The sequence below is a fragment of the Lissotriton helveticus genome, chromosome 5_1 (genome assembly GCF_964261635.1).
Source record: "Lissotriton helveticus chromosome 5_1, aLisHel1.1, whole genome shotgun sequence".
NCBI classification, from domain to species: Eukaryota; Metazoa; Chordata; class Amphibia; order Caudata; family Salamandridae; genus Lissotriton; species Lissotriton helveticus.
Genome location: NC_136065.1, coordinates 1772599682 through 1772743860, shown reverse-complemented (window position 1 = coordinate 1772743860; position 144179 = coordinate 1772599682).

The following is a 144179-nucleotide window of genomic DNA, read 5'->3' as shown; positions in this document are numbered from 1 at the left end:
GTTATTAAAGGCGCATTATTCTGCCTTATTCCTCACGAGCGGTTTATATCGCGGTTCACAATTTAATCGCGAGTAATATTATTTTATTACATATCGACAGCATCGCTCCAACGTTGATTATCTTTAGACTCTCATCACATGATTAACAGCACAGCTTCCTTCGCCTGAGTCACATGACAATAGTCTCCGACGTCCGCAAACAACCTAGCAGAGATAAGACAGGTATTGTTAGGATTGGCCAACCCCCTCCACGTGATCCGTGAACTTAGGTCTGTATGCTCACATCGCATGACACTCTTTAGTGGTGTTAAAACGTAGTGGAATGGTTACCGTTTAACCTGTTACTTTCCAAATCAGGAAGTACGAAGAAGCATTTCCCGAGCACTCACCGAGCATCTTCACATGAACGCCGCTTTTCTACCGATGTAAGTAGATTAAGATCGCGTCCTTGAGACCTCCACTGAGCACGGTTAATCTCTGTCTAGCACTTGTCACGTTATACTTGCACATAAGGTGCAACAGAAGCGTATACTGGTCATTTCATTCATTATATGGTTTAAACTGTTATACGCACGCTGACCCACATCTATCGTTCGACGAACTTCACAATGGTTGACTAAATCAGTGTCCTGCACGTTATGTTCTTTGTTAATGCACATTACTATTATTTCTACATATAGCATCTAATGACTCGTCATCTAGGATGCATTGCGCTCTGTTAAATTTGGATTGCATTAAGATGTCTTGTATTTTGAAAAAAAAATGTAATGTTTTACTTACTTTTATTTTATGTTTTGAGGCTTATCTGGTCCTGTATTTTTCCTTTTTTTAGACCCATGAGGAAGGGTCGTGTTTTGATGACCCGAAATGCATTGGGTGTTGTATGAAATGCATCAATCAAGTTAATCTTAAAAAAGATACATTTGAATATTTAAATGGATTTAATGAAAAGAAGAATAACCAAATAAAGAAACTTCTGAATGAAAAGAAGATGAACTTTCTACATTTTTGTGTCTAAAAGCATTATATTATTTGAAGAAACTCCTTAGTTTCATGTTAAATGTGCGCAAGTCTTTTGTGGCAGCAAGATTCCTTTCACACACAGATTATATGTACAAGGGCACCGCAAGACACGGTGTGACAGACTTTAGCAGCACAACCAAGAATACAGAGAAAATTGAGTCAAGTCTTTAATTGAGTCTACTTTGAGTGCACCGGGATATCAAACCTTCACACATAAAGGAATAACACACATACATCATGACATTGCCCAGCCTGCAAGCAAACCTGTGCACAGCATCACACCCTGTGCTGGCAGTGTACCCCAACCTGACATGTGAACAATGTACCCAACAATATCAAACCACTAAAAAGAGAACTGCATGACAGGTAAAAGAGCCATCACAGATAAAACTAGTATCAGAGTCTGAATGGCCCGAAGCGCCTGTCACCCCTGTCCATGGCACAGGGGAGACTCCAACACAGCAGAGCAACAGGGCCAGTGTCCATGGCAGGTGGCACAGCAAATACATGAGAGGCTGCACAGGGGAGACTCCAACACAGCAGAGCAACATGGCCGGTGTCCATGGCACAGGGGAGACTCCAACACAGCAGAGCAACAGGGCCAGTGTCCAGGGCACAATGGAGACTCCAACACAGCAGAGCAATAGGGCCAGTGTCCAGGGCACAGGGTAGACTCCAACACAGCAGAGCAACAGGGCCAGTGTCCATGGCAGGTGGCACAGCAGGTATATGAGAGGTTGCACAGGGGAGACCCCAACACAGCAGAGCAACAGGGCCATTGTCCAGGGCACAGGGGAGACTCCAACACAGCAGAGCAATAGGGCCAGTGTCCAGGGCACAGGGGAGACTCCAACACAGCAGAGCAACAGGGCCAGTGTCCATGGCAGGTGGAACAGCAAGTACATGAGAAGCTGCACTGGGAATAGGCCAACACAGCAGATCGACAGGGCCAGTGTCCATGGCAGGTGGAACAGCAAGTACATGAGAAGCTGCACTGGGAATAGGCCAACACAGCAGAGCGACAGGGCCAGTGTCCATGGCAGGTGGCACAGCAAGTACATGAGAGGCTGCACAGGGAATAGGCCAACATAGCAGAGCAACAAGCCCAGTGGCCAAGGAGAAGTGCAGAGTCAGGACATGAGAAGCTGCACAGGCAAGGCCAGAACAGCAGTGAATGACAAAGCCAGTGGGCATGGCAAAGTGCACAATCAGGACATGAGAAGCTGCACAGGCAAGGCCAGAACAGCAGTGAATGACAAGGGCAGTGGGCAGGGAGAAGTGCAGAGTCAGGACATGAGAAGCTGCACAGGCAAGGCCAGAACAGCAGTGAGTGACAAGGCCAGTGGGCAGGGAGAAGTGCAGAGTCAGGACATGAGAAGCTGCACAGTGAGTGTGTTTGACTGTACCCTTCCATGGCCAGCAACACACCCAGGTTGTAAACAATGGGCAGGACTAGCACACCTGTATGAGAGACAAGTGTATGAGGGGGACTACCAATCACTCGTGGCTGTCAGGTAGACTTGGAGCTGGCTGTGTGTCTGGGACAGCAGGACCACTTGACTGGGGAGACAGAAGCCCAGGTGATGTAGGGCTATCGTGGCTTGGCAAGCTGGAGGGATTTTTGGACCAGGTGGTGTAGTGGCACGTGGAGGCGGAGTCATGCAGACCTGTGACACAGTGAGGGTGGGAGAGGTTGGAGGGATGCCTTTCTACTTCTTGAGAATGTGAAATGGCTTTCCTGTACTGGGGTTAATGGGAACTGGTGATGACACAACAGGCACACACACACCAACAGAGCCGCTTCAGGTGCAGACACTGGTGACGTGCTGGATCCTGCTGGATGCTTTGTCTGGCTATGCCTCTGGACCACCTTCCCCTGTTTGCCAGGTGTCCCCCCCCTACAGTGCCCTCCTTCACCTGCTTCACTGTGCTTGGAATTGGAGTTGATGTGGTGGGGGAATGTGGCCCTGAGCCCTTCCTAGGTGTACCCTTGCCAGACAACACCTCCTCAGTGGGCATAGACACTGCACGCCTAGCTCTTCGTGAAGTTTTAGGGCCTGGAGAGTCCTTCGCTGGTGAAGCCTCTGAGGCATGGGAGCCTAATGCCTGCTTCCTTGGTTTTTCGGCCTTGCTCTTCCCTGAAGAATGTGTTGTGGGTCATTGCTGACCTTGGCAAGGCTTGTCTCACTGTATGGTGTTGTTACTTACTTGTGCTTTTATATATGCTTTATATATGCTTATGCACACAACTGACAGTGTGCCGCCTACTGTGATAATTGTGTTGTGGATGTGTGCCAAGTTAACATGATGCATTGAGGTGTGACAGGTACAGCAGATGAGTATGAGACAGTCATGTTCATTTTACACACATTGGCTGGATGGTACACTGCAAGGCGTGCACATGTGAAATGTGGGGTTCAGTATGTGTGCATTCACATTGACCTATGTGTTGTTTGCTGCACTTGTGTATGGTAAATAGAGAGGTGTGCCCTCTGTGTGTCTCAAATGTACTCCTATGTAACCTGGTGTGTCACCCATTTCTATTGGCAGTCTTTGTTTTTCCGTGACAATCTTAACAGGATGTGCTGTGGCCATCTCATGATGGTTGTCATTGACGTGTCCATTTTCTTCTCAACTAGGAGGAGGCCTAATCTCCTACGTCACTTGACACTGCTGGAGGACATGGAGGATGTTTCGATCATTCGCAAATTCTGCCTTGACAGACCGACTCTGAAGACCCTTTGTGATCTGTTGGAGCCCCACCTGCAGCCTCTTCGCCACTACCCAACAGCTTTCACACCAACGTACAAAGTGATGGAAGCCCTCCATTTTTTTGCAACTGGTTCCTTCCAGGAGACCGGTGCCAGCGCTGCAGGGATGTCGCAACCCATGTTCAGCCTGGTGCTGAGGGATGTTTTTGCAGCCATGATGAGAGATACATACATTTCCCCAGGGGAGCAGAATTGGCCGTTGTGAAGGGAGACTTCTATCCCCTTGGGCACATCCCCCATGTTGTTGGTGCAATTGATTTCACCCATGTTGGTCTGGTGCCACTACAGGCGAGTGAGCAAATTTTTAGGAATCGAAAACATTATCACTCGATCAATGTGCAGGTGGTGTGCCTTGCGGACATGACCATATCGCATGTGTGTGCCAGATTCCCTGGCTCGGACCATGACACTTACATCCTGAGGAACAGCATTTTGCCCTGGATGATGGCAAATCTGCTTCCCGAGCATGCTTGGATTGTGGGTGAGTATGCCTAGTGAAATGGTGTGCTGTGTGTGTGACCTGCTGCCCTCTGCCTGTGCAAAATTGCAATGTGTGTTTGTCATTCCCAGGTAAAGTAAAGTAAAGTCCACATTTGTAAAGCGCACAATCACCCGTAAGGGTCTCTAGGCGCTGGGGGGCCGTCGGGAAGATTAAGCGAGCTATTGCCCAGAGTCGCATGGTGCTGGGCTAACCTGCCGCCGGAGCCGGGGATCGAACCGTGGTCCCCAGATTCCAGCGTCAGTCGTCCTGGCCGCGGCGCCACACCTCTTCCACAGGTGACTCTGCATATCCCAGCCGTCCACGGCTGCTGAGCCCACTACGGAATCCCAGGACCCCGGCTGACATCAGGTAAAATGAGGCCCATGGCAGGACCCGTCATGTCGTTGAGCGGACTTTTGACCTGCTCAAGTCAAGATTCCGCTGCCTTGACAGGACTGGAGGTGCACGGTTATACTCGCCTGGGAAGGTCTGCAAGATCATTGTGGCATGCTGTATGCTCCACAACATGGCCATTCATAAGGGGATTCCCCTGCTCCTGGATGATGGTGAGGACCCAAGGCCCCCGCCTTTTCAGGGACCTAAGTCCAGTGATGAGGACAGTGGAGAGGAGGAAGGAGTTGACATGCGTCAACAGCTCATCACCCGCTACTTCACTTGAAGGTGGGTGACGAGGTACAACTTGTACATTGTCTGGTGTGATTGCTGTTGTCGTGAAGGGCTATTTGCTGATGGTACAGACAGGCACATGTAGAGTCACCTGTGTGTGGAAATGTGGCAGTGACATTTTACCTGTGAATGTATATGGAACTCTGTTTGTTGACACTTGTTGCACATTGTGTTGTCTGCCTGTTGACTTATGTAGATGGTTGGTGTAGTCTTATGTCTGTGATGCCACACTCACGCTAGTGACTGTTGTTCTGTTGTGTCTCCCTAGGTGCCTCGAAATTATCCAGACCTACGTACTGTACATCTTTTGGAAACATTATGGACATTTTGAACTCTGTAAATGTTGCACTAAAGACAAAGCTGCACCAATTGATGTGTGTAAGGTATTTTATTTACACAAAGTTGACATGTGAGGGGTGCGGGCAGATTTACATGAAGGTGGTGATGAAGCAGTGAGTTGACAGTCATGGTAAAAGAGATGTAAGAGTAGACACCAGAGTGCTGACCCAGTCCAACAGACAGGTGCCATTGACAAGGCAGTGTGGGTAAGGACAGTCCAAACAGTCAATGCAGTTGGGAAGAGGGTTGCCATCAGGACTGGCTCCGTGACTGGCGTTTTGCTGGTGCCTTGCCTCCAAAGACTCCTAGGCTCTTCTTTGGACGCTTCCTTGGTCGCTTGGCTGGGGGGGACCCTGCTGCATGGCCAGCGGCGTCTGAGGACTCACCCCTCTCTGTGGCCGCAGGGGAGGATGGTGCGCTGTCATCCTTCAGCACAACAGAGGGGAGCGGAGGTGTTGTTTGGGACGCAGGCCTGTCCCTCAGTAACAAGTGCACCTTCAACCTTATTGATGACATAGGCATAAGTTGTAAAGCACTGGAAACAACTATTCTCCCTAAATCAATTACAAATATCAGAGCATGTCTTATAAACTGTAGGTCACTCCCTCACCAATGATATATGGCTGCTTTTAGAAACTAAAACCTGGCATATGATTTTCCTAACTGAGAAATGGCTAAGAGACAGTACTACACCAGCTGTCCATCTGGCCATCCCTAATGATTACAAAATAGTGGCGGAAATCAGAGATGGCATTAGACTAGGAGGGGGCCTAGCCGTCATTATTAAAAAGGAGTGGGAAATCTCACTCAAAAAATAGAAACCAAAGATGTGCTGGAAGCTATCTCCTTCAAGGTTACTATCTCCCCCACACTCAATATAGCAGGAATGCTTATCTATAGACCACCTGGCTCAAAACCCAGTGAGTTATGGAATATATGTGATTTAATAGCTGACCACTCGCTGAAATATACAAACTATCTGGTCTTAGGGGATTTCAACATGCACATAGACAATATACACTGTCCCTTAGGGACCCAACTGATCGATTCCCTTAAAGGTTTAAATCTTAACCAAATGGTCACAACCGCCTACACATACAGCTGAACACATTCTAGATCTTGTTTTCACAAATACTTCTACCCTTGTGGCCGAGAAACCTATCCCTCTGATATGGTCTGACCACTATTTGGTCCCATTGTATCTCAGCTTTACCATCAGCCTGGACAGCAGGGACAATAAACATGAGATTAGAAGAAACTGGCGGAAAGTCAACCCCAAAACTATGGGCCCTGCACTTCAGAATACATCTCATGTTTTTTCAGGTGAACCTGACAGTGATGCGACAACTTTTAATCATTGGGTCACTGTCGCTTTGGAAACTATTGCACCCCTGAAAGAGATGAAATCTGCCAGGCTTAATCCCTCTGCGCCCTGGTTTATGCAGGATCTCCAAACAGAAAAGAGCCATTGCAAAAAACTTGAGCGAATATGGCGAAAACCCTAAAGAATGGAAGCAAAAAATACCTATAGGAAGGCAGTGAATCAATTTCATAAACTGAAACACACAGCCATAAAAAATACTTTGCCATCCAAATTAAAGCATCCAATAACTCTACGAAGACGTTTTTAAAATCGTCCAAAGTTTCATGAAACCGGAGGCTTTGAAAAGCAATATTACTCCATCGAAAACTCTTTGTGAGAATTTAGAGAGTTTTTTTCATGACAAGATTGAAGATATCTACACTTCATTTACTGAGAGTAAGAGCCCAGTCACACTTCTGCCCCCACACACAGAAACCTGGACGGATTTTGGCTATTTCAATATTGAAGACTCGCTTAAACTATTGCTAAAAACTACGGGCCCGATTAGGATCGCGGTGCATCTGCATCCTCCGGACCGGCGGATGCCACCGCCAGCCCAGAGGATGCGGATTCACCGCGGCGGACACAGAAAAGACCCCCCGCCAGATTAGGATGGCTGGGGGGTCATTTTTCCGTCTGCCGCTTTTCCGCCGCGGTCGCCTTCCGACCGCGGCGGAAAAGCTCTAATATGGTGGCGGTGTCTATCAGACACCGCCAGCCATATTAGGATGCCGGCGGAGACATGCTTTTCCACGGCAGGTTTTCCGCCGTAGAAAAGCATGTGGAGTGTGAGTATGGGGGCCCGTTGGGGGGTTGGGGGTGCACATGGGAGGGTACCTATGGTACCCCCCTGGCTTTGCATGCACGAAGTGGCAGGCACCACGCGGTGCCTGCCGCTTCGTGCATGTAAACGAAAACATGCAAATTTAACCTTGCGGCGGATGCTGCTTGAAGCAGCATCCGCCGCAATGTTAAATATAGGGGATGTGACCGCCAGGGTGGCGGTCACATCCTAATTCCGAGGGAGGGAACGCCGCAGCCCCTGCGGACGGTCCCTCCACCTCGGGGTGGCGGACGGACGCTGGTCCGTCCGCCATCCTAATCGGGCCCTAAGTCTGGTTCCCCCCCTGGATCCCCTTCCGGACAGATTTTTTAGAACACTAGCTCACTTGATCAACCCCTTACTAAATGCACTATGGAATGCTTCTCTAAATTCTGGTATTCATCCTTCCGTATGGAAAACAGCCCTCATCAAACCCATTCTAAAAAAGGAAAATGCTGACCCGGTCATTTAATTTTTTTTTAGACCTATCTCCCTTTTACCAGCCCCTGCCAAGATTCTTGAGAAGGAGGTACAAAAACGGTTGTCTAGCTTTTTGGAAATCAACAAGCTACTGCATGACACACAGTCCGGATTTCGAGCTGGCTATAGCACCAAAAAAGCTCTACTTGAAGTTACTGAATCCATCCGAGAAATCCTTGACAAAGGCTGCTGTGCAATGTTGGTGCTGCTTGACCTGTCAGCAGCATTTGACACGGTGTTACACAAGATTCTGCTTGAAAGGCTCAGGCAATTAGGGATTTCAGGGACTGTATTGGCTTGATTCCAATCCTTCCTTGAAGGACGAGTCCAGAGAGTACGACTGCAACCATTTGTCTCATTTCCCCTCCCCCTAATCTGTGGAGTCCCCCAGGGCTCGGCCCTTAGCCCCACCTTTTTTAATATTTACCTCGCACCACTGGCCACACATATTGAACAATACGATGTGAGTGTCATCTCATATTCTGATGACACTCAGCTAATGTTCTCTTTTAAAGATCATTCAGAAGCAGCCTTCACCAAATTTCGGGACTGTCTGACAGACATATCCACCTGGATGACTACAAACTGTTTACGGCTTAATGCCCATAAAACCGAAGTTCTTTTCTTCAATCAACCATCACCCCCTAGATCAGACCTATGGTGGCCCTCAGTACTCAATCCAGCTCCCTGTCCTCTCTCCTCAGTGAGAAATCTGGGTTTTAAAATTGAAGAGACTCTGTCATACAAAACCCAGATAGGTCAGGTCTCCTCCACATTGTTTTGGAAACTAAAAGCCTTGCGTAAATTCCTTCATCTGCTACCCGTCAAATGTAGGAAACTGATTGTTCACGCACTAGTGACATCCCAATTAGACTATGCTAATAGTCTATACTTCGGCTTGCCAGCCTATATGTTCAGAAAGCTGCAGACAATACAGAATGCAGCCGCAAGGCTTATTAAAAACATTCCTTTAAGACACCACATCTCACCACATTTACGTATCCTCCACTGGCTTCCAGTGAAAAAACGCACAGAATTTAAGGCACTCATTCTCACTCACAGAGCAATAAATGGCAATGGCCGGCATTATCTAAGAAAACGTATTCAAAAACTAAGACATACAAGAAACCTAAGATCAAACTATCAAGAACTCCTTGTCATTCCCCGCTTCTCCAAGGCCAGACTAGGCGGACAGTCTTTTTCAGTAAAAGCAGCCTCCCTGTGGAATTATCTACCTCTACAAACCAAAATGGCCCCATCTGAACTCAGTTTCCATAATTTAGTGAAGACATGGCTCTTCAGTCTACCGTAGTTTCTGACGGGTTCCACAGTATTGACCTATATTCTCCTTCTTTGCTCAACGCTGGGACACTCCCGTCTGGGGTAGCCGTGCGCGCTACAAGATGCATAATAATAATAATAATAACGCCACTTGCTGGCCCATGAGGTCCACCATTTGTCCAATGCGTGTGTCGATGGACCTCATCAGCAGAATGAGCTCATGTAATAGTTCGTCAGACCGGCCACTTTGTCCCTGGACCTGTTCGTAGTCCCCGATGACTCTGTTGAAGTGGTCCAGGGATGGTGTACCAACCTCCTGAGGTCTGGGGGTGACCCTGGCCCTCCCCCCAGCCCTGCTGCCATGGACCTGTTGCCTCGCCACTGTGGGTGCCTGCACACTCTCCCTGTCGTCCACAGTTGTTGGTGTAGGCTGATCATCCCCTGGGATAGGGAGGGTGCTGCAGGTGGCACTGGTGGTGGTGGTGGCGGAGGTGGCGGCGGTGGAGGCACAGGCCGTAACTGCAGTGGTCTGCTGTGCAGTTGATGTTGCAGCAGACGTGGTGGTGGGGAGGATGGGGTCTTGGGACCTGTTGCTCCCTGGCACACCAGATGGGCCGGCCTGGAGCTCATCGTCCAAAGTATCCTGGGAGTCTACATGCGAGAGTCCATGGACCGGGGGTGGAGACTGGCTCTGCCGGTCGTTGTCCTCAGCAGTGAGTTCTTTGTCACCTGTGGATTAGATGGGGAATGGTCAGTGTTGGGCACTGTGCAAGTATTCTGTTAGCTGCGTATCATGCACTGTCTGTACACTACACAATTGAGTGATGTTCACAATTTTTATTCAGTGCAATACTGTGCCTCATTACATGATGCAGGGTTACATCAATTACTCGGACATGTCAGGTATTGATGCATTGCATGCAATTGTTGCTGTGTGTAGTAGGTAGCGATAGCCAAGTGAAGATGGCTACCTACCTGTAAGTTTGTTTGGTGTACTGCAATGGCTTCCAGGGGCTCCTGGAAGGGAGGGGGTGCTCCATGCTGCTGGGGTGTGAGACAGGGGGCATGGTGGGAGTGGTAGTGCAGGCTGACTGTGCTCATGCTCCCATGGTTATATTCCAACAGTTGTTTAGGCTACATGTCTGTGGGGCAGATTTTTGTGGTTGTGTTGGTGCAGATGGATGTGATTTATATGGTGTGGTGTGTGTTTTTGGATGTGCAAAACAGTACATATGAATGTGTTGTTTAACATTTGTTTGTACTTACCAGCCTCCACTCCCCCGGATACTCTACTCCCCCGGATACTCATGTGAGACTCTCAGAATGCAGTATGGCAAGCACCTTCTCCTCCCATGGTGTGAATGTTCTTGGTGGAATGGTAGGGCCACCGCCAGTCCCGTAAGCCAGCTCCTGGTTCTTGCTTCTCCTCTCTTTGACAACCCTCTTGAACTCATGCCACCACTTCATAATCTCCTTCTTGGATCACGGGGTGTTCCCTACTGCATTTACCCTTTGTACTATCCTTTCCCACATTTGTGTCCTTGTGGCTAATGGTGTCTGTTGGACCAGGCTACCAAACAGTTGTGGTTCCACTCTGACTATCTCATTGACCATGACTGTCAACTCACTCTCTGTGAATGTGGGCATTTTCTGTGATGCCATGGTGTGTGGTGTTTGAAGTGTTTGTAAGTGCAGGGGTGTGGGTGATGGGTGTGTTTTTTTGTGTGAGGTGTGTTAAGTGCTGGGGGATTGTTGGTGCTGGTGTGATGGTGGTGGTGGGTGTTCTGTGTTGTCTTGCCTCTCCTGTCAGGTCTGGTGTGTGCCCTTCTCTTCTGGAGTGTTGCAAAGGATTGTGGTCAGTGAAGGGGCTGGTTTTATACTCAGCAGTGTGGGTGTGTCATAATGGGGTTTTGCTTTCAGGTCTGTTGTGGTAGATGTCCTGGAAAATGTATGTTTTTGTTTGGCATTTATTTATTTCCTTTGTATGTGTTTTGTGTACTTGGGGGGCATGGCTACTTTTTTGTGTGCAATGATTGCCTTTGTTGTGGTGTTTTTGCATCGTCTGCCATGTTTTGTGAAGATCGTCCGCTGCGGTGGCCATGCTGCAGCTCTCTCGCTGGCTCTCCCATTCACTGCAGTGTGCGACCGCGGCGGTCGGAAACAGCGGTTCATACCGCGGCATGATCGGGGATATACTAATTTCCCGTGCGGTGTCTACGCTTTGCTTGCGGCGGGTTGTAGCTTTTCTGCTACGTTTGCGACCGCAGCGGTCTGTTTTTGGACGTCACCGCCCACGTAGGGCGGTTTTTGTTGGCCCGCTACCGCCGCGGTCGGTCCTTTTGGCGGTTGTTCCTAATTTGAATGCCGGTTTATCTGCGGGCCTGGCGGGGGGTTGTTTCCCGCATTCATGGCGGTCGGGGTGGTTTTTAGACGGCCATCCTAATGAGGCCCTTAGTGTGGCTTGACCCTAAGGTGGTCGCCATACTGGATTGTTGTCTTGCAGATCGGCACAACTATATGAAGATGGGCACCCCAAAGTTCTGTTACATCACCGAGAACAGCTGAATATGTGCAAGCCTTCTGGCCGTTATGTGATTTACAAAGGAAAGAGCTCCCCTGTGCACTTTGCTATGTGGCAGATTCATAGGCTGGCTGCTTGCCCTCACGCCGTTGTGTCTCTTCACAACGGGGTTAGGGCAAGCAGCCAGCCTATGAATATTAATTAATGATACTAACATAAATAAAAATTATATTTTTAATATTTATAAATTTTAAACAAGACTTGTAATTGTCAATACTTACATTTCATTATTTATTTTCCTAAAAAAAATATTAATACTAAAGTATTTATTTTAATACCTTTAAAAAATAATTCATTAAACTACTTATCTTCTATATAAATAATTATAAAACATAAAAATAGTAGTAATTATAAATTATTAATTAATGTTAATAATAATATTTTTAATATTTTTAATAAACAAGACTTGTAATTGTCAATACTTACATTTCATTATTTATTTTCCTAAAAAATAATAATAAATTTACTTTTGCAATATTAAATATTTTTTTTTGTTCAAATCTGTTTTTATTGTGAACACAGCGATAAGCCTACAACCCCTTTTCGGGGCCGGCCGCGCATGGAAGGGCCAGTAGGTAGAACTAAACAGGGGAGATGGAGTCATTAACACAGCGCCCTGCCTACAACCCCCGGAGGGGGGGGCCGGCCGCGTGGCTTAGGGGAGAGCAGAGCAAGAGGTGGCCATGAGCTGGCAATGCGCCGTTGTGTGGGGTAGGCACGTATGTGAGGAATAGCAATGGTGTCACATTTTCAACAGGCCCAACAGGGACCTAACTGCCCCAGAGAGGGGTGGAAGCCAGAGTGGCAAGTAGGAAGGAAGTAAAGTCAGGAAAGGAGCTAGCAGTGACAAGGTGAAGTGGAGGTAGAGGGGCGCACCCGTGGCAACAAACAGGGAGTGCAGAGCACAAGGCGGCGTTGGGGTTAGCGGTTAAGAGTCTAGTCTGCTGGGGTCAGCAGGGATGAGGGCGTCCTCGAACAATTGCAGAGCGCGGAGCCTGGGAGGCATGTGTCGGGCATAGCTAATCGAGCACAAGAGGCGCACTAGGGGTTCCCACACTGCCTTGAAGCGCACCCCCCTGAATTGTATCCGCGCTGTGAGTAGTTCCATAGTCAGGATCTGCCAGAGGCGCACGAACCAGGATGCTATCGGCGGCGCCTCTGTTCGCTTCCAGTACAGGGCAATGAGCTGTTTGGCAGCACCTAGCATGTGGAGGGTGAGGATCCAGTCGCTGCGCGTGAGGGCCCTAAGTGTGGGGGGTCGGATGCCCAGTAGGAGTGTGCAAATCTCTTCAGGGAGGGGGAAACCCAACACCTTCTTGATGTGACTGAGGACCTCCTTCCAAAAGACAGCTAGGGTAGGGCAGGACCACCAGATGTGTACGAAGTCGCCAGTCGCAGTGCCACACCTCCAGCACAACGGCGAGGCAGTGGGGAACATTTTGCTGAGTCGCAGGGGGGTGTAGTACCATTGCGTCAGCATTTTGTATGCGTTTTCCCTTTGCGGGATGCTGCGGTAGGTTTTGGGGATGTCGTTCCAGAGCCGAGTCCATTGAGAGGGCGTGATGTCAGCGCCTGTCGCCGACTGCCACTGTTTCTGATAGGGGTGTACAGGTGGGGCGGTGGGGTGTTGCAAGATGTTGTAGATCTGGGAGATGAGCCGTTTCAGCCCCCCGAGGGATCGTGCCAACTTCTCAAAGGGGGTATACGTCCTAGTAGCAGCTTGGTACATGTCCTCCCCCGAGGTCCAGTAGCGCAGCTGCGTGTACTGTAAGTGGGCGGTGGGGGGGAGCCTGAATTCCTCCTTGCAGTCTAGCCATGTTTTAGGCGATCCGCCAAGAAAAAGGTCTCCTGCAACTCTGCAGTCGCCTTGCGTCCAGCTCTCAAAAGCTCGGGTCCGGGCGGCTGGAGGGAAGTGCGGGTTACCCGCAATGGGAGTATGCGGAGAGGGAAACGTGGTGAGACCCTTGGCCACTGCCACCCTGTCCCATATCTCAAGAACCGTCCTCGTGGGGACCGCAAGATATGCACTTCTGGAACGCGCCACTCGCGGCAACCAAGGCAGGTCCCATATGGTGCGCCCCGTGACCGATCGGTCCATGTGGAACCAGTGCTTGTCGCTTTCGCGTGCACCCCATTCGATCACGTACCGGAGGTGAGATGCCCAATAGTAGTGGAGGAGATTCGGGCAGGCAAGACCGCCCCTGTCTCTTGGTTCCATCAGGACTTTCTGCGAGAACCGGGGTCTTTTGCCCCCCCATATGAAGGACGTAAGGTCGCGTTGAAGGTTTCTGATGCAGTGAATCGGGATCGGGGTGGGGAGGCACTGGAAAACATACAGAATGCGGGGAAGGACGGACATCTTGACAGCGTTGAGCCGCCCCAGCCAGGAGACCATCAAGGGTTTCCATTTGCGCAGGTCAGCCAGGACTTCCTTGCGGCAAGAGGCCCAATTCCTCGAGGACCACGAGTCAAGATGGGGCGCGAGATCCAGGCCCAGGTATTGAATATGGCTGTCCGCCCAGCGATAGGGCATGACCCCCTGCAGGAAAGAGATCTCCTCGTCGGGGACGGTGAGGTTAAGCGCCCAAGACTTGGCATGGTTGATTTTAAGGCCGGACGCCTGTTCAAACAGGGAAAGGGCTTCGTGCACCGCGGGGAAGGAGACCCGAGGGTTCGTGAGAGTAAGAATCAGGTCGTCGGCGAAGAGTGCTACCTTATTGGTGCGCCCTCCGAGGGGGACACCATGAATATCAGGGGTACGCCTAATCAGCTCCGCCAGCGGCTCAACCGCAAGGGCGAACAAGAGCGGCGACAGCGGGCATCCCTGCCTCGTACCCCTGTGGACCGAAAGCGGCGATGTCAATTGGCCATTGACCCAAATTCGGGCATGCGGTCCTAGGTAGGGGGCCATGCACCTGGAGATCATGACAGGGCCAAGACCTAGTTTCTTGAGGACCGCCCGCAGGAAGGTCCAATCGATCCGGTCGAAGGCCTTTTCTGCGTCCAGCGAGAGGAGACAAGCCGGTAGTTTCCAGTGGTGCACCTTTCCCACCAAGTGCGCCAGCCTGCGGACATTGTCGGCTCCCTGGCGGTCTCGGATAAATCCCACCTGGTCCGGATTCACCAGGCCCGGCATGTGTGGGTCAAGTCGTTTGGCCAAGACCTTGGTGTAAATTTTAAGATCAGTGTTAAGGAGGGCGATGGGGCGGTAGGAGGCGCACAAGTCCGGGTCTTTCCCAGGTTTGGGAATCAGGGCTATTTCCGCCAGACCCATGTCAGGGGAGGGGCCGACGGTGTCAGAAAAGGAGCTGTATAGTCGCAACAGATGTGGGCGGAGCTGGGTCAAGAACAGACGGTAGAAGGCCAACGGTAGGCCGTCTGGCCCCGGGGTTTTCCCCACGGGGAGATCCTTAACAGCCTCCGTTATTTCCTCCTCCTGTAAGGGGCTCTCCAGCGAGGCCGCACATGCCGGGGACAGGGTAGACCCCCCATAGTCTGCGAGGACGGCCTCCCGGGCCTCCGGGGAGGTGGGCTCCTCGGCATATAGGGAGGAATAGTAAGCAACAAAGGCGGCCTGCTTGGCCCTCTCGGCGGTGGCGCAAGTGCCGTCCTGCTGCTTGACGTTGGCGATGTGGGCCCTAGCGGCACGTGCCCGCAGCCTGCCGGCCAGTAGGCGGCCAACCTTGTCCCCACCCTCGTAATATCGTTGCTTGAGTGCTAGCAGGGAGTGTTCCGCCTTGTTGGTGCGCAGGGTGCGGAGTTGCCCCCGTAGGTTAGCTAGAGCTCTCTTTGACGCCCGCGAGGGGGAAGTCCGGTCTCGGGCCTCCGCAAGCTTGATTTCGCTAGCCAGGTCGGTTTCCATCTTGAACTCCTCCCTCCTCCGTGCCGCCGCCAGGGAGGTGATGTGACCCCGAATGGTGGCCTTGAAGGCGTCCCAGATCGTGTGGAACGGCAGTTCAGGGGTGTCGTTAACGGCGAAGTACGAGTCTATGGCGTCACGGATGCTGGCTACGTCGTCCGGGTCCCGAAGGATCCTCGGGGGGAGCGTCCATCGGCGTTCACGAACGGCGTGGGACAAGGGGTCCTGCAGTAGGAGCTCCACGTGAGCGTGGTCTGACAGGGAGATGTCGGAGATAGCAGCAGCCAAAGAGTCTCGGGCTATCTCAAGGGAGGCGAAAAGATGGTCGATTCGGGAGTATGTCCTATGAGAGTGCGAATAGAAGGAGTAGTCCCGGATCCCCGGATTGTGGTAGCGCCACACATCCACAAGTCCCAGGTCCCGTAGCTGTGATTTAAGAGTGGAAGACATTGCTCCCGCTCCATTAAAGAGGGCTCCCGCCCGATCTAGCTCGGGGTCCCAAACAAGATTGAAATCGCCGCCCAGGATCACATTACTATCGCCCGATGGGAACTGCTCCCGCAGGAGCGTCTGGAGGTATTTGTCCTGCGACTGGTTGGGAGCGTAGACACACCCAAGCGTGAACTGCGCACGGCCCAGCTGTACCGTGGCTCGGAGGAAGCGCCCGTCAGCACTTTTGAAAGGTTTCACGGATCCCCGCCTAATGCCAGCCCTGCATAGGATTGCCACCCCCGCTGTCTTGGTGTCAGAGGATGCCCAGAACTGTGTAGGGTATCTAGGGTGGGCCATGCGTTTGGTGTCTCCCCTGAGAAGGTGCGTCTCCTGGAGGAGGATAATGTCAGGGGCGTGGTGTAGGAGGTAGCGCCATACCTGCCGCCGCTTGTTGGGGGAGTTGAGCCCTTTGACGTTGAGAGAGAGGACTTTCAAGGGTGTAGGGATGTTCGCTGTCATAGCACTAAGGGGGAGTAGAGTCGCGCATGTCCCAGTGTAGCAGACCCTCCCGTAGACAGCACAGCGGCAGCCGCTTCTCGCCTCCAGCGCGGCAGCCCCCGCAGTACCCACCCCTCCACCCCACCGCAGGCGCGAGAGGGGCAGTATAAAAGTAAAGTAGGAAGAGGAAAGTGAGAAAAAAGAAGAAAGGCACAAAAAAGAGATCGAATCAAAACAGGCCAACAGGGCCAGCATACAATGTCCCAGGTACCGGACATCCTCTACCCGAGGGTTTGGATGAATCCAGGAATGTCACTTCCTACAGGACAAGGGGAGGAAGCGGAGTTCCGGGCAAGTAGAGTAGAATCAAATCGTCTCAGAGCCCGTCCACCCCGCTGCCCAGAGGTAGTCCGGGGGTGTGTCAGGCTGCGGGATCACTCAGTCCGTTTAGGCGCCAGTGGGGCGCAGGGGCCCTGCGGTGAAGTCCATGACCTGAGGGAGGCAAGGGGCGTCATCTTTTCCGCGAACATTGGGGGTAGGCCATCATGGAGCAGGGAGACACGCTGAGGTGCCTAGAAGGCGAGCGTGTGTACGGGGTAGCTGGAGTCACAGTGGCAACGTTCAATGGTCAGCCGGAGTTGAGGGGCGATCCCCACCCTCAGAACCTGAAGCAGGGGGCTGGGAGGCTCGCTCCTCGCGGTCGTTCTCGAGGGAGCGGATGTGGGCAATGATGTCCTGCTTAGTTTGCGAGGTAGAGAGTGTGTCCACCGGAGGGGACCGCCGTCGTCTGCGCACAGTGGACCATTCAGAGCGTGGAGGAGCCCTCCCCGAGGGGGGAGGGCGCGTCGGGCTGTGATCCGGTGACTCTGGCATGTCCAGTAGTTGTGCCGCCTCTCGGTAGGATCTAAGTGACCTGCGCTTGCCTTCCCATCTGAAGATGAGTGCAAAGGGATGCCCCCATTGGTAAGAGATGTTGAGGGTCCGGAGCTTCTCCGTGATCGGGCGGAAGACTCGCCGTCTGTGGAGTGTGGTGGGGGCCAGGTCCTGGAAGATCTGGATCTTGTGGCCTTCGTAGCGCAGGTCCGGGTTATCCCTAGCCGCCTTCAAGATGGCCTCCTTCTCGGTGAAGTAGTGGAGCCTGGTGACGATGTCGGGCAGGAGACCCGCTTTTCCCCCCGCTCCGAAGACACGGTGCGCGCGGTCCAGGCGCGGTGGGGGGGCGTCCTCTTCACCCCACACCGCTTGCAAGAGTAGGGCCACATAGGCCATGGTATTAGTCCCCTCTTCTCCGAGTGGCACACCCCGTATGCGGAGGTTGTTGCGGCGTCCCCTGTTTTCCAAATCTTCCTGCTTGATCTGGAGCTGGATATGTTGTTCCTCGAGGGTCGCCACTCTCTGCCAAATCTGTTCTAGGTCCTCCGTGCGGGAGTCGACCGTTCTTTCCAGGCCGTCGACGCGATCGCCAAGGTCAGTGACTTCTTTGCGCATTTCTTTGACGCAGGAGTGGACCTCCGTCCTGAGGGACCCAATTTCAGTCTTCAGATCGGCCATAAAGGAGGTCATGAAGGCCTGCGTCACCGGTGGGGAGTCGGGCGGCGGTGGGGGCTTCCCCCCTGGCGGTGCCGAGGGCCCACCGGTGGGTGATGGCGAGCCCGCCTTACCCCACATAGAGGCTACTGACGCCCCTCTGGTCGTCGTGGGTGTGGGGTCCGGTTTACTCCCCCTGCCGCGTGTCATGGTCCACGGGGGCCGCACTCAAATAGGGGAAGTCCAGGCCGTGGAGGGGCCGCCGGAGCTAGGGTGGGCAGCGCACCTGAGAAGATGAGGCAGCGCGGAGGCAGTGGAGGCGGCGGAGAGGTGAGGGCTGCAGAAGGGCCACAGCAGGCCGGGCCGGTGTTCGCAGACGGGGGGCCTCTCGCAGGCTCGTGGTGTGTCTCAGTACCCCGGCGCCGGCCAGACCAGGGCCTCCTCCCAGTGTCGTGCCCAGCCGGTCCCACCGCAGCCGGCAAGGAGTGTCCAGGAGGGTCCCTGCCTCCCAGCGGTGGGGAGTTCAGTGGCAAGGGGCAGCAGGCAGTAGAGATCCCTTAGGGCCCCGTGCGAGTACAGCAGGGTCACCCAGTCCGGGGTCCGCCAGGCGTGGTAGGGTCGAGTCTCGGCGGCAGGGTGGCCAGGGATCGGTTGCTGCAAGGCTGGGGCCCACCAAGGCCCAGGGGTCGCCAATGCACCGCGGTCAGCAGCGCGCCAGGCCGCAGTCCATGTGTCCAGGGCGGCTGGGGGCGTTCAGGCTGGGACCGTCGGTGTGTGGGGTCGGCCCGCCGTCAGAGGTGGGAAGTGGCGGGAAGAGCAAGCGTCGGGCCCCCCGGGAGATGGCAGGCGGGGGGGGGCAGCGCGCTGCAGCTCACCGTCTGGGCCCAGGACGGGCGATGAAGTTCCGACCAGGATTCGGGGGCCGCCGGCAATCTCACGGGTCAGGGCCTGGGTTTCCCGCCAAGGCCGGGGGCTCAGGTAGGAGCGGCGTCCGGGCCGCCGCTGTGCCTCCCGCTGGTGGCAGCCCGGCAGTCCGGCTCCAGCAGCTCCGGCGCGGCTCCGCCGGCGACAGACCGGGTCCGCTGCACCCGCACGGCCACAGGTGAGGCCAGGAGTGTTCCGGTGTCCCCTCTGGGCCGCAGTGTCGGTCTCCTCCCCAGGGGCTCGTCCCGACACCACAGCAGCAGCCTCAGGGCAAGATGGCGGTCTGCGACCGTTGGTGAAATCCCCGCCGGCTGGCGGTGTGGCCGCAGGAGCTTTCGCGGCCGCGCCTCTCCGTCAAAGAGGGGCACCAGCAGGGACCGTGATGTGTGGGGGTCCCCCGGAGTGATCACCCCCCGAAGACTACGCTGAAGCAGGCGAATTAAAGCAGCGGGGCGACGGAGCTCAAGTGAGACACGTCTGCTCACATCGCCGCCGTAGCCACGCCCAATATTAAATATTTTAAATATTAATACTAATGTATTTATTTTAATACTCTTAAAAATAATTCATTAAACTACTTATCTTCTATATAAATAATTATAGAAAATAAAAATAGTAGTAATTATTAATTAATGTTAATAACATAAATAATAATAATATTTTTAATAAACAAGACTTGTAATTGTCAATACCTACATTTAATTTTTTTCATTTTTTTTCAAAATAAATAAAAATATATTCACTTTTGAAATAGTAAAATATTAATACTAAAGTATTTATTTTAATACTCTTAAAAAAAAAACGCCTTAACTTCTATTAAAAAAATTATAAAAAATAAAAATAGTAGTAATTAATAATTATGAATTAAAACAAACATTTCAATTACTCATTTAAAAAAACATACATTGTAATAGCATCTGCGTTGTAATAGCACCTGCGTTGTAATAGCATACGTTGTAAAAGCATGCGTTGTAAAAGTTGCGTTGTAATAGCACTGCGTTGTAATAGTTGCGTTGTAATGGATGTTCACCGTCTCTTCTGTCCTGATTTCGACATTTGAGTGGGCTTGGCAGAGGTCATATAATCCTTCTGCTGGTAGGATGTTGACGTATTCAGATTATGATGATGTAAACAGTTCTAATCCCACAGCTCAGTGGGTAAGTGCTTCCACGAGCTGTGTGGGGTGTACAGCTCACTAGTTCCAGTCTTTTTTCCATCTCTTGTAAATGTGAACTCTGAAGCGTGTGCTTGTGTTTTTATTGTCCAGGCCATCACTAGCTAGGGTGGTCAGACATGTATATCACGTTTGCTAGTCTAGTATACTGGTTGTGGCTGTTCCATAATGAGTTCCACATATGTCCTCCAATATCTATAACACATAAAAAAGGAGCGGGAGCCAAAAGGCAAGCTGGTATTTCTCCAGAAGTCTGGATGAGCTCAGCAGGTTGAGAGCTTGCCACACAAACATGACTACAGGTCATAGGATAGAATACTGTTCAAGACCCACTACATCTTGCATTTTTCCGAGGTCAATAATCACAGTGCCACTGAGATTAATTAAGATTATATTTGTTATGAAGTGCCAATGAATTTGAAAGGGCATTATTAAAAGATTTACTTCCCGCTAGAACACCCTTGGTACCCCTCCTGAACCAACTCCACTGGCTTCCAGTAAGAAAGAGGGTCAAATTCAAAATAGGCTGTATTATCTATAAAGCCCTCAATGGCCAAGGCCCCTCATATCTTTCGAGCAAACGTGCCTCTTACACCCCTGCACGAGCACTTAGATCCAGCACTGAGCTTCTGCTCAGCACCCCCAGGGTTAAAAAGGCACGCAGCGGAGGCAAAGCATTCTCTTATCTTGCCCCGGTATTTTGGAATAAATTGCCCTTTTATTACGTATATGTCAAGATTTGCCCCAATTTAGAAAGCTGCTAAAACCCAATCTTTTCTAATTTTCTGGTCTCTGATGCTCCTCACCGTCCCAAGCGCAGAGATACCCTCATGGGTGATTTAGTGCTATACAAACCAATAAACTTCAAACTTCAAACTTGTGCCATCGCCATAGTAATTAATAGTTGCATCTCTATCTCTGTTTATTTCTACCCTCTGGTATTTAACAATTAAAACACTTTCCTCATAAGGTAGCCAGTGAGTTGAGTGTTGAGCGCCTAAAACCCTATCTGAACACACAAGCGCTTGGAGAGTCTGGCGTGACTGAGAAGATTATCATGACTAATTTAGATCCTATTGACAATGCAATTAATTTTAATAAAAGTTGGTCTTAAGCTTTTTGCAAACTGTCAGTACATTTGGTTGCAGCAGTTGGATAATGGAAGAGCATTAAAGAATCAATAATCTGTCGCATACAATGGCAGAGTTACTCCCCGCGCGGTACTACCGCTGTAGGGCTCGGAAAAGGATGCGTGGAAGTGAAGTGCAGCCAGATGCGGACCTCTCTATGGTCAGGCCTGAGCAAGCTACAGAGACGAGTCTGCTGAAAAAAAGAAATTATTATTATTATTAATATTATTATTGTTGGTAACAATACTAAAGGAATACAATAATAACAATAATAATCATATACTTATACATTGTATAGTATTAATATTGTTGTTGCTGTTAATAATAATGTCAATAAAATTAATAATAAAAGTATACAATGATCACAATAATAATAGTATACTAATGCATTCAATATTATTATTGTTGTTAATAATAAAAGTATACAATGATCACAATAATAATAATATACAAAGGCATTTGATATTATTATTGTTGTTAATAATAAAAGTATACAATAATAAGAAGAATATTATACAATTTATATTAATCTTATTGTTGTTGCTGTTATTATTAAAAAATAATAATAACAACGATAATAATAATAAATGTATACCACAATAACAATAATAATATACTAATACATTTTATGTTATTAATATTGTTATTGCTGTTATTGTTAATAATCATAATAATAAAAGTATACAATTATCATAATATTATGCTGATACATTTTTAGATTATTATTATTGCTGTTGTTAATAATAATAACAATAATAATACAAGTATACAATACCAATATTAATAATATACTAACATGTTTTTTAATTGTTGTTAATAATAATAATATTAACAATAATAATAATTAAAGCGTACAATAATAACATACCAGTACTTTTTTAATTTTATTATTACAAGCTTCCAAGGTTTCTCTTGGGAGCCCACAGCCGGTGCAAGGCTGGCTGGGTTGCCGAGTGCCTCGTCCTGATTTCACCCCATCCCCTCTCTTCCATCATTATATACCTTCCTGCATCTCTATCTCTTTATCGGAATCCTGCAGGCTCTTTTACATCCATGCTTGTTCCCCTACCACTGGTTCATTTCATTCTCTTCCTCATTGCCCCATAACGAGTACCGGTGGCCTCCACCTGCCTCTATAGGCATACCTTAGGCACTGCCCCAGCTCCAGGGGATAAGCTTACTTCCTCGTTTTTTTTGCTCCAGTACATATTGAATTGACATTTGGGGAGAGGATTTGGCCTAACGGCCAGGGAGGTCGACCTCGAATCTGGGGAACTGGGTAACGCAACCGGTACTATGTAAAGCGCTCTGACACCCGATACCTTCGGGTCAAAAAAAGACAGACATCTATGTACCATATTGTGAAATAGTATGACACGTCATTTAATAATTAAGTATTTCACTTATAGAACACCGTCTTTAAGGTGGAAAGAACCCTCACACATCAACAATCGCTCTTTAAACAACTTGAAGCAAACTGATTTTGCCCCATTTAAGTTGCTATGGTGTAGCAAGAAACAAAAAACCTATTTAGCTTTATACTTAATCTCAGCTTTGACTTCTTTTTTAAGTGGATGATACTATATTTTCCTCTCTTTATTATGTAAACATAGTAAACATATAGCACATTCAATTACACAATCTTTACGCATAAAAACGTGTTTCTCAATTCCCTATTACCAAAAAGAACAAAGGTGCAAAAATGCATGCGCTCTGTTTGGTGCGAAGTGCATGGGGTCTGGCTTTAAGTTTCACATTGCGGAGGTCAGTGCGGCGGCATGAAGGGCACTGCCTCAAACGATAGAGAGGAAACAGAGTCAGGCACAGGCCGCAAACTGCCTTTATTTGGCACAGTCACATGACCGAGTAACACATGTGTAGGGATGAATAACGTTGTGAGTGACAGCCTCTTGGAAGGAGGCTACCCCGGTGATGCGTCCTCGTGAACTTTACATTCACCCCCAAAAGAGAAATGAGAGGTTGTTTTGTTGAACAGATGAAAAATAAAACAAGCAGGGCACCATGTTGAGTGTATCACAGCCTCAGTGACAGTAGGACAATAGTAGAAGGAGGCTGCAACAGGAAGTCACCACTCCAGATCACGGCTTAACCTGGTTGGTGGTTCATGGTACAAACACTGACTACAGATGTGTCCAAGATTTTGACTTCAGGTTGGCTGTGGCATACTAGGCAGGATGATGCAGAGAGAGTCCAGGGTCAGTCTACCTTGAGGATGTACGTGATAATTGTCCATCAGTTGAAATTGTGCACTAGATGAGCCATTCTAGAACCATGTGGTGCTTTTGGCATGCTTGAGTTACAAAGACTGCCTTCGATGGCCATAGAGAATGGGGTGTTCTTCGTGGCTGTTAGATTTGGGGGTCTATAGTTGGCACAGGTAGGTACGTGTGACAAATAGGGACCCTCCCCTCTAGTCAGGTTAAGGGGATTACACTCCTAAAATAACCCCATGCTCACCCCCTTGGTAGCTTGGCACGAGCAGAAGGGCTTTACTTCAGAGGATTTGTAAGTTAAGCAGTTGTGACCACATACAGTAACCCATTGACAACACTACAAATGGACACCACACAGGTTTTATATAAAAAATAAGTAGACTTTATATAGAGTTACCACAAGACCATAAACAACAAAAATACACACTATGATTACTCTTAGATGGTAGATTTAAGCTTAGTTCAGTTCAGTTCTTAGATGCGACACTATGCGTCAATGTACCTTAGGTTGGGTTGCGCTTCCACGACAAGCAAGGTCGCAGCGATGGGAAATGCGGCAAAGTTCAGATACAAAGAAATAAAGACGTGAAGATCTTCCAGATGTGGCACGCTTCTCGGGGATGCGAGAAGTTCTCGGTTCGATGCGTGGACTGCAACAGAAGCAGGCACTTCCAAAGAACTCTGGAGAGCTGGGGGTTAACGTCTGTTGTCCCTGAGACTTCAGCAGGAGGCAAGCTCTTATCTCCACAAGTTGAAAGCAAAGTACCCCAAGTTCCTTTCTCCTTCCTTTGGCAGTAAGGCAACCACTGCAGGCCAATACCCCAAGCAGCACTTCAGATTGGGAATAGTCTCTCCTCAGTTTCTTCAGGTTCCTCTCCTCAGTAAAGGTTTATTCTTGTAGTCCAAGGTGATCTAATTTCATGGGATCTGGGTCCCAATATTTATACCTCAAAATCCTGAGGGGAGAGGGGCCTTTGCCCAGTCCAAACCAGTTCTGAAGCACTCTGTTTACCAGACTTCTCCTTTCCTTTCACAGTGCAGGGCAGGCACATCAGCTGCCCCACAGGAGGTGGAGCCAGCATTGTGGAAGGCAAGTACAGTGCTGGAGCACTTTGTTTACAGGACAGGACTCCTTCTCTTCTTTCAGTGTGCAGGGCAGAGACATCAGCCGCTCCCCAGGGGGTGGAGCCAGCATTGTGGAAGGCAGGCACAGCCCTATTCAAGGTTCAGGTGCAACTCCTCCCTCCCATCTAGATGCAGATCTCTCTACTCACCGCCGGGTGACTCAGCCTGTCTCCTGGAATTCCCCAGCCCTGTCACTCACAAAAACCAGACATAGGAATACACAACCTAGCAGAGGCAGGTTTGAATGGTTAGACAAGCAAATACCTACTTTCTAAAAGTGGTATTTGCAAACACAGAATATTAAAACCAACTTCACTAAAAGATGTATTTTATTATTCTGAGTTCAGGCATACTAAACTCGGATTTCAACTATGTTCTCTGAGACAGTTAGGATTACAAAATGTAATAACTCTAACAGCCCATTCTGGCCTATGGAGAACAGGTAGCCTTACAATAGTGAAAAACAAAAATGGCTGTAACTCCCTATTAGGACATGCCACACACATCAGGGCTTGTCCTACTTTATACTTACATTGCACCCTGCCCTAGGGCCTACCATAGGGGTGACTGATATGAAGAAAAGGGAAGGTTTAGGGACTGGCAAGTGGGTGCACTTGCCCAGTCAGCATGACAGTACCAGACTGCACGCAGGCTCTGCAATGGCAGACCTTAGACACCTTTTACAAGGCTGCTTCCGTGGGTGGCACAACCAGTGCTGCAAGCCCACCAGCAGCATTTGGATTTACACGCCCTGAGCACACTCAGTGCACTAGACTAGGGTCTGACAAGTAAACCAAATAGCCAAACATGGAATCACTGATTAATACATCAATTTACAATAGGAAGCACTTGCACTGTGGCACTGGATAGCAGTGGTACAGTGCCCAAAGCATCTAACACTAGCAAAAATACATGAGGCAACAGCAAAAATGGAAGGGAGACACATGCCAATGGTGCCAGGTCTAACAGTGCCCAACTCCTAATTCAGTTTCCTTCAGTGGAGAAGCGACCAGTCCATATCTAAAGTGAGGAGGTGCCTGGAATATGGACGCGGGCGGTGATTGAGCTGTGTGTGAGCCACACTGTTGTAATTTAACAGCGATTAGGTTAAGCATTAGCAGAAGATATCTTGCATTTAGAGACTATCTTGTCCGTTGTGTGGAATCCATTTTGTATTTCTGGCAGCCATTTTGTTTGCCATGTGCTCGCCATGTGCTCTGTCCTACCTTCCTGTCAACTGCTCTTGAAATCTGCCTAGAGATGAGATATATTTAGCCTCTTCTGATTCGCACATGCTCAGTTGAGCTTACAGCTGTCCCCAACTTGTAACTGTCAGGATGTGTCCACCAGAATTAGCTAACTGTCAGCCTCTCCCACTTGTTGCCAGCTCACTCTCTGTATGACCTTATATGTATTTAAAACCAGCATTCTGTACTTGTACCGCCTTTATTTGAGCCCCTGTGTGGGTATAAAAGGAGCAAGCTCCTTTCAGTCAGTGTGCTACTTCATACATTGCCAAAGGGTGTTGTGTGAATGTAGTTCCACCTCATGAGGTTTAATAAACTCTGTCTTTTCTATTCCAGCTTCTGTGCCAACTTCTTTTTATTGATCTAAGGACTCTGTCCAGAGAAGGGAGAACCCCTAGCACTGGTAGGCCTTGCTGAGGCTCACCACCACAAATTGGCGCTTCCAACGAGGGGCTCATCGGCGACTCGGATGCCCGAAGGACTGGTCGCAACGAAGGATTGGAATCTCGCTTTGGACACGATCGCTGCCTGAGGAGAGTCGAGTCTTGGCACCCACGGGGTTTTTCCTTTCTTTCTGATCTGACCATCCAGGTGGCGCCGGTCCTAGACTGAGATCTCTTCTGTTGATTCGCCGTGCAGTGATCATTTGGTCGATTTGAGAACTTGCCAGTTGGAACCTGGACACCATTTGATTGGTAAGAGCCGTTCTGCGGCACTTGCTGTTGGTTTGACGCCTTTGATTGGTAAGGTATTTTAGTAACACCTACTGCGGCTTTGTTTGTACGATTGGCCAATATTGAAATCTGTTTGACAATTATATATGTATTGCAATTCATATAGGCAGGTAATGAGGAGATTTTTCTCTATTTAACTTTGTTTGAACGGCGCAACGTACGAAGAGTACCTTAAGCGCTACTTTGATCATAATACTGCATATTTTGCACTATTTTTGGCATGCCTGTTTCCAGCACACTTCGTAGGATGTGTTGCTTTTATAGTGGTACCAATTTGAGACTTGACGAAGCACAACTGGACCCACGGAGGGGACGCCTAATAGGGACATGTATGTTAAGTATGGTATTTCTTCCATAATGTACAACACGTTATGGAATACATATACTTGTAAAGATCCTGAGTTGCGTTGGCCTATGCATGGGTCATTTGATTTGCGAAAGATTCAATATGTGGAGCAACGGATGTTTAGGTGAAAGGCTAGGCAAGACATGTTTGACTGTGTGCAAATGTGGAAGAAAGAAGTGCTTGAGCGAATGAAGCGTGAGCAAGCCTTGATTGAAAAAAGAACAGCGAAAGAGCATTCATGCGAAAGCTTTGGAAATGAAAAATAGGGAAATGAAAGAAATTAAAGAGAGGGAAGATAGGGAGCGTCATTTACAGGTAAATGGCCAATACGCTGTTCGTAGACCTCTTTATCCCATTCTTAATAAACCCCAAGATGATTCTTTTTCATTAGATCGTTGTCCACCTCCGTATACTCTTCCTACTGCTCCTTATGAGTCAGATGAGGACTCTCCTACAGACCAGGACAAAGCTTGAGAAATTCGTTCAATGTTATCTGCTGGGCGTGCATCTGACATTAGATCTGCTGGGCGTAAAGCCGTTCGTAGTACTGCCACTGCTTCTGAACTTTTAGATAGTATAAAAGGTTGGCAGGAAACGGAGCAAATATATTTTACCGATACATTTGCCAGGAGGTTATTGAACGATTTAGGAAACATTTGGTAGAAATGGAGCCCGATGATGTAGCAGCTGATTGTAAACAATTACGTGACGGTCTTTTTGTCTTTTCCCAGGTGCCTGACACGATCAGACGCTTGGTTAAAGTGCGTATTGATGCAGCCCGTTTGCGAGAGGGGAAAAAGGCAGCAGATGCAGCTGCACAAACATCTCACGTCAGCATGGCACGAACTTCTACTCTTGAAACAGATAAGAATGTTGTAATTAATGTGAAACCCATGCGGAAAGCCGCGCCTTTATATGTTCCTCCTAAGGGAACGGGTACAAATGATGATAAGCCTTCTGTAGATGCTAACGGATATTTTATTTATAATTGGGTTTACACTCCTTGGAATCGAGCAGATGTTATGACCCTTAAAAATGCATTGCCTGATCCGCGAAAGAATCCAGCAGCTTTTTATGAGGAAGTTGCGGGTGCAATTAGTTCTTGTACTATGACTTTGCCTGATATTGATTTGTTTTTTGGATTAATATTACCGCCTGATATGTGGAGAACCGTGCGTAAAGTTGATGACCGTGCGACATTTGGAGCATTATGGAAAGATTTAGAGCAGCTAGATGAAGATAGAGAACCTGCACAGAAACCGTGTCAGTTAATTTTAAATCTTCCGGCAGCTATATTAGTTAAGCTAAATACGATTATTCCCCCTACAAAGATAGATTGGAATGTATTAGCGTCTTCTAAGCAAAAGGCAGATGAATCGGTTTCAGATTTGTTTACACGCTTTGAAGAGGCATTCCACGATTTTAGTGGCCAGTCATTAACAGATGACACGGGTAGGCATCTGTTTGTCGATAAATATGTCGCAAACCTTTTGCCAGGAATAGCTAGTCGCCTAAAGGCCAGTGAGAGTTCATGAACTACCTCTTCTCCGGTTTCTCTCCTAACCATGGCTCAGTATTATGAGCGACAAGAATTAGAAGCTAAAGGTAATGAGGATAAAAAGTTTAAAGAGTTGAAAACAAAGGTTATGTTAGCTCTAGCATATGGACCGCCTTCTAGAGGTAATGATAGAGGCGGACGTGAATCTTATGGTTCGTCTTTTCCTTCTTATACTCGTTTGAATTTATCTGTTGACCAGTGTGCGTACTGCAAGAAATTTGGACATTGGCTTTCTGATTGTCCAGTACTTCGTGCTCAGCAGTGTCCACGTGGTCGGGGACAAATGAGAAATCGCTCAGGATATTCAGGACCTAGAGGAAGCACGAATGATCACGCTAGGTTTGATGCTAATACACGTGGGCAGGATGGGCTTAACACTTTTGATAGAAGGAACCAATATCAAATGTCCGACTATGTGCCGTCTGATTTTCAAGATTCTGCCTATGCATAGGATTGCCTAGGATGGGGTAAGGAATCAGTTGACGTTCCAGTAGATCAGAGGGGTCCCTATGTTACAGCACATGTTTTGGGTTCTACTGATCAGTTTCTTGTTGATACAGGAGCTACTCATAGCTCCTTGTCTAAAAAATTGGTTCCAAGGGCTCCCGTGTCTGGCTTAACCATTACATCGATAGGTTTCGATGGAACACCTTCCCTTAGCCCATTGTCACAACCACTCGCATTCCATGTTTATAAGTTTACTGCTCCATGTCCGTTTTTGCTTTCTCCAAACACACCAGACAATATTGTGGGTCTTGATATGCTTAAATATTTCAGGTCTACGATATGATTTTCTCCAGAAGGAGTACGGGTTATTTTGAATGACAACTACCCTGTAATTGAGAGATCTTGTATTGTTAAAGAGGACATTGCACTAGCCTAACTCCCTAGTACTTTGTGGGCTACTTCAGACACCGATGTAGGGCAAATGGTTATTCCGCCAGTGCACATTAGTGTCAAGGAAGGTGCTTCTTTGCCAAGACTGCTTCAGTATAAAATTTCTAAAGAAGTAGAAGAAGCACTTACACGCATGGTTCATGATTTGATTAAAGTGGGGGTTGTGGAAGAAGTTCCTTACAATGTTTGCAATAGTCCGATTCTTCCCATTTTGAAAAAAGATACTGACACCAGGATTTATAGATTCATCATTGATTTAAGAGCAGTCAACAAGATTGTAGTACCACAGTACCCTGTGGTTTCTGACACAACGACATTACTTACACTGGTCCCTCCGACAGCAACTACATGTTCTGGAATCGATTTGAAGAATGCTTTCTTCTCGATTCCTATTCATCCTGATAGCCGATATTTGTTCGGTTTCACTCTGAATAATCGATCATACAGATTTTGTAGAGTTCCTCAAGGGTACACTGAGAGTCCAAGTATTTATAGTCAAGCCTTAAAACAACAACTCGATTCCTTTACTTTGTCTGAAGGAGTGGCTCTCATACAATATGTCGATGACAACTTGTTGGCAGCTGATACGCCTGAGCAGTGTGAAAAATGTACTTTTTCTTTGCTTTCTTTTCTTGCTACACACCATCATAAAGTATCACGAAAGAAATTGCAATATTGTAGACCAAAGGTAACCTACTTAGGTCACCTTCTGTCTAAGGAGGGCCGTGCATTGACACCAGATCGCATTCAAGCAATTTTAGACACCCCTGTACCTTCCACACAGAAACATGTCCGTGCATTCATTGGTTTGACTTCGTTTTGTAGGCAATGGATACTGGGCTTTTCACACATTGTTAAACCCCTGTTAGCGCTTTTGACTAAAAACACTCCGATCCCCCTTCCATGGACAGATGAATGCCAAAACGCTTTTTGTGAGTTAGGACAAGCTCTCTGCTCTGCACCAGTGTTAGGCACACCAGATTACACAACAGCTTTTACACTCTATGTTCACGAGAAAGATGGATGTGCATTGTCAGTTTTAGTACAAACACATGGTGATAAGCAGCGTCCCTGTGCATATTTTTCTGCAGTTCTTGATCCTGTTGCTCGTGCGTCGCCTGGATGCTTCTGTTCAGTTGCAGCAACAGCTGTGTCCATACGTCAGAGTGAAGGGATAGTTTGGTCACACGAACTGTTGGTGCTAGTACACCATGCAGTAGATGCCCTTTTGAATCAGACCAAGACACAACACTTAACTAGTGCTCGCCTGACAGGATACGAATAGACACTGTTAGCACCTCATATTACCTTGAAGAGGTGCGCGACACTGAACCCAGCCACTTTGTTGCCATATCCTGCGACTCAGTCCCAGTCAAAAGAACCTCACGATTGTATATTCCTTACTGAGGAACAGACAAAGGGTCGCATCGATTTGCAAGATACGCCCCTTCCAGATGTAGAAGGGGAACTGTGGGTTGATGGGTCCTGTCTGAAGTTACCAGATGGCACGACTTCAGCTGCTTATGCAATCACCACGCTTGAGACAGTAGTGGAAACAGCTCGCATACCTCAGATGTCGGCTCAAGCAGCTGAACTAATAGCTTTGACACGAGCGTGTGAACTTAGCACTGACTTGAGTGTGAACATTTACACGGATAGCCGCTATGCTTTTGGAGTGGTTCATGATTTTGGCCTACTCTGGAAGGAAAGAGGCTTTCTTACATCCCACGGGATGCAGATAATGCACGGAGAATTAGTACATAATCTCTTGACTGCACTTAAATACCCAAAGAAAGTTGCTATTATGAAGTGTAGCGCACACAAGAAAATCATTGACAAAATAGGACAAGGCAATGCCTTTGCAGATCGCGTAGCTCGTGAAACTGCGATGCAGCGAAACACTACTTCCATGTACATAGTGAAGTCTCAAGCTGAGCGTTGGCATGACGCTAGAGAGGAAGTATCTGAGCTCTGCCTCTGTGGAAGAGCTTGAGCAATGGTCTCAAGAAGGAATGTTAGACGATGAGGGTTGTTGGTGTAACAAAGAAATGAATACGTGGAAATTGCCTGCAGCCTATTTACAACCTATGGTTCAAATGGCACATGGGCTGGCACATGTTGGAACGCTAGCAATAACTAAATTGCTTACACAAGGTTGGGAGCATCCTGAAATTGCCTGCACAGCTAAAAGAGTGGTACAGTCCTGTTTGATTTGTTGGCAGTATAATCCTGGAAAGGGGACACGGACTCCTACAGGAGGGTTTGCTTCACCAACCGCACCTTTTGAAGTCTTGCTGATGGATTACATCCAACTTGAAGGCTGCAATAATCTAAAATATGTCCTAGTGGTGGTATGTGCCTTCAGTAAATGGATGGAGGCATACCCTACAAAGGATACTACTACTCTCACCACAGCAAAGGTGCTTCTAGAGGAGTTTTTCCCTAGATATGGTGTTTGTAAGCTTTTGTGGAGTGACAACGGACCTCATTTTATTGGGCAAGTTGTTGAGCATGTCCTGAAAGGGCTAGGGATCAAACAGAAATTCCATACAGTCTTCCACTCGCAATCAGCAGGATTAGTGGAAAGATACAATGCTACTTTAAAATTGAAGTTGGCGAAAATGCTGGCTTCCAAGTCTTTAAAGTGGCCAGATGCATTACCCTTGGCATTGTTGTCCATAAGATCGGTGCCACATTCACGATCTGGTCTCACCCCGTACGAAGTGGTCTTTGGGAGACCGATTAATATTTGGGGAGTTCCTAAGCCACGCTCCATACATGATGTTCCTTGCGCTCTTATGAATGAATATTTAGCACAGTTAACCAACAGTTTGATCTCTATTCATCAACAGGTTCGAGAAGCGCTTCCTGACATATCTACAGGTGAGGCCCACAAACTCCGTCCTGGCGACTATGTGATGGTCAAGGTCTTCGACAGATCAAACAGCCTGAAACCGAGGTGGCGAGTTCCAGAGCAGGTGCTCCTGACTACAAGGACAGCAGTTTGAGTGACGAACAAGAAGAACTGGGTCCACAGCACACACTGTAAGTGGGTGTCTCCTGCCTTGGTGGAACCTGCTGTGTTGACCGACCATCAAGAGATTTTGGAGACGGAGAATGGTCAAGCTATCTCACCTGACGAATCTGCGGAAGTCTTCCCGGACCACACGATTCCTGGAGCATCGTGATACCACTTGAGACCAAGGAAAGAATCTGCAGTTGTGAAAAAGACTGGTTGAGCTACCGCACTGGGTTAGTGAAACGGAGAGCCGATGTGGCAAGGGGGGGGGGGGAGGATCAGCCCTGCGTCAGTGTAGTGACACCCGTCTTGGCCCATGGTTAAGAAATCAGCGCTGCCCAAGGGATAAGAGCTCCAACAATTGTTTTCAATGAGTTTTTAGGAAGATCAATTATCGCTGTTGCTGAAATGAATAACAAAAGAATCATTTGTGCTGTAGGGTTTGTTGTTGCTCTGGTGGTTATGGCGATAATCACCTGGTTTGTTGAGAAAGTGGCTCCTGCTCGACAGCTTCTTGTTGCCACTACTCCAGCTTCAGTGGAACATCACTATTTTACACTTCCCTATCACGAGCAGAAGCATTGTCAATCCTACTTAAATAACACATTCATCCAGATGTTGCATCATACACACAATGCCACGAATACTACCAATTGTTGGGTGTGTGGGATGATACCTGCACACCAAAAGAAAGGAGGAACACCTTGTATTCCTCTACCGTTTTCCCACAATGGTTCATGTCAAGCTTGGTATGCCCTTTTGTTTGCTTTTGGAAAGCCTCAGAAGGTGGAATCATCTTTCGGTTGAATAAAGTATGCTACCAAGATGAAGATGGTTATCCTCAAGCTAAAGGGACTAAATGGGAATTGGAAGAGTACCAACCGGACAATATTTCAAAACCATATGTCTTCACAAATATGAGGACTTTCAAATGAACCTTTTGTAATTTCTGTGACCAGAGCTAAAGCAGAACTGTGTATAAGTAGTGTTGGGAGAATTCCCGTAGGACGGAGTGAATGTATTTTGACATTGATTATTGAAGGAGCTAATAATAGTAGTTTTACATCATCACACAATACATACTTCATATGTGATAATAAAGGATACTATCAATTGCCTGTTGGGTGGTCCGGGGTATGTTACATATCATTTTTGTTACAACATGTGTTTTTAGCAGCTGCGTCATATCCCCTCGACCTAAAGTTGTATAATGATATTTCCAAGAATAGGTACAAATGAACAATAAGTACAGATGAGGTTGACCAGACAGATACCACTTTGCAACAATATGTCGATTTAAATTTGGGTTTGTTCTTCTTTGTGGGTGCTGCATTGAATAGCAGAAAGCGGAAGCTGTCACCAATCAAACAGCTATGGCACTTGGGAACATTACAGAGGAACTACAAATTGCGAGGATTGTAGCACTCCAAAATAGGATGGTGCTAGACGTGATTTTGACTGATCGAGGTGGTGCATGTGCATCATCGGTAGCAGTTGTTGTGTATTTATACCAGATCATTCACCTTCAGTATATGATGCAATCTCAAAACTGCATAAGATTGCTGCAGAAATTCACACAGAGACTGGTACATGGACATTTTCAAACTGGATATGGACACTCTTTGCTACTTGTGGCTGGAAGTTACTGACTAGTCTATGTATACTACTGGTGATACTATTTACATGCTGTACTTGTATATAATGTGGTCTTATGCTTTGCTCCATGTGCATCGCTGCTTGTACACCTGCCAACGGAAATACTGCAAACATAAAAGCACAACAAATGTTAAATAATGAAATTACTGAGATGATGAACATCAATGTACAGAATGCATATCTAGATTACCCCAGATAAACAAATGTCTTAAGCAAATGCTGAAAGGGTCGTCTGTTGAAATTTAGCAGCGATTAGGTTAAGCATTAGCAGAAGACATCTTGTATTTAGAGACTATCTTGTCTATTGTGTGGAATCCATTTTGTATTTCTGGCAGCCATTTTGTTTGCTATGTGCTCGCCATGTGCTCTGTCCTACCTTCCTGTCAACTGCTCTTGAAATCTGCCTAAAGACGAGATATATTTAGCCTCTTCTGCTTCGCACATGCTCAGTTGAGCTTACAGCTGTCCCCAACTTGTAACTGTCAGGATGTGTCCACCACAATTAGCTAACTGTCAGCCCCTCCCACATGTTGCCAGCCCACTCTCTGTATGACCTTATATGTATTTAAAACCAGCATTCTGTACTTGTACCGAATTCATTTGAGCCCCTGTGTGGGTATAAAAGGACCAAGCTCCTTCCAGTCAGTGTGCTACTTCATACATTGCCGAAGGGTGTTGTGTGAATGTAGTTCCACCTCATGAGGTTTAATAAACTGTCTTTTCTATTCCAGCTTCTGTGCCAACTACTTTGTATTGGTCTAAGGACTCTGTGCAGAGAAGGGAGAACCCCTAGCACTGGTAGGCCTTGCTGAGGCTCACCACCACAACGGCTGAACCACGGAAGACCACCATGACCTACTGCCAAGTCACTCATGGACCTAGACCACAGGTAGATCATGGTCGCAGCACACTGAAGACTGCATTGACATGTCAGTGGCAGTGAGCTAGTTTATATTCAATTGGCACTGTTGCATCGAAATGCCAAAAATGGTTCTGGAGCTTAGCAGTTTGTCACTAGTGGTGTGTCTGCTTGAAGTCAGGTTGTGAGTTGCTGGACATTTAGCAGCCAAAGTTGCAGAGTTGCGTGCTCACAAGTTAAGTCCCTCTTACGGCAATGATATCTGTCCAAATTAGACTTCAGCTGAGCGGTGGTTGGGAGACACACAGGGTCATGAAGGCATAGGTGGGTTACAGTTAGTGCTGTAACTGTTCTATCTTACTTTTCTGTCACCAGTACTTAATTTGTGCCAGTGGATGGCCAGTGCGGGAGGCAGTCCCAGTTAGAATGAAATGTCGGAAGTGAAGTCCTGGTGTTCCTCCCTATCTTGGCCCAGTTTCCGACCTGCTCAGGCATAGAAATCTCATCAGAGGGCGTTGGTTGGGCTTGAGTATAAGTGTGATGTTGGCATGCCACCACCATGGCATGGGTTGATGCTTACACCCCCAGAAGCCATTGGCTTGGGCTTCAGGCAGTAGGAGCTTCTCTGGGATATGACCAGTGGTGGAAGCTCAGAGGATGATGTGCTGATCACAGCGCTGCTCGTTCAGTAATGCGCTTTTCACATCAAAGCACATGGGCACTACCAGTGTCTGCCAGTGAAAGGCTCAGCAAGGGCCAGGCACTGGCAGTGCGCAGAATGTCTGGAGAGAACGGTGCTGCTGTGACCAGAGACCGGCGCGAACAGAGACATCTAGGTCCAAGGGCTGCACACAGTGTCCCACAAATCATGCATGGAGCATCCTTAAAGGAATACTGCAAACAAAAAGATGTGATAATGCTTGTATATTTAGTTGCGCAAAGTAAACATTTTTGCATTTGGAATCAGCTCCTGCATTATACGGTACTGAATTGTTCTTCGGGGAGGAAAGGAACATCTCATATCACAACAAGCATTTGCAATGCATTAGGTCTCGCATTAATTACGTTTGAGCTATTGGCATTGCTAAATATTGCAACACCAATTGCAACAAAAGTCTATAAATTGTAGGCCAAAAAGATGTTTATTTTTGTAGCAATGGTGGCATGCTGCGCTTTAGATGGATAGGTTTAAAAGTAAAGTGCGCCATACTGCGATTGCTACAATAGTTAATTGTGGATGCGTTAACAATTGATGTGTGCACTGATGGCTGGTGGTGTGTGTGCGTGTAGAAATTGTGCACTGATGGCTGGTGGAAGTGTGCACTTGACGGCTGGGGGTGGGTGTGCCTGGTGAAAACGTGCACTGATGGCTGGTGGTGTGTGTGTGTGCCTGGTGAAAGCGTGCACTGACGGCTGGTGGTGTGTGTGTGTGCCTGGTGAAAGTGTGCTCTGACGGCTGGTGGTGTGTGTGCGCGCCTGGTGAAAGCATGCACTGTGACGGCTGGTGGTGTGTGTGCCTGGTGGAAGCGGGCAGTGACGGCTGGTGGTGTTTGTGCCCGGTGAAAGCGTGCACTGACGGCTGGTGGTGTGTGTGTGCCTGGTGGAAGCGTGCACTGACGACTGATGGTGTCTATGTCTGGTGAAAGTGTGCACTGAAGGTGTGGTTGTGTGTGTGGTTGTGTGTGTGGTTGTGTGTGTGTGTGGTGTTGTGTGTGTGTGTGGTTGCTTGTGTTTGTGGTTGCTTGTGTGGGCATGTGTGTGTGGTTGTGTGTTTGGTATTGTGTGTGTGACAGTAATACTTAAAGCATATCAAAATAAAGGAACACAAACATCGAGTTTGTGGAAAGAGAAAGCACGTTGTAAGTCAAACGGACAGCAGCAAAGCATTGAAACCTCTTCAATTCAGATGGGTTGGTTCACGGTTTTGCCCTAAAATAGCTGGGATTTTAGTTTAATTGCATGCACGTTTTAGAGAAGTGAACGTGGAGGCTTGCCCCGTGACGAAACAGCTGTGGCATCAGCAGCTGCCTTTCGACCAGGTTTGTTTGCGATATACAGAACTGCTGCAATAGCAATACAACGCAAGCAGTGTGGCAGACACGGGCGGGGTTAGTTTATGAAAAACCCAGCTATGCGGCGGAGGCTGTAAATAGGCACGTTCATCGTGAGTGGAGGGGGGGTGGGTAAGGCTCGCTGTCCATTTGGCTCTGCTGAAGCTACTCTGTGCCTGGGGCGGTGACAGTTCCGGGTTAGCTTGGGTTCGGGTCAGGAGGCCCAGCGATGCGATAAAGGGAACAGCCATCTGTACTCAACTCTTCAAAGATGTGCTAGATTTGATTAAGACTCCACCAGGGCAAGGAGAGACCGAGAAGAGAGAGATAGTGAGGCTGGGAGTCGATTTGTTGGGAGGCAGAGTCCAGGGCACAACTCATGCCTTAAAACAAGGCTCTCTCGGTATGCCGCTGGCTTCTAAAGTGTTAATTGCAGTCTTAATTTCTCCCCTATTGAGTAACCTTCCTTCCGTCCTCCTTACCTCTTTATCCTTAGAAGGAGTAAGGTGAAAAGCATTGATCACTGAAGCGTGTGTGCGCCTAAGTTCTACCTAATAGTGTATTTTTTGAGTATCTCCCCAAGGTTACCCTATGTATTTAAACTATGTGTTTGTCGAATATTTGTGTGGAGTGGGGCAGATTTGTAACGTGTTTATTCATCAACATCCCCTTCTCATTTAACAGCATATGGGAAACATCACTGTGTAACTTCTGCCTTTGTTTGTGTTCCACCTTACAACCAATCACAGAACCCAGTTCAGACATTCGGGGAACGTGCGCTCTTATCTTCTCACTACAGAAACAACCGTGTTAGATCAAGTATGCAACTACAAGGGAAAATTCACCCTAGTTTCATGTGACAGAGGTCACAAAAGTATATTTCGCAAATGTGCCTGAAAAGCACGGAATATATGAGATATAGACAGAAGGAAAGGGAGAAGGGTGAGGGAGAGAGAAAGAGAAGGAAGGGGGAGGGAGAGTGAGGTAGGGAGGGGAGGCAAGAGGGCGAGAGTGAGAGAGAGAGAAGGAAGGGGAGACAGAGAGAGGGAGTATGGGGAGGGAAGAAGGAGGGAGGGTGGGAGAGAGAGAGAGAGAAAAGGAAGGGCCAAGAGATGGACGGAGGGAACGGGAGAGGGAGCAAGAGAGACAGAAGGAAGGGTCGAGAGAGGGAGGAGAGAGGGGAGGTGAGAAGGAGGGGGAGAAAGAGAGAGAGAGAGAAGGGAGGGAGGGAAGAGGAGAGGAGAGAGGGAGAAAAAGAAAGAGTGAAGGAAGAGAGCAAGAGAGTGAGGGAAGGAGGGGTGGGAAGGGGAAATGGGAGTGGGAGAGGTAGCGAGAGAGGGAGAGAAAGAAGAGGGGGGTCTAAAAAAATGAATCTCTCTCCATCAGAAAATACTTAGAAGGTCCCAAAAGCGAGACCTACTGGCTATACCAATGCTTGTTTTGTTTGCAGTGGGAAGAGGCCCAGAGGAAGCAGCAATGGAGGAGCTGGGTGTTGGGGATGTAAACAAATAGGGGCAAAAAGCATTTAGTTGGAAGAGTAACATAGAGAAGGGGGGGCAGGGATGTGAATGGGCAAGCAGCAGATGGCAAGGAAAGACCAAAAAAAGACATGCGCTCCTAAAGAGTGCTGAAAGCAAACGAAACAAGCTTGTGCAAGGTTATAGTATATGTGTTGTTTGTTGTAAGAAGTGTATGTGGTGGTGTGGGTGTGTGTGAGTATGTTGCAGTAGTGGTGTGAGAGCCAGTGTTCGTGCGCAGGCATCACCAGAGGTGAGGTTTTAGCGAGTGGTTGGAATCTTCTGTCAAAAATACTAAGTTTGCTGATTTTTGCAGGGATCTGCAACTCACCTTTTCATCACGGTGGCACCTCTTTGGAGCCGAGCATCCCACACCCCTTAGAATGACAGGAGGTGCGGTCTGCAGCATGAACGCAAGCATTTAGTTTAAATGCCCCAAAGCAAAAAAGATAGCCAGGCTGCTTTGGAATCCATAATAGTTGTGTGTTCCAATGGAATGCCAGCCATCTTAAATGGTGATCATTGTAAAAAAGTATGGCGTGCGCACTTATCTTTGGAATCATGTTGGTCAGAAGCAGACAAAGGACTCACCATGCACTATCTTCGGAATGCTCCTGTTTCCTTTTTGAAGTGGGGTAAGTGCTTTGCACAAGCTGCACACTTCTGCCAAAGTGGGGGAAGCACTCCACACGTTTGTGCCACAAGTGAAGTGCCTAACACATGCTGAATATAAAGGGACATTAAGCGCTAGCCACAAGTTGTTTATTAAATGTAATGCAACATACAGAGCTGCCGGGAAAAAAGTGCTTCAATACCTTCAAGTTGAGTTCACCCAGAGCAAGCGTCAATCGTAATGTAAACAAGCAAAGCAGTAAAGTGAGGGCTTCGGGTGGCAAATGGTGATCACTTTCGCGGCCGCTTTGATGTTCTCAGTGGCCGCGCGGCTCACTGAGAACATCAAAGCGGCCGCGAAAGGGCTCCCAAAGGCTGCAGGCTGACAAATGGTGCGCCCGCCCAGCGCACATGCACTGTACCCTGCACACTTTGGGAGCACTTTTGAAAGCCCCTTACTTCATATCTCACCAAAGCATCGCTAACGCGATGGGTTAGGCGAGACCTTAAAAAAAAATGTACCCCTAATTTTCCTAGGTGTCACTCAAAATCAGTTCATGCTGCTACTAAACTAGACATTTTTTCTTTGAAATTAAACCACAAATGTGTTAATTCTGGTCAATCTAAGTACATTTTAAACCTGCGCCGTAGCTTATTTTTGTTGATAACCATTAGAAATACCTTCTGTTGGTTATTACTTTCGAAGTCTCTGCATCAAAAGTTTGCCAAAGACACCAGTCGTTTTTAGCAGTTCAAGTAAAGTGTGCAGGATTACCTGCAGACCCTCTGTAATTGGCAGACATGCTAGTAATGGTGGGCAGGGGAAAATGTGAGCCAATCCTGTTATCTGATATTTTTTCTTGACCATGCCCTTAACGGTAAAGTTCTATGTGAGACAGAAATGTCGTTGTAATATCTCGTGGCTGCCCCCACCTTTCACTCCCCTGAACATTGTCGTTGATATCTGAGGTACAGAGTAATATTTCCACTGCACAGCATTTCCTCAAAAAGACTCCAAACTTGACCAGTTACAAAAAACAATCTCCAGCGACCCTGTTTATTTTCAACCTGGGCCCCCCTTTAAACAGGCTTAAATAAATGAAGACATTCTAAAGTGCAGCATGCCATAAATCCGAATTGTAATGCTCAGGATGGACTCCTCTCCAGTCTCCTACAGCTGAAGTTAAGATTATTCCCTATTACTGTCAAAATCACACTGCGTCTCTGGCACCCGGCCTTCCTCTTTTACTTACCATGCTTCTTGAGCTGTCCTTAGCATTTATCCAGTATTCTCCTTTCCATATCAAACTTAGTCCATTTTCGGATCGCCTTGAGACCGTTCACCATCGTTTCTGACACTGTTGCTTTCTCAGGTGATCTAGTACTCAAAACTTATTATTATGCAGTTAACATGCCAGCTGCATACATATATCGATAGCAGAACCTATTCTCGGACTTCAGGGGCACTTATTACATGTCCTGTCATATTTTTTACAGCAGCATGCTGGCAGACTTTTGGTGACATCGATCTTGCACTATCTGATACTAAAACAAGAAATAGAAAAGGAAAACGATACTTGTACCAACGTGCCAAACAATAACCATGTTAATAAATTCCTTCATGCCCGCAAGTTTAAATTAGTGCTTACCCGCTCTACATGGAATTAACGTGCATCCGCGATAAAGGAATTGTGCTCACGAAGTAAACGAGTATGGAGAAACCGGGAAGACGCCGGTTTGAAATGACGTGCGAGTGAAATCGCCACAAAAATAAAAGACAGATTGGACTCGAGCGGTGAGAAGTGAAATGTATAGCGGACCAGAGAGGGAGCATTTCTGAAAGGAGTTCTGCCTCCTGATTGGCTGTTTAAATAGAAACCTGCGGTGAGAGGAGCCGACGCAGGAATCGAAACTAGTGGTGCACGCGCACACCAGAGGAGCGGGGCAAGGGAGCGCGAAGACGCCGAGAGGAGGTAGGGGATGTGTGTGTAAGTGCCGGGGGTTGTCTGCGTATGTGTGCGCGTGCGTGTGTGTATGCGGGAGGGGAGGGGGTTCTGTATGTATGTATGTGTGTGTGTGTGTATGGGGGGTAGAGGGGGGGGGGCTGTATGTGTGTTGTGAAGAGCCTGCCGGAATCGGAGCGCGTGTTGACGCACGCGACCTGATCCCGGTAGGCTGCTGCTGCTGCGTGCTCGTGACAGTCTGTTGTCCTCTCCTTTTCAGTCATTGAAAGCCAGAATGATGACAATAGTCTCGCTCTGCGACAGCAGGCCTTTGGCCTGCAATCGCAGGGCGAGACCTAAAAAGGGAATGAGAGAATGTGTTAATAAAGCTCAAACTAGTATTAACCTCCTTATCTTATTATCACATACAATAAGGACTAGTAGGCTCTGGCACACATTGTTCCAATGGCTCTAGGGGCATATTATCAAAAACGGCTTTAAAATTATCGCTGCTTTAGCGGCAGGAACCTGCCACTAAAGCGGCGATATTGGACTTGATAATATGCCCTTGAGAATTCTAATAGAAGCCCATGTTCGCACCAGAACATGGGCTTCTATGGGAATTCACAAGGGCATAATATTAAGCCCATTATTGCCGCTTTAGCGTCTGTTTCCTGCCGCTAAAGCGGCGATCATTTTAAAGCTGTTTCTGGATAATATGCCCCCAAATTTCTGTGATACTGCATTGTGTTGTAGAGATCATTGACTATTGTATGACTGTGCACAGGATCCTAAATTAATTTCTAAAACAAGGATGCAGTCCCTTAGCCACTTGAGGTGACATTACATCATCAGTGTTAATCCGAAGCCAGCATCATCTAGGTGATATGGGGTCTCCTCCTCCACAGCTGTTGGAATCTTTTGTATGTGGAATGTATGGAGGAGGTGATATAAAGGTTTTAATGGTGAACTGTGAAAATTGTGTTAGTGAAATATATTCATTTTATGGTGAAATAGATTCATTTTATCAGTGACACTGTCCAAAAAATCACCCAATGAAAGGTTGAAAACTAAAGGAGTGGGAGAGTTAGGTAGTGATTATGACTTCTTCCTCACTGTCATGTTTGGTCCACATGTTTCAGCCCTAGTATGGTGAACTAATGATCAAGGGTTTTCTTCAGGACTATCAATCACACAACCTTCTCTATACAATCCTCTAACCTAAATAACGTACTTGTGTGATAGTACTGTAAAAGCCCACCTTTTAGTAATTCTTTTTTGAAAGCTCTTATATCCTAAGGAAAACATCACATAAAGCATGTCACTTTATTTTCAACCTGCAATGACATATGTTGATGTATTAATGCCACCAGAAATGTATCATCACACTTGTGCAATCACAGCGAACCACATGTGACTTGATGTGGTGAGTCATGGCCTTCCTCGATCAAGAATCCTGGAGCCAGGCCTGCTATGCATTTTCCTCTCTCTTCCTTCCAAGTATCTCTCATTCCTGCACCCCTCCACCTAGTCAACATTCTCTCTAGTCTCCTTCATTATCTGGCCCTGTGTCTAAAGTTCTACGTGCAAGTCTGCTTACCGTATTGCCCCTTTATTTTCTGAATTAAATTATTAAAAAATGATTTGTAAAGCTGGAGTTTTAAAAATGCAAAAAAAGTTATGGTTTTCGACTTCCACGTTCCTATATAAATATAGAGTTAGCCATTATTCATCCTCTCTGTATATGCAGACACTGATATTATAGTGCAACAATAGCGCAAAAGCATCACTATAATGAAGGTGAACTATACTTTCTATACGAAAATTGTAATCCATTTTTGGCCACAGTTACCAAATTTTAGATGCCATCGTGGGAAGTACATGTGGTTATAGAAATGTTGGTGAAATCAAAATCTAAGATTTCATAGATTAAAATATTATCTTTTAAAGTCAGTTATTGAGCACGATTCTACGATTTTTGTCTTCCTAGGTCACCTTAGAGCACACTTTTCAGAAAACAACATAACATATCATAAAACTTGGTGTGCGTATATAATCTACTTGTATACCTGTCCCCCCTCCAGAACAGGGTCGGATGCACAGAAGATAGGAAGAGACAGACTAGAGAGAGATACTGCTGGTCACTGAGGTTGGACAGTACAGATAAAAGGACAAGAAGAGGAAACATTTGCAGTTGAAGTGGTGACACAAGGGAAAGGAGAGAAAAAGTAAAGTCCTAGAAAGGCAATGGAGAGTATTTTACAAGTTAACAAAAAAAAACGCATTTTGGAAGAGCTTAAATGTTACAAATGCTCTCCAGAAAGGCCAGAGCTAAATTCTTCTGAATTAAGTGCAGCCCCTTTCTCAAAGACTCTCAAACGTAGTTAGGAGTTACCCTGAATGTCTCTCTGACTTTCACAAAGCAAATCAATGTACTTACTTCTCCCTACTTCTACTATTTATGTTTGGTACCTAAGACAATACTATCACTTTCGTCAGATTTCCATCACCTGGCGGCCCAAGCTATTGTTTTAGCATGGCGTGACTACTGCAACTCTTTCTGGAATACTATTGCAACGACTACAACTGATCCCAAATCTTGCAGCCTGGCTCCTTCCTACAAGGCCATCCATCCACCTCACTGTGGGTGAGCACCCAATACATTGCACTCCTCTGTCTGCCAGTGGAACAGCGCAGGGCCTTATCCATCTATCACAGAGACCAACACACTGGGCCCCGTTTTTATTCAATCAGTAATAAACTGGTACCTCCCTAAGCGTATGCTGCACTCTGCTGATGCCTGTTTGGCAGTAGTCCTCAAATGTATCCATCTAAAAAGGTGATGGAGAGCCTTTTTCCATTTTGCCCTGTGCTGTGAAACGCTTTTCCCCTCCCTCTTCAAGAAGAACCGGACTACCTTAAATTTCATTAGGGATTGAAAACCAGATTATTCCACTGAAACACCATGTCTGCTCCTCCAGTTTCAGTGCCAGGATGTGCATTACTGGGTAACAGTTCATTCTCTATAAATACTTATCACTCATCCATTGAAAGGAAGGAGAGAAGGCGTGGGAGAGTGCTGTGAAATGAGGATGCGAGGAGGGATACACAACAAGAGTGGAGAGCGAAGGCAGGGCAAATATGATTAACCAAATAGGGAAAGAGAAAAGAGAATGACCAAGGAAAAGACACATGGGACAAACAGAGTTGGCATTGGGGATGAGAGATACAGGAGAGGAGAGGGGCTAAGAAGAGAAAAAGTCATGGGAGCGCAACAGAAGAGAGGGACTAGTGTGAAGAAAGATCTGCCCTGTTGCTAAAGTGCAGACTCCGTTGTGCTCTGTTTTAGACTCTGTTGTGCTCTGTTGATAGCATGGTGTAGACTGCTGTGCTCTCTTGATAGCATGTAGACTCTGTTGTGCTCTCTTGATAGCGTGTAGACTATAACAATGATCCGTTGATAATGTGCAGACTCTGTTGGGCTCTGTAAATAGCATGTAGACTCTGTTGTGCTTGATAGCGTGTAGACTCTGTTGTGCTGTGTTGATAATCTGTAGACTCTGTTGTGCTCGGTTGATAGCATGTAGACTCTGTTCTGCTCTCTTGATAGTGTGTAGACTGTTGTGCTCTGTTGATAATCTATACACTCTGTGGTGCTCTCTTGATAGCATGGTGTAGACTCTGTTGTGCTCTGTTGATAATGTGCAGACTCTGTTGGGCTCTGTTGATAGCATGTAGACTCTGTTATGCTCTCTTGATAGCATGTAGACTCTCTTGTGCTCTGTTGACAATTTGTAGACTCTGTTATGCTCTGTCGATACCATGTAGACTCTGTTGTGCTCTCTTGATAGTGTGTAGACTCTGTTGTGCTCTGTTGATAATCTGTACACTCTGTTGTGCTCTGTTGATAGCATGGTGTAAACTCTGTGTGCTCTGTTGATAATGTGCAGATTCTGTTGGGCTCCGTTGATAGCATGTACACTCTGTTGTGCTTGATAGCGTGTAGACTCTGTTGTGCTCTGTTGATAATCTGTAGACGCTGTTGTGTTCAGTTGATAATAATAATAATAAGCCGATTTGTAAAGCGCCTGGTTACACTAGGTTAGTGTGTCCCCGCGCTACGGTACAAAGCCAGCATTATCCTTGTTGTCAGAGAAGAAACATGTCCAGTTCAGGTAAGACCCCCGCAAATCTACTCTGAGGGAAAGAGGTTGGGTTTCAGCTCCTTATGGAAAGTCATCTCTGACGCCTCCGTCCGTACCCCCCACGGGAGTTTGTTCCATTGTTGTGCCGCTTCAAAACGAAAGGAGCGACCTCTCATCCTTGCTCTCCTGATGATAGGTATACTTACTGACTCGCCCCTTCCCGCTAGATCTCAACTGACGGGTAGGGGCGTAAGGAGTTAGAAGGTTGTGAAGATAGGAGGTCCCCTTCTTCTGTAGAATCTGAAGGCTCACACATAGTGCTTTAATCAGAATTTGTTCTTCAATTGGAAGCCAATGCAGAGTGACCAGAGCCTTCTTAGAAGGGGCTCTCTTGGTCAGCATCAGAACCAGGCGCGCTGCCGCATTCTGGATGCGTTGTAGCCTCTGAATGCATTTGGCATTAGCACTCAGGTAAAGGACATTCCCATAGTCCAGCCTCGATGTCACCAAGGCATGGACCATGGTTTTCCTAGATGTGGTTGGCAACAGGTCCAAGGTCTTCCTGAGACCTCGCAGGACTCCAAAACAGGTGCCTGCAACCCGTCTTGCGTGATGTTTAAATGAGAGCTTGGTGTCGAGCCACATCCCTAAATTCCTAACCTTTTCGCTGGGCGTAGGTATGGGGCCAAGTGTCGGTGGCCACCATGCCGATGTCCACACCGAAGGTGCTCTGCCTATGATCAACACCTCTGTTTTGTTTCCGTTCAACTTAAGGCAGTTGCTAGCCATCCATGATGCCAATTCCTAGAGACATCAGGTAAAATTACTGGCTGCCTTCTCATCTGGCTGTGTAAGCGACACAACCAGTTGCATGTCATCGGCATAGGACACGATTTTGATCCCATATTTTTCCGAGATTTCAGCCACCGGTGTAACATACAGATTAAATAAGGTTGGACTAGGGGTGGACCCCTGTGGGACCCCCCGTTCCAAATTTATGTCTTTTGACCGGTGGGGCCCCATTGCTACCTGGAAACTACGATCTTACAGAAAAGATTTAATCCATTCCCAGGCTTTACCCACCACCCCTCCCTTTCTGAGACACTGTAGCAGTGTGTGATGAGCCACAGTATCGAATGCTGCACTCAAATCTAATAGAATCAAGACCGCAGTCTGTCCCTCATCCACATATCGTCGGATATCATGTAGACTGTTGTGCTCTCTTGATAGCGTGTACACTCTGTTGTGCTCTGTTGATAATCTGTAGACTCTGTTGTGCTCTGCTGATAGCATGTAGACTCTGTTGTGCTCTGTTAATAGCGTGTAGACTCTGTTGTGTTCTGTTGATAATCTGTAGACTCTGTTGTGCTCTGCTGATAGCATGTAGACTCTGTTTTGCTCTGTTGATAATCTGTAGACTCTGTTGTGCTCTGCTGATAGCATGTAGATTGTTGTGCTCTCTTGATGGTGTGTAGACTCTGTTGTGCTCTGTTGATAATCTGTAGACTCTGTTGTGCTCTGCTGATAGCATGTAGACTCTGGTGTGCCCTCTTGATAGTGTGTAGACTCTGTTGTGCTCTGTTGATAATCTGTAGACTCTGTTGCAAACCACGTGCACAACTCCGATAGGGTAACCAAGACCCGCACCAATGAGCAACCGCCATGCCATCCTAACAGACCTAGCCATCCATATACCAGCCCTCCAAGGGTCTCCACTTCAGCCAGAATTTCGCCTACACCTGTGATCTCCTCCCACCTAGTGCCCCCCTCTGTTGAGGAGACTGATACGCTCCCAATGTCCCCTGCCCCTGAGAGAGCCAGACCTCTAATGGCTCCCTCCACTGATCACCCTGACCAAGGCACCTATAACAGAACCACCCCAAGACCTCCGAGCTCCTCCCCACCAGTCATCCACCAAAATCGCAAGCTAGATACTTCTCTTCCAAAGACTCCGGAGCTTGCTCTAGCCAATCCTTCTCCCATTCCACCATCACATGCCCCCTCGACTGGTCCTAAAATTTCGAACCCTTGCCCCTTCGTACCCCTTGTTTATACTAATCTTGAAACTCTACACTCCAGAGCGGCTAAACTCACCCAGAGCATTCATAGCTCCATTCTGGACCTTATGAACCTCCTTCACCTTGCCGAGATCTCACTGGTTAACCTCAAGCCACCGCATACTTCCCCTCCACCGAACACCGAGCCTCCCAAGCATCCTCTCCCGCTACCTCTGAGACATCTTCGCCCACGCAAACAACCCTGTCTCCTCTCTGAGGCGGAATCCCGGGCTCTCGCACTCACTGAGCCTGGACCTATTAGTCCTGTTCAATTACAACATCGCCAGACTGGATAGACACTCCAATAAGAAAGGTGGAGGCATAGCCTGCATCTACCAATCATCCCTGCGTGTCACAGAACTCGTAACGGACACCACCGACTCCTGCGAATATCTTGCACTCTCCGTCTGCAGCAACTCATTACACCTTTGTAACTTGCACATCTTTTACCACGCCCCAGGTTCAAACGACGCTTTCACTGATCACCTCTTGGAAATCATGACAACAAAGATTTCCTCTAATGCCACAGAGGTCTTCCTGGGTGATTTCAACCTGCACTGGTATGACGCTAAAGATCCCTACGTCAATGCCATCAAAGACCTTCTAACTGACCAAGCCCTGACCCAAGCCTGCTCTATGCCAACCCACTCATAAGGAGCCATCCTTGACTGGATCATTTCTAAGGATTCCGCTGTCAAGCTTATCTCCATAGACCCTTGTGACTGGTCGGACCATCACTCTATATCTTTCATTTTACCCGGGACCCGCAAAACAAAGTCATCTCAACCGGTGATTCCCAAACGCTGGACCAGAGACACTAAGAACCTAGACCTTATGAAACTTGAGGCTCGCTGCAAATCTGACCACCCCCCCCCATGCACATAACCAAGGTTACCGATCTCAATGAGCACTACTCCTCGTCCATTTCAAACATTCTGGACAACCTTGCCCCTCTAAAACTAAAAGGAACACAAATCAAAGACAGAAACCCTTGGTTCACTGGCTCCCTCAACATGGAGAGGAGATCCCTATGACATTCTGAAAGAAACTGGAGACAACACCCCTCCGCAACGCATCAAAAACTTCTGCGCCAGGCGAGAAATACCTACAACAAGCACATCATCAATTGCAAAAAAGAATACTTCAGATCGGAATTGGGGAACGCCAAGAATAGACCCAAAAGCTCTTTGAACTGGTCAAATTCCAATCTAGTAAACTGGCTAAAACACTGAAAGAATCCCCCAAATTGCTAACATCGTCAGATTAATTCTCCTCCTTCTTCGCTGATAAAATCACAGCATTAGAAATTGAACTCAGTACCACCACCTGTCCCCAACCCCCTCCTGTCCTGTCACACTCTTCCGCACCTACCATCCTGGCCTCTCCTAAAAAAAAAAAAGCCCGCTGGACTGACTTTGAATACTATAATGAAGACTCCATCTCAAAAATCCTCTCTACCTTAAAACCATACAACCACTTCAATGACCCGCTACCTTCCAACTGCCTCGCCGCTGCCTCCCAATCCATTGTTCCTTGCTGGCCTACAATTATCAACGCCTCTCTTCAACAGGGCTTGATCCCGGACCCTTTGAAAGCCGGCCAAGTCCTCACCATCTTGAAAAAACCTTCACTGGACCCAGCCTCCCCTGACAATTTCAGACCTATCTCCAATATCCCGCTACTAGCCAAAGTATTGGAGAAGTGTGTTCAACAGCAACTAAGTCAGCACATCAACAACTTCCACCTACTCGATGACTTCCAATCTGGATTCAGACCAGGGCACAGCACCGAAACTGGTACGCTCCACATCGTGGACGAGGCCCTCCAAGCCCTAGACCAAGGCAAAACCTACCTTCTAATCCTCCTTGATCTATCCTCCGCCTTCGATATGGTCAACCATGAAAAACTACTTGAACGCCACAAACTCAGGATGGGTCTGGATGGCGTGGTACGAGAATGGTTCAGGTCCTTCCTCCACAACCGCTCTCAGAGATTCCTCATCAACGGCAAACTATCAGTTCCCACACCGGTTACAGTCGGAGTCCCCCATGGTTCAACCTTGTCCCCCACCCTCTTTAATCTTTACCTAGAGCCACTCACCGAAGTTCTCCGTTCTGCCAACATCTCCTATATGTATGCGGACAACACCCAAATATACATCAACATCTCTTCGCAAAATGAGATCCTCTCCCTGAACGAGACCCTGAAACTAACTGTCCAATGGCTAGCCAATAACAGACTCAAGCTGAATGCAAAGAAAACTGAATTTCTCATAATCTCCCCATCAAAAGCCAACCCGGAGATTCAGATGTGGATTATGGCCATCACAGCCCTGAACTGCCCACCGACCATTGTGGACTCTGCCAAATCCCTGGGCATAATCCTCGACAGTAACCTGAATATGAGAGACCACATTAATTTGATGGCTAAAGCAACCAGATTCCACTTGAGGTACCTTTGGAAGCTGAAACCTTTCATCGATGCACCGGACTTAAAAATGGCTGTTCAAGCACTTGTCATCTCCAGACTGGAATACGGCTGTTCCACCCTCTCAGGATTACCTAAGATCTCCTTAGCGCCTCTAAAATCCTGCCTCAACGCGGCCGCCAGACTACTTACAGGTACCATTAAGTTTGACCTCATCTCTCCACGCATGACAGCGCTGAACTGGCTCCCCCTAGAGGCCAGAATTCAGCTAAAACTGGCATGCACTATACACAAGGCTCTATACACAAACTCCCCTGCTTATCTGGCACAGAAATTAGTGATATCCGGAGGAAGTAGGAACTTCAGGTCCGCTAGAAACCTCCTGCTCCAACCTGCTTCCTTTAAAAAAAAAGAACCTACAACAGGGCATTCACCGGAGTAGCACCAAGAATTTGGAACTCTCTCCCACCTTCCATCAGGAAAATCCCTTCTGTAGCATGCTTCAAAAATGAGACCAAAACCTTCCTCATGGGTAAATTTCTCGTCTAAGGCCTGCCCGCAACCACCTCATTGTGCGGGACTATTCTATGAATACCGCTTTCCCATATCACCAACTCCCCACGACGAGAACATATGGAACCTTTGTTTTTGTTACTGAGTCTGACGGTGAATGTAACCATACATGTTGATCTTGTTTGTCTCTGCACTTTAAACCTTTTGCTTGTTCAACAATGTATACCGTGTAAAGCGCTCTAATACCCTCACGGGTCAAGTTAGCGCTCTATAAAACACAAAAATAAATAAATAATAAAATATAGTATAGACTCTGTTGTGCTCTGTTGATAATCTGTAGACTCTGCTGTGCTTTGCTGATAGCATGTAGACTCTGTTGGTGACCGTCCTGCTCCCAGCAGAAGAGGTCGCTCCACACGCTGCTCCCTGCCTCGCCTGGTATCATAGCGCTTACCGCCAGACTGCTGAGTGCCTATCTCGCCTTGCACCCAAAACTGCTTTAGCCTGCATAATTATTTATTAGAGTTCGTAGCGCTAGATTGCCCCGCCTGTTTATTATTATTTATTAAATTGCTGATGTAAATTAGATCGTAGCGCTTGATTGCCAAGGTGCGCTTATACGATATTTGAACTTGTGCTGGGCTGCCTGCAGACTTATTTGTGCATGATTGTGCCGGCGCCACTGCCATTTGCATCGCGCTACTTACAATTGTGCCCCAATCCTGTTGCGATATTGACTTGCTGCCATTTTGTTTTTTGTTGTTGTGTTGTGCCTCCCTGCCCTGATCTCCACCCCGCTCCCGCCTCCCAACTGATCCTCCCTCCCACTGATACTGTTTACCCCCGCTCTGCCGTGGTAGCGCTTTGACCGTCCTGCTCCCAGCAGAAGAGGTCGCTCCACACGCTGCTCCCTGCCTCGCCTGGTATCGTAGCGCTTACCGCCAGACTGCTGAGTGCCTATCTCGACTTGCACCCACAACTGCTTTAGCCTGCATAATTATTTATTAGAGTTCGTAGCGCTAGATTGCCCCGCCTGTTTATTAATATTTATTAAATTGCTGATGTAAATTAGATCGTAGCGCTTGATTGCCAAGGTGCGCTTGTACGATATTTGAACTTGTGCTGGGCTGCCTGCAGACTTATTTGTGCCTGATTGTGCCGGCGCCACTGACATTTGCATCGCGCTATTTACAATTGTGCCCCAATCCTGTTGTGATATTGGCTTGCTGCCATTTTGTTTTTTGTTGTTGTGTTGTGCCTCCCTGCCCTGATCTCCACCCCGCTCCCGCCTCCCAACTGATCCTCCCTCGCCCCTCCCCTTCCACTATCCACATATGACAGATGCCTACGCGCGCAGCATTCACGCACAGCGGTCGCGCCCTATGCGCGCCGAAGGTGCGCCAAAGGTAAGCCCGTCTACGCCCGTCCGCGCCTGGACCGCGCCCAGCGCCAGCCCCCCTGGTCCACGCAAATCCCATTCCACCCGCTTAGCATACGACGCCGCAACCCTCTCAGCACTTAACCCCGGCCCACTCCCTAACTGCTACCAAGCCGCTCCAGGACACACCCATGGACCCTTCACCTGCCACTCCTGCAAGTTCGACTGCATCAGGACCCACACCAAATCCACAAACTCCAAACAGAGCTCCGACACTAACCACCTAAAGTGCTTCCTGCTCAACACCCGCTCAGTCCACAGACACTCCATCGAACTCTGGAACCTACTCGACACTACATCGCCGGACGTCGCCTTCCTTACAGAAATTTGGATGAACGCCTCATCAGCCCCCGACATTGCCATAGCCATCCCGGACACCTACAAGATCATCCGAAAGGACCGCATCAACCAAACAGGAGGAGGCATCGCCATCGTCCATAAGAACACCATCCGCATCACGACCAGCTCCGACGATAACCTCGCTACCGCCGAACACCTTCACTTCCAGATTCACACCGACCCCAAAACCACACTCAGAGGCACCCTTATCTACAGACCCCCAGGACCCCGCTCACAATTCAGTGAAGACATCGCTGACTTCATCAGCCCACATGCCATCCCATCCGAGAACTACATTCTACTGGGAGACCTCAACTTCCACCTGGACAAGAAAAACGACAACAACACCACCACCCTTCTGGACAACATGGCCAATCTCGGACTCAAACAACTCGTTGACACCCCCACCCACTCCGCCGGACACACGCTCGACCCTATCTTCACCTCCAGCAAGCACATCTCCTTCAATCACACCACAGCTCTCCACTGGACGGACCACAGCTGCGTTCACTTCCACTACAAAAAAGCCACATCCCATAACCCCCCACAACCTATTCCCCGAAGAAACTGGAACAAAATCACCACCGACCAGCTCTTCTCGTCGCTTCAACAAAACACTCCTGCCAATTCATCGGACCCAAACCAAGCAGCCACCAACCTCACACAATGGATCACCCACAGCGCAGACGAACTAGCACCCTTGAAAAACCATCTAATCAAGCAAGGGAACAAAAAAGCCCCCTGGTTCAACGATGACCTTAAGAAATCCAAGAAGCTCTGTCGGACTCTCGAGAAAACCTGGAGAAAAAACCCTACCACTGACAACCTAGCCTCCTTCAAAAACGCCACCCGCAAACACCACCAACTCATCCGATCCACCAAGAAATCAGCATTTAGGATCGACTTGACAACAATGCCCAAAACAGCAAGGAACTATTCAACATCGTCAAAGAATTCACTAACCCCTCCACAGGCACTAACGACATCACCCCCTCCCAAGACCTCTGCGACTCTCTATCATCATTCTTCCACAACAAAATCGCCGAAATACACAACAGCTTTCAAAACCAGTCCGAAGACCGGCCCACTCCACCCACCTCCGAACCAAAACCCCCCTCTAACAACCTTTGCGCCTGGAACCCAATCACCACTGAAGACACCATCCGCCTGATGAATTCCATCCTCTCAGGATCGCCAACCGACCCTTGTCCCCACCACATCTTCAACAAAGTAGACTCCATCATCGCACCCTATCTCCGAGACGTAATCAACTGCTCCCTCAACTCCGCCACCTTCCCAGAAAACTGGAAACATGCCGAACTCAGCGCCCTTCTGAAGAAACCCACAGCTGACCCAACTGAACTTAGGAACTACCGCCCCATCTCGCTCCTCCCATTCCCCGCCAAAGTCATCGAGAAAGCCGTCAACAGTCAGCTCGCCGCCTTCCTAGAATCCAACAAATCCCTCGACTCCTCTCAATCAGGCTTCCGAGCCAAACACAGCACCGAAACCGCTCTCATCGCAGCAACAGATGACATCCGAACACTACTGGACAACGGAGAAACAGTTGCTCTCATCTTACTTGACCTCTCCGCAGCCTTCGACACAGTCTGTCATAGCACCCTCATACAACGCCTCAGCAACATCGGAGTACAAGGAAAGGCATTGGACTGGATAATATCGTTCCTCACCGGACGAACCCAGAGAGTCCGCCTCCCCCCTTTCAAATCAGAGGCCACCGAAGTCATCTGCGGCGTACCACAAGGATCGTCACTCAGCCCCACCCTCTTCAACGTATACATGAGTCCCCTCTCATCCATCGCGCGCCAACACAACCTCAACATCATCTCCTACGCAGACGACACCCAGCTGATCCTCTCCCTCACAAAAGACCCAAACACCGCCAAAACCAACCTACATGAAGGAATGAAAGAAGTAGCCGAATGGATGAAGAACAGCCGTCTAAAACTAAACTCGGACAAAACAGAAGTCCTCATCTTAGGTCCATCCCCCTCTGCCTGGGACAACTCATGGTGGCCACCGGCCCTCGGAACCGCACCCATACCTACGGACCACGCACGTAACCTGGACTTCATCCTAGACTCCTCCCTCTCGATGACCAGACAAGTCAACGTCGTCTCATCATCTTGCTTCAACATCCTACGAATGCTCAAAAAATCTTCAGTTGGATCCCCACCGAAACAAGAAAGACAGTCACCCACGCACTGGTCACAAGCCGATTGGATTACGGCAACACCCTTTACGCCGGAACCACAGCCAAACTACAGAAAAAACTCCAACGCATCCAAAACGCCTCAGCCAGGCTCATTTTGGACATCCCTCGGCAAGCTCACATTTCCGACCACCTGAAAGACCTCCATTGGCTCCCTGTCAACAAGAGAATAACGTTCCGTCTCCTCAACCACGCACACAAAGCCCTCTACGACCTAGGACCCGAATGCCTCAACACGCGTCTATCCTTCTACACCCCCTCCCGCCAACTGCGATCGTCCAATCAAGCCCTCGCCGCAATCCCGCGCATCCACAGATCCACCATGGGGGGAAGATCCTTCTCCTACTTAGCTGCTAAAACCTGGAATTCTCTCCCCACCCACCTCCGCCTCACTCAGAACCACCCCTCTTTCAGAAAGCAACTAAAAACCTGGATATTCGATAAGTAAATTCACCTCCCTCCCTCAAGCGCCTTGAGACCCTCTGGGTGAGTAGTGCGCTATACAAATTTCTGAACTTTAACTTGAACTTGTTGTGCTGTCTTTATAGCATGTAGATTCTGTTGTACTCTGTTGATTATCTGTAGACTCTGTTGTGCTCTGTTGATAGCATGTAGACTCTGTTGTGATCTGTTGATTATCTGTTGACTCTGTTGTGCTGTGTTGATAGCATGTAGACTGTTGTGCTCTCTTGATGGCGTGTAGACTGTTGTGCTCTGTTGATAATCTGTAGACTCTGTTGTGCTCTGTTGATAGCATGTAGACTGTTGTGCTCTCTTAATGGCGTGTAGACTGTTGTGCTCTGTTGATAATCTGTAGACTTTGTTGTGCTCTGTTGTTAGCATGTGGACTCTGTTGTGCTCTCTTGATAGTGTGTAGATTCTGTTGTGCTCTGTTGATAATCTGTAGACTCTGTTGTGCCCTGCTGATAGCATGTAGGCTCTGGTGCTCTCTTGATAGCCTGTAGACTTTGTTGTGCTCTGCTGATAATCTGTAGACTCTGTTGGGCTCTGCTGATAGCATGTATACTCCGTTGTGCTCTCTTGATAGCATGTAAATTATGTTGTGCTCTGTTGATAATATGTAGACTCTGTTGTGCTCTGTTGATAGCATGTAGACTCTGTTATGCAAAGGTAGGGGCCCTTTAGGTGAGATCCGGCGTATTGTTGAGATCCAGTGTATTCTGTCTATAAACAGCCCCAATTCTGAAGACATGTGCATTTTTGCACAATGTAATATGAATGATCCTAAAATGATATAATGTCCTCTGCCTGTGGAAAATAATGATATTTACATTTATTCTGTCGCAATATGACACCCTATGTCCTAGTAAAAATGTGTTTTGCATATTTGATGATAAGATGATGATCGCCTTATCTTCTTTGGTCCTTAGTGTTTATTTAGAAAAAGCTGAAGATGCACCATAACGGATCATTTTACTTTTGGTGGGGCAAACTGGCAGTCCAGGGGCCGTATTACAATAAGTGCCCCAGGGGCGCAACGGGCGTTTGCGCCCGCTTTGCGTGCCCCCAGGTCACTTTGGTATTATAGAAGGGGGCCCAGACGCTTGTGTGTCCCCTTCTATAATACTGATAGAGCTGGCGCACTTAAAGCCCAGCGCTATCAACATAGGGTTTTTCCTCATTTGCATAGGGGCGTGCCCCATGCAAATAAGGTAATTCCTTTGACTTTGTGCCCGCGTCATATTACAGACGTGGACACAGAGTCAAAGAAGCCCTCAGGAGGCGCACTGACAGTGTGACATTTAAAAGGTGGCACATTGTCAGTGCGCCTCCTGACAGCAGCCCTCTGCAGGGTGCAATGGGGGTCCCATGGACCCCCCAGACATCCCCTTGCAGGCGGGTGCAGTCACTGCACCCGTCTGCAATGGGACCTTCAAACCCCTTTGAAAGTGCAGGCCGGTGCCTCCTGCACTGTGAAAACACGTAGCGGCTGCTCCTTGTTCCCACATGAATGCCTTGCCCAGCAGCGCATTAACCATCATGGGGCGCATTGGCATTATTTGCGCCCGGCGCACCTTTTCAAAGGTGCACCGGGCGCAAAGAATGGCAATACATAAAATAGCCCCTAGTATTGATCCCGCCTAAGGTTTGGGGCCCACATACGCTATTTAGAAAGGGGCCTTTTATCACCGCAAGCGGACATTTTTATACAGACCTGCAGGGACTAACAAACCCACAAACTGCACTGTGTACTCTGCACATACCAACCCAGGCCCCTCGCTGCCATAACTAGGCACTGACAGGCCCCTCAGCACGGTTTTCTGCAGTAACCATAGCAACCAGACAACGTCTGGTACGCTCCCCCCGGACTGCATGGTATCTTCCGCTCTTTTCCCTGCTCTCATTCTATGCTGCGCCACCTCATCTTCCTTGGCGCCCCTGCACGCATCATTAACGGAGCCTCTACTGTAGTGTCAGCAGCTGGAGTCCTGGGAGCAGGGACAGGACCGGATGACTTGCAGAGAGGACGGACCCCTCCTGCCACGGGTCCGGCGCTGTTTACAGCCACACACCCTCGGTTTCATGTAGCTGATGCGCGGGCCCTGTTGGGATGGAGAAAGCCCTTTCCGTGCCTGGAATGGCGCACACCCCTCCCATGAATTCATCAATGCAAGCTGCAAACATTTGACGTCCATCTAAGTACACATGATTGTAATGCACGTGCCCCAAGGGCATTTTTTGTGAATTGAATTGAGGCCCAGAGCAGGGCCTCTGTAGTTTGGAAAGACAACCAAGTGTAACCTCCCTGCCGAATGTGACTACTGTCAGCTCACTGGGCTGTGGAGGGCGTGTCGTTGATACCATTTATAGAGGAGAGGCAGTATTTACCTGTCCGTCCCATAGAGAATCACTTGCTGGCCTCTCCCACTGTTTAATGACACCTGCCAATCTTTTGCAACCACGTCTTTCACCCAGCTATGCAGGGAATAGATGTCATATGTGACTTCTTTTCAGTGTGTCTAGGGGATGTGTTTATCGAGTGTATGTGATTCAGGGGCCGTATTACAATAAGTGCCCCGGGGGCACAACGGGCGTTTGCGCCCGCTTTGCGCGCCCCCATGGCACTTTGGTACTATAGAAGGGGGTGCAGACGCTTGTGCATCCCCCTTCTATAATACCGATAGCATTGGCGCACATAAAGCGCAGCGCTATCAACAGAGGGTGCTCCCTCATTTGCATAGGGGCATTCCCTATGCAAATGAGGGAATTCCTTTGACTTTGCGCCTGTGCCATATCACAGACGCAGGCGTAGAGTCAAAGAAGCCCTCAGGAGGTGCTCTGTCAGTGCGCCTCCTGACAGCACTCATCTGCAGGGGGTAATGGGGGTCCCATGGACACCCCAGACAGTGAGTGACTGCACCCACCTGCAAGGGGATCTTTAAACCACTTTGAAAGTGCTAGTGGCTGCGGCCTGCACTGTGAAAACAAGGAGCAGCTGCCCCGTGTTTTCACATGAATGCGCTGCTCTGGGGGCTGGGTGAGTTTGCGGCTGCCCTGGGGGCAGCACATTAACCATAATAGGGCGCATTGGCATTGTTTGCACCTGGCGCACCTTTTCAAAGGTGCACAGGGCGTAAACAATGCCAATACATAATACAGCCCCAGGTTTCCATGTCACACTGGAATCCATTTTGTATTTGCAGCCTCCAAGTGGTACTCAAGATGGAGGGTTGGGGCGATCCTAGACAGCAGATGTAAAATTCAGGCCTCCTCCAGGACGCACCAGGGATCATTAGTAGTGGTCAGGCAACAGGGTATCCCGTTGTAGCTTGGGAATTTCTTCTGCCCCTGCTTGCTTGTTGACTGGAAGGGTTCCTCACAGTTTAACAGGCAGTTAGTTTCCCTCTCCTTTCCTTGTTTTGGATGCCTCATGATTGGAGGCGCTCACTGCATCCTATCTTCCTGCCAGCACCTTGTAATATAGACCTTGAATAGACCAGTTTGAGATCATTATTTGCGAAAGTGTCAGTAATGCCCAGAATAAGTCACAGAGCTGACTGTTGGAATACACAACTATGACCACAACTTTAGTATAAAGATGGGGCAGAACTTGCAGCCAGTCAACAAGGAATCCAAGGCCTTAGCACCAATGGAGAAATTCTCTAGGATTCACGGTTGTAGTATTTACTGTGAAACTCCCTGTGCCAGAGAAGGATCAGAAACCTGGAAACTTCAACAAAGAAGGGCTGCCTGAACAGTGTTTAGAGGTAGAGGGAGATGTCTAACTGCTCTGGAAGGGAGAGAGGGGGCAATGGAGGTGCCCTTGAATGAGAAACATGCTTCTGAAAAGAAGAGCTGCTATGAAGGAGCGGAGGATGGAACAACCAAAGAAATGCCCTACAACACATGAGACTTGAGAAGGACCTGCAGTACAGTGCAACAGTGGGGCACAGGGATCCCAAAGGGACCCTGCAGCAGAAAACAATTGGTGTAGCTCCTACAGATGAAGGGCACTCATGTACAGTTGTATTTCCTTGCAAAATCAATCACTGAAAAGCCATGTGGTGCTTAGAGACCAGACTGCAGTCCGAGATGCCCCCATAGGAGAAACCAAGAGTACATAAATTAATCATCGCTGCAACCTAGGTGGGCACATAGCTTTTTTTGGGTGGTGGGTTTTAGACCTGGACCGGAGGAAGAACTACGTTAACGACTTTAAGTACTCACTGTTACAATCAGGGTGTCCACATAACTTGTTGGGTGGTTGGTTTTGGGCCTGGACCTGAGGAATAACTCAAAAAGGAGCACCCAACGAGCCGTGAGCACCACGGCTCCCCCACTTAACTATTGCTGGCACTACCTCCGCTTAGCTATAACACCATCACTTTAGTTGCCACTCGCGCACTAGTTGACAGGGCCGGGCTACTGGTGCTCCATGAGACGTGCAGCAAGCACCACATAGAGCAGTGATGCCACGCCTGAAATTGAGGCATTATCTATCTGTACTTCCAACAAGCTAATCTGAAAACACAAATGTATTGTACAAAGTCTGAAGAACCCAGAAGAGGAGGAACACAGACCTTAGCTTTTTTTTTAATATATTTTAATTGGCGCTTAACTTATACATGCATTGTTTGGAAAATAAGCGCTTAGGCATAACATAGTATGCAAAACTTTTGTTTCAGTATTCTGTGGATTCGAAAAGGTTGGTATCAAATAACACAAAGAAACAGTGTATATGCAAATTATTTGTAGCTCAAATGGTAAACATACAATGCAGGTAGAATTTAAGGAATGTATGGTACCTAACAGGTCTCTAGTTACTTGCCAATTTCATACATTCGAAATTCCCTAAAAGAGAGAAATAAAACGACGGCCATACATTCAGAACTCCTAAGACTCAAGGGGAAAGTAAAGCGATGTGTACACGCTCGAGAAAACGAAATGGAAAAGAATGAGTTGGTGTGATAAATTGGAAAGCAAATTAATAAGGTGTGTGTAGGAAGCTGGCTCTTATTATACTATACCAAAGTAAGGTATAGTGTGCACAGAGTCCAGTGGCTCCCCAAAGGCATTCAGAGGTAAAAGTAGATAAAACTTGAATCTCTGTTTGTGGTAGTGTGGGCGAGCAGTAAGGCTTTATCAGAGGGTAGTGTTAAGCATTTATTGTACACACTCAGGCAAGAAATGATGTCACATTCTCAAATACTGAACTCATACCAATTTGTTTTGTATAAAATATATTTATTTGTATTTTGTTTCTAGAACCAAGGCCTTGAACAGGTAAGTGTAATAGTACTTTGCAAGAATAATGCAGTTGGTTTGGTTACAGGTAAGTCAAATGTTCATAAACAGTTGAAATTAATATAGTTACTTTGTAATTACTTTGTGAGTAGTTTGTTGGATTCGTTTTCAGATTACTTTTCTTACTCAGTGTGGTATACCTAGATACCACACTGGGACATTTCCTGGATAATGGCAAGGAATGCAATTTGTTATACAACCACACTTGTATCACTGAAAAGAAGTCAATGCAATCCTATGGGAGGGAAGGAAGTTATCGGTTCACAGAGAAATGTTCCTGGTTTTGGGAGTTGGGTTTCTTGGATTAGAACAAGGATTTGCTCAGGGTCAAGGCTGCACTCCAAGAGCACCCTCAGCGTCACTAGGGCGGTCGGGTGCAGAGTGCTGAGAACCAATGTTATCCAATGGGGGTTAGTGGGGCCTCCGTTTGGCGGCTGCTCACGAGCAGGTCCCAAGGTTGAGGGAGCAAAGCTCCTGGAATTAAGCTCAGGGCAAAGGAGGATTCAAGTTAGCACCCAAACTGCACGCACAGAGTCACTGGGGCGGCCAGGTGCAGAGTGCTCTTTTGGCGTTGTATGCCCTGTTGTATTCAGAGGGATTCTCCGGTTTCAACAAACACTGCAAGCTCAGGCACGAAGATCTTCTGGAGGCTACCACTGGTTGGAGAGGTAAGTTGGGATGCCGAGACACTGTAGGTTGGGCCAATCACGGCTGTGGGGCGTCGGGTGCAGGGGTGTCTTTTGGCGTCTGCTTTTCCTTACCGGATCCGGTCACAGTCAGGGGATCCTCCAGAAAGGGACTGCAGGTGTCGTCTGGAGACTTCAGGTAGGTCAGGGATCACCAGATCCCAGGTCAGGATCGCTGAGGAGACCTCCTTGTGGTGTTGGGCCACTTGAACAAGGGCTGTGGGCGTTGGGTGCAGAGTGATGCAGACTCGTGGATTTAGCCAGAGCCATAGTCTGTTGGTGAGCAAATCCGGTGCTCACAGGAGACAAAGTCTTGTCAATGAAGGCAGGGCATGTCCTGCAGGTTCTGGGTGGCTGCTGGCTACCGGACACATTGGGATTCCGCTAGAGCAGGTCGAGATCGGGACAGGCCAGTAGGACTGAGGCCAAGTCAGTTGGTGTCCTCCTCTTCTTCCTTCAGCACAGCTCTTCGGGTCCTTCTTCTTCTTTCTTTTTTTCTGAGGAGGCAAGGTTTGGGTTGCCCCTAAATACTAGATTTTGGGGCATTTCAGGTAGGTACAGGTTTGGACCAATGGACCCCTTCCTTCAGGTGGGTACACTCCCTATTATACCACCCTCCAGTGGGAAGTGGGAGGGGGCATTATCCTCACTCTGGTTGGCTGTGTCACCCCATCTTCAAGATGGCAGGGACTGAGAGTTGTGCTTCACCTCACCTCCCCCACCTGAGTGATGGGGTTGGCAAAGGTGGGCCCACCTCTCCTCCTATCTTGGTTTTCCTGCTGATTCTCACTTCCAAAAGGGGAGGGTCAGAACTGGCGGGGGGCTGTGTCTGGGATTAGCAAATCGCTGGGTCAGCTCACAAAGGTGGCAAGCCTTTGAAGCTTCCTCTTCGTGGACCTTACCCATCCTGGGATATGCTTTGTTTCAGGACCCCGAGAGTGACAGGCTTTTGACCCAGGGGTCCAGAAACATGTCTGGGGGTGGCAGCTGATGAGCAGCTATTCAGCCAGAACACTAGAGTTAGGTAGTTTATCAGGGGGCTTCTCTAAGATGCCCTCTTAGGGCATTTTTCATTAAATCCGACACTGGCATCAATGTTGGTTTAAATGTGCTGAGAAGTTTGATACCAAACTTCCCAGATTTCACTAAAGCCATTATGGTGCTGTGGAGTTCGTAATGACAAACTCCCAGACCATATACTCTCTATGACTTTACTGCACTTACAATGTCTCAGAATAGACACTGGAAGGGTACAGGGCTCATGCACCTGTACCCTCACAAATGGCATAGTGCACACAGCTAGAGAGGTGGCTGTAGGAAACTGACTCTATATATACTACACCAAAATGTGTGATAGTGTGTATAGAGGGTTGTATGTCAGCACAACGCGGGCTATTACCACGTGTGCCATTACAACACTGTTTTACAACGCAAGTCGTTACAATGACTTGCGCTGTAAGCGCTGGATAGTGGAATAGTTTAATTTTCTATTCCAACTCCAGCCCACGTTACAGTAGGGAAGGTGTTGGAGTAGAAAATTAAACTATTACTTGTCCAACAGCGCCCTCCAGCGCAAGTCGTTGAAACGGCATTGTAAAAGCAGCATAGTAATGGTAATGCCCGCGTTGTAAAGGCTGTTGCCCGTATAGAGTCCAGGTGACCCCAGAGGTAGGCAGAGGTTAAAGTTAGATAGAACCTTACTTTCTATTTGTGGTAGAGTGGTCGAGCAGTAAGGCAGTATCAGAGGACAGTGTTAAGCATTTAACCCGGTGGAGAGGGCAGGTCTAGGACTCAGCATATTGTGCAGAAACCTCCAATACACATAGGAACCAAGCCTTATGCGTACTGTTGATGCCTGGGGATTTTACTGAATAGGGTAGATTCAGGTTGCACCAGGTACATTAAGTAATAGACACTGTTACTGTGAGTAGAAAATATACCACGCAGTTCAGGTGTAGATAGTTATTAATCTAGGTCCTGAAGAATCGCGTGGATACTAATCCAGAAGCGAGAAACATGTTGATCCACACTTCCTAAACAAGGACACCACTACACGAGACATTGACCTCGGGCTAGTGCCTTGTTTTTTGTTTTTACTTAGGGTGGGAGACCCCCAGAATAAAAGTCTGTTCTCCTCGGTACTCCCAATCCTATTTTAACTCACCTCACCACATCTACACAAATCTGGCCCCATACCCGCACTTCAACACATGGCTGTTGGATAAAAAGATCTCCGACAAAGAGCCTCTACTACAGGGAGCCCGTTGGGTATTGTACCGCCGACCCAACGAGGAGCAGCCCAGATGATGAAGCATGACACCTGCAAGGGTGTGTGAGGGCATTACTATCCAACATATGGATTCCCAGCACTGAGTGGGGCACCTATGATTCCTGTCTATTCTGACTCTGCACTCTCTGACTTTAGAGGAACAGCATATCCTATTTTTGATAAACATGCATTTGATGTACACACTCAGTCAGCAAATGAATTCACACACTCAAGAACTGAACTCTAGGCCAATTGTTTTTGTAGAAAAAATATACTGTTGATTTATTTGTAGAACCAAGCAAGCCTGGCACAGGTAAGCATTCAATACTTTACAGAAATAAGTTGCTGAATGTAGAAAAGTTTGAAAAAGCAATAGGAATTGTATTTTGTTTGATTTACAGGGGATGCAGTAGATTGCAATACTTAGCAAATACAGTACATTGAAATGAACAGGCTTTTTCAGTAAATTATAGGTAAGTTACTTTTAAAGTTACTTTTCTAACTCATTGCTGGATACCTAGATTCAGCACTAGGACATTTCCTGCAAACAGGTAAGTAAATACGTTTTGGGTATTCGTGCGATTTTTTAAGAATATTTTTATATTTCAAAACTCCACACTTTGACAATTTTCTTCCAAAAAGTTTCTGTGTTATCCTATGGAGGAAAAACAGGTTATCGGTTCAAAGGTAAGTTATCGACTGTAGGAGTTAAAGTTCTGAGGTTAGACTCAGCGGTCCCCCAGGGTCAGTGATGCACTCTTGTTACACCCGCTGCTGCACTAGGGCGGCCTGGGGCAGATTGTTTAGGCCCAATGTTATCCAATGGGGGCTAGGGGGCCTCCGGTTGGTGGTGGCTAACGAGCAGGCCACTGGGCTGTGGGAGCAAAGCTCCTAGGGTTTAGGTCAGGGCAAATGGGGAAACAAAGTAGCACAAAAGGTGCACCCTCAGTGTCACTGAGGTGGCCGGGTGCAGAGTGCTGTTTCGACATCGGGCGCCCTGTTGTTTCCAATAGAGAACCTCCAGTTCACAAATGTACTGCAGGCAGGGAGACGAAGGACTTCTGGGTGCGACCACCACTTCGAGAGGTGAGTTGGGAAGTTAGGGGTTGGTTACGCACCATTGGTTTGGGCACACAAGGCTGTGGGGTGTCGGGTGCATGGGTGCCTTTTGGGGTCAGACCTTCTTACCAGCTCCTGATCGCGGTTAGGGGGGCCTTCTGGATTGAGACTGCAGGCATCGGCTGGAGGCTTGAGGCAGGTCAGGGGTCGTTGGATCTCGGTTCAGGATCGCCAGGTGACCACCTCGTGGTGTTTTTCCACTCAAGCTCGGGCCGGGTTTGGCAGGTGCCGAGTGGGCTGGATTCGCGGTTTCCGGCTGCTGCCAGAGGATGCAGTTGAACAAATCCGGTGTTCACAGGAGAAGCAGTCTTTGGAAGTGAAGGCAGGTAGGTCCTCCGAGGTTGTTGAGGTTGCTGGCTGCAGAACACACTGGGGTTTTGCAGGAGCAGGTTCGAGGGGAGACAGGCCTGTAGGGCTGGGGCCAAGTCAGTGGGCATCGTCCTCTTGTTAGCTCTTCACGGCTCTTCGATCCTTTTTCTTATCTTCTTTCTTATCATTTCTGGATCTGAGGAGCAAGGTTCAGGGTGCCCCTAAATACGAGATTTAGGGGCGTTACAGGCAAGTAGAGGGCAGGGACCAATGGCTCCCTTCCTTGGAGTGGTTACACCCCCTATTGTGCCACCCTCCAGTGGGAGGGGGGCAGGAGCCTGTCCCTCTTTGGTTGGGTCCCACCATCCTCAAGATGGCGGGGACCCGGAGTTGTGCTTCACCTCACCTCCCCCACCTGAGTGGTGGAGTTGGCAGAGGTGGGCACACCTCTCTCCCTCACTTGTTTTTCCCGCCGGATCTTCCATCCAAAGTGGGGGTAGAACCAGTGGGGAGCAGTTAGTGAAAGCAGCAAGTGGTCTGGGGAAGCTCACAAAGGCGACATGCCTTTGAAGCTTCCCCTTCATGAACCCTGCGCATCCTGGGGGAGGAGGGTTGGCACCTTGTCCCAGGATACGCATTGTTTCAGGCCCCTGAGAGCAGAAAGCTCTCGACTCAGGGGTCCAGAAACATGTCTGTAGATGGCAGCCTAAGCAGCCACCCGGTCGGGATACTAGAAGTTGGTCGAGTTTCAGGGGGCATCTCTAAGATGCCCTCTCTCATGCATTTTACATTAAATCCCACACTAGCATTTTTCAGTGTAGCCATTATGGTGCTATGGAGTTAGTAATGACAAACTCTCAGCATAATATACTCTTAATGGCAGTATTGCACTTACAATGCCAGAGAATGGACTTGGGCACTGTAGGGGTTCAGGGCTTATGCACCTGTACCCTCACCACTGGCATAGTGCACCCAGCTGGAGGGGTGGCTGATGTAAGCCAGGGCAGTGGGATGTAGTCATGGCACACAGGGATGTGTGCCATGTCGACTCTTCACTTTTGTTCTGCGCCAAAACCTGCAAAGGCAGTGTGCGAGTGTAGTGGTACAGGACCTCTAAGTGTGGCACAATAAGTGCTGCAGCCCTTCGAGGCCTTCTTTGGTCACAGTGCCCTTGGTACCTGTGGTACCATTTACCAGGGACTGACCTGTGGCCAGAGATGCCAAATGGGTTAGTTTTGGGGAAAGAACTCAGGCCCTGGGAACCTGATTGGCAGGGACCCAGGACACACCAAGTAAAAGTGCATCAGTAGTCTGGCAAAAAGTGGGGGGGTTACTGCAACAGAAACCCACTTTCCTACATTGGCTGACCTGTGCCATACGCAGTGGGTTGTAGGGACGGCACACATGGATGTGTGCCATGTCAACTTTTCTCTGCACCAAAACATGCGGCCTGCAATAACAGTGTGTGTGTGTGTCAAGGTACAGGACCTCTAAGGGTGGGACAATAAGTCCTGCAGCCCTTGGAGGCCTTCTCTGATCACAGGGCCCTTGGTACCTACCTTTTACAAGGGACTTACATGCGGCCACAGAGGTGCCAATTTGGGGGTACACAGTACAGTTTTAGGGAAAGAGCACAGGCTCTGAGTACCTAGTTGGCAGGAACCCCGAGCACACTAAGTCAAAGAGCATCAACATCAGGCAAAAATGGGGATCAACCATGCAAAAAGGGGCACTTTCCTACACAGTGTTCTCTATCTTCCAGAACAGTTGTGGTGAAACCTTGTCACATTGTTGGTAACTATGCCAAAGAGGTGTGCATTTCATTATGGTGGCCCAGTTAAGTATGTTGCGAGTTTAAAGGTCAAGTGTGATTTATTCCTAAACTCAAGGGACTGTGTATTAAAGCTTCTAGCTTCCAATAACTTCATTCATAAAGCATCCTATTCCCTGTCTATGGGGTATTGTGAAGACCTCCAGCTTCTTCCCTATGTAAGGCAATGCCTTCAATAACTGTAGTTTTTAACAGCTGCTTTCCATTGTCTTACAGAGGGGTCGGCAGCAGATTTCCAGTGCATTATGATAGCAGACTTAGCCATGACCAATAATAGACCTGCCAGTTTGGTACCTGCCTTATTGCGCTGATAACGAGAAGTGAGGCCTAGGAGACAAGCTTCTGGTGTGACATAACAGTCTCCACCCGTGACCTTAGCGATGCATTTCTGATTTGTATGCCAGAACGGAATAACTATAGGGCAGTTCCATATCATATGAAAAAATCTGCCTCCTCAGAATGACATTTAGGAAGTGGTCTGGCCATTCTGCTTGCAGTTTTCCAACTGTGTGTAGGGACATATATGCTCTATGCTTAATTTGTGCTGGTGGCTTCCGGTGCTCAGCACCGGCACTTTATTGTCAGCACCGGCTCTAGTGACAGTCCACCACATGGTGACACTGTCTTTTTAATTTAGAGATGGGCTCAACAACTGTCTTTATCAAGTCAATATACATTGACAATGAATAATACCAGCCTCTCAAGCCATTATTATAGCTTTGTGTGGCCTGAAATAGTCTGAATTGTCACACTTGTAGGAGTGAGATGTTTAGGGTGTTATATTGGGACTGCCATTGGCAGCGCTGGCAGGATATGGGTGGTGCAGACTGCAATGGCATTCTGAGAAGGCCCAGGCACTTACTTTTTTTTACAAATTAACCACTGGATAACATTGAATTTGTTGTGGTCAAGCGTTTTGAGACACCTAGGGTATTCCAGGAGTTTGTCTCATTGCTTATCTGTGAGCTTATCTCTGTTAAGTGCCTTTCCCAACGAAGGTGTAATTGGTGAGTGCAGGGGTGTACAAATAGAGCAGTATAACAATACATAACCATGTATTCAGAATCCACGGTGTATAGAGACTGCATGCAATTGTGTAGGGGAGGTTCTGCGTCAGTGATGCTCCATACAACGCCCGTTAGTGCCAAAATTGGCCTCTATGCTAAGAACAAAGACCTAACTAACATGTAGGGGATATGATGAATATGGGAATATGATGAAGTACAGAATTAGGGCAGGTTCAGCCTTCCCCAGCGATTACCCTGATTACAACTGTTGCACAAGAGATAACAGGGAGTTTGCCCCATGGGAATGTTCCCGATTAGTTTCCATTCATCATTGGCAGTCATAGTTATATTTGCCACCATTTGTAAGGTTATGTATGACATTGCATGATTTGTCTTGTGAACAAAGTTATTTTTAACGACTAGTTAAAGTAGTGGCTGTACATTGAATTATTGACTTATACTTAAATACATACACACCAAATAAAAAAATTGCCTACACACTTCAATAAAAAATCGTTTAGAGATTGCAGGGGCCCGAAGATAATATAATCGCTCCCTGAGAGAAAGGAAGCAGGAGCTAAAAAATGAAGCGTGGCGCGCTTTGCATGCAGCCTCAGAACTTAAAGATAGCTCTGCATTTTGGAAGGCAGTTATCGCCCCTTTCCTGGTGAGTGGCGAAAGGGCCTCTATAGAGATTACCATTAGCGAATCAGAGTAGGTGGAGCACTACTCAAAAATATTCAATAAACCCCTCCCTGTTCCCCCTACCGAAGGTAACCCCGTATTAACTTTAGGGACAGACTCGCTAACTAACTCTCCCAACTTAAGATTTGATTTAGATGACGTAGTAGTGGCCATTTCCCTAAGTTGCGGGGGCAAGGCACCCGGTCCCCATGGCATCCTCGTGGACCTTTTTAAATTTAATATAGAACTATGGGGCCCTATCCTAACTCAAGTTATCAATGCAAGTAGCAAGACAGGTCCTATTCCATCTTGGTTAGTATCTATACTGGTCCCTATTTTCAAAAAAAGGGACAGGTCTAACCCAGCCAATTACAGGCCTATTTCATTGTTTGATTTCACACTGAAAGTAATTGATAGAATCCTTCTAACAAGGCTTCAAGATTGGGCGGAGGAGCACTCGACCATTAGTGACATCCAATATGGGTTCTGTAAGGGACTAGGAACGGTAGAGCAAGGCCTGAATTTGGACATGTTGGTTAATAAATACACATGGGCAAAAAAGAGCAGACTTTTCCTGGCCTTCGTGGATTTATCCGCAGCATTAGACTGCGTAATCCATGAAAAGCTTTGGAAAATTATAGAAACTCTGGGAGTGGACCACCTATAATTCCGTATATAGCACAGCTATATCAAAGGGGTAACGCAACGGTCAGGTTTGGTGAAGGTGGCAAATGCACTAAACATTTTGACATAAAACGAGGAGTGCGACAAGGTTGCGTCCTCGCCCCTTTCCTATTTACCTTATATATAAATGACCTGGGAAGGGCGTTAGTGGACGAGTATCAGGATTTACCCCTCATAGGTAATCGCCCAATCCCCGCTCTGATGTATGCAGACGATGCATGTTGGAGAGTAGGGTATGCTTCCCATGGTCACCCACACTTTTTGCTGTGATTCTCTGGTTTTTCGACTTTAATGTGGCTGTGGGCCTGCTAATCAGACCCACAGCCCAACTGTTCTCTCTCTAAATTGATACCATGCACTTTAGGTGCATACCAGATTGGTTACTGGGTCACCCTTGTGAGCCCCTGTATAGTGTACCATAGGTACCCAGGGCATAGGTGCACCCTGGGCCTACCAGGGGCTGCAGCATGTATTGTGCCACCCCTGGTTTGCCTCCCAAACTGACACCACAGGTCTGTTCACACAGCCTGCGTAAGGTGGTGTAATCACCCCTTACTTAGATATAGTATACCTATATCTTCCTTTACATATGTACACATATACACCTATAAGCCACTCCTATGGTAGGCCTCGACAATCCTGGAGGCAGAGTGCTTGGTTTTATGTGAGAGGGTGCCCTAGCATGAGCTGAGCCGCTCTGCAGCTTTCGGAACCATCTTCCTATAGCTGTTCTATGATATAGCCCAACCATATACTCTTAAGTGCATTATAATCCTCGCGGTTAATGCTAACTTTGGTTTGGCTTTATCAAAACATGTTGTGTAAGGTGACAAAAACTTTGGTACAACCCCCCCGCCAATTCTGGCGGCGGGGGTCGCATTCCACCCTTCTAGAGGGAAAAGACATGTAAGTTACTGCTTTACCCGGTTAAAGTTAAACAGAGCCTCAGCATCACAAAATGGATGCTGCTGCCACAGACACGAGTCTGACCTCCTGTTGCTGGGTGAAACTCCAGTGAAGGTGGCCTGGACAATAGGTTTCCTGTCCAGGGAGGTGCCAGCACCTCCCCAGACAGGGGTTATGTGTATTGGGGCAGGGAGTGCTGCATTCAGTGAATGCATCTAGACACTGCCTGGGGCACACAAGGTGCTCCAGCATTGCCAGGTTCAAACCAGTTGCTTTACCCTTTAGTCCAGCCCCAGCTCTGGCGCGAAACTGGACAAAGGGAAATGGGTGTAACCACCCACTTCTCAGGTTCACCCATAGGAGGGTCCTAGGCAGGTAATCCAGCCCCCATCCTTAGCATAAGTATAGGAGCTGTGTCCCCAGGACTTTAGATTATCCTGGAACGGAAGTTTGATACAGAACTCTTGGACCTTCGACATTCTATTCTGACTAGAAGACGGAAGACATCTCCCTTGTGGTCAAGGAGTGACCACCCTGTTCATACAGGCACCAACAGCAACTTTGTCGGTTTGCTGTTTCAAGGCTCCCGCTAGAACCCGAAGACTCTGCGACTCAAAAACTGGACTTCCAGACTTCTCTGCCCCTGACCCACATCCACAGCAAAGCTGAGAATCGTGACGGACACGAGAGACGTGGGACCGGACATCTTGGACATCCTGCATTTTGCTACCTGCACTCCTTTCCTGAAGCCTCATTAAGTTGTGCATTGGGGTACGAGAAGCCTCAGCCCTGAGCATCATTTGAACTGAAGCCCAGGCCCCCACACTCTGCGAGTGTTCCCTGGACCCCGCCTTTACATTTATGCTCAACACGTCTTCCCAGGTCCTTGACTGTTGGCTAGTGAGCCCCCTGAAGTCGCCATATTGAATCTGACTTGCGAACCTGGTTGCTCCAGGCTTGCCCCAGTTTCCCTAAAAAGGAGAAGCCCCACATACCTTGCTGGTCTGCAACAGAGCCAATCTCAACATCCTGCATGGGTTGCGGTTGCCAAGGCTTGTTGGGTCCAATCTGGATACCGACACTGCAGTCATCTAGATCCATGGTGGGACAGCTTTAATCCAGCTCCTGGTCGTCGTCGATGCCTCCTGGACCTCGTGGCTGAAGAGACAAACTCACCTTCTTCACCTTGAAAGGACCCAACATAGCCTGGTTCCTTCCTGATTCCTTCCTAGTCACTGGCTAGTGACCCAGACTCTGTCCCCTCTGCTTTCAGGTTCTTCACATCTCCGATCCACCCTTGGATCCACCCGGACACTTTTCCTCTGGTCGCCTGCAACACTTCTTTGCAGCTCTCCATAGAAAACGACGACGAAACCCGACACGAAAAGACACCTACGCACCCTGCTTCCCTGGGTGAGGTAACTCGAGTACTCCGGTGCTCCCATGGGTCTTGACTCTCGAAGTGTCCTAGTTTAAAAGGGTTCCATCCAAGTCCATCCGGAAGTGTCCTTAATCTTTAACTTTGTCACTTTTACGAACACCATAGAAAGTCAATGGGAACCCGCACCTGTGTTTAGGCACTGCACGCGGCTCCCGTGGGTCTCCTACTTCCTAACAAATGGTTGTTTAGTGTAGCCCCAGTGATTCTACAGGCCCTAGGCTAACTCTCACGTGGTACTTATACCACTTTCTTAGTATATGGTTTGTGAGGCCCCTAGGGCATAACGTATACTGTGCAACTTATAGTATATTAACTGTGTGACTTGTATTGTATTTTTACCTCTGACCTCATAAAGAGTGCAGAGGGGTTGTGTTTAGATTAAATATATATATATTTGATATATACCTTGTGTGGTGTCCTTTCATTTGGTATTCAAGGGATTATATATGGTAAAACAACTTGCTTCACTCGCCTACTGAAGTCTTAGCCTGAAGACTGCCGGTTCATGCTACCACTAGGATATCTTTCTATAAGGTTGACTTTACAACCATCATCAATAAGGGTCAATTAGACTGGTGCAAGGTGCCCACTAGAACTAGTGGACATCATATGCCAGGCTAACTTCTCACATTGGTGTGCAGCGGTTGGGATAAGAGCTTGCAATTTGTTTTTTCAAATAATCTTGTAATATCATTTGAAAGATCATATCAAGGTACCTGTAGGTACATATAAATCAAGTCTTAGATATACATAAGTTCTACTGAACTTAGTAGTTGTAGGTGGTAAGGGCTTACCACACCCTGACTACAACTCCTAGAGAGGTTCTAGTAGGAAACCATTTAGTGTAGGTAGGTGCACACACCACACCTCACAAGAAAATGTCCTTGGGAGCCGGCCCTAGTGGACCTCTTCAAGAAGAAACCCAGAGGGTGCCTTCTAGGTATGACACATTTACTTTTCATGAGCTGAGAAGTCTGTGTTCAGTCAGAAGACTGAGACAAGGACAGAGTCCAACCTTTAACCACCTGGTAGATATTTTAGTGGAGTATGATGCAGAAAGGGCATCCAACCCAGATCACCCAGGTAGTACAGAGGGGGGGCATCCCTCAACAGAAGATCCCACTGGTGAGAACCAAGAGGATTCTGATGATGATGTGGATGCTAACCAGGTAGAGGTCAGGGAACTGAACCAGGTTAACCTAGGACTACATGGGACTGGAGAAGGAAGGATCCAATCCAGACCCCCAAGTAGGCCTAATGGCGAGTACAGAAGACCCAGATCACTTTCCAGTGCATCTGGCCATTCTGATTCATCAGTGGGGTCCAATGCCTCTGCCCTGAGGAGAATACCTTCACCTCAGAGAAGGGAGCATAAAGCTAGGATGAGAGAATCCAAGCTTAGGTTCAAGAGGCAAGAAGTTGCCCTTGCAAAAGAGACCCTAGCTCTTGAGAGAGTGAAAAAGTTAAGTGGGCTAGAGCCCTCTGGTGGCAGCATAATACCTAGAGATAGGGAAAGGTCACATGACCATAGAAACCCGAACAATATTGTCCCTCCCTATCAGATTGGGGATGACATCCACAAATGGATAACTGCTTTGGAGAGGGCTTGCAAAGTACATCAGGTACCCCAAAGTCAGTGGGCAGCAATCGTGTGGCTCTCCTTTTCAGATAATGGCAGAGATAAGCTCCTGACAGTTAATGAACAGGATGCTGACAATTACTATGTCCTGAAGAGTGCTCTGATAGATGGGTTTGGCCTAACCACTGAGCAGTACAGGTTGCTGTTCAGGCATACCCAAAAGACACAGACTAAGGACTGGATTGATTTTGTAGATTGTTCTACTAAGGCTCTAGAGGGCTGGTTACTGGGCAGTAAAGTCACTGACTACACAGGGTTGTATAATTTGATTATGAGAGAACAGATCCTTAACAACTGTCAGAACCAGCTATTGCATCAACACCTGATTGACTCTGATCTGACCTCTCCCCAAGAATTGGGAAAGAAGGCAGACAAATGGGTCAGAACCACGGTGAAGCAGAAGGCACAGAACCACGGTGGTTATCAGAAGAAGCAAGACCAAAAGGGTGGGGGGAAAGCAAAAGACCAGAAGTCTTCTCAAGGTCCCCAAAAAGCTTCTAATGGTGGGGGTTCCCAAGAATCTAAAAAGAAAGAAGGCCCCAAGAAACCATGGTGCAAGATTTGTAAAGTAAATACTCACTGGACCAGTGATTGCACCAAGAAGGAGGCAGCTCCAGCCACCATTACCCCTAAGGCAACTGTTCCCTCTAGTCCAGCTCCAAGTGGTGGTTCTCAACAGAAGGGTGTAGTAGGGTTAACCCTGGGAACAGACATGAAAACTGGCCTAGTCAGAATATCAACTCAAGCTGTTCTTGTCTGTGATGTGGAAATGGCTATGTCCTCTACTGTGAGTCCCAGTAACTTGGGCAAGTACAGACAGACTCCTTTAATTAATGACAAAATGGCTCAGGCCTACAGGGACACATGTGCTAGTGTCACAATGGTGACGCCTGGCTTTGTGGACCCTGGCCAGATCATACTAGGTAAAAATTACCTAGTGACCAATGCTAGCAATGTCACTACCACTCAGCATGGTAATTGTTAATTTCTTCTGGGGAGGGGTAACTGGTCTCAAAAAGGTTGTGGTTAGCTCAGACCTCCCTGTGGAATGCTTGCTCGGAAATGACCTGGAGACTTCAGCTTGGGCTGAAGTGGAGTATAGGACCCATGCAGAGATGTTAGGAATATCAGCACATGTCCTTGCTGTGACTAGGTCACAGGTCGGAAATAGCAACACTGAACTGGCACTGGATTCTGGAACAATGGACCAGTTGCCTACCAGGAGGAGAAGCAGTAGGGTTAAGGCAGGGCCTTCCCCTTTGCCTCAAGAAGAGGATCAGCCTTCACAGGAAGCTGATTGTGAGACCCAGGAGGAAACTGTCCTAGAAGAGCTTGAGCCTGATCAGGTTGCGTTTCTTGGGACGGGGGACCCTTCAGGGCAGACCTGAGGCAGGCGCTGTTAGACTGCCCTTCTCTTGAACCCCTCAGACAGCAAGCTGCTGCTGAGGCTGCTGGGAATGCTAGTGGGACCCACAAAGTCTATTGGGATGATGGGCTCCTGTATTTAGAGGCTAGAGACCCCAAGCCTGGAGCTTCCAGGAGGTTGGTCATACCTTTGGCATTCAGGGAGTTCCTTCTCACACTAGCCCATGATATTCCCCTTGCAGGACATCTTGGCCGGGACAGACTTGTTCCACACTTTCTCTGGCCTCATATGTCAGAAGATACCAAGGAGTTTTGTCGCTCCTGTGTCACCTGCCAAGCCAGTGGCAAATCAGGTGGCACCACAAAGGCCCCCCTAATACCACTACCTGTGGTGGGGGTTCCCTTTGAACATGTAGGGATTGACGTTGTTGGACCAATGGATCCCCAAACAGCCTCTGGGCACAGGTTTATTCTGGTGGTAGTGGATCATGCCACCAGATACCCAGAAGCTATTCCCCTAAGGACCACAACAGCACCTGTTGTGGCAATAGCCCTCCTGGGAGTTTTCTCAAGAGTGGGTTTTCCGAAGGAGGTTGTCTCAGACAGAGGTGCAAACTTTATGTCTGGATATTTGACTGCTGTGTGGAAGGAGTGTGGAGTGAACTACAAGTTCACCACACCCTATCAGCCACAGTGCAATGGTCTAGTTGAGAGATTCAACAAGACCTTAAAGGGCATGCTTAAGGGTTTACCTGAAAAGCTTAGGCGAAGATGGGACATCTTGCTGCCTTGCCTTTTGTTTGCTTACAGAGAGGTCCCACAGAAGGGGGTTGGCTACAGCCCTTTTGAGCTTCTGTTTGGGCATCCTGTAAGAGGACCCCTGTGTCTGGTGAAGGAGGGATGGGAGTTACCTCTCAAACCTCCCAAACAGGACATTGTGGACTATGTACTTGGTCTCCGCTCCAGGAAGGCCGAGTACATGAAAAAGGCATCTAAAAACCTTAAGGCTAGTCAGGAATTGCAAAAGGCCTGGCATGACCAAAAGGCTGTGCTGACTGTTTACCAGCCAGGACAGAAAGTGTGGGTGTTGGAGCCTGTGGCCCCAGCAGCTCTCCAAGACAAGTGGAGTGGACCCCACACTATTGTTGAGCAGAAGGGAGAAGTCACCTATTTGGTTGACCTTGGAACTCCCAGGAGCCCCACAGGGTGCTTCATGTCAACAGATTGAAACCATATGTTGACAGGGCAGACTTGGTCTTGCTCATGGCTACAGATGAGGGACAGGAGGAGGAGAGTGACCATTTCCCAGAACTGCTTTCTCAGAACCCTGATTCAGTTGATGGTGTAGCCTTGGCAGGCAGCTCGCTGACCAACAGCAACAGGACTGCAGACAAGTTCTACAGTCCTGCAGACATATGTTTTCTCTGACTCTAAATCAGACTACCTGGTGCACTCATGAAGTGGCCACTGGGGTCAGTCTGGCTGTTAAGAGTAAAATCTACAGGCAACATGATCATGTCAGGGACTGTATCAGGACAGAGGTCCAAATGATGTTGGATTTGGGAGTCATTGAGCCCTCAGAGAGCCCTTGGGTCAGTCCAGTAGTCCTGGTGCCTAAACCTCACACCCAAGATGGTAAGAGAGAGATGCGGTTTTGCCTGGATTACAGAGGCCTCAATGCTGTCACTAGGACAGATGCCCATCCAATACCAAGGGCAGATGAACTCATTGACAGATAGGCATCTGCCAAGTTTTTGAGTACATTTGACTTAACAACTGGCTACTGGCAGATCAGACTAGCTAATGATGCAAAGCCAAAGACAGCATGTTCAACCTCTGGTGGGCATTATCATGTTGTGGTGATGCCTATTGGTTTGAAAAATGTACCTGCCACATTCTAAAGGTTGGTGAACCAAGTCCTCTCAGGTCTGAATGACTACTGTGCAGCTTATCTAGATGATATTGCTGTCTTTAGCTCCACTTGGGAAGATCACCTGATCCACCTAAAGAATGTTTTGGAGGCCCTGCAAAAGGCGGGCCTAACTATCAAGGCTACCAAGTGCCAGATAGGGCAGAGTCAGGTTGTATACCTGGGCCATCTTGTAGGTGGGGGCCAGGTTCAACCATTGCAGAGCAAGATCCAGACCATAATGGACTGGACTGCTCCAACCACCCATACTCAGGTCAGAGCTTTCTTGGGCCTGACTGGGTACTACAGGAAATTTGTCAAGGGGTATGGTTCCATAGAGACACCCCTGAATGACTTAACTTCCAAGAAAATGCCAAAGAATGTTCAGTGGACAGTAAGCTGTCAAAAGGCATTTGATGACCTGAAGCAGGCCATGTGCACTGCTCCTATTCTGCAAAGTCCAGACTACTCCAAAAAATTCATTGTCCAAACAGATGCTTCTGAGTTGTGGGTAGTTGCTGTGCTTTCACAACTGAATAAAGATGGTCAAGACCAGCCAGTAGCTTTTATTAGCCGAAGGCTGACCCCTAGAGAGAAACGTTGGTCAGCTATTGAGAGTGAGGCCTTTGCTGTGGTTTGGGCCCTGAAGAAGCCGAGGCTATACTTGTTTGGTACTCACTTCAAAATTCAGACAGGCCATAATCCCCTCTTGTGGCTAAATCAGATGAAGGGTGAAAATCCCAAACTGCTTTGGTGGTCCATTTACCTACAGGGGATGGATTTTACAGTGCAACATAGACCTGGGACTGACCACGCCAATGCAAATGGACTCTCCAGATATTTCCACTTAGAACATGAAGACTCAACTGGTCAAGGTTAGTTTAATTTCCCTGCGTTTGGGGGGTTGTGTAGGAGAGTAGGGTCTGCTTCCTATGGTCACCCCCACTTTTTGCTGTGATTCTCTGGTTTTTCGACTTTAATGTGGCTGTAGGCCTGCTAATCAGACCCACAGCCCAGCTGTTCTCTCTCTAAATTGATCCCATGCACTTTAGGTGCATACCAGATTGGTTACTGGGTCACCCTTGTGAGCCCCTGTATAGTGTACCATAGGTACCCAGGGCATAGGTGCACCCTACGCCTACCAGGGGCTGCAGCATGTATTGTGCCACCCCTGGTTTGCCTCCCAAACTGACACCACAGGTCTGTTCACACAGTTTGGATAAGGTGGTGTAATCACCCCTTACTTAGATATAGTATACCTACATCTACCTTTAGATATAGACACATATACACCTATAAGCCACTCCTATGGTAGGCCTCGACAATCCTGGAGGCAGAGTGCTTGGTTTTATGTGAGAAGATGCCCTAGCATGAGCTGAGCCCCTCTGCAGCTTTCAGAACCATCTCCTTATAACTGTACTATGATATAGCCATACCATATACTCTTAAGGGCATTATAATCCTCGTGGTTAATGCTAACTTTGGTTTGGCTTTTTCAAAACATGTTGTGTAGGGTGTCAAACACTTTGGAATACTACCCCCTGCCAATTCTGGTGGCGGGGGTAGCATTCCACCCTTCTAGAGGGAAAAGACATGTAAGTTACTGCTTTACCTGGTTAAAGTTAAACAGAGCCTCAGCATCACAAAATGGATGCTGCTGCCACAGGCACAAGTCTGATCTCCTGTTGCTGGGGGAAACTCCAGCAAGGCCGGCCTGGACAATAGGTTTCCTGTCCAGGGAGGTGCCAGCACCTCCCCAGACAGGGGTTATGTGTATTGGGCAGGGAGGGCTGCATTCAATGAATGCATCTAGACACTGCCTGGGGCACACAAGGTGCTCCATGCATAGCCCAGTTCAAACCAGTTGCTGGGGCACTCCAGCCCCAGCTCTGGCCCAAAACTGGACAAAGGGAAAGGGGTGTAACCACCCCCTTCTCAGGTCCACCCATTGGAGGGACCTAGGCAGGTAATCCAGCCCCCATCATAAGTATAGGAGCTGAGTCCCCAGGACTTTAGATTATCCTGGAACGAAACTTTGATACAGAACTCTTGGACCTTTGACATTCTATTCTGACTAGAAGACGGAAGACATCTCCCTTGTGGTCAGGGAGTGACCACCCTGTTCAAACAGGCACCAACAGCAACTTTGCCGATCTGCAGTTTCAAGGCTCCTGCCGGAACCCAAAGGCTCTGCGACTCAAGAACTGGACTTCCAGACTTCTCTGACTCCGACCCACATCCACAGCAAAGCTGAGACGAGTGGCGGGCACGAGAGACGTGACACTGGACATCTTGGACATCCTGCATTTTGCTACCTGCACTTCTTTCCTGAAGCCTCAGTAAGTTGTGCATTGGGGTACGAAAAGCCACAGCCCCGAGCATCATTTGAACCGAAGCCCAGGCCCCCACACTCCGCGAGTGTCCCGTGGGCCCTGCCTCGACGCGTCTTCCCGCCTCCTTGCCCGTTGGCTAGTGAGACCCCTGAAGTCGCCATCTTCAATCTGACTTGCGATCCTGGTTGCTCCAGGCTTGTCCCAGCTTCCCTAAAAAGGAGAAGCACAACAGACCTTGCTGGTCTGCAACAGAGCCAATCTCGACATCCTGTGTGGGTTGCCGTTGCAAAGGCTTGTTGGGTCCAATCTGGATACCGACGCTGCAGTCATCTAGATCCATCGTGGGACAGCTCGAATCCAGCTCCTGGTCATCATCGATGCCTTTTGGACATCGTGGCTGAATAGACAAACTCACCTTCTTCACCTTGAAAGCACCCAACATCGCCTGGTTCCTTCCTGGTTATTTCCTGGTCACTGGCTGGGGGAAACATCCTTTACAACGCAACTTTTACCACGCAGTGCCTTTACGACGCAACTATTACAACGCATGTCATTACAACGCATAGCGCTGGGGGTCGCTCTAGGATAGGGAATAGATTTAATTTACTATCCAACACCTTCCCTACTATCCACGGGGACTGGAGTTGGAATAGTAAATTAAACTATTCACTATCCAGCACCCCTAAGCGCTATGCGTTGTAAAGGCATGTGTTGTAAAAACTGCGTTGTAAAGGCATGCGTGGTAAAAGCATGCGTTGTAATATCATACATCCCTGGCTGGTGACCTAGACTCTGTCCCCTCTGCTTTTAGGTTCTTCACATCTCCGATCCACCCTTGGATCCACCCGGACACTTTTCCTCTGGTCGCCTGCAGCACTTCTTTGCAGCTCTCCATAGAAAACAACGACGAAACCCGACACGAAAAGACACCTATGCACCAGGCGTCAGTGGGTGAGGTAACTCGAGTACTCCGGTGTTCCCATGGGTCTTGACTCTCGAAGTGTCCTAGTTTAAAAGGGTTCTATCCAAGTCCATCCGTAAGTGTCCTTAATCTTTAACTTTGTAACTTTTACGAACACCATAGAAAGTCAATGGGAACCCGCACCTGTGTTTAGACACTGCACGCGGCTCCCGTGGGTCTCCTACTTCCTAACAAATGGTTGTTTAGTGTAGCCCCAGCGATTCTACAGGCCCTAGGCCGGCTTTCTAACTCTCACGTGGTACTTATACCACTTTCTTAGTATATGGTTTGTGAGGCCCCTAGGACATAACGTATACTGTACAACTTATAGTATATTAACTGTGTGACTTGTATTGTATTTTTACCTCTGACCTCATAAAGAGTGCAGAGGGGTTGTGTTTAGATTAAATACATATATATTTGATATATACCTTGTGTGGTGTCCTTTCATTTGGTATTCAAGGGATTATATATGGTAAAACAACTTGCTTAACTCGCCTACTGAAGTCTTAGCCTGAAGACTGCTGGTTCCTGCTACCACTAGGATAGCTTTCTCTAAGGTTGACTTTACAACCACCATCAATAAGGGTCAATTAGACTGGTGCAAGTGCCCACTAGAACTAGTGGACATCATATGCCAGGCTAACTTCTCACAATGCGGTGCTAATGGCCCGCACTCCGATAGCATTACAGAGGGTCATTGCCTGCTTTGCCAAGTACATGTCTAATTTAGGCCTTTGCGTCAATATTCCAAAGTCCTATGTTATGAAGTGCGGGACCGGTAGTAGCAAAACCCAGCCTTTTGTTCTAAACTCTAACGAAATTAAAAGTTCAGATACATTCTCATATCTTGGTATTCTATTTGACTAGAGGGGGTCCTGGTCTCAGGCGGTTAAATCAAGGAAGCTATTATTCCTCAAAGCGGTAGCCGCCCTAATAGACTTTAATAGGAAAATTGGCAAAAGGGCCCCAATAGAACTACTTCAAATATACAAAGCTAAGTGTGTTGCAATCGCTATTTATGGAGCAGGCATATGGGGCCACGAGGACGTGTCAGCCCTGCAGATTATAGAGAATAGGTTTCTGAGATACCTATTGACCCTCCCAGCCAGTACCTCCTCTTTTATTTGTCACACTGAACTAGGTATTTACCATCTCTTGGATATCATAAAATTCCAACCAGCATTGCTGTGGTTTAGGATTTGGACCACAGACCAGACAATTCTAAATAGACATATTCTAATAGACTGCCTTAATCTTTAGGGGGTTAAGAACATAAAATGGCTGGAATACATTAGAAAGTTTATGTCAAAAATAGGCCACCCTGAGTACTTTACCGATCCGACTACAATACGTTCCATAACAAGGAAGGAGTTTAAAAATATTTGTCTGTCTTTTATGGAAAACTTTAGAAGAGGGGGAGAATTAAAAAAGTCCACAGTCCATGCCCATTACTCCATCTTAACTTTCAAAATCCAACCCTATCTAGGGTTGCTCATAGGAAACTATAGCAGATTCTTACTAACACACTTTCGTCTGGGCACTATTCATAGATCAATTTCATTTCCAGAACAGGACGATTGGTTCAGAGATGTTTGCAAATGCCCGTATGACGGTTTATTGAATCAGTCGACCATCCACGTATTTTTTTTCTGCAGATTTTATCTGTGGGAAAGAAAGAACTGGATTCTGCCCCTCTAGACAAAAATTGGCCTAAGGCAATGTCGCCTGGCTTTCTTAGTTTTACAATTACTGGATGATGAATTTACTATTATACCTGTTTTATCATTTTTAAAGTATGTTTTTAAATGTAGGAAAAACATTTTAATGTAAATCTTAAAGCTATTGACAGAAACTATTTCTTTTCATCTGTGATTGTTATTATGAATGCTACGATCTTTTTATGTGTTTCTGTATTTTGCTTTTATGATTATCAAGTGTTATAATCGAATAAAGCGTGTTTGATTTGACTTGATTACTTACATACTTTACTTACTTAAAATTACACAAAATCCCAAACTGGCATTTGCCTTATATTTTAGTAAAAAATGCATCAGCGAGGATGCATTTTATGCTAAGAAAAGAAGCCCAAAAAACATAAACAGCAGCCACTCACATTCTGGTTGTTTGCATTGTTCCTATGTGTTCGTGCTAAATGTTCGCCATGAACTCCACATAATTACAGGATGTAGCGTAATCTCTGGAATTTTGCGTAAGAAACCTGATGTGAAATTACTTAACTTCTGTGACATTACCCAAGCGTTACAGAAATTTTGCCCGGGCCTACTTATATTTGTTGATTTATTGAGTTCTGAGTCTACCCTCAAACCACCTCTGACTAAACTTTCAATAAATCAAGCGTTTGTTAAGCATGACTACTCACCCTTAAGGGTCTCAAGGTAAGTTTGTGAATTATGGTGTACGTATAGTCTTGCAGGCGGATCCCCCACCTCTAAATCCTTGAAGGCATTTTCGCTTGTGGGTTGCCAAAGATGGTGATCAGGGCCTGATGAGCGTGAAGTGTTTCCCGTACACGAATAGATGGAAATGCTTGCATGCCCACACAACTGCCAGACTTTCCTTCTCAGGTTGAGAGTATGCCTTCTCTGTGTCGGTGAGACTGCGGCTGGTGTAGGCCACGATGTGCCGTTGATCCCTCTCGTCATCATACTGGGCTAGAATGGCTCCAAGTCCGACTAGACTGGCGTCGACTGCAATCTCCGTCTTTCTTCTTGGGTTGAAATATACCAGATGTGCAGCAGAGCTCACAGCTTTTTTGATCTTGTTAAAGGCACGCTCACATGTGTTAAACCATTGGAATGTTTGCCCTTGTCTCGTGAGCTCTCGCATCGGGTAGCTGATGGTTGCATAGTCTTTGATGTATCGGGCACAATAGCTGGCCATGCCCAGGAATGAGCGAATGTCTCTGACATCTCGAGGTTGTGGAGTGTCAGAGTGCTGAGCCTTTTTCGGGATACAGTCTCATGCCGGCTTCAGAGAAGATGTGGCCGTTGAATTTGAGAGTTGACTCGTGGAATTCACACTTGTCTCTGTTGAGTGTGAGGTTGGCGTTAAGAGCGGCATGACACACGCGGTCTAGGGCTTTGTCATGTTCTTCGCGTGTTGCACCAAACACAAGGATGTCGTCACTATAGTTAAATAGTTTGGAATGTGGTGGATCACTTGCCGAACAGCTTCTTGAAAGATTTCTGCTGCTGAAGAGATTCCAAAATTAAGGCGTTTATATCTGAAAAGTCCTTGATGTGTGGTAAATGTGGTGATATATCTTGATTTTTCATGGAGTTCGAGCTGGTGGTATCCTTTGTAGAGATCGAATTTTGAGAAAATTGTTGCTCCGTTCAGGCGAGTAATCGCTGATATAAGGTCCAGGGTGTCTTTTCCGTTCAATGGCTGTGTTCGGGGCTTGCATGTCCACGGACAGGCGCACTTTGTCTCATGTCCTCGCTTAGGCACGACTACCACGGGTGACACCCACAGAGTAGGTCCGGATGTCCGTTCTATGATGTCCGCTCTCAGCTGGTCTTGAAGCTCGTCATCGACTGCTTGTTGGAGGTGGAACGGTACTTTCCTGTGATGTTGGGCCACTGGCGTTACTTGCTCATTCATGTGTAGTTTGACTTTAACGTTGGTTAATTTTCCTAGTCCCAAGAACAGCTTTGGGAATTTGTTTATTATATCAGGTGAGTCATCCACTTTAAATAGGATCTTTACCAGCTTTAGCCGTTCTGCTGTGGGTAGGCTGAGGAGGCAGTCAGCATCTTCAGGACCTTCTGTTACATGAATTTGGGCCTGGATTGTCCTGTCCTTGTAAGTTAGCTTTGTGGGAAATGGTCCTAGGCATGGCAGTGGTTCCTTGGACATCCATGTGGAGACGCACACTGCGGCTGGTTCTAGCTTCGGTTTTGGACGCATTTTCTCATATTCCATCATGCAGATGTAGTTGAGTGATGCTCCCGTGTCCAGAACAAATTTAGCAGAGTAGTTTCCCATTTGAATGTCTAGCTGGGGGTATTTCTTCAACCGGTCTGGGTCTGCCACCATACACACGTATTCATCACTGTCTTGGCATATGGGAGAGAGGGCGGACGATTCTCTTGACGTTGATCGTCGGGATCGATATGACGAGCGTGACTGGGTGCTGAATCTGGACGAGCTCGTTGAGCGGTCTCTCCTTCCTTGCACCGCCCTCACATGGTGGCGTGGTCCAGTGCTTCGCTTGGCCGATTCCGCTTCTTTACGACGGGTTTGGCAGATTGCTTCGAAGTGATTATCTCTTCTGCATCGGTGACATTGTTGTCCCATGGCCGGGCAGGTGCCTGTGTGAGGATAGTCCAACCCACAGCGATAACATTGAGATGGCTGTTTCTGAGTGTTGCATCTTCTGGTCACGCCATGGGACGAGTTTCTGGACTTTCCAGGTCTCCGATGATCCGGCCGACGTCTTGCTTCTGTTTGAGATTGTATCCGGAAAGTTTCTTCTCGTTTCTTTGTCTTTCCGACTTCCATTTTTTTTGCGTGCTCCTCCGCTTAATCATTTATCAGTGTGAGTTCCTCGATGTTGTTGAGCGAATAGTGTTTTTTAATAGTCAACGTCGTACGGACTCTGATTGGCACTCTTCAATAATGCGCAGACGAAGCGCGTCCTCTGTGTTGAAATGATCAAATTCACAGGAGCGTGCCAGGCGTTTTAGTCGGGAGATGAAGTCACCCAAGGACTCATCCCATTCTTGGGACGCGAGGTTTAAGGTGTAGCGTTTGTAATCCAGGTTGTGCTTGTGGAGGAATTTTCTGTCTAAGGCTTCTCTCACGTCTGCGTATGATGCAACATTTGCCGGAGGCAGTTCTTTGATGATCTGTCCGATGTCTTTGCCCACCAGGTTTTTCAAAGCTATAAGTTGATGGTCGGGGTCACTGACTTTTGATCCCGTCATGAAATCCTCAAAGTCTTCTATCCAGCTCTACCACTTGGGGCTCATGCTATTAATGCATATCCTTTATGGTTTGATTTAATCACGTTTTACAAATGGTTTTTTGTTTAGTAGCACACACTTGCAGTGACAAAAACTTATTAGAACAGAGGCCCTGAAGAAAGCCTAGGGAGGTAATTCCCCCTTTTTGGCAGAAACATGTCGGTCCATATGCAGTTATTTGATGAATCTGTTTTTTTGCGCTGTTCTTGCTTTTAGTCTAGAAAGAGACCTACAGCTATTAAAGTAGTTGTGCTGTTTGTCTTCTATTCTATTTTTAAACCACAGTCACCTAATCACTTCCTTTTTTCACTGCGTTTATTCCCAATTAGTGGTCACACGCATGGTCTGCGAGTAATTGTGGGCTGTAACCTAGTCCTTCATGGTGGGAATGGAGAGGGTCTCGATGATCTAGAGACGACCCATCCCAACCTTTTGGATGACCAGATGATAAAAATAGATCACTAACAAGACTTTGATGGGAATCCATCTCTGGACATTGGGTCTCACCTACTATTACTGGTGGCTAAATGTGTTGGGCTATCAATTCCTTTTGCTAAGACTTTAAGGTCTTCTACCTTGCACCTAGGCCGGCTTCTAGTCTTAGTGTTTTAGAGTACCTTTGGACTCTCTATTAGACCCCCAGGTTTATTTGGTTGTATAGTTCAATGATTGGGGGATGTTAACCTGGGCTAGGTCTTTAAACTTCCCTTAGACCCTCTACTCCTCGGTATGTTATTAGTGTGTTAGAGCAGCTGTTGGCTGTGGGTCATTATATACGACTACACTTTATAGGTAGTTTTGTCTAATTACACAAGGTTGAGTTAGTATAGACATTCTTTTTCTCCTGTCTTTTGGCTCTTTTCTGGGTTCCTCACTTTCTGTGTCTGACGATAGTCACCACTTCACAGTCATGGCTGAATGCCAAGGTTTGGCTTATGATAATGCAATGTTTCAGTCAATACTCGGCAATATGCAGAGTGTTTTAGAATCACTTCCAGGTCCCTCAGCAGGCTCTGTGGATGAATGGGCTAAAGTGCTGATGCTCAAAAAATCTTACTCTCGAACCGCAGTACATGGGATAGCTATGGCAGAGTACTTAAGAGCCAGCTGTGCCCCACCGGGTTTGATTGTTACTAACGCTCCTCAGCTTTTTCTGACTGATAAATCATTCCTCAATGACTGGTCCCTGATCGCTTGGCGATGCACCAGGGACTGGTAGATTCTAATAATAAGCACAGCTAAGAGGATAGCGGATGCTATTCTCATTGAGATCCAGGTCCTTGAAGGACAGATTAGGACCACAATCACACCAGCTTTGTTCAAAAAACAACTTGACGAGTCTAATAAAAACAACAAGGACTTTAAAGATTCCATCTTACAAACAAAGATCGACAAGTTCAAGAAAGATCTGGACAAGTTCAAAATGGAGAGGGTTTATCCCTACACGAGTGACTCTTACAAGGCACCTGAGTTCAGAAAAAATGGGAGGGCTTATGGCTCCAACTACTCTGGCTCCACCACTGACTCTGGTAGCGACTCTGATGCTGGTCCTTCCACTTACATGGAAAGAGGACAGAGGCGTCCTAATCGTAACCAGCAGTATAGAGGGCAACAGCACCAACAGCCCCAACCATGGTGGCCCCCAGCTCCTGGTAATTTCCAATACCCATCCCAGCCACCCATGGTTCCATTCCCAGGTTATCAGAACTACAATGGCCAACTTTTTTTAGGGTTTGGCCCACGCAGATCTAGAGGCAAAAGGAGAAACACGCAGACACAGGTACACTGGGAAGATCCATCAGGACCACACACAGGGACACGCAGCCACACGCGGGGAACCCCGAACGAATTAGTGGACAAACTGAACCTAATTTAGTAGTGAATCTCAGCAAGAAAATTCTTTCCACCTTCGAAGAGGTGGTTCTGAACAAAGGGCTAGGGTATGTCATCACTAACAATGGCGATCGTTTCAGACTACAAGTGGAATTAACCCAGTTCTTACGAACATTACGTCTACACTACTTTTTCAGAGATAAAACAAACACTGACAAAGAGGAGCCAGTTGTTAATACAGGGCTAAGGATTAAATCTTCCTTTGCACCTCCAGCACACACAGTACCGCCACAAGTGGCGACTTTCGAGAGGGCGGTCAAGGACGATGTGGAAAAGCTCTGGACTACTAAGACCAGTACCTTTAGGAATTTATCTAGACTGGAAGAACAGGCCCTACAATCCCTGGCTCGAGATCCTTTGATCACTATCAAGCCCGCTGACAAAGGGGGATCAATAGTGATTCAGGACACAGAGACGTATAGAGAGGAATGTATTCGACAGTTAGGGGACATTAATTCTTATGTTCCCCTTATTATTGATCCTAAAGAGCGACTAACAGTTGAGATTAGGAATCTGGTTGATGAAGCTTTGAATGAAGGGTGGATTACTGCCCATGAGGCACTGCTTCTACAAGCTCAGAGTCCTACAGTGCCATATTGCTACACTTTGCTGAAAGTCCATAAGGCCCAAAGACCACCTCCAGGCAGACCAATAATATCTGGTCAAGGCTCACTTTTGGAGCCTTCTTTCTCAGACCCCTGGTACAGACTATGCCCACCTATTTGAAGGATACCAATGATGTTCTACGAGTAATTCCCGAGATCAACTTTAATGCAGAGACAGACTATCTTGTCTCGCTGGATGTCGAGTCTCTCTATACCTCTATCCCCCAGGATGAGACTCTGGAAACCATTACTTCCATCCTAGAGGGAACTAATCTGAAGTCAATCACGCCAGTCCGTTTATTATGGCCCTGGCGAGAATTGCCATGAAAGAGAATTTCTTTAAGTATGAGAACACCTTTTACTTGCAGGTACGAGGGACCAGCATGGGAAGCATTTTCGCTCCCAGCCTGGCGAATCTATACGTCCACACTTTCGAGCAAGAACACGTTCTTACCAACACGAACCCGTTTTATCCACACATATTATTATTTTTTTTTTGTGGTTTTTAGAAGACCTTTTTTGTGCAGAAAGTTGACATCATACAGTTCACATTCTACGGCTCACGAGGGCCAGCCGAGCAGGGAACAATCAGGTAAATTCTTAACTGGATGACACAGCCAGTCAGCCGGCAACCCGGGGGTCCGGCGGCGAATCTTATGAAATTACATTTGCAGCTAACTGGTATCTAGCTATATAAGTGACAGATCTTATGGTTTTGTCTTTCTTCGTCAAAATGTGCTTTGCAGTGTTCACCCAGCATTAGTGCCATGATAGTAATCTCCCAAGTCCCCACAGACAGCCTGAGAGACAGCTGCGGGTAATCGGTAGTGGGGAGGGGTTCAGCAATAGATGATTCACCAATTCTGTGTCCGTAATGCTGTCCGTGAAGTGGCAAAATGTGTATTAGTATAGCTCACTGAGGCATAGGAGCAAGCGGTTATGGTCGGCAGGGTTAGTCTGTAGCCATTTCGGTCAAGGCTCAAATATCCAGTAGTATGATGCCTATGTGCCTTCCCAGTTATGTTATTGGGAGGCCGCTAAGGACGTGGCAGCGGCTAATATGCAGCGCAGAAAATCCCTGGCTAACACGCGTGAGGCTGAGTGCTAGTCCGTACCTCTCGTAGTGTGTAAGTGTCATCGTGTCTCCGCAATGTGTGGGTAGTATGAGGTCACTAAGGTTTCGCTTCCTGATAGTGACGTGTTGCATCTAATGTCCTCGTTTGAAGTAAGTAATGGGGCGTGGTCAGGGAACATGACCAGCGAACAAACAGTTCCCTATGCCTGTACAATGGCTGGGAAAACTTGGGGTCGGGAAAGGAAGAAAAAAGGGGGGGGGAGGGGGGGAAGGGGGGGGGAGGGAGATCTTCACGGGTTCTCAATTGTGGCAGCGATAGTAAAGCGGGGCCTGGCAGGGCTTCCCGCAGTGTAAGGGGAGAAATGGGGGGTGTGTATTCCCGGGCTGGGGCTGGTAGGCGTTGCCTGTGGTGTATAGTCAGAGTGCAAGCTGGCGCTCCGCGGGGCGTTGGTGCAGTCCATCTACATGGTGGCCTACCTCCTGCAGGGGGGTGGGCACCTCTCTGTCAGCAGATACAGTGGGCGCGGGCAGTTTTATCCACACATATTATGGTGGAGACGGTACATAGATGATATCCTCGTGGCGTGGCCAGGTGACATGGATTCTATTGTATCGTTTCATCAATGGCTGAATTCTTGCAACCAGTTTTTGAGATTCACCTTAGAGAGCAGCAAAGAACGAATATCCTTTTTGGACGTATCAATCTATGCTACTCCAACAGGGCTACACACAGAGCTATATAAAAAACCAATGGCCAGGAACTCACTCTTGCTGTACGAGAGTCAGCACCCTAAAGCCCTAAGAGATAATTTGCCTTACGGGTAATTTCTTAGAGTGCGGCGAAACTGTTTGACACTCCCCACTTTTGAAAAACATGCAGAGAGCCTTTCTACCCAGTTACAGGCCAGACACTATCCCAAACGACTGGTTAAGCGCTCTTGGAAGAGAGCAGCTAATAATCATCGGGAGGCACTTTTGGAGGTGAGAGGCCCACAGGCCCCCCTTGAACGCTTAACCTTCGTGAGTACATTAAACAACAGATCAAATCAAGTTCAGCGCATAGTACGACATCACTGGCAAGTTTTGAACTGTGGGAATTACAAAATTGCACAACCTTTGTTTGCCTTCAAAAGATCTAGCAGCCTAAGGGACTGGTTAATACACACCAGACCGAGGGAAACCCCCAAGAGAGCTGTCGGCACACTATGGGATCTAGCGGCAGTGACCGGACACCACCCCTGTGGCAATTGTTCCGTTTGCCCCCAGACATCAAAAGTCACCCAGATCGATATAGGAACTGAGCGTCCCTGGATCCTGAAAGAGTTCTCAATAGCTCTAATGTTATGTATTTGCTCACTTGCCCCTGCCTAGAAAGATACATAGGCATGACCAAAAGAAAAGTAAGAACCAGGATGCTAGAGCACAAAAGTGGATTCAGATGTAAGAGAAACTTCTCTAAGCTCACCAAACATTTTCTTGAGAAGAATCACAATGAAACTGACTTTAAATGGACGGTTCTAGAAAAACCCTATATACCGTCCTACATTGGTAACGTATCAAAATTCTTGTTTGCCAAAGAACAAAAATGGATATATAAATTATCCACGGACACTCGCGGCCTTAACGACGAAATCCCCTGGACCACAGTATGAGATACATGCCTTTATGAGTTAGGGGGACTAGTCACTAACTATGCACAGATATAGTCATTGAGGTGAGAGTCTGATTGTTTGGGACCGTCACAGTTTCCTTGTAAGTTCGATACCTTCACGATTTTTTCCTTTCTTCTCTTCTCTCTGACGAGAAGATAGGTCTTACACTTCCCCTTTTAGGTCCATTATCAACCACCTTCTTACAGATTCGACATAATTTATGACACTCTGTGGCATGTTGGATCTCCCAGTGTGTTTAAGGTACCCACTATACATTATGTAAGTGAGAGCGACGATCTGCAATGGTGCGTAGTTAATGGTAGTGCTAATTACTTTACATATATGTACCCTACGAATGATAGTATGATAGTCCATGGTTACCCTATGTGTTACTAACTTAGAACTACAGTTCCGAGAGTCACGATATCACTCTGCGACTCCGTTCTCCTCGCGAGATTGTTATCACTGCGCGAGTTGACGGGTTGGTCTGTAACTCCACCTTGCCACTGTTAGTCCCCCTAAAGGTAGGGAGACAAACAAGGGCCATTAACACACTGGCCCGAGAGCTCAGTATTACAAGATATTTTTAAAGACAAGTGATTCTAAAGCATAGTTCACTATGCGGGATGCTAAATTATTCCCAATGTTTAATTATCCCTAATGCACTCTGGGAGGTATCATGATTGTGCACAGCCCAATTAAGCTACAGCCATAGCTCCGCATGTTGATCATTTTTATTGTTCCTTGCGAGCTAGCAGGGCGTAATAAACATCACTAACACACAACAGTTCTAGTTTGGAACTACTGTTCCGACCGCGATGACATCACCTTGTAGTCCTTTAACTTTCCGAGGAACCATCGCGAGAGTACGCAATGCTGTTACTCTCTCGTTTTGGAACACAGATAGCGTCCCTTCCTTCAATTTCCACTAAGTAAGAATAACATTGACGTATTATCTAGCAGCCCAAAAGCCGATTTGACAATTAGCAACAGACAAGCTGCCATAAACTATTGACGCGTGTCTTTTTTTTTAAAGACTCGTGGTTGTTCGGGAACGACGCCCATTTTTGTTCCACTTATTTAAGGGACCCTTCTCCTCTGCCGCGTTGCCTCCCCCGTACTCAGGCACAGTCCGAGGCAACGACGGAGAGGTAAGGAGTTCCTGGGCTTTGTAGATATTGTACATTAACAACAAAGGAGTGATTGTGGTTGAAATGATATCAAAATAAGATAGTGGGGTGTGATATTATCCCGCTTTGTGCTGCAAATGTGATCAATACTCACACATGTGCATGCACCCAGCAAAAAACTGTCTGTCTCCCTATGTACGCCCGATGGGTCCTCCTCTGAGGATGAAACCTGGTGGGCTTAATAATCACCCAGTGTTAGAAAAGGGAGGGAAAGAACCTTACTTATTAGAAGGACCCTCACTCACCACTAGTTGGTGACATGCTTCATCATTGGGTCCCCGCTGGGGTGACCGAATGTCCCCCCAGCGTGCTACGACGCCTGATTACAGCGGAGCAGGATGTGGTTAGTGCAACAGTGCCCAAATTAGGAGGTGACTAAACGTGAATGTGTAAGTGTATTAAAAAATGCAAGGTTGTGCCTTTACAAAAATCTTTAATAATGGCCAACCTGCATTGAGTAAAAACAAAGTGGACGGACTCTGCAGGTTCTGAGATAAGGAACCGGAGTCCTAGTCAGGATCAAAAAGTTGGTCAACATGTTTCTGCTGTAAATTTGCAATTAGCTCAGCATTCGTCAGGACCTAAGCAAAAGTCCTCCGGTGGTGTGCGCGCGCTAAGGCGTACCCTCCCGGGAGGCTCGAAATATGAAAAATATATACAGTGTTGAAAATCCGGATGATTTCCTTGATTTACCCGCTACAATTTCAGTAGGGATACATAAAAAACCTCCTTAGAGGCAAAATCATGGCCCTTCGGTAAAGACAGCTTGGGACTCCTTCACGCGGTGTTAATTTCAACCTCCGCGACTCCCCTCTGTGTACCTGCTCACTCGGCTGCTGTCTTCCGGAGACCCAATGATGAAGCATGTCACCAACTAGTGGTGAGTGAGGGTCCTTCTAATAAGTAAGGTTCTTTCCCTCCTTTTTCTAACACTGGGTGATTATTAAGCCCACCAGGTTTCATCCTCAGAGGAGGACCCATCTGGCGTACATAGGGAGACAGACAGTTTTTTGCTGGGTGCATGCACATGTGTGAGTATTGATCACATTTGCAGCACAAAGCGGGATAATATCACACCCCACTATCTTATTTTGATATCATTTCAACCACAGTCACTCCTTTGTTGTTAATGTACATTTGATTGGGGTACAGGAGTGCCTACTCATGCCCTCCCTCTCTTGTTGTTATTGACTACCCCTTTGTAGATATTGGCCTGAGTAAGAGATTGAGAAAGTTAGTTTTTGCAAGTTTGCTCCCTCTTTCTCTTGTTAAACTACTTTAATCAAGCACCATACTGTAGGGGCCTATGGTCAGCCGGTCTGAGAGTGAGCCTTGTGAGGAGCTCGATTCTGGGAGTATAGTGAGATGGGCAAAAGCAGAGTGATGGTTTGAGGTGGAAGGGAGCAGAATTGTTATTCCTTCCCCTGCACTAAAACATGTAATGTAATGTAATGTAATGTATGTATACTTGTAAAGCGCACTGTTACCTCGTTACGTGGTGTCCTGGCGCCGTATACCGCTGGGGAACCCGTCCTGGCTTTCCCTGTGAGAGGGCACCCCAAGGTGAAGCCAGGCATCCCCGGCGTTGCTGGGGCCGTTGTGGAGATTAAGCAAGCTATTGCCCAGAGTTGCAGAGTGGGACCCATGGTTAGCGTAGGCACCTAAGCGAGAATTATCGAGTCCGCAGACATTGACCCAAGACCCTGCCGTGTCGGGAATTGAACCCTGGTCCCGGGCCGTCCTCTGCTTCAGGGTCTGCCGCTTCTAACCAGTGAGCTACACTTCTCCAAACATCCTACCTTTTCTCAACAGTGCGTGGCCTCCTTCATCCTGAGACAGGTCCAATTGAGGTGAGGCTTTATCCCCTGTCATTATGGGTGAGTAAGGAATTTTATATTCCACTATATACTTTTGTTTATGATATGTCCAATGTATTTACACCACCTTTTATTCTGTTTATTGTATGTGAGCAATACACCATTCGACAAGGAGGAATATTAATGCATATTCTTTATGGTTTGATTTAATCACGTTTACAAATGGTTTTTTGTTTAGTAGCACACACTTGCAGTGACAAAAACTTATTAGAACAGAGGCCCTGATGAAAGCCTAGGGAGGTAATTACCCCTTTTTGGCAGAAACATGTCGGCCCATATGCAGTTATTTGATGAATCTGTTTTTTTGCGCTATTCTTGCTTTTAGTCTAGAAAGAGACCTACAGCTATTAAAGTAGTTGTGCTGTTTGTCTTCTATTCTATTTTTAAACCACAGTCACCTGATCACTTCCTTTTTTCACTGCGTTTATTCCCAATTAGTGGTCACACGCATGGTCTGCGAGTAATTGTGGGCTGTAGCCTAGTCCTTCATGGTGGGAATGGAGAGGGCCTCGATGATCTAGAGACGACCCATCCCAACCTTTTGGATGACCAGATGATAAAATTAGATCACTAACAATACTTTGATGGGAATCCATCTCTGGACATTGGGTCTCACCTACTATTACTGGTGGCTAAATGTGTTGGGCTATCAATTCCTTTTGCTAAGACTTTAAGGTCTTCTACCTTGAACCTAGGCCGGCTTCTAGTCTTAGTGTTTTAGAGTACCTTTGGACTCTCTATTAGACCCCCAGGTTTATTTGGTTGTATAGTTCAATGATTGGGGGATGTTAACTTGGGCTAGGTCTTTAAACTTCCCTTAGACCCTCTACTCCTCGGTATGTTATTAGCCCCTATGAGGGATGCCTGACCTCAAAACGGCCGCCAAACATGCCGGTTTAGTGAATGAGGAATTTCAGTATTCTTATCCCAGTTTTTTTGTATTTTTGTTTTGCACTGGCCACTTGGAGTTGTGGAGGCTTGTGTTGCTGGGTGCTCCTGTCACTAGGACGAATTACGGCGCGATCTCGCTCCGACGAGGCACTTTTTACTTGAGGGCTGCAAATGCCTCATGCGTGGTCTTGGGGTGTCCTTGACCCATGGGCGTCCGCAGGGAGGGCAAGGAGGGGCGCTTGCCCCCCTCTGGAGCGACCCTCCTTGCCCCCCTGCGGATGCCCATGAAAACTGTGACGTCAAGACGGGGTTCTCACTCTCTTTCCTCTCCTTTCTTTTATTTGCTTCCCTGTGAAATAGATCCAAAAAAGAAAGGCGCTTCTGCTGGAAATGTCATATTTTTCTGAAATTTTAATTCCAAAGTGCAGCATTGGGAATAAAAGGATAAAAATATGAAAAATAGATAAATAACTAAATAAAGTAAGACAGAGTGGTAGCAAACTGGCCAAACTGATTTTATTCACACTGAAACACATTAGCGCCACTTTTACAGAGTTTGCCAGTGAAGCGCTATTTTTGTTTTCTTGTCTTTGTTTTCCCTGGACTTGGAACTAGTGCACCAATCCTGGAGGTACTGCAATGTGTGGATTGGAAAACAAAATGTGTGCTGCGGCTCTGCGTCCAGGGATGTGGTCTTTTTACCATATTGCTTACGTTTTGTAAGGATATAAACAATGGCCATTGAAATGGGTTCATTCAGGGCCCTGTAGTCGTGTTCTTAACTTTTCAGGCAAAAGCACTCAATGATTTCTGAATAGTGAGTGCAAAACTGAAGAACTTGGTAATTTTCGCTCTCAGGGAATACTTACTAATATAACAAGAACTTAGCACAGACTCTGAAAATATGAAAAGACATCTTTATTAAACTTAACATAGTGAGGCCACGTCACCCAGAAGCCGTAGCAAGTGAATGAGGTAGTCTTTGGAACACAGAGGACAGAGGCCTTTTATATGTTTTTAGCGTTACATGACTCAGTACAAAAATGAAAGGGGCAGTTCTAGCTTTTGCAAACATGCAAAAACCCAACATTCCTTCTCACACAAGCTGCAGAAACCCATAATAAAAAACCCGGCACATCCCCATCGTAAACAGGCCATAAGAAGGGAGCAGAGACAGGTGTGAGCAAGATTAGGCAGGGTGTGTGTGCGATAAAAAGATTTATGGTAGGCTGTGCCTTGATGCTATCTCGCTCGACCACTGGGAAAGGAACTGGTCGGGCAGGTTTCGGCCTGGGGCAATGGTTTCAGCTTGCCCAGGTCACAGAGAAGTCAATTAAGGTGTACGTGTCCTTTGGAATCGAATTTGGCTGTAGTTATAAGCCTATGTGAGGGCAACTCACAAAATGGCTGCTGTATAAAAAATGGAAGCCAAGGGTTCAGGACGAAAATGACGATTTCGGGGGGAAATCGTTATTGGAATATGACGAAAATGCTTGTACATAGTGTACTAGCCATTCTCGGTCTTTTGATACCAACATCGTCATGCTACGACAAAGTTTATTACACGAGTCCAGAATTTTCAGTACCACAGACGCTCCTTTTGCCCTTACATAGGCAATAACCTATACTCACGCTAGTCTGAGTCCAGGTCTATATTTATCAAATCATCAAGATGTTGCTGAAGCATAATCCTATTACTTAGCGACTCTCTCGGGACAGGTCTCCTTACACACGCAGTAACACAAAGGCCATATATGGCAGGACCAAATAGGGAATGCCTCTATCTGTAGTATGTGGTATAAGACCACACACCCAACAATTAGTGATGTTCACTACTAACTGGTGTCGATGCAGAAACTGTACAAAAAGAATTATCAGTAAACTCTGACCTCCTAACTAGTCCATGTTCAGGTAAAATCTGGAAAGTATGCAAAGAAGTAGAAGTAGGAAGAGACATAGGTTGGGAGGTGGGTACAGATGTGAATTGGGCAGCAAAAACAATCCCACCCATAAAAGACAATGCCATGTTTATAAAACACTAGAAAACACGTCATTAAGAACATATAGACAAATTAGTGACCGCTATTACAAATGAAATCATAATTTTTCACAACCCTAAGCAAAAGGTAAATCCTAAAATTATCTAGTAACATTGTAGGTCTTCCTATGCATTTCTGTAATTCATTATATGTTCAAGTGAAACAGTGGTGACCCTCATTAATGCTCTGAGGTGAAAAGGGGATACTCTTTCACAGAAAATGGACTTTATTCTGCTTTTACTAATTATAATACTACTTAAAAATAATGCCAGTTGAACAATAAAATCATTCTCCTAACACTTAGTCTATACAATCACACGGAACCCTCTTGTGAAACCAACTATGCCCAGAGTCTGTTCAAAAAGCCTCTCTGGCAGGCTGTCCAATCAAGTCTGCTCCCGTTGTTGCATGGGCCTTTGGATTCAGGCCTCCCATGCTCTGATGCTCAGTATCTGTTGGAGTGCCCTCCTGGCAAACACTCATAGCTCATTCAAAAAGTCTCAATGTCTCAAGGCAGTGCACCGTATCTCTCCTCTGCGGCAGACACTACAGATATGGGCACAGATCATCTCGTGCAGACCCGGGACCATTCTCAGACTCCAACACTCATCATTCAGTGTCAGAGGACGCTCAGGCTGCTCTTTCATGGGCACCAGAATGGAGTGCCTTTTGCCACTCTTGGATCCTCCGGTGCACTGCACTTCCGTTGAAGCAAGGGAAAAAGGGATGCGTGGCCAAAACTCAGGCCAAGGGGCTCAAGGGGCTGCACACTGTCAGAGGTTAACCAGCACATGACAGGCGCTCTTTTGCACTGTAATCTCAAGGGACTGCACACTGTCAGAGGTTAACCAGCACATGACAGGCGCTCTTTTGCACTGAAATCTCAAGGGACTGTGGCAAAACCCGCTCCTTCTTCTTTTCTGATGTTGAACGCCTTCTGATGAAGCAAGTGCGATGCTTTAAACAGTTCATTGTACAACAAGGGGACTGCAAACAGGTGGCCTGCGATCTTCAAAGGAGTGGCCACACGCCATGGGACAATTCTGCAATGAAATACACTGTCATTCTCAAAGGCAATACAAAAACAAAGGCAATAGGCAAAACAGTGCCTCTAGGCTCTTCAATTGGGTTTCCGTGTGAGAGCATATCTTTCATCATCATAGCGACATGGGAATTCTATCTGAACGGATGTCCTCACACATAGTGGCATGTCTAATAGGGCAAACACATTTTATCTCAATGATACACATAGGTGTTCCTAAATTTCTCATCTAGAACATCTCAAAAGCGGGATCACATACATGTTATCATAATAATTGTCCATCAGGTGGGACTATGCAATGCAAAAGCTAATAATCAAGATGATGTGGGAACAAAAGACAAGAACTAGAGAGTCCTGGTATTTCCATTATTTAAAATACATCTGGTTCATTAAAATTAAAGCAGCAGAAAAAGGAACTAAAAACCAAATTAGAATAGGCATTGAATTTGTCATATTAAAAAAACGTAATGTGTCTCCTATTGAGGTGGAAAGCTTATCTTACTATAGTATTGAGTCAGTTAATCAGTCCTAACAGTCCTAACAGTTAGACTGGAAAAACATCAGAATAGGCCTAAAGAAAATTCTTAGAAACCAGTCTAGTTATGCAACAGGGAATTATACATAAAATGGGGGTCCATGGTACATTACTGCAATCTGAAAGTGCGAACCTGAACAATACACTAATAATAACTAAAAGTTGACTGGTGAAAGGAATACGGAAAAGAGAATAGGACACAGCTAAAATCCCCAATAACTAGGCCTGATGTGCTTGGGTGATAGTCAGGCATGTGACACAATACCAAGAGTATGGGTGATACACAAAACAAAAACACAATAGTCTACAAATTTAACTCTACCGTTGGCCACTACACCATATACGGTAATCTCAGCTAATGTTCCAGTTCCTTCTTCAGGAAAAAATGAAACCTGGTTTCTTTTACGGTCCAGAGCCATAGAAAAGCCACTTAGGAAGCAGAATAAAACTGACTAATGTGAAATAGAAATTAGGTCACCATGTACAAGAGTCACAAATCTATAATTTATCCTTACGTCCAATCAGGATATATAATTTTAGGGCTGCCTGTTCCTTACAGGAAAGGGCAGTATCGTGACTACAAATGACACAATTTGCTGTTTATTTTTCTTCAATACTTATAGCCAAATTTGACATACACTGGTGAAGTGTTGTCTGTCTGGTTCACAATATGTAAAAAAATCATATCTGTGAATTTTAGTATCAGCGAAAATTTTACCCAACTGTTGACAGCGACACGTATCGTCATACATGTCCCTCACAACAACACGGGTGAATTTGTAATAATTTCTTAAGCGGCAACATACAACATAAAACATGCAAAAACGCACAAAACGGACGTCAAGCCATCAGATATACTCGCTGTAAAACGATAGCATATATAAATGAGCGGTGACGCATAATACCGTGTAAGGATACCCTCCTGTTTGACAGTAGATCACCAATAGTGGGTATCTGCTGTCAAATACAACTTTCGGACACACAGAACCAGCAAGAACAATTCATGATAGAACAAAATACACAAACATGAAAAACGCATGGACATTTCTTTTCAAAGGAGTTGCGCAAAAAAAAACCCATCTCATTTCAACCAACCAAACTCACGTGTCTTGTTAGGCTTAAAAGCCCCCAGAGCAATCCAGGAATGATCTGTGAGCAGAAGCAAAAAGGAAAAAAAATACACAGCACACAAAAGAGAGACATATACAATATGTACAGATAATACAGATAATAAACAGACATCAATTGTAACTTTTAAGCGGAAGACAAAACATGATACACATTAACAAACACAAAAATAAATTTCCATTACTTAACTGTTACCATCTTGTCAGTCACCTTGCAACATGAAGCCTTTTTAACTTTTAGAGGTAAAATCCTTTCCCTGACACCTAAAATTAGTCTTGTGCCACAATCTCCATGATAAAAAAAACTTCTTAATTGGCAAATCGTTCTTATTCATGTAGGCTTCAAAATTTTAGTAAAAGGCTGCATCTTATTTTTTTGTCTAAGACGTAATGCAACATTTCTTTTTCTGTACTAGCAGACATTATTTTTTTAGAGCAGAAATACAAATGTCATGATGTTGGGACTTTTAAAGAAACCTTTCAAGAAACCTTTTTTATATTTCCCTTTGGAAATAAGTCTTTAACTTTAAACCAGAAATTCCACCTTTCAGAGGCCTGTTTAGCAAGGTTATTCTGCATTTCACAGAGACAAGGCTAGAATTTAAAAGGTCACAATGTCAACATGACAGAGACAGAAGGCCTACTACATTTACTGTGAAGGGTTCACACATACCAGTTTTTAGAACAAATGCTTGGTACCGCTAAAGTTAGAACCTTCAACCCTGATATTAAACACAAACCTCTGCACCGGGCACATTGGCTCACTGAGCTATGAAAAACAACCTTAATAACAACTCGCAAGTTTGTATTATACACAAATGTATGCATTTACTGAAGCCAGAGACACTTTCAAGCTATGGTAAATAACAAGAATCTGTGTTAAAAACCCATTTAACTCAATTTCGACTTTTATCTTTGGGGCACTTAAAAATAAATATCCTATAATTGTTTTACATATTAATCATCCTCAGGATGTTCTTTACACGTTACAGATATTAGGCATTAGTCATATCTCATGTAAATCCTTGGAAAAATGAGTTTTTTATGCCTGCGCCAAGTGAAAACCAACATGCAAATTACCTAATTACACCGTAACACATAACTTAAATCAAATTTTAATACTAGGAGGTCCTAGTATGAGTATTAAGCTTTATAAATATCAAAAAACGATTTTAAAAAGCACTTATTTTTTTCTCAAATAATTTTTCCATAATTAATAATTTTTCGTTTGAAACCAATTATCTCTTTTTATGATAATTCCACATATAAAGGTAAGCTGCATCCCTTGCCTATCATTTTTAGATGCATTCATTTATGGGCTTACGTACAAAAAGCCTAACTTAAAACATGACATTTTTCGCGCCATTTTTAAAGGGCAATCAGTATTTAGGAAAAGAACCAAAAATATACTTTAAAAAAATTGCTTAAAGAGAGGAAAATCCCAATTGGAATGTCTTTCAGTGATACAAAGTGATGAACCTTATCTTTGTAACCCTCTAAAACACTATTCTGAAATGAAAAAAATCCAACTGTGATTAACTAACGGCTAAGTCCTGGGCTAAATAAACATTCCAATGCTATTTATGGCCTTCGAAAAACAACATCTGCTGCCTTAAGGGCAGGAAAGGCCCTGCACAGGGCTGAAACTGAAACCTGAGCACGCTTTCAGTCTTACTGAAAACAGACATTTCAAGTTTTTTTTTTAAAATGCGCGTGCAATAAGATGCATTTAAATCTAGCAAAAATCCACTTTAGCTGAAGTGTTTGTCTTTTTCAGGTACTACAATGCATGTAAGTAAAAAATGCTATAAATTCGTTTCGGTACAAAAGACACAATTATTTTTGAGGCCCTTCGTATTCCTAGTGAATGTGAATTTTAACTTATCTATTTTAAGCATTTAACAGTTTGCACATATGCGTTTTTGCTTAGTCTGTAAATTAAATAGCAACACATAGCGATTTTTAGCATGTGACATAGTAAATTGCTGGAGTGTTATTTAATTTCTACTTAATATTAATTAATCTGACATTTTACTTAACAGACTGAAAACATCAAGAAACCCACAAACACACATTGAGAGTTTGCAGACATAAAGAGAAAGTATTCAAACACTCAAGGACACACAATACAGCGCTGTAGCTATTACTGAAGTTACACTAATGAGAAAAACCACATAGACATTGAAACACACATTGAACCCACAAATCGACACTCAGGACGAAAACAAAGCCATTTGTAAATACTAGCTGTAAGTCATATTTACAAGAAACACGTCTCAATAGGGTTCCAAAAGACTGCACAAAACACAGCCCAACAGACTGCTGTATGTGCACGAAGCCACAATACACTTAATTCACTAGCTTTGGCTGGCAGAACACCAAAAATCGTTCTGCATATCTCCATTCATAAAATTGCACAGAACAAAGGATCCTTGTTTTGTATTATGTCATATTTTAATTCCCTGGGGATACCAAATCACCAAGGAAGAAATATGTTTTTAAAACTAAACCTATTTAGATATCCCCTTTAGGGGAAGCCGGCTAATCCAAACGTATACAAAGTTGGCCAACACAAATCTCCAAATTCGCTAAGATCAGGCATCTTATAGCTCACTAATCTAGCTTCAAACTTCAAGGGGCTATCTCTATCGATACACTCGTAAATATACAAGACCCTCGGTTTTTGAACATTGCAATATTCAAATAAAAACTAAGGACAAATCAAACTAAGAACCAATCAAAATCAAAGAACCAAAGAACAAAGGACTGGGAGCGACCCACTTATACTTAACTCTTACTTTTACTAATCATAATGTTATCCAGTTTCTAACTGTCAAGTTCTACATGACCTAATGGTCTTTTTAAGAATACTCACGCAAAAAGGTTATCAGTCAGGAGTGACATCATGTGGAGGATCAAAAATCAGGAAGATCAGAAATATACTGGGCCGCAGAATCAAAGAATCTCCAGAATCCCCGTGCGCAGAGTACCTTCTTAGTAGAATCTTGTTCTGTCCTCCTCAGTTTATTTCAGTCTCCTGGCACGATCACTCCCACAGAAAGTCACTTCTCTGATGATCCCCGCGTTAGGGCGCCAACTGAAGAACTTGGTAATTTTCGCTCTCAGGGAATACTTACTAATATAACAAGAACTTGGCACAGACTCTGAAAATATTAAAAGACATCTTTATTAAACTTAACATAGTGAGGCCACGTCACCCAGAAGCCGTAGCAAGTGAATGAGGTAGTCTCTGGAACACAGAGGACAGAGGCCTTTTATATGTTTTTAGCGTTACATGACTCAGTACAAAAAAGAAAGGGGCAGTTCTAGCTTTTGCAAACATGCAAAAACCCAACATTCCTTCTCACACAAGCTGCAGAAACCCATAATAAAAAACCCGGCACATCCCCATCGTAAACAGGCCATAACGAAGGGAGCAGAGACAGGTGTGAGCAAGATTAGGCAGGGTGTGTGTGCGATAAAAAGGTTTATGGTAGGCTGTGCCTTGATGCTATCTCTCTCGGCCACTGGGAAAGGAACTGGTCGGGCAGGTTCGGCCTGGGGCAATGGTTTCAGCTTGCCCAGGTCACAGAGAAGTCAATTAAGGTGTACGTGTCCTTTGGAATCGAATTTGGCTGTAGTTATAAGCCTATGTGAGGGCAACTTACAAAATGGCTGCTGTACACAAAATGGAAGTCAAGGGTTCAGGACGAAAATGACAATTTCGAGGTGAAATCGTTATTGGAATATGACGAAAATGCTTGTACATAGTGTACTAGCCATTCTCGGTCTTTTGATACCAAAATCGTCATGCTACAACAAAGTTTATTACACGAGTCCAGAATTTTCAGTACCACAAAAGCATTAAGGTAACCATGTTGTTCCTGCTTACATTTCCCATGGTTTGCTAAATTTTGCATTCCCTATAAGTGTTTGACTTTAGGTGGAGACATCATGTTTGCAAGTATATTATGGTTTTAAAAACGCTTGCTGCCTCCTTCCTGGCCTCCAGTAATTTTCGGCAACAATAAAAATGTCATGATGACTCTGGTGATTAATGTTCTTCCTAGAGAGAGATCAGAATTTTTTCTAGTGGAAGTTTTGACTCATGGAAAGATAGCTCACAGGGTTAATGTACCGGCTGCAAAGAACATGCACCATGCAGTTCACAAAGTGCACATAATGTAAATAGGTCAGTGGGCTACTGCTTTTGTCAGAGAGATCCTTTTGTTACTTGCAGTTTATAAGTTAAAATCCTAACTTAGAACAGTGAGCTATTAACTGTCATCTAAGAGCTGCATACGAACTGCAAGGTATAAATTAGAGCGTTATGTCCCCCTCCTTCCCCAGTCTTTGATTATCCTAATGTCCCAAAAAGTGTCCTTTTGGACAGAAATCAATTCTGATTATTAAGGAGAACCCCCAACCATGGCATTACGTTTTAAATTCCGGGTATTTTGTTTCTCTAAACCAATCACTATAAAACTATACGGGCTACTAGTATAGTTGTCATGTGACTCCTACACCTTGTAGTCCTTAGTCTTATGTTACATTTTCTATACAGTGACTTACACACATATTGATTGTCTCTGTGTAATGTGTGATGTAAAGTGCTCTAACACCCTACAATTGTATGAGGGGCGCTGTAAATCAAATTAAAGACAACTGAGAGAAAGTGGTTATGGATACTTGGGGGGGCACAGTTAAAGGGTGGTAGTGAGGGAATCCATGGCAGAGGTGGTCATTGGGGGGCACTAACAAACATTAATGCACAGGACACCACCAGTGCTATGGCTGGCCCTGCCCTTGAGGCCAGTCTGCCTCACCCATAGGTAACTCCATTGACCTTGTTTCTGCAGTAGTAGCTGCAACTCACCAGGGATTGGCATTGTACGATTTGCATGCACACCAAACTAAGTTCGCAAACTTACAGTCACCCGGCTTCATTCACAAGCACTTTTAACATGTGCTGCCTGCTGTGGGGGCACTGGAATTAATTATGCAGCAAAGGATGACAACATTATGCCATAGTGTTGACTAAATTATGCATAATAAAAAGGCTGCAGCGTTTTATATTAACTTTTGATATGTTTGAGCTACAAACAATTTATTAGTTTAAATGGTCAGATCATGCAGCAGATCTTGCATTATGAGGCAAATATGGCAGAGCCATAATTTTAGAGAAAACATTTGCAAACAAGGATATTTTGCCATTCATGTTTGAACTGCTGTTGTGGAAAAAGGGAGTAGTGCTGATGACAGAAACTCCATGGCTCGGAGACAAATGGCTTGTGTTTCCACATTTTATCGTATTTGGTACATTCTGTGATTAGATAATAATCTCTCTCAAGCCCTGGTATTGTTGGAACTTTCGGCGGCATTTGACACGGTCGATCATGCTATTCTGATCGACCGTGTCAGAAACGCCGGCATCCAGGGCATTGCTCTGGACTGGGTGCGGTCCTTTTTGCAAGGCCGCTCGCAGGCAGTTCACCTGTCTACCTTTGCTGCTCCCTTCTCCCCCCTCACTTGTGGTGTCCCTCAGGGCTCTGCCCTTTCTCCCCTTCTTTTTAATTTGTATATGCAACCACTTATGGTTTCCCTTCGTCACTCCCCTGCTACTATTTATAACTATGCAGATGACCTTCAGTTGGTCTTTCCTTTAGACACTTCACCTTCCTCCCGATCTAATTTTCAAACCACATTGTTGTTTATTTCTGACTGGATGGCTCACAGCCAGCTCAAGTTGAATCCGTCTAAGACAGAACTTGTCCTGGTAGGTGGCCCTACTAACCCTTGGGATGACAACTACTGGCCCCCCTCTCTCGGCACCCCTCCTCGCCCGGTCAGCACTGTGAAAAGCCTTGGAGTGGTCATCTCTGAGGATTTATCCATGAAACCCCAGATCTCGGCTGTGACATCATCCTGTTTTTTCCAACTGCGCAGGATCCGTAAGATCTGTCGCTTTCTTACCAGAGAGGCACTCATTCTAGTTTTACTGGCTTTGGTCATCTCCAGGATTGACTTTGCCAATCTTCTGTATGTGGGGATTCCTGCCTATCAACTTCAAACACTCCAGTTAATTCAAAATCAGGCAGCCCGTCTGGTGTTTCACCAACCTAAACACCAGCATGTCTCTCCCCTTTTAAGGAGCCTTCATTGGCTCCCAGTGGCCCAACGGTGCTCCTTTAAACTTGGATGCACTGTCTTTAAATCTCTTCACAACTGCGCCCCTGAATTTGTGTCCTCCAAACTAAAGAGATACCTTCCCACCCGCAATCTTAGATCGTCGGCTGATAATCTTCTCTGCATTCCATCTAATCGCCGAAAGAAGCATGGTGGCCTGCGCTTTTCTTCTCTCTGCCCCATCTTTTGGAACTCCCTCCCCTCTTCTTTTCGCCACTGTTCTACTTATGAGTCATTTAGGAAAACCTTGAAAACTTTCCTTTTCAAAGCAGCTGCAGTATGATATCCTGGCCCCGGCTTGCTATGTCTGTTATGAGCGCCATGAAACCGTTTCGGTGTACGTGCGCGGTATAACATTTTTAACATAACATAACATAACATAGAAGCATATCCCACTTTGTGAATATATTTTAATGTCAATAACTCATTATAACATTAAATAATCATGTGTATCCATTGGTTGATTAAACTTGGCAGTGAAATGCCAAACAAATACTAAAAATTGGGATGTCTGCGCATTCTGGCCACACCTCTGGCTCCACCCACAGATCCAATCCTTGGGTTATTCCCGCCCTTTGATTCTCCTCCCACTGTTCTCCTACTTTTTTCCTCCACTTCGACCACTGTGTAAGACTCAACATCCCTGGACCTGTGATGTGCCGCCGCTGCGGGCGCCGCATGTGCCACACATTTACGGTGCCGGGCTTCCGCATAAGGGAGCTGGCCATTATTGTATCCCTAAACGTGGGCACGTTGTCAGTTTGACATTGACTACACGTAGAGGGACTCTAAGTTTCTTTTCAAAAATATAGCTAACATTTGGACCTATATATTTTATTTTGTATAAATTAATTGAATGTGTGTAAAATTTAGCAATGCCCAGGGAATTCTAGTAAAGGGAGCACCCATTGGCGAATCACTAGCGTGTCTGATTGATGCATTATTTATTACTAACTTTGACGTTGTGCTTTAACTTTGGATAAAAGTTATCATGAATTCTAGCACCAAGAAGCCAATATTGGTAAATATGTGTGCTACAAATAATCCCTCACATACACTGTGCATACAGTATATTTAATCTGGTGCTTTAATCATAGGCTGTTTTAAAGTATTCTGATAAAAATCGAATCGTGCTGAAGACAGCCTTGATTGGTGTTGGATCGAGGACCCGGAAGTCTGCACACCTAGCAGACAGAGATAAAGCACCTTGTCAGAAAGTTTAGCGTTTTCCCTACAGGTGGTGTTTGTTGGCCTGTGGCAGGGTCAGTCACATGTCCTGGATTCCTGGCATTTAATTGAGTCTATCCCAGTTCTGCGCCCCAGTGTTTCTTGTGCCCCACCTGGTACACATCATGTCGGAGGATGGTGATGACGTTAACATTTTGCCCCCCCCTGGCAAAATGTCTGAGGACGCCCATGCCTTGACCCCACCCTCGTCGCCAGGGTTTCGTGTCCCGCGCTAAAGAAGACGCGGACACGGAGTGGGGTGCACTGCTTTTTTCTTTATTTTAACTTTACCCCGACTGCCGCTCTCTCGCGCTGCCCCTCCTTTCCGCTTCTTGCCATGCCTGACCCAGAAGTCACGGACGGAGTCAGGCATGGCGACATGACACCTGGCGCCCCGACACTTTAGTCTAAAACAAAGAAATGTCCTGGTTTTTAAAGGAGGGTCTGGTGAACCAGCCCATTAATCATAGTGTTGTGCAGGCTGATTGTTGTAATCTTCTATGTTGTTTATGGAGTGTGGAGCACTGTGCCTAGTGCATTCCACATTCCTATGAGGTTAGATGGTTCTACTCCTTGGCAGTTGCTGTTGACTGGCCAGAGGGAGAGCCACATATTTCTACACTGATATTCTACTTACAATAAATAACTTATTTCTATAATACAAGCTGGTCAGAATAAGTATTTTCCTACCTACTACACTGATATTTCAACCGGCTCTTAGAAATGGGGATAGAAGTTCACCTCTTTAAACACTCCTGTTGTGCTGCTTCGCCTGATTCAAGCAGCACAGCAGGATTTAATGAGTTGTCAATCAGGGCTGCAGAGCCCATAGGTCAATGGGGGCCCACCAGCAGCTGGACTCTAGAGCTCCTCACAGAACAGGGAGGGACTGTGAAAATTAAAAATTATTTTAGATTCCACGCCTTGTCAGGGGTAGCAAGCGCTATATAAATGTGATTACAATACAATATCATATATATATATATATATATATATGTATATATATATATGTGTGTGTGTGTGTGTGTATATATATATATATATATATATATATATATATATATATATATATATATATATATATATATATATATTCGCTCCAAAGCCCCCCTCTTCCAGCCGGGAAGGAAGGAAACGGCACTCGCGGGGTGGTTTCTTCAAAGATTCAGTTTTATTATTTTACTTCGCACAGACGCGTTTCGGGAAACCCCTTTATGAATGTGTTCACCACAGTGAAACACAGAAGCTTACTTTAAAGGGACCCAGCACGTGATTAGATAGGGGAAGTGGAGGTAGGACTGCTCACCAGCATTACCCCAGCGAGCGCCATCTTGCAGAGTGCAAAAACATCATATATTTACAATTTTAAGTTCATATACATTAAAATGTCATAGCTTCCAAATCATGAATGACAATAAATTTCATAACATAATTGTTACAGCGAGGGTCCAAATTCATATTGACCTTCGCTTAACTAATCTTGCACAACCTGCATGAAGATGATAAATCTTGCCGTGGATCGGCATGGGCGGCTCTAGCAAGAACCGCCAAGTATACCTCCTAATTAAGCTGACAGCCAGCTCATCCCCTTAATCACAAAATAATTAGCAGCAATTATATAATACATTGACGTGATATACTGTTTAAGAAAAGGAGCAAAATTCACTTTCCCAAATGTACAGCAAGTTCCTCCCCACTGTTAAGGCCTTTGGGGGTCTTGGTTTCGAGATCTATTATGTACCTCGATTCCAGACGTCTAAGTTTAGTCGTCCTATCACCCCCTCTCTCATGGTCAGGGACATGATCAATGCCAAAGTATTGCAAAGCATCTCTGTCACTCTTGTGTTTAATGGCATAATGCCTGGCTACTGGAGATTTCATGTCCTTATTTGATATAGCCCGCATATGCTCCAGAACTCTTAGTTTAACATTGTTTACCGTGCTCCCAATATATCTGAGATTGCACGGACAAACCAAACAATACACAACAAATGATGTTTGACAGGTGATGAATTTCGATATTGTCTTGCGCTCTTGCATTCTTGGCACTTCATATCCTAACACCCTTTTACTGAATGTGCAGGCTTTACATTTCCCGCATGGGAAGAAGCCTCTCATATTTTTTAAGGTGTTATCTTTCTTTTTAGGGATGTCCAGATGACTATGTACCAATAGGTCTTTGATGGATCTGGCCTTCCGAAAGGTGACTAACGGGCCTATGGGGGTATCTTGTCCAATAATCGGATCAGTTTTCAGAATATGCCAATTTTTCTTAAGAATGGTTTTCAGAAAATTGGCATCTTCAGAGAATGATGTGATTAGACGGAATTTGCCTTCCTCCTTATTTTGTTTCATTTCGGTCCCAGTCTCAGTCAACAGTTGGTGACGTGGGATTTTAGACACTTTGTTGAGAGATTTCGTTAGGAGGGCACTTTCGTATCCTCTAGATTTAAATCTTTCGATACTCTCATTGGCAGATTTTAAGAAATCCTCATCTCGGGAGCAATTGCGTCTAAGGCGCAAGAGCTCCCCGTAGGGAATACTTTTCTTCAAAGCAATTGGATGTCCGCTATCAGCATGCAATATGCTGTTACCGGCGGTGGGTTTTCTGTGCAGCGCTGTGGTAACTTTATTCTCCTTAATTTCTACTTTCAGGTCGAGATAGCTCACTGCCACTGAGCTAATCTCGCCAGAAAAGCGGAGATTCAGATTGTTGTCATTCAGGTGTTCAATATAGTCCCTGGCACTTTCAATTGACCCCTCCCAGACCATGAAAAGGTCGTCAATGTACCTATGCCAGGCGACTATGTGATTGGACCAAGATTGGTTGCCGTCGGACCAGGCCACCTGCTCCTCCCACCAGCCCACGAATAAATTTGCGTAGCTGGGGGCGAAGCTGGGGGCGAAGCAGGTGCCCATCGCAGTCCCGGAGACCTGTCTGTACATATTGCCCTCAAAGAAAAATATGATATTTAGCATATAACATATAGTATATAGCAGAACTCTGTCATCTCAAGGAGCATTGTACTATGACCCGCAAATCGTAATGGTCCTTTCTTCATAAAGTACTCAACTGCCCTCAAACCCTGAGTATGTTCGATACAAGTATAAAGACTCGTAATGTCCATAACAATTAAGATGTAAGAATTGTCCCATTTCAATATATATATATATATATATATATATATATATATATATATATATATATATATATATATATATATATATATACATACATATATATACATATATATGAACCACAACTTGCCTGTCGGAGTCAGGTCTGGATCCCTCGCAGTCCCATAAAAGACTGGGAAGCAATTTGGGAGGTATACAGCCTGGTAACGGAACACTTGCACGTTCCAGGAATGCCAGTGATGATTCAACCGACCCTCGAGCAGAGAGCGGACCATTGAATACTGCAGGAAACAGCATGCCAAGTCAACCACGGATGAAGGGGACTGACAATGCTGCAACAAACTTTCACTGCAGTTCGTTAATGGCAATCTGCTGAACTGAGGAAAAACACCCTCCTTTTGCATCAAAGTGAGTGAATAGACTGTAAATACTAACGGGACTCCAGGTACCATAATGCCCAGCACACCGCCACAATAGGCGTCCACCAGAGGCGTGGCATAAATGTGAATAATATCACCTGGAACCCGTTTGCAAGCTCACAAGAACTGAGACAACACCTCTGAAGAAGTTTTAAGGAAAAACGAAACGCGTCAGGTGTCTCAACACTGCTGAATTAAAATGCTGTCTACAAACTGAATACCGTGTGCGTCTCCCTTTTTCTCTCCAAACTGGGAGAGAATGCCTGTTGATACATAGCGACTGGTTCTGTCGCCGAGAAAACGCACCACCACAAAGAGCGGCATCAAGTTTCCCCGCCCGTGAACCACAACTTGCCTGTCTTGGACAAACCGAAGCCCAGGGGAAACAGGCTGCCGCCTGACACCGGAGTCAGGTCTGGATCCCTCGCAGTCCCATAAAAGACTGGGAAGCAATTTGGGAGGTATACAGCCTGGAAACGGAACACTTGCATGTTCCAGGAATGCCAGTGATGATTCAACCGACCCTCGAGCAGAGAGCGGACCATTGAATACTGCAGGAAACAGCATGCCGAGTCAACCACGGATGAAGGGGACTGACAATGCTGCAACAAACTTTCACGGCAGTTCGTTAATGGCAATCTGCTGAACTGAGGAAAAAACACCCTCCTTTTGCATCAAAGTGAGTGAATAGACTGAAAATACTAACGGGACTCCAGGTACCATAATGCCCAGCACACCGCCACAATAGGCGTCCACCAGAGGCATGGCATAAATGTGAATAATATCACCTGGAACCCGTTTGCAAGCTCACAAGAACTGAGACAACACCTCTGAAGAAGTTTTAAGGAAAAACGAAACGCGTCAGGTGTCTCAACACTGCTTAATTAAAATGCTGTCTGCAAACTGAATACCGTGTGCGTCTCCCTTTTTCTCTCCAAACTGGGAGAGAATGCTTCAAAGCCCATAGGAATGAATGGGGCATTACCGGTCGGTATTTACCGAATCGGTAAATACAGATATTTACCGATTCGGTAAAAGGAACATCTGGATGTTCCTACATATCCACCCCTTAGATTTACCGATTTTTAATTACCGAATCGGTAGGATTCGGTAATTAATAATCGGTAAATCTATTTTACCTACATCTGGGCCTAAAATCGGTATTTACCGATTCTGTAATTACAGAATCGGTATTGCCCATTGATTCCTATGGGCTTCACAGCCCATAGGAATCAATAGGAAATACCGATTCGGTATTTCCAGATTCGGTAAATACCGAATCTTAACGATTCGGTATTTCCACATCTGGAAATACCTACATCTCCCCCCTTCATATTTACCACTTCTTAAATACCGAATCGGTAAAATTCGGTATTTAAGAAGTGGTAAATAAGAATTACCTACATCTGGCCCTCAGTCTAGAAAAATGAAGCTAGGATCTTACTCTGTGAGGTGTGTGATGTAGAGTGAGGCCAGGGTTGCCACCCTCAAGGACATGGTTGTTTTTCTTCCCTTATGCAAGAGTAGTGTTCGGATTCACCCCTCCTCCCCTCGAGTCAGTGGCAGATGGGGCTGCTCCGTCGCACCACCCTAGTAGAGTGGGCCCTACTTAGAACTCAACGTCTTCGTCAATAGTAGCTCCGGCTGGGCATCTGAGCAAAACGTTCGACCCTGGCACGTAATGTGTTACAAATTAAGCCCTGGCGCTTGGATGATAGTGTAAAACTGACAGCCCTAGATGAGAGCGGGCTGACTTGGAGTCTTAGCCTTGCCAAGACCGAGTGGATTTAATAAATGATATTTCACAGTAAATCCTAGTGGGGGAGGGTACCACTCCCCACGCCTCCCGTCTGCGATGCAAGCGCCTTTCCCCCCTCCCCAGGCGCCATGTGCAGCTGCCCTTCCCGAGCGCGCTGCGCCACGCGGGGCCACGCCCAGCGGCCTGGGATTTGTTGCTCTTCGAGAGATCACATATCGGCGTCTGGGGGCTTTGTTAGCAGGCGCAGCAGATAATGGCCCTTCAGAGATACGATGAGCAGCGGAGGGGCTGTGCATGTGTGTGTCTGTGCGAACACAGGCAGTTCTTCGAGTAAGCAGGGAATGCGGAGCTTGCTGCTCACTGGCGCGTTTGATTCCACATTTGCGTTTCTACATTCTGTTTTGTGCTCTTTGTTACCCGGCGCACAGACTGCACTGCCTCCGTCTGTTCTCAGTATCTGAAGCAATTGCAACCGAAGCAGTGAAATCCCTTGTACAAAATCAATAAATCGCTTTTTTCATGCAAAAAGCTTGAAACGCTTAGCGGACGGGCAGTACGTTGCTATATTAAGTACTTGCACTTTAATATTTCTATTTAAAGCATTGGGTGTCCATATGCTACTTTTGAGCAATAAAGTAAGTTCAATCACAGCAAATTAATTATTTAAAAATAAAAATAAGCATGCTCTTCACACAGTCCACACTGGTGCTGGAAAGTAGAGGCACTACCGGATCCGGGTTCCGCAAGCGATTTCTGGGCTGGATCTGGGACCCGCATGACCCACTGATATATGCTGAATTTGCCCTAGCGTCATTTTCAATCACCAGGACATAATACAGCAGCGCGCGTGACGCAGGTTGCCTGCATTCCGGTGGGAGTAGCAAACTGCAGGCAGCAAGGGTGCTTTCTCATTTTTACTTCCAGTAGAGCCCAAAACAAAAGCCTGATTTATAGGGCCATCAGCCCTTCTTTTGTTCAAGTAGCTCTCAGGAGCCTTTCATATAGATGCCAATGCAATATAAGGAAATAAAGGCACACTTCTTATCACTTCACAAGTACTTTAACGAAACTATGACCTGAAAGCAGGTTTTTGAACCTGCTTTGGAAGAGATGTGCATGCACTGTGAGAATGCAAGATCTATCTGTGTGTGTAATTACACAAAAAATTATTTAAATGCCACCTACCAAGTTATTTTATTTTGTTCTTTTATAGCGCAGTGCAGGTTGTCAGAGTGCTTTACATCACACACACAGACAAAATAAATCATATAAGTGGGTAAATCTTTTTATAGTAAATGTTACATAAGACAATCGGAATAAGGTGTAATAATCACATATCGTCCATACTTGTAGACATTATATGTTGAGAGTGAATGTTCGGGAGAAAGACAAGCAGAGGTGTTTCAAGCCATGGGGAAGTGGGCAATTGACCAGGACCCCACCTTCCATGGGGCCACTTGTTTTGTGACCTTTCTCTTCTTCTAGGCCCCGTTATATATTTTTCCGTTATTAATGCTGTCTTTAATGAGTAGAAAAATAGGCAATACAATTCCAATTTGTTGCAAACAGTAGGCCCCAAAATGTGCTTTGCCTGGGGCCCCAGACATTATTAACATGACACTGAATGCAAGATCAGGATATTAAACATAATGCAGTGTTTGGAGTTGTCTGTACTAACAAGACTATTTTTTAATAAACTTTTTTTGATGGTTTTTGGAAAACATAATATTGTCAGAAACAAATTGCAGAGTACATGTTTGAGAGATAGTATCTGATCAACACATTACCAAATGTTTGGTTATCATAAACAATGATCATCAAGCACAATTTGATAAATAGGAATATGAATTATGGGAAGACAGTCCCACCCATAAGCACAGTTAGGTTTACCTGATTAGTGACCATTTAATGTGTTGAAATATTTAGCCCATGCACCCCATATCTACTGATGTTTGTAGGGGCATCCCACAGCTGTGAATAAGGGAAGCTCAGAATGCAACATCGGTCCATCCCTCTCCTAGGTATGGACATTGTGCAATGTCCCTTTTCCCTAGTGTGAGTCCCAATCGCAGTAAGATTCTCTCTGCTCTTGTAAATCCTTCATCATTGATTATTATTAGGAGGTCGACCTTAAGGTTGAGGTCAAATCATATGAGCAATATAGTGCTAAAGGGTTAGAAGATGCCATCCCAAAAGGGTTTCAATTTAGGATAGAACCATACAGTATCAATAAAATAACTTTTTCCTGTGTGAGATGTTAAGCATTCTGGTCCCTTTCCCCTATGAAGCTTTTGGAGTCTTGCTGATGTTAAATAAACATGATGCAGGTATTTCAGTTGGATCAGGCACAGCCTGTCCGTGACTGCGGCCTCCTAAGGGCCTCGAGGCAAAATATCCACTCTTCGTCCTCAAGGTGTCCAATGTCCACCTCCCATTTTCTTGCCCATGTTATCAGGGGCATTAACGATCAAGGTCTTGTACATGTAGGACCATTTTCCCATATTAGGGAGAGTGGACATCAGTGCCGACAGCCTCTGAACGGGGATGGTGGGGAGGGATGGAGGGATGATAAAAAAAAAATAATAAGCTTACCTGCTTTGCTGCCGCATCCGCCGCACGCCTCTCCTCTGTCGTCGTGTCTTCTTTCCAGCTGTACCCAGGCTTCCGGACTCTGCCAGCCAATCACAACGCTGCAGGATCAGCGCCGTGATTGACCTAACTGGCTTGTTTGGCCGTGAAGGTAGAGCCTGGGGAGGCTGGGCATGTTCTCCACGGGGCTGTGCGCAACATAACTCAATGGAGAACATGCCAACTACGCATGACTGTTTAGGGCAAGTCAAAGCGTCATGCGCAGGTAGGGAGGGAGTGCAAACGCTCCTCCGCCACCACGGGTGGACATAGTCATCTTGGTTTCCAGTGGACTAAATTCTCGAACCTATTTAGACCCCATCAATGTACTGACAGATTAGATGTCTTAGTTGAAGATATCTGTAAACTACGTAAGCTTACCCGCTGATGCTACATCTCCCAAAGTGGAGGTACCCAGGCAGTCCGATCCCCTGAAGCCATTAAAGGCGTCATCTTCGGCAAGGTGGTGCCCAACCACAAGGAGGTTTGATTTTTCAAAGTGTGCATCCAACAAATCTGTTTATTTGCTGCTTTCCATGTCAGTATAACCATCCAGATAGCCACAGGGGCCTTATCAGGAAGGTTCCCACTGTAGATAAAATGCAGTATCGGTCTCCCATAGCCCACAATTCGGATGCATATATGTGGTCTGTTTTCATTCCCACCTGAGAAGCGTATATCCATTCATATACGATTAGCAGGTGTGATGCCCTGTAGTATGTTGTCAGGTCCACCATAGCTATTCATTCCTCGTAGCATGTGAGGTATGCCACTCTGGGGTGATCGTTATACCAAATTATTGATCCCATGATGGAGGTCAGTGTTTGCAAGCTCCTATGAGAGAGGTTGTATGGGTAATTTTGCAATATGTGAATCATTTCAGAAAAACTCGTCCCAGTAAAAACAACGGGAGAGTCATCCATGCCTGTGTTTCCCAAAGGTACCAGTCCTATCATATGTGTAATGTTGTCAGCATATAATACTTTTTCAATGTGAGACAGATGTATGGTCAAGTATTTTCGCCTACCTGCAGAAATCTATATGTCCTGTTCCCATACCCAGCCGCTGAGGGCTGCCGTTGGACACATAGGGTATAATTTAGATTTGTTCCAATTAACCTGTAAGCCCAAGAATTTACTGAACTTCTGAATGATTTCCATCACTGAAGGACCTGATGTCGCAGGGTTACTAATGTAAATACATTTTATCTATCAAGGCCTCTGACCACTAGAATCCTCTCCAGAGGACCAGATCATGCATGATAGGTGCTCTATAGCCAACACAAACAGCAAGGGGAAAAGGGGATCCATCTAGAGAGCAAACAAGTGCGAGGGTGTCCCCTACTATAATACGTGCTCTCAAACCGATGTAAGTGTGCATACGTATGCTATAAATTGTGAGCCCAAATCCCAAATATTGCAAGAATGTAAAAAGATATATCCAGGTGTACAAACAGAAGTACAAGACAATAACCCAATGACATTGCGCTAACGGCGTGTTTAATATTGTGTCGGGTTGCTCTGTGAGGCATAAATCCAGTGGACCACGGTAGTAATTACTGTGGATATATGATTTACCAGTACCTTTGCTTGAATTTTCACCTCAGCATCTATGAGTAACACCAGTCTGTAAGAGTCTCTCCTCTCCGGAGGACGTCCAGGTTTTGATATGTTTATTATATGGGATTCCCATAGTTCAGATCAGAAACTTGCCTCGAATCTAGCTTGTTCAAAAAGGTCTAACAAGACAGAGGTGCTAAAGCATTTAAAGAATTCCATAGGGAATCCATTTGGGCCCAGAGATTTACCAGGCAAGCAAATTGGGATACTGCTTCTGTAATCTCTTGAACTGTTATAGGTGCATCACTGTCAGATGCGGCTTCCAGGGACAACCTTGGCATCATGGATGAAGCTAGATTTGCAAGTACACTCATTGGGTCTCTGTCTGTATAAGGCTCCATAACAGAAGGCACACTCCTGTGAAATCTCTCCTGGAAGGAGATATTGTTCTCCATTCCATCAAAGAAGATAAGTTATGTGTCAGGAAGCCCCCTTACGTCAAGCTAACCAATATGTCAGTCTGCCAACTTTATCCCCTTCAGGTAAGAGCTGACCCGTTGATTCAAAGAATAGCGGGAGGAGACGGAAGGGAGGATAAATATCACTACACACGAGCAATATCCTGCTGTATGCCACGCACCCAAGATCCCACAATTGGTTAGATACTCCATATATTCCACTTGTTCGGTGGCTGTTCTAGCTACTGGATAAACTGGGGCAAATCCCTCCTATAAGCTCTGGCCGGAGACAATCCGATTCTGCCGTCCAGCACACTTACCCTGGAGATAAAATTAATTCAAATATTTAGGCATAGTGATTTCGAGAACGGACAGGGAGTTCCTGGAGGATTATTTCCCTAACTTGACACATTGCGTATACAGTTGCCACTGTCCTTGATGGGGCGGGCCTCCCTGTTCGAAATGATGACACTACCGCGGCTACTATACAGCCTATAGAAGACCCCCTATAAAATTCCACCGGTCTTTTTTAGAAGAATCAATAGCGAAATATGACAGCGCTTATGAGATGGGGTAGTTCTAGAATAGCACTGCATAGGTTATAGAGGGAAGTGTTTGAGGGCGGACAGGCAATTCCCGATATGTGAAGATACTACTGGGCGGCACACTTGGTAACAATTAATGAGTGGGTGTTTATGGGACGAAATGAGCCCACTTACAGAGGTGATCACCATTAGATGTGGCAGAGAGGCTACCCAGCAGCACTATATCATAAACGAATGAGGGTCCCACTGCCTCCACACACACAAACAAATATACATATTTGGAAGGAAGTGACAACATTCCTAGGCTGGGAAGGAAAATTGACAGGAAGGAATGCTCTGTGGGACAGTGATCTCTTATGGGGGGTCCGTAGTCTGAAGGGTTTCCCCTTGTGGGGTGTGTTGGAAATTGACTACTTAAGAGATGTCTGGAGAGGGCAAAAGCAGATAGAATTTGACAAATTGAAAATAAAGTACCTGATGGCTGCTTCCAAACACTACCAATACATGCAACTGAGGCATGCCCCCAGGAGCCATATTCCAGACATCGAACAGTTATAGGAATATACACAACTGGAATATAGAGTACTCATGGATCCCATGACAGAAAAGGTCATGGTATACACGAAAATAATGAACACGCTAGACTCCCCTCGGGGCTCTCTGAGACACGTGGGCGTTAGAACTGGGTACATTTGAGGACGACGATTGGACAGAGGCGATACAGTGCCCAGGAGAGGTGGCAATCAGGGCACGGTTTCTTCTTGTGCAATTACGTATCCTACACAGATCATACACCTGAAGGACACAACTATACAAAATGGGCTGCAGCAACACTGATCAGTGCACAAGGGGCTGTGGGGAGCTTGGTATCTTCTTCCATATACTATGGTCATGTCCCCGAATTCAGCACTATTTGCGAGAGATAATACAAGTCATGACAAAAGTAGTAGAACAGGAGGTCATTCTGGAGGCCAAATGGCACATTCTGTGTGTAACAGGAGAGAACAATTGTTCCAAATACGCCAAAATATGGCTTATGGTAGCTGATGTAGTGGGCAAAAGAAATATAGCAAAGGCGTGGGGAGTGCACCAACCTTCGAGTGTTGCGGAATGAAAAGAGGATCTGAATTGGTGTTGTGCTGCCAAACAAAGTGGTATCCCAGAGTAGGGGATGCCAGAGGAAGTGGAACAAGGTTTGGGGTAAGTGGGTGGATTATAGAGGTTTCTGAAGCAACTTCTTGTGCAAGATGTGGTGGCGGGATGGGTGGTGCTACTAGTCTCCGAACTGTATGGGATTATACAACAGGTTGATTTCCCACTGGAACATTGTAATGTGACATAGTATTGTACACAGAGGTTATCTATGATTTATGGAGTACGTGCGGAAATTATGTGTCAAGAATTGTTCTGCCAAGATTAAGTTTAATTTAAAAAAAAAAGAAATGCATCCTAGTGTCAAAAATGGATGTGAGGATGCACTTAGCGCTAAAATATAGCACAAAAACATGTGCTGCGAAAAAACACTGGGAGTTGGTGTAATTTCAGGCTCACGGAGGAGTTTTTAACACGCTACAGGTGGTGATTACACTCGCAGCAAGTGGGAAGGTAATGGGAGGAGGGGCGAATAATTATTAATTATAATTGGGTGGTCGGAAAGGAAAGGTCATTTCGCTTTCTGATGGAGGGAGAACGAAGTTAGCTTGTTAGCAGGTAAACAGATTACTGCTTTAGAAAGTTATAGAACGGGAGTTAGGGGGAGAATAATGTCATGGTAGGATGGTGGTGGAGAGATGCTGTGAAAGTGAGTGAAAAAAAGCCTATGGTGAGTTGTTTATGTAGGTAAAGTATATGGATTACGGACTTTGCGCAGGAAGTTTTGTTAGACTGATTGGCCCATAGCTTATGCGTGAGTTATTTAAATGGCATTAACATCAATAATTATAATCATGCATAAACATTGTGTTTTTTTAAACTGGCGTATGAAGTTTTAATGTATATATTTTCACTTACAGTTACCCCTGACGAAAGGCCCCAGAGGCCAGAAATGCATTGGGTTACAATTAAAACTGCTTTTTAATGGATTTGGCTTCAGTCGTGTCTTTGTTAAGAGGTTCAGATGGCCCTACAAAGATATGAGAAACTTGGTAAATAGCCGTTTCCTGGCTTGTGGATGTAAAAAGCGACTAATGGTCGAGTGGAAAAAGCATTTAAAAAGGAGTAAAGTGCTGAAATAGTAATGAAGTATAACATTTGGTTGCAAATGCAATTGAGGAACGCTGTGCCACTGGTTGGAGCCTTAAGGTGTTCCATTATGATGTAGTCTGTGAAAAAACAGCCATTTATGTTCAGGTTCAGGTTGTTTCTGTTCTCCCACACTAAAATTGTTAGTGAAAATTATGCCACATGGCATAATGGAGTAATTTCAAGAATTTTACGTAAGTAGGGTAATGCAAAGTTTGCGAGATTGTACAAGTATAATGGCACATGCCTGTTATGCTCCACTCAAGCATCTCAAAATCACCCGTACTTCTGGACTGGACCAATCACTTTGTCATCCCTATCTTCATGATTAGCATCCTATCAACAAACCAATGTCAACGATAAGACCAAACCTTCAGTCCAGTCAAAGACTTTCCCATAGACAACTTCCTGCTTGAACTCATCTATCACCCTATCAACTACACGTCCAAATCCATCACCTTTGTAAACTTCAATCATTTTTTGGGGAAAAATATGTAAACATCCACATCCCAACTACAACATGCAAGTTCTAGCTGAAGCTTTCAGCTCTCTGATATTCTATTATAAATGATCCATGTGAAGACAGGAAAGAAAAGGGAAGAAAAGCAGATACCCAAGGGCCTCTTAAATGAAGTCCCTCTCCCCAACATGCTCCTCATGTCAGCCAAAGCAAAGTACTATACCAACCTCACCAAGGACACCACTAAAACAAGCACTATATCAACACCCTGCAGCACCCATCTATTTCTCACACCACAGAAAGGTGCACTGCCATCAATCTCTTCTACCATGAAGAATTACAGAAGATCCAATAACACATTGAGAACACTATTCCTGCTTCAATTCTTGCAGCCACCTGTTCCCGTATAATCCTTAATTCTACCAAAACTTGACATACTCAGCTCCCTCAAAGCTACTTCTTATGAAGATGATGTCTTACCATTCTCCTTCATTAAGTCTGTCTCTGTGGATACTTTCCTACCCCTACTTACCTTTCTCAATGCCTGTGTGTGAGTGACAAGACATCTTCAAAGAGGCTCTCATGACAGACCAGATCCTCCCACTCCTTACAAAAACAACACTATACCCTAATGACCCCGCCAACTACAAGCTCATTGCTCGCCTACTATTCATCTGCAAGATCTTTAGAAAAATCAGCCTCTATGTTCAACTCTAAGACCACATTGGTGCTAACCATCTCCTGCATGACTATCAGTTTATCCTCAGATCATGCTGCAGCATGGAGATGCCACCTTACATATCATGGAGATACCTCCTGGAAGACAGATGAAGCTGACCTTTGGCTCCTGATATTGCTAGACCTCTGAGCTTCATTCAACACAGTCAACCTTCACACCCTCATATGCACTATGGACTCTCGAATGGGATTCACCAGCCATATGCTTTAGTGGTTCAGCTCCTACCTTTCCAACTAACAGATTGTTTACATGGGTAAATCCTGTTCTCAAAAGAGCCCTATCACGTGTAGCGTCCCCCAGGGCTCCATACTGTGTCCTGTCATCTTCAGCCCATACATAAAGCCGCTTGGTGCTCTACTCACTAATAACTGCATTAAGACTCAATGAGCCGAAAGTATCCTCTGTTTTAGACATCAAATGTCTCAAACACTTCTTGCACATTATCCAGACCCGGATGTCCAGTGCGTGCCTAAAGCTCACCCCGACCAAGACAGAGTTCCTGTTATTTTTCAAGAACAAGAAACAAGTTATAGTACAAGCCTGGTTCAATGACATGAACCTTGAAGGGCTTAGAACTCTACTTTGACTGAATGCCAAGTCACATGGATTCACCCTAGATTCCAACCTCAGCCTCAAGGAACATATTTCCACCCAAAATATGGCCTGGTTCCAGCTATCTATTCTTGAAAAAGTGAAAACATTTCTTCCAGAATGCAACTTCAGAATTGATGTTCAAGTTCTCGTACTCTTGTATCTGGATGGTGGTAGTGCCCTACTCCATGGTATCTCAAACATCACACTGGCACCCATTAGGGGCTTCCTGCATTCTGCAGCATGCCTCATTCAGGACATGATTAAATATGTTCACATCACCCTCATCCTTAAGGAACTCCAATGGATCCCTTTGTTTGCCCACACCATCTTCAAAACCAGCTGCATCATCTACAATGCTATCATTCATTACCAATACCCCCACTTATCTTCCAGACTAGCTCATCGTCTCTGTACTACCACAGATAGGTCACCGTTAGACTTCAGACTAAGAAGTGTAAATAAGAAAAAATAAGGCAGGCCTTTTTCCATCAGTGGACCCAGGATCTGGAGCGACATCCTTACATCCATCAGGACTGTCCAACGCTGCTCCAATTTCGGAAAAAGTTGTAGACACCGCTTTGTAGAACCCAACTCCATAATACATTAACCATCCAAATCCCGCTTTCTCTCCTCTTTCTCTTTGATTTTATGCATGCCTTTGATTATTTACAGCACTCTACTTTTTGGCTAGGTGTTTTAATAGGTCGCTAATTACCCGTGAGAGTATCCAGGCACCCTGTAGCAGGAGTGTGAGGGGAACCCTTGGAGCTTACTTGAAAAGCCAGGTCTTCAGCTTCTTGCAAAAGTCAAAAAGAGAGGAGGAGGCTCTGGTGTGTTGTGGGAGGTTGTTCCAGGCTTTAGGGGCCAAGTACAAGAAGACGCACCCCCTGCGCTGCTTTTATGTATGCATGGAATGTGAACTAGTGAGAGACCAGCAGATGAGCAGGTGTGTCTGGAAGGTTGGTGGAAGTGAATAAAACGTCAGGTAAGCAGGGCCAGTGTTGTGGAGAGCATTGTCGGTGTGGGCAAGGAGTTTAAAGTGTATGCACTTTTGTGTTGGGATCCAATAGAGTTCCTAAGGTGTGGTGTGATGTGGGCTTGGCGTGGGAAATTGTGGACTAGTCTGACTGCTGCGCTTTGGACGGTCTACAGTCTTCTTGTGAGCTGCTTGGTAATCCATGTGCACAGGGGTTTTCCATAGTCTAACCTGCTGGTGATGAGTGCTTGGGAGATAAGTTTCCGTGTTGTCTGGAAGCCACTTGTAGATTTTCCTAAGCATCCTTAGAGTGTTAAAGCAGGCCTAGACCACAGCGTTGAGTTGGGCAGTCATATCCAGTGCGTTGTCTATGATGATTCTAAGGTTTCTCACTTGCGAGCAAGGTGTTGGTCCAAGATTTGCGGGCCACCAGGTGGAGCCCCATGCAAGGCATTCTTCCCCAAAACTATCACCTCAGTCTTGTCTGAGTTCAATTTGAGGCAATTGGATTTCATCAGGTGGCCACTTCTGTCACACATATGGTAAAGGTGTTCCTGGCGTTTTGTCCAAGGAGGACAGTATCAGTTGCATGTCGTCGGCGCAAGGATATTAATGTTGTGAGTTCGTATGACATTAGCCAGCGGAGTCATGTAGATGTTGAAGAGCATTGGGCCCTGTGGGACTTTGTAAATAAGATCTCATGGGCAACAACTGTTACAACGCATGCTTTACAACACATGTTTTTACCCTGCATGTCATTACAACTTGCTGTAGGGGGTATATGGTGTTGGATTTAACTACAACACCTTCCCTACTGCTGCACAGACTGGATTGGAATAGTAAATTATACTATTCCAAACTCCAGCGCACCCCGACAGCAAGTCATTGTAAAAACTTGCGTTGTAACAGCATGCAGTGTAAAAGCGTGCGTTGTAGCGTCATACAACCAGATCTCATGCTTCAGCAGTTTAGGAGATCATGTCAACAGTTTGGGCTCTTCCAGAGAGGAAGGAGCAGATCAATTTGAGGGTGAGTTCTTGGATGCCTGCTCCGTGGAGTATTTGGATTATCATTGGGTGGGAGAGGGTTGAGGGCTGCTGATAGGTCTCCAAAGATGAGGGCTGCAGTTTCTCCCCCATCAAGGATCATCCAGATGTCATCCATTGCTGCAATAAAGGTGGTTTCCCTGCTGTCATGTACATAAATACATACATACACGCAGCTATGAAATCATCCAACAGAGACACAAAAAAGCTATTCAGTGGCTTTGCTCACTTTGAAGACAGCTTAGTGAGTGTTGTGCGTGGACATAAATTACGGGTCACAGTTTGAATCCAAGCTTACTCAGCCTTTCATATTCATGAGGGTGATATATTGAGTTATACTTGTTTGCAGAATAATGCTGAATATATATCATTTACATTGACATAAAGCCATAAAACAGCAAAAGCAAGTGTTTTAATCAAAACAAATTACTTATTATTGAGTATTGATGAGTGCATTTATTTTCCTGACGCTGGTAATACATTAACAATAACTTAAAAAGTGTATTTTCTTCATATGTTGCTCAAAAAAATGGGCTCACCAAAAAGCACTTGAACCAAATCTTTATCCTCGGATGTCAGTAAGTCTTCAGATCGGGTCAAAAATGTGTATCATTGAATTGTGCAGGTGGTGCAGGCTGAGCAAGCTGTGAAACGTCCACAAAAGAAAGGGCAGGAAATAATTGGTTGCCAAGGTCACCGTTGCAGCACTCTAGTGGTGGGGGATCGAACACATAAACACAGAGAGCTGAGTAAAGAGTCTATCTTGGCTCTAACAGCCTGTGTGTTGGCTGAACTATCAAATTTGTTTTACATTTAAGTAATTCAGCATCTGAAAAAAAGAAAATAGCCTGATATATACTGGTGCATGCAAGATCAAGCATGCCACATGTGTAATGACACTGTATAGGCACTAGCATTACCACGTGCGACGCAACATGTATTATAAGTAAGGCTCCCTGATTCCTGTTTTTACTGATTTTTACAGATAAATACAAACAGAAAGCATTTATTTTCGTGTCTGCATTTAGTTTTAAATATGGATAAAAATGGAAATTGGCTTTCTTTTTGAGTAATTCTAAATATTGTCTGTCATGACTGTCAAGCCAATAGCTGTGTCGATTGATAGGTAAGGGGGCTAAAAAAGAAAAGACTTTTAGTAAAGAGGCTTTAACATCAGTGGAGATGCACATGGTTGATACTGAAATGTGCATATTTCCTTATAAGTGCATTGATGTATCTTCTGCGGCTGTTTTCAGTATTGAAACTTAGCAGGCATTCAAGCATGAGTGCATATTTACCAGTTAAATAAATGCGGAAATATACTAATTTCAACTTCATTTGTCCACAAAACCCTGAAACAACATGGATAAATACAGATAAAATTTGAAAAAAAAATATGGATAAACACAGAAGGAAATGTAAAAAAAAAAATACCATAACACTGGAAGCCCTAATTCCAATTCAGTGACCATTTATTTTTTGTTCCAAGACAGCGGATGCTCATCTTGGAGAAGAAACTTTAAAACATATCAAAAGTGCATCAAAGCGCATTATAAAAATAGAAAAGAGAGCATCCCAGCAACAAATAGCAAATTACAGTTGCTGGGTCCTCTGAAAAAAGTAAAACTGGGTACAAAAAAAATGATGTGGAGGGTAGAAGCAACTTTAGAGTGTTTGTGGATGGAGGGCTTAAATAAGTGGCAAGTGAGCGGCAGGAGTCGCAAGTGAAGAAACAAAGAAGAAGCCGGGTGGAAAGGAGTGTACAAAATTTCCAAATGAATATAAAAATAAGCGGAACGGGGAAAGGTGGAGGGGGCAACGGACAAGCGAGAGGGATGAGGGAACAACACGAGCACGGGAGCAATGATTTGAGTGTGAAAGCAGCACACGAGAGAGAGCGCAATAAGAAACACATGCACTCAGTGTTGCAGGAAAAAGAAAAAATAGTTCCCTCATTGTACGCAGTAGAAGGATACAAGTCATCAATCAAAAGAATGGTAAATAAGCTTTGCTCCTTCACCGTAGACAAATTCAAGAAGCAGAACGAAAGTAGTTGTTGAATGAGAAGCAAGCAAATGAAGTTGACAAGAAAGCCAATCAATGGTAAGCACTGAACTGGCTCAAATCCCAAACTAAATATTGGTATTGTCTTCGACAAACAAGTCCTAAAAATGCATGTTCACATGATTGACTCTGCCTAACGTTTGGAACATACTTGAATCTTTTTACTTTAATAAGCTGCACAAACTAGATCTCCAAGCAGAATCTTTGGCTGTGTTCATTGGGGGGATAGAAACTATATCCCAGAATTCCACGAAAAGACTTTGCTGAAGTTGCATCAGAAGTAAAGAAGGAACTGGAAGTTCCTATGTAAGAGAACCTGCCATATTCAAACTAAAGCCCAAGTTCAGCATTCATAGTATCACAGTTAGGAAGCTGAGAGGATACAGTGTGCCACATTTGGAAGCCGACGACTGCAGTCCAGCCCACCCCACGTTCGTCCATTTGCTGTTTGAGAGCCTATGTGCTTCAGCCCTGGCACTGCATGTATATGGAACCCTTCTAAATAAATTCTGCATGTGATGCTGATGGGCGTATGAGGTCTGTGTCCCAGTACTGCTATTTTCCAACCCTTCTTCAAGCAGAACCAATGTCTTTCTGAAGCCCAAGAGCCAACACATCTGCATATGCTGTGTTTCCCCTCACGAGAAACCGCCAAAGAGGACTGATGTGCCTTTCCTCATCACTGTGATCCTCTCACTTTTCCCTCCCCAACTGTGACCACCACGTCTCCACCATAAACAGCGACCAGTGAATGTGCAAACACTTCCTGGTTAAAATGGTACCAAGAGGGGTGGACTCTGAATGTGGCCAGCTAGATGCCGTACTTTCTGCACCTAGGAAGAAAGGGATTGGGTATCAAACTGTCACTGAAAACTATGAAAGCAACACAGTGCTCGGATACAGCCCTACAATTAATGTTGCAACTGTATCCCTACTTTGAACACATGCAGACCCTAAGAGATACAGTGCAACTATGATATGTTCTGAGGGTAATGATTATTCCACTCAACTTTTTGTAGTTACTAAGCATATTTCCTTACTATAATGAAATATATATATATATTTATATTATTTTCTTAAAAGAATAACACTGTGTTGTATCTTGAGTCTTTGTGGAATGTCGGATGGTTGGAATGCTAGTGCTTTGTGAATGTCAGTTGGGTGAGGGCTGAGCAACAGGACAGCTGCTCCTGATGGGGTTATCATTTTATCTACTTAACTTTACATGTTAACTTAATAAAGTAACTTGAATAATCTATCCTGAAGAATCCATCTTCTTTCCGATTACTTCATTTGGCGATGTTTTGAAGAAGAATCCATGCGTGCAACTATAAAGAAGCTGATCAGCTAACGTGAAACGGACTGAAACTGAGTAGAGTAGTCCAATCGGTGAGACTGGAAGCAGACAAGTATAAAGGAAAAGAGAAGTAAAGAAGTATGGAGGTAAATGACATTTAAAGATTTACAAGAGTATTTGGTAATGAACGCTGACTGGCATCTAAACCCCATCAGTGACCATACCATCGGTCGCCTTGAAACCCATATGTGCCAAAACTTCAGCGTAAATTAAGCGATTAACAACAGCCAATTTAGATTTTGGGTCGTTGTCTGGTGAATTTGGTCGGAGGCTTAAAACTGGGCCTCGGAGAGGGAGTACTTGATTACCAGCAGCTGCGTGGGTTGTTTGTGTTCGGAGGTGAAAAACGAGCCTCGGTGAGGCAGGTACATGAATAACTGCAGATGAGTGGTACCGCGGTAAAATTGAGCCAAACAGAGCGATGTACGAGATTACCAGCTGCCGCCTGGTTTGGTTAGGATCGGAGGCGGAAATAGAGCCTCGGAGAGGCTGGTACATGAATACCAGCAGCTGTGTGGTACCGATGTAAAATTGAACCAAAGAGAGGGATTTAAGAGATTACCAGCTGCCGCCTGGTTTGGTTAGGATCGGAGGCGGAAATCGAGCCTCGGAGAGGCAGGTTCATTGATTCCTGCCACAGGGTGGTGCTGATGCATTATTATTTTTTTTTTCTTCTGCGACAAACTATTGTTGAATCTGAGGTGCGAGGATATATGAGCCAAAGGTGGGGTTAGCTGTCGAGACATTGTTGTCGTTTTTGGAAAGATACCAGAAATGGGAAAATATGGAAAATATTTACTTTTGACTTGCAGGAGTTTGTCTGTTAATTTCTGTGCAGAGAGATAACGGTTGCTGTTTTATTTAAAATCTGCACGAGACAGGTTCGGCTCACCAGTGACCATCGGCGTCATCTTCTGTGACGCATTTACACCTGGCAAAATTTGTTGTTGTGCATGCCGTGAACCACCCGTCTTTACGTGGTTGTGCATGCCTCCATTTTGTTTATGGTGAGACAAGGATTACATCGTAATAGAAAGATGTTGTCAAGGGTGCATTCGGAAGGTTGGTGTACAGAGAACTAGGTACTGTCATCCTTTCATTACAACATGTGTTTCTAACGGGAAAAAGTAATGTTTTGATGTATTTTCAAGAAGTTTTGGTTCACGGAAGAAAAGCAGAAGCGTAATGAATATGGTGGCATCACTCATGGTAACTGTTTTTAGAGCCCGACAGTAGCAGGATTTGCTCAAAGGTCCCAGTAATGGAAGCAAGTCAGTGTGAACAGGTGAAGCTGAAAAAGGTCGAATGTCACAGCCTGGGAGCCAAGAAGTGTTTATGAATGGACATTGTTCACGGGAATTGAGCCGACGAACTGAGCAATGTCCAGGGTCAAGGAAGGCTAATGAGCATGAAGACGTGGAGGAAAGGCCAACATCGGAAATGAGTTCCATGAAGACTTGAGTGGGGATATGTTGTTAGTCCACTTAAGTGTTGTGTGTGATTTGTGTCAGGATGTTAGCCGATTCATTAGCGTGAGTTTCAGGGGGATATATGTATGTGGTCACCCCTTGTTGGTGTTGTTTGGTTGTAGGTGTTTAAGTCACCAAGAGCTATGGGTTGGTCAAGTTGTAGTATGTGGGCACCCTGTGTATGAGATGGCTGTATGTGGTCACTCTTTATTTGGTATTCTGTAGTGTTGATTGACACATGAATGAGTTATGTGAGTGCTCGTTTTGTGTTTAAGGTGTGCACGTTGGTAAACGGCACACGAATGAGTTGTGTAAGTGCTCGTTCTGGTGTATGAATGAGTTATGTAAGTGCTCGTTCGGGTGTATGATTGAGTTATGTAGGTGCTCGATCTGGTGTATGAATGAGTTATGTAAGGGCTTGTTCATTTGTCTGTAGCGTACACGTTGATTCCTGATATTTTTAGTGTTATGGTTTGTTCTTGTGGGTGCTGCTTGTTGTTCTGGTCTGGCCAACTGGTATGATTTGTTGCATTTGGGTTTGATGGTGTATGATGAAGGATAGTGCTTTATTTCAAGGACCTATGTGACATTCTGCTCAGACTGTGGTGTGCGAGATGAGATGTTATATAGCGTCTCGGGTTGTATTCTTTTTGTTGGGTGAATCGTGGTATAGCGATTCAGGATGTATCTTCTTTGTAAGTTGGTGAGTTGTGGTATAGTGTGTCATGCGAGGTGTGTAGAATGGCATTGCATATATTGCATATTCATTATAAGTGCATTGTTTTAAGTTTGTGACTATGTGTACTTTACATGTGGTCATTATCTTAATTGATTCATCTGTTATATTTCACAATGCACTTGTTCCCATAACGAAGGGAGATATGTTGTATCTTGAGTCTTCCTGCTGCTCAGCTAGAATGTCTGTGTTGTGGAATGTTGGATGGTTGGAATGCTAGTGCTTTGTGAATGTCAGTTGGGTGAGGGCTGAGCAACAGGACAGCTGCTCCTGATGGGGTTATCATTTTATCTACTTAACTTTACATGTTAACTTAATAAAGTAACTTGAATAATCTATCCTGAAGAATCCATCTTCTTTCCGATTACTTCACACTGCTTGGATATTATATGTATTGCGATTAATATATGTGCTTCCTGAACTACAATTTCTACCATCGCTACCCTCCATGTGTAAGCCTTCACTTTTTCCTTGCTGCCCCCTGAAAGTTAAGGCCTAAAGGGAAGATACTTGGCAATTCAGTGAGCTTGCAGTGGACCTGGCTCATGGCTTTGGAGGACAAAGACTTACCCCCAGATTCATCAATGTCCCGTTTTGCGAGTCCTTAATAGCGATTTTTAAGGAATCGCTATTAAAGACTCGCAAAACGGGATGCATGTAGAAATCGCAATATTTTTTGCGATTTCTACTGCTTCCTTATTTGCGAATCGCTAATTGCGAATCGCAAATAAGGAATGGCTTTCCCATTCATTCCTATGGGCCTAAAGGCCGATAGGAATGAATGGGGAGTCATTCCTTATTTGCGATTAGCAATTAGCGAATCACAAATAAGGAAGCGATTTCAAGGGTGTCCAAAGGACACCATGTAGCACCCCTGAAATGGTCATGTGTGTTGCGCACACACATGTCCAAAGGACATGTGTGTGTGTAACATACAACTTAGAAAAATGCACTAAAGTGCATTTTTCTAAGTTTTCGCTATTTACTACGTAGTTATACTTCGCGGTAAATAGCGGCCCCAGATTGCGAATTCGCAATTTTCAAATGGTTCATGAATTGCATTTAAGGAATCGCAAATTGAGATTCCTTAAATGCAATTCATCGCAATTTAGCGAGTTCTAGATTTGCGATTTTTTGCATTTGGGATGATGAATCCCAAATGCAAAAATAGCGCTCGCAAAGGGCCAGATTCTCAGAATCAGGCCCTTTGCGAGCCGATTTTACTATGATGAATCTGGCTGTTAATGCTTGTGGCAATGGTCGCCTAGCTGCCATTAAGTCACACACCCCCAGAGAACTGGACTGCCACTTGGCAGATCTGTGTCACGTAATTGTTGGTTTCTGCTTCCGACATAGCTCCACTCATGTGGCCATTGTAAAGGAGGGATCTGTTGGGATCTGTTTCGTCAGTGCCTTTCACTATCTGTATTAACCAGCCTGGAGGGGGTTCCTTATTGAATATGAGTGATGAAAGAAAGGCTGTTTATGTATAAATGTGCAGAGCCGTTAGAGAGGGAGGCTAAGCAGGGAGTGACCCAGCTCCTGGTGGGCCATATAGATGTATACTTCCCATCCTGTGGATTTACTGTTTAATAAAGGAACTACCTATATGAACATAGGAGTTCAACATCTGTGAACATATTTACACTGGTGACAAGATTTAAAGGACATTGTGTGCATAGCAAAAAAAGACACAACATAAAAAGAATATTGAATGTCCCACTGGTGTTTGGGACAATACGACAGCATTCCTCAGTAAATCAAGATTGAGCAGCAAGGCCTAGGCTGCAAAGAAGCCTCGAGATAAAACAAAAACATTTCTGGTCTGATTGAGAAGAGACCATCTGTGTAACCAGATAGCCTGCCTAAAGAGTTTCTACAGTTTCCAGTGAAATCCAATGAAAACCTGTCTCAAAAGAAACAACACAAATGGGGGTCGGAGGGGTGCTAAATGAAGACAGCCGGAGGGTAAGAGAATAACCTCCTATGAAATTATCAGACATCCTGTTTCAATAGAACTGTGGGAGGGGGGGTTTACTGTTGTGCGTTACCTTAAGGATGGTTTGCGTAAATGAGGCATGGAGTTCTACTTTAATAAGAGAGCAAAATGGAAGTTAAACCACGTATCCGCCTTTTCACAAGGTGCTGGGGAAAAAAACATTCAACTAAAAGAAAACGAAACAAAGAAGATCGGATGAAAAAGCGCCCGGGTGTTTCCTATTTTTCACAGAAGTGGTAGGGGCAGGAAAGACTCTTCATTCAATCAATCAGGGAATTGTGAAGCGCGCTACTTCCCCGTGAGGGTCTCAAGGCGATGGGGTGGGTGGGGGGTCCAGCTCCGGGTCAGTCCAACTCCGGGCAGTCGAGCAGCCAGGTCTTGAGGCTCTTCCTGAAGGTGTGCAGAATGGGGGCGCGTCTGATGTTGATAGGGAGCCTGTTCCAGGTCTCGGCCGCGATGTAGGAAAAGGCTCTTCCTCTCGTTCTGGCAATGCAGGTGCGCGGGGTTTCAGCGAGGGCGAGGTCGGCGGGTCTTGCGTGCTTGGAATGAGATTCTTTCATTGAGATATTGGGGTCCGGTGTTGTGGAGGCATTTGTAGGCATGGGTGAGTATCTTGAAGGTTACTCTCTTCTCGACGGGGAGCAAGTGGAAGGTTCACAGGTGTTGGGTGATGTGTTCATGTTGAGGGATGCTGAGGACGAGTCTGGCTGCTGTGTTTTGAATGGTCTGGAGCTTGCGGAGCAGGGATTTGTTCAATCTGGCATTGAGGGCATTTCCGTAGTCCAGTCTGCTGTTATGAGTGCGTGGGTGACGGTCTGTCTGGTTTCGGGGGATCCATTTGAAGGTCTTGCGAAGGAAGTGAAGGGTGTTCAAACAGGTGGAGGCGAAGGCATTGACCTGTCGGTTCATATTGAGGGAGGAATTGAGTAAGATTCTGAGGTTCTGAGCGTGGTCCGTGGGGGTGGGGGGCTGCAGAGGGCGGTGGGCCACCAGGTGTTGTCACTTGAAGAGGGGGAGGGTCCGAGGGCTAGGACTTTAGTCTTCTCCGAGATGAGCTTCGGGCAGCTGCTGCTCATCCAGGATGTGACGTCCTTCATTCCTTCCTGGAAGCTGAATCTGGTGGTGTGGAGGTCATTGGTGAGGCAGAGGATGAGCTGGGTGTCGTCGGTGTAGGATACTATTCTGAGTCCATGCTGTCTGACGATGGAGGCGAGGGGGGCCACGTAGATGTTGTAGAGCGTGGGGCTGAGCGCCAATCCCTGGGGCACTCCGCAGTTGATCTCTTTGGCCTTGGAGAGGAAGGGCGTGAGTCTGATTCTTTCGGTTCTGCCGGTGAGGAAGGAGTGGAGCCAGTCGAGGGCGGCTCCCTATCTGCCGGCGTCATGGACTCTGACGGTGAGTGCGCTGTGGGAGAGGGTGTTGAAGGCTGCAGAGAGGTCAAGCAGGATCAGGCCCGCGGTGTGGCTTTGGTTGAGGAGGGTGCAGATGTCATCTGGGGCGGCGAGTAGGCTGGTCTCGGTGCTGTGGTTGCTGTGGGATCCGGATTGGGAGGGGTCGAGGATGGAGTTCTCTACGATGAAGTTAGTTAGTTGGGCGTTGATGATCTTCTCTGTGACTTTGGCCGTGAAAGAGAGGAGAGAGATGGGCCAGTAGTTCTTGAGGTCCGTCGGATCTGCTGAGGGCTTCTTGAGGAGGGACTTGACTTCTGTGCGTTTCAAGTCATCGGGGAATGTGCCTGCTTCAAAGGTGGCATTGGTGGTGCATCGTAGCTCGGGTGCTATGGCAGCGGCAGCTCTGTGGAAGATGTGCGGATGGCAGGGGTCCGTGAGGGCTCCTGAGTGAATGCTTTTCATGGTTGAAGCGGTGTCTTCGGTGGTGACTGGGCGCCAGGAGGAGATGGTGGGCTGGCTGTCGTTTCTGGGGGGAGCAAGGGGTTCGGTGTCCAGGGTCTGTGCGTTGAAGTTGTCGTAGAGGGATCTTATCTTCAGGTGGAAGTAGGAGCTGAGTTTGTTGCAGAAGTCCTTTGAGGGTGTGGCATCTGTGGCTTCGCTGGGGGGCTTGGTGAATTCCTGAATGATGCTGAAGAGTTCTTTGAAGTTGCTGGCTTTGGCGTTGATTTTGTTCTGGATGAAGGTTCTTTTGGAGGATCTGATGAGTTGGTCGTATTTTGATATGGCGTTCTTGTAGGTGGTACCGTCTTCCAAGGTTTTGCTGTTTCTCCATAGCTTTTTGAGATGTCTGCAGATGCGTCTGGATTCTTGGAGGTCAGCGGTGAACCACGTGGCCTTCCCCGGGCACTGTCTGTCATGGTTATGGAGGGGGGCGAGCTTGTCTGCGCAGTTGGTGATCCACCTGTGAAGTTCTTTGGCTGCGGAGTTGGCGTCGGTCGAGGTGGGTGGAGAGTCGTGGATTAGGATGGAGTTGAGGTGCTCCTTGGTGACCTTGTTCTAGTTCCTTTGCAGAGGGCGTGGTTTAAATTTGGGAGTGGTGGCTTTGTCGAAAGAGAAGTGTACGCAGTGGTGTTCCGTCCAGGGTGGTTGCGCGTTGTGGCAGAAGAGGATGTTGTTACCTCCTGTGACGATTGGGTCGAGGGTGTGTCCTGCCTTGTGGGTAAGGGTTCTGACGAGCTGTTTCAGTCCGAGGTTTTCCAGGATCGTGGCGGAGACGGCGAGGTTGTTGAGGTGGAAGTTGAGGTCTCTGATGAGTATGCAGTCCATGGAGGCGATGGCATGGGGTGCGATGAGGTCGGCGATGGTAGTGAACATGGTTTGAGGTCCAGGGTGTCTGTAAGCGAGGATGCCGCGTAGGGTCGTTCTCGGGCTGGTCTAGATCTGGAAATGGAAGTGTTCGGTGGTGGATGGGGAGTCGCTCGTGCTGGAGGTGGTGAGTCGGAGGGAGCTCTTGTGTGTGATAGCGAGTCCTCCTCCTGGGTGGTCCTTCTTCAGGATCTTGTATTCTTCAGGGAGGGCGGCGGAGATGTCGGGGTGGAGGTGGAGTTGGTCCAGGTTTCCTTGATGAAGGTGACATCTGGCGAGGAGGTCCCAGATCTCTACGGCATGTCTGTGCAGGAAGCGCACGTTGAGGAGGATGCACCTAAGGGCATCGCGGGTATTGGCGTCCGGCGTGAGTTCGGCGGTCGTGGGGGTGCGGAGGATGGTAAAGGATTGTCGGCAGAGTTGGCAGGAGAACTGGCCATGTGTGGTGTTCCATGTAGAACACTGGCAATTGTTGTTCCTCCCGGGGTTGAGTGTGTGGAGGGCAGCTGAGTCATAGTGGTGGGTGGTCAGAGAATCAGGGTCCCTGGTGCTGGTCGTGGTCAGGTCGCAGTCGGGCGGAGACGGGCTTGCCTTTGGCGCTGTTGCTATTAAATAGGGAAGTGGAGGGAAACGCAGCAGGAAGGCGGGAACCAGCAGAGTGGAGGGGTGGAGGGGCCGCGGGGCAGCAGTAACAGGAAAGGGCGGCGAAACGGGCATGGATGACACTACAACGGCACAGGTATAAGTAACAAACAAGACAGACAAAAGATAGAAAATGGGCACAAACACAAGACAGACAACAGAGGACCAGCAGAAGAGCAACGCTCCCCCACTGGACTTCAAGGGAACGAGGGCCTCAAACACCTACCAACTCAGAGAGGTGTAGGGGGGCAGCGGCACAACAGCAGAGCTGCTGGGGCTGAGAGCAGAGTCCCTGACCAGGAGGTCAGAGGTCATGCTCACACGTCCGAGAACCGTCCGTCATTAAATAGGGAAGGTAAGCGCAGCTGGGAGGTGGGAGAGGGAACCGGCAGGGGAGAGGGCCGGGGCGGCAGTAAAGGGCGGAAAAACAGGGACAGAGGACACAACAATGGCACAGGTACATTGAAAAAAATTAAAAACAGGCAAAATAAAAGAATACAGAAATGACAATTACAAATGCACAAATAACAAAAAAGAGAGACAAAAGACAGTCAAAACAGAGAAGGCAGGCTGAGCGGACCAGCAGAAGAGCAAGGCTCTCCCACTGGACCACCAAGGATGAGGCGCAGGCAGGATCCTGCGGATGGAGGAGGGCCTCAAACACCTACCAACTCAGAGACGTGTACGGGGCAGCGGCACAACAACAGAGCTGCTGGGGCGTAGAGCAGAGTCCATGACCAGGAGGTCAGAGGTCTTGATTAAAATGCATTTCTAATACAAGGAAAAATAAAAATGTCTGCATTTTCTCTTCGATAAGTAAAAAAGTGTGAGTACAGTTAGGCTGAGAAAACAGAGCAATACAATTTTTTTATGGAGTAGTTGGAGAAGGAAAGATTTCTCATAGGATAGTATTTTCCACCTCAAGTAATAAGGAGCAATAATGATTTTTTAAAAAGCTCACTTAACATTAGTATAAACTGGGAAAATATGGGAAAGAGAAAGAAGGACAAGTTTGATATAAACATATTTCGCTCATTCACCACACAATTAGGGTGAAGTTAAAAATAAGGCATAAAGAAAACCATATCCCTCTATCAACACAAACGATAATTTGAGATCGAGAGGGAACGTTCAGCTTTTCATATGTTTATCTTATTTTAAATGTGCATAATTTGTGAGATGTAGCCTTCATCTGCCAGTGAACTGAACTGAAATACTTTGTTTATTTAGACCATGGTCTATAAACACTGCAAGAATCACAATAAAAACAATCAGTACAGTAAAAATTCCTTTCGATAAAATTCTTAAAAGAGAGTACAAGAACCAACTTCATGCCAAATTAATACACCAATAGCAGCAATTATTACATTTCACTCCGTTCAATGAATATATCTTTGTCTAAAATGTTTTGCCTAAGCTAGATGGGGGAAACTAAAAGAGGAGGTGGGATGTAATTTCTATACCCCCTTCTAACTGTCCCTCAGAAAGGTTTTTAGGTTTTTCATATAGTTCCCCAAAGCAATGGCTATATCAAGAATTGGCATTTCTAATAGTATATCTATAGCTTGGGCTCTTAAGCTTATTCCATATTTTAAGAAGTTCGGACGTAAAAACAATTTTCTCAATGCTAAAACCGCAAGGCAATCCACCAACATATGCAGAATGTCATTTTTTGTTCCGAGGCCACATTTACAAATTCCATCAGCATATAACATTTCGGCCTTAGTTTTTCCCTCCAAAAGCCACGGGTTGATTCCAATTCGTACTCTTAGTACACACCTAAGCGCATAATTTGGCAAGGTGTCCAGGTACGGATACCATGATTCTTTTACCCAAGAATGTCTCATCTCTTTCACTGATTTTTTCGTGCTCAGGTACACCAAGTCATTTTTCCTTGACTGTTCCTGACTTTGGGATCTAAGTGAGGCCTTGGTAAATTCTAACTCCAGTGTGTGTTGATTTAAGCTCACATTTAATATCTTCGCTGTGGATAAGATCTTCTTTTTCACCTCTCTTTCCCACTTTAAGCTACTACTTCGGATCTCCTCCCTACACCATTGTGATACCTTCTTCACACCCCCCAGGTCCTGGCGTCTCCAGAATCTTAACCGTGACATTTGGATCTGCATGTGATGAAGCAAAGCTTCGCATATTTTGCGGCTTGCCGAAATCAAGAACCTCATTTATGTGTAATAAGGTAACCCGTGTATGTCTTACTAACATTTATATTAAGTTTGAGTAAAGTTTAAGACGCTTGCCTATGTGTATTTCTAATGAATTAATCCGTGTCCTTTTAAAAATGGCCGTCGCTTGTATTTTAGTTACTGCGCATGCGTCAGCCACACTCACGTGTCCTGACGCGTCTGCAGAAGTGGAGGGAAAGTTATGCGCATGCGTAATTCATAGCTGTGCTTATCATGTGGTACTGCTCGTGCCACTGCTCTTGTGTCCGTGTCAATGTAGCTAACATTTTATGCAATAAGTCTATTTCTTGATGATGATTGAAAAGTACAAACCCTGTGATGTGTTTTCATGATGACATTATTATGTATTAATTTGTTTTCGCTTACTTTTCATGTACCGCGGGGAATGGGGGTCCAAACTGATTGGGAGCCATATTGACGGTCTCTTCTGCGCATGACCAGGGAGCACTGAAAGGTGGCCACTTTCGCCAGTGGAACTCAGCCAGCTGGCAGCCACAGTCAAGATGCGCCTGGGAAAGCCACCTCTGCGCTACTAGAACGGCGAATGTTGCTCCTCATGTGTTACATTGTTGATTTCTTGCACAGTTCTCATGAGAAACCCCAAACCTGCTAGGCGGTACCCAAATATGTAAATGAAGGCTTCAAATTGTGTATTGTGATTGGTGTGTTACCCAAACCCTACCTTAGGACCAATTGAAATTGAGGGATTCTGACACTTTGCAACATTGGGGGGTGGTACACTGTCCCCAAACTGTATATCTACCCTGGGTTCACCTAGTGAACCGTCCGACTTGTCTGGTTTAGCTGACCTGTCACTGACCCAACGCACTCAATAGGTGACTAAAGATACAGAGCGCTGCGGAGCACTCTGTCCGAATTTGACCATAGACTAAGGTTTTACTGAACCTTAAAGTGCTGGCAAGGCACTTAGCTGGGAGTTCGCTGACTCAATCGGGGTCTTGATCGATAGCTGCAGAGCGGGTGGAGCGCAGGCGTTGCTTCCGAACTGTGGGTTCCGGTCCTATCCTGAAGAGGGTCCTGTCCTGAGGGTTTGCTGTCCTGTCCTGAGGGTCCTGTCCTGATTCCTATTCCGAGGGTATCCTGTCCTATCCTGGGTGTCCATTCTGCACCTGCTGTCCTTTGAGGGGTATCCTTCCTTGAGGGTTTCCTGTCCTTAACTGACCCGTGGCCAGGGTTTGGTTTCCACACCTTTCTAGGTAAATATTACTCTGAACCTCTTGAAATTCTTGCACCTTCTGAACTTCTAACTTTTGCTTAAATAAAGTTCAACATTGCATATGTTATATTTCCATGCCTTTCCGCAACTATTGAACAGTCATTTAAAATTTTGCAAAGATATTCCTATGTCTTCTCATTTGTTAGAAATCATATTTTGCATAGCAGTGTGTCATTTTCTGATATGGTCTAGAACTTCGTTGCCTAGGTTGTTCAAAGGCCCCTTCACCTTAAGTGAAGCGTGTTATTCATTATAAGCTCTTCTACAGTAACACACACTTAGTCTATCCCTGTCTAGATAATACTGACTTATATAGAATTTTCTCGTTACATTTTATTTAGTACCTTGATGATTACTCTGTCATTATTTCTTTCTGCCTATGTGATTTACGTTATCTTGGTTATTGATTGCCTTCTTTTACTGTACCTCATGCAAGAAAATATTGAATTTAGATAAACATTTTAAAAACTTCCAGTTGTCCGTGGTCATTTAAACAGTATTTGAATGTTATTGGTTGGGTTTGTATTTTGCTGCCTTTCCTTTACAGCTAGCTCCCTGATTCATTGTGGTCATTAGGCACCCGCATCGGTGGATGGTAAGTAGGGTGCACCGAAATTTGGTAGCAGGGAACACACACACACCAACTTGGTAGAGCTCGTGAAGTCACCCGATCGATGTATATGGTAGTTTGGAAAGTATATGGGCCCTGAAGCCGGAAACGGCGAAAACTATTGGCCGGGTGGCCTCGCGCGCTCTATCAGTTTTCTGGCAGCTAGAGGATGGTTAGGGACTAGCTAAAGGTTAGGCAGGACTAGTTAGGCTAGTTAAGTCGGAAGCTGCTAGTATATCGATGCTGCTACAAGAGTAGGCACTTCGGGAGGATTGATCACCCACTTGAAATGTTTGCTTTGAAAATTCATGAAATGTTTTAAACTGTTTTTTTACTGTTATATTGATATATGTATTAACCCATGCGTTCGTAATTGTTATATGTCGTCTGGAACTCCCCGGGGAATTGAAAGGGCAAGTGGTGAATAGAATCCATTGTCCTGAGGTCACAGGTTCGAGGAAAGTTAGGTGCAGGTTAGGATAACCGGGAAGCACTAACTAGGGTTTTCTGAATACATGTGTGAATAAATGACAGTAACGAGGTTCATTGGCAAAATTCCCATAGTGGCGTAACCTAGTAAGGGTCACATCGGAAGAGTAGCAGGTTCCTCGGAGCTAGCGTGAAAGCAGAGGGGTCCGCTGAGAAACCTTAAACTCGGAATATATCCCGGAAAGAAGTGGATGAGTTTAGGGGAATAACAGGTTCACCGATGCTAGAGTGAAGGGTAGGCGGAAGAGATCTGCCCGCAGCGAGTGAAAAGTAAATGGAAGTAGTTTACTTGCTGTAAAAGAATTCTTACTCTGTCTAGACACTTGAGCACTGTGGCGAATGTGTATTTGTTGTAAAATAACCAAGCACTGAGCACTTTAAAAGAAAGAAAGTTTCCGTTACCTTGTGAAGGGAGGGAGTCAGTCGCGAAGCGCCTCTGACGTCACTCTGTGCCGCGCTGGGATTGGTAGACGCAGCGGGCGGGTAGCGGAGCTGAAATTGTAAAGGAGGGGTGAGCGCCGGAGCGTGGGAACTGTCTCACGAAGGGGCCGCGCACCCATTGGCGGAGCTTATTTTGTGTCGCGCACCCATTGGTTGCACGAATTTTCTGAAGCGCGTTCTGATTGGAGGTAGTTTGTAAACAAAGTTAGCGCAGAAGTCGTATGTGGCACTCGCGGACTACAGAGACGCGACCTGATCCAAGGCATCTAGGGTTTGAAAGGGATCAGTGGAAGGCTAACAGATACGATATTATGTACGGAACCAAGAGAAAAATGTCCCTTGTAAGTAAGGTGAAAAATTATTTTAAAACGGACAAACCGATTAAATCTAGGGAAGGTGTTCTTGTCCCAGCACCCAATACTCCCGCCTCATTCATGATGTTTGACCGAGGGTACAATACCTGTGTGTGGCTGGAAAATTGGGTGAAGTATACAAAAGATGACGGAGTATTGGCTTTTCCGTTAGATGGTACTTTCAATGGTAGGATTTTATTTAATTTAAGAACCCGAATGAATGAACTGCATCCCAGACCGAGACTAACGCAGTATGAGGCATTAGAGGAATGGGAGATTGAGGCTTTTGAAAGAGAAAGACCCCGAATGGACAAGGGTTTGACCAAGTGGTACCCCAGGCGGAAACAGGAGTCCAGGGATAAAAGGATGAAACAGTGGAGGCAGAGCATGATTGTTGAGGGTCTGTTTCCCATGATGCCGGCATGTCATAACGTTGGAGCGGGTGAGAAAAGTACTGAAAAATGTAAACATTGGGGGGCCCTGGGGGATTCAGATGATGAACTAATAGATGACATCTGTACCAGAAGTCCGCCACCTTACAATGAGGGAACCCGACCTTCCAGTGTAGGAGATGTTCCCCGACGCCACTTCCTAAAGGAAGAAGACAGGTCCCTGGGACTGGGAGGGGGTGGTCAAGTATTGCCCTATCCTGAAAAACCCGAACTGACGGAAACAAGGGATATATATCCCAAAGTGCCCGCAAGTCAGGAAGAAAAATTTTCACGTACGAAAACCTTTTTTCCCAGACCCTTGTATGAAAGCGAAGAGAAACCCTCGAATTCAGGACTGCCTTTTGTTCAACCTCCATATGGGGAAGAGCGCAGGTCCTTTAATACTGGAACTTTATTCCCGAAACCAAATTATGGGGGAGGACCAAGTGAAACGCATCCTACTGCCCCGAGTTTTACTCCTCCATTGACCCCACAGATATTACATGACACAACTCTAAGAAGGGTACTAGTGGAAAAGGAGCAAGAGGCTCTAGCTAGACAAAGAACAGAAATAATTCAGAAAATTTCTCAGATAAATACCAGTCCTGAGGCATTGACTATTCCAGTAACTATTGGACCGGTGGTCCCGTTATACGGAAATGGTCAGGGAAATCCGATTACTCCAGTTATGACCCCAGTCATGGCAACCCCGAGACAGGAACCGATCATTATAGATGATCAGTCCAGTGAGTGCGAGTCTGAAGTTGCGTTTTTGGAATTGCCAAACAAACAGACTGGAAAGGGAACACAGCAGAGGTATAACCCTTTTAATACAAAGGAAATTAAATTAGAGACAGCAACAGGTACTAGGAATGTCTCTCTGGTAACTCCGGATGAAATTGAGAGTTGGAGTCGTGAATTAGAAAAGCAGACTCCGCAAACAAAGCCTTTAGACCTCTACAAGCTGAGGGTTGAAATAGAAGAATTAATGGCAGGAAATGTGGGGTTGGATCGATTGAATACCTACTCTGAAGAAGAATTGTCGTTCATGTGTAAAAGCTTTACAAGGAACACCAGAGTGCTCCACGAAAAACTGACCGAAACAGCAGTTAGTATGGGGGTAGATATCTCAAAATCCAAGCCCTTACAGAAACCGTACAGAGCAGACTTCTCAGACAAAGATATAGAACACCTGAATGTGGCAGGGAAGAAGTTGCAGATTAAAGAATTAATGGGAGTACTGCAGAAATGGGGAGATGTGGAAAAATGGAGAAGCAGGTGGGCGAAAAAGAGGGAAGAGGTTCGCTCCCGACAAGTGACTCCCGAGTTTGCTTTAAGAGAAGTAGAAAAACCTGAGCAGTTATGCCCCATGCGCGAAGTTCCAGGAGGGAAATATGTGCATGTCCCCTGGTCTAGGCAGGATATTGTGTCCTTCACGAACGATTTTCCAAAATTACGAGAGAAACCAGTTGACTGGTACAGGCAGGTGGAGAGGTTCGTGAAGGTACAGAAATGTCTGTGGAAAGACCTGGATGGGTTTTTCGACATTGTGGTTCCAGTAGATTTATGGACCCAGTGTAAAATAAACATAGACTGGCCGAGTGAGGAGTATCCCAGAAACAAGGAAACAGGGGAGCCATCAAAGGATGTCATGCGAAAATATGAGCAGGTAATTCAGCATTTGAAAGGAAAGGTGCCCGCTAAGGAAACGGATTGGACAAAAATAGATAGAACAACACAGGAAAGGGACGAGACAGTGCACTCTTTCTATGAGAGGTTATTGCAGGTATTTAAAACATACAGTGGTATTGACAACATCGACCTGAAGGATATGACGCACTTTATTTACAGGTTTGTAAATGGTTTAAGACCTGAAATTTGTCAGTGGATAAAAGACAATAAAATCTGTTGGCATACTAAGAAAATGGATGAGGTCCTGCGGTACGCTAAGTACTGCGAGGACGAGATGGCAGAAAAGAAAAAGGCCCTTAAGGAGAAGGTTATGTGGGCTCAGGTGAAGCTCGCAGAACAACAGGAAAAACAATTGAGTAACATGGTTAAAAATGCTGAGAACAAAAGTCCTGGGGGAGGGGGTGGAGGAAAGCCCCGGCCCAAATTTAGCAGGGAAGAGGCTATGAAAAAATTTCCCTGCCATCAGTGCGGCGAAATTGGACACTGGCGAAACGAGTGTCCCCAATTAGTCGATGTTAATGAGAAAACTCCTGATTTAATTCCACAGACGCAGAAAGAAAGACCAAGAAAGACTCAACCCCAGGTAAAAACAGTTCAGGTGCCTCGAGCACCCAAACAGGTATACAGGGGAAGACAGGCAGAAAATGAAGAGATAGAGGTTTGGGAAAGCGGGGAGAACAGAAATACAGCAACTTCGCAGTATCTGCTGAATGATACCTTCCTTTGTAATGATCAGGACTGACGGGGCCTGAGAGGGGAGGACGAGGAGTGCGTACTTGGCGCTTCCTTGCCGGTAGACCAGTCTGGACCATATATTGAAGGAAAGGTTGACGGAAATGATGTCACCTTTCTGTTGGACACTGGCGCTACCCGTTCTACTGTAAGAACAGTGGACGTTCCAAACCTACCCCTCTCGGGAGAAAATATCCAAGTAGTAGGTGTATCTAATCAATTGATTAGTACTCCTGTTACCGAACCAATGGAGATTTCAATTGGAAATTTTAAACAGATGCATAGATTTGTCGTCTGTGACACCAGTCCAGTGAATCTACTGGGTCGTGATTTGCTGTGCAAAATGAACTGTACCATCTTTTGCACACCAAAGGGTGTTGAAATACAGACCCCAGATGAAGACGGCATTTATAAATTATTGTTGCTTAGACCTGACTCAGAAATTAAAAGATTGACCCTGCAGGACTTGCCCCAAGAACTACAGGAAGCCGTAAAGCCAGAGGTGTGGGATTTCACTGGAAAGGATGTGGGGTTGATGAAAGATGTGGACCCCATACAAATAGCCATCAAGGACAATGCAGTATATCCTAACACTAGGCCCTACCGAATGAATGCTGAAGTGAAAGCAGGTGTCACTCTGGAAATACAAAAACTATTGGAAGGAAACATCATACAGGAAGTGATGAGCAGCCCATGCAACTCACCGATTATGGGCATCAAAAAGCCTAGTGGCAAGTATAGGGTAGTGCAGGACCTGAGAAAGGTTAACAAAATTGTAGTTCCTTGCTGCCCTATTGTCCCGAACCCTGCAGTAATTCTGTACCAGATTCCTTGGGATGCTGAGTGGTTCACTGTGATTGATTTGTGTCATGCATTCTTTTCGATACCCCTGCACCCCGACAGCAAATTTCTTTTCTCATTTGCTTTCGAGGGTCACGTGTATTGTTGGAACAGGGTCCCTCAAGGGTATACAGAGAGTCCCTCTATCTTTAATCAGATCTTGAAAAAATGTCTAGAGACTTTGATCTTACCTGGGAACTCTGTATTAGTGCAGTACATAGACGACCTTCTATTGGCGTCTAAAAGTCACAGGGACTGTGTAGTTGACACCATTGCCCTCCTAAATCACCTGTGTGAGAAAGGGCATAAAGTGGCCCCTGACAAACTACAGTTCTGTGCAAAATCAGTGAAATATCTAGGACACCAGATAGAAAAGGGTGTCAGAAAAGTCACTTCAGAAAGAGTGAGAATAATTCAAAAAATGCAGTTGCCCCGTACTCAAAAAGAAGTCAGAATGTTCCTGGGTGTATTAGGGTACTGCAGGCAGTGGATTCTGGGATTTGCAGCCTTAGCCAGGCCCTTGATAAAAATGACCACGAGAGGTATGCCAGATGTTGTACAGTGGGACGATGAAAGTCTAATGGCTTTCACAAGATTGAAGAACTGTCTGTGTACAGCCCCTGCGTTGGGAATGCCAGATTATTCCAAAGAGTTTGCCCTTTTCTGTGACACTCGCGATAATTGCGCATTGTCTGTCCTGACTCAAGAACATGGCACGACCAGAAGGCCTGTGGCCTATTTCTCTGCTACACTGGACCCAGTGGCTGCTGGGTTACCAGGCTGTTTGAAAGCAGTAGCTGCTACCTGTGCAAGTTTAGAACAGAGTGAGTCCATTGTCATGGGACATCCTGTGACCGTGTATGTTTCACATGGAGTAGTAATTCTATTGACCAGAACTAAAACACAGTATCTCACCCCTAGTCGGCTGACTAAATACGAGAGGATTCTTGTGGGTGCAGCAAATGTAAGCATTGTTAGGTGCGGTATTCTGAACCCTGCCACCTTACTCCCCGACCCCTTGGAAATAGAAGGTGGGGATGATGATGAACATGATTGTATTGACCTGACAGAGTTCAGTACTAAACCACGCCCAGACATAAAAGAAGTGCCATTGCCTGAACATGATAAAGAACTATTTGTGGATGGTTCCTGTCTAAGACATGAATTAGGAGGCTTGAGTGCTGCTTATGCAGTAGTGTCTTTCACAAAAATTGAACAAGCAGGTTACCTATATAACATCAAGTCTGCACAAGTAGCCGAATTGATAGCCATGATAATGGCTTGCAAAATTGGGAAGGACTTACGCATAACAGTGTATACTGACAGTCAGTACTGTTATGGCGTTGTGCATGACTTTGGCCAATTATGGCTACAAAGGGAATTCATGACTTCCTCAGGTACTCCCATTCGGAATGCAAAAGTTGTTCATGACCTTTTAGAGGCCATCCAGTTACCCAAAGAACTGGCAGTGGTAAAATGTACTGCTCATCAAAGGAGCATGGACAGAGTATCTCTGGGAAACGATTATGCTGATCGAGTGGCTCAATGGTGTGCCAAAGATCGGTATATTGTAAATCCAAAACGAGGGGGGCCAGGAACCAGCTGCCAGCTTCAGGTGTTTGAGGAAGTGCCTACATGGGATGAGGTGAGAGAGTGGCAGGAGTCGGCTCCTTGGCAAGAAAGAGAGAAATGGAAGGAGGATGGATGTAGACCGAGACGTGTGGATGGTGTCATCATAGGTCCAACTGGTATGCCTGTGTTACCCCGACACTTGCTTGGCACAATGGCAAGATTAATACATGAAGGATCACACATTGGTAGGGATGCCATGATTTTGGTATTTCAACAGACTTGGTACAGCAAAAAGTTCAGGAAGGTAGCAGAGTCCCTCTGCCAGAGGTGCCTGTCATGTCAACAGATGAACCCAGGCAAGAGGACAATGGTTGAACTGAGCAAGATTGGGAGGTCAGGGGGTCCCTTTATAAAAATACAGATTGATTTCA